The sequence below is a fragment of the Balaenoptera musculus genome, chromosome 2, assembly GCF_009873245.2.
Source record: "Balaenoptera musculus isolate JJ_BM4_2016_0621 chromosome 2, mBalMus1.pri.v3, whole genome shotgun sequence".
Taxonomy (NCBI): Eukaryota; Metazoa; Chordata; class Mammalia; order Artiodactyla; family Balaenopteridae; genus Balaenoptera; species Balaenoptera musculus.
The window spans coordinates 25420415-25552513 of NC_045786.1; the positions used below are offsets into that span (position 1 = coordinate 25420415).

The 132099-nt window shown below is 43.8% G+C and overlaps 2 protein-coding genes across 3 annotated transcripts; both read left to right on the forward strand.

Annotated features, from left to right (window-relative positions):
• The first annotated feature begins 6435 nt into the window (after positions 1-6435).
• IL2RA (interleukin 2 receptor subunit alpha) lies at positions 6436-48441 on the forward strand. The gene is made up of 8 exons (XM_036843742.1): positions 6436-6621; positions 35497-35679; positions 37286-37399; positions 39563-39784; positions 40929-41015; positions 41346-41417; positions 42620-42686; positions 48182-48441. Exons 1-8 carry the CDS (start codon positions 6558-6560, stop codon positions 48204-48206), a joined length of 834 nt encoding a protein of 277 aa, XP_036699637.1. The 5' UTR covers positions 6436-6557; the 3' UTR covers positions 48207-48441.
• A 24632-nt stretch (positions 48442-73073) lies between these two features.
• Positions 73074-118046, forward strand: IL15RA (interleukin 15 receptor subunit alpha). 2 transcript variants are annotated; one of them, XM_036842539.1, is made up of 7 exons: positions 73074-73199; positions 105555-105749; positions 107526-107618; positions 109707-109901; positions 110474-110506; positions 114430-114514; positions 117274-118046. In XM_036842539.1, the coding sequence occupies exons 1-7, from the start codon at positions 73112-73114 to the stop codon at positions 117368-117370; spliced, it is 786 nt and encodes a 261-aa protein (XP_036698434.1). In that variant the 5' UTR covers positions 73074-73111; the 3' UTR covers positions 117371-118046. The 2 variants fall into 2 exon arrangements, with proteins under 2 accessions (XP_036698434.1, XP_036698435.1); XM_036842540.1 differs by lacking the exons at positions 114430-114514; positions 117274-118046 and adding an exon at positions 113365-114404.
• Positions 118047-132099: the final 14053 nt, after the last annotated feature.

A 132099-nucleotide genomic window follows, 5' to 3' on the forward strand; every position in this document is an offset into this window, starting at 1 on the left:
CCAAAGATTAACCACCAGACTAGAGGAAAAAAAGGCGTATGAATAGTGGATGATAGAGTCAGTCTGTTATGGAACCAGGTTCATCTTACCCAACACAGCAAGACAAAAACGCTGGGACGCTGAGGTTTGAAGCAGAGAGGGATTATTCACAAGGCAGCCAGGCAAGGAGACGGAAAAACAAGTCTCAAATCCAGCTTCCCTAAGGCAAGGGGCGGGGGCATTTATGGGATGGAGACTAAAGAAGCAGGGTGGTCTGAGGCATAGGGAGCGTGGGGAAAGCTGATTGGGAAAAGGTGTGATGATGGTCGTTCTGCGCAGGCGTAACTAAGCTACAGGCCTCTGCACGTTCAAAAGGTCACCACGTGGACACGTGCACCTGCCCAGTTGAAGGGTCAGTGGTCCTGTTTAGTCATAACCAGCTCAGCTTGAAATAGACACAGCCAACTCCAAACTCCTCAAAGACAATTTGGGCAAATATCTTATTGTTTAGGCTACATGCCACTTCAAGGACATGCAAGTCTTAAAATGACCTTGATGAGTGAAGATGGGTGAAATGGATTTAACCCAGGGTTTCGAGGATAAAGGATTAGAAAGTGACAGTCAAGTGTCTTTCCTTCTTAATCGTAAATCCACTAAGGGCAGCAGCTTTTCTCCATGGAGCCTCAGTACGAGATTATACACAATTCACGACAAAACGGATCTGCTTTCTCCTCCTCTCCTCCCATCTCTGCCTCGACACTGTGCTGTCAAGGTCAGGAGACAAGACTGAAAGTTCAGCTCAGTGCAAACTGTAAAAGATAACCAAGTTATCTGTCTTACATGAGTCCATCTTAGTGCTGAGAGAGAGCTGGTCTTCTTATTTTGTTAGAAAAATTCAGGGGACTTTGTAATATATTTTTAAAGCTTTTCATTAATATGAATGTAAATATTTCATCATTGCAATCCATTAAATACTTAAAGATATTTTTTCTGCTGCTGTACTAGTGGACTAGGTGTTGCTTAGCTACTTGAACTTCAGCAACGTCTTGGTTCAGAGGTCAAGACGTTTCTGTGAAACTTTAAAATAATATTAAGAAGAAACCTGGATTGAATAACATGTCAAACAATTGAATCATTTAGCTAGATTTTGTGTTTAGAGCCCTACATTTTGAAAAGGTAAGGTAAAAGATTTTTGGTTAGAAGCTCACAAAATGCTGGGGTTTTTTTCCATTTATGATGAGTCAGACTGAGGCTATTATGATGGTTGTTCTTACGGGATTTGAGAATGCCTGAGTCCTTCCTAAGCAAGCCTGCTGCCCCAAGGAAATCACCGATACAGGAGCACGTGATGTTTGATCGGTCTGTTGGGACCAATAATATTAGTCAGGGTAAGCTAAGCTGCTGTAACAAAAGACCCAACAAGAATGTGACTTGATGTACAAAAAAATCTACCACTTTCCTATATAGCAATTTGAGGTACATGTTCCGGGTCATAGGTAGCTGTGCTCCAGGCATTCAGCAACCCAGGTGGAGCACCCAACTTCCACGATTACTCTGGTCACAGCATTCCAGCCAGCTGGAAAGAAGGGAAGCCAGGCAGAGGTGCTAAACATCACTTCTGCTAACGTCTCCTGGCAAGAACATCACCACAGAACCACACTTAGCTCCAGGAGGCCAGGGAATGTGTTCTAATCATTCGCCCAAGAAGAAGGGAAGGATGATTTGGGGGACCTGCTGGCCGTCTCCATCCCACCAACTGTCATGGTGTGGTTGTCAATTTATTGGTCTCTAGTTTCTGTTCTGTAACTGGGGTTTTAATTTCATCATGTGTTTATGATATTATTCAGTTTAACGAATCCCCACATTTATATCATGTTGACTTGGCTCTGTGACTAAAAGAGTTTTAACATGGTTCTCCTAATGGGACTGACTTAAACAACACATCCTAACATTTCAAAGTGAAAATGAAAAATTCCAACCTGAAATTTCTTAAAAATGGAGAAGTGAGCTTCCCAAGATAAAACAACTGATCATTTTTTTGAGCAGTGTGCAATTTCTACATTCCTCCTTTTTCCTCAGCATTCCAGTGCAGGATAAGATGTCAAATGCAAGCCTCTGATACGAGGCTTTAATTCAGCAACACCACTCATAAAAATTATAGTTATTTGACTAAAAAGACCTCCCAGACAACTATAGGAAGAAAACCTCCAGTTGAACTAATATGAAATCCATCTGCTAATTGGCGGTGAGGGGTGGGAATAAAGCTTCTAAATTATTAAAAAGACCCCCCAAATCACTATTTTTGTTTTCATAGTTTGTATATTATTTTTAATAATAAAAATGTAAAATAAAAGATGTTTAATCTATTTTGCTATTATTTTGTTACTAATAAAATAAAATGGATTTAACTCTTCTAATTATTGTAAGGAGGGGTTGAGGGAGGTTCTGTTGTAAAGCAAAAAAAATTACAATTCAAGTTTTGATTATTTTACATAGCAGTGAATTAATCTGTGAGATTAATGTTTGCTACTTACTTCAGTCCAAATGTACCTTATAAGTCCTGGTTAATATTTCTTTGATCCTCAAAAATTTGTAAATATATATTGTTAAATTTAATTTTACTTTAACTTCATAGAAGAAAAAGAAACTGATATAAAACTGAAGGTTTTGAGGACTTTCCTTGTGGCACAGTGGTTAAGAATCCACCTGCCAATGCAGGGGACACGGGTTTGAGCCCTGGTCCAGGAAGATCCCACATGCTGCGGAGCAACTAAGCCCGTGCACCACAACTACCGAGCCTGCACTCTAGAGCCCGTGAGCCACAACTACTGAAGCCCACGCACCACAACTACTGAAGCCTGTGCGCCTAGAGCCCGTGCTCCGCAACAAGAAAAGCCACCGCAATGAGAAGCCCGCGCACCGCAACAAAGAGTAGCCCCCGCTCACCACAACTAGAGAAAGCCGGCACGCAGCAATAAAGACCCAACACAGCCAAAAATAAATAAATTTTTAAAAAATAATAAAAAAATAAAAATAAAACTGAAGGTTTTAGTAAACTTTAGGTAACTGTTACTTTCCAAGAAGAAATATTAATTCCTAAGACTCTCTAGAGTTTAAAAACATATGAATCACCTTAAAAGCTTGGAGGTCATTATGGTTGGTTTGCTTCTTCATTCCATGTGTGCTCATTCTCTGAGCTTGGCTGGATTGCACATTTGGCCTCCTTTTCCTTTTACTGCTTTACTCTTGAAGGGTGGGCACTAACCGTCCTCTTCTCCTTCCCTTTCTGAATAATTCAGCTAAAGCTTTCTGGTGGAGCAAAGGAGGGGAGACAACTGTGTGTCAGGTGGGAGGTGACAGAGTAGCCCAGAGTTGGGGGGCAGTCACAGCCCAAAGGGGGTGAGGAAGGTGTCTTTATGGGGAGACCATCCAAGATGAGGAGTCAGGGTCCAAGCAGAGTGGAGCAGGGGTCCCCACAGGGTGCAGCCCAGCAGGGGGAGTCAGAACCTGATCAGGGTGAGGGGGGTTCACAAAGACAAGCAGATACACTAGTGTTATCGGAGCCCCCCACGTGGGGGGAGGGGGCTGACACCTAGTGCTGGTGGCAAGGGTGTCAGACCTCACACAAGGGGAGGAAGTCATCCCCAAGGGGAATGACTTGGGATGGGGGTGCAGCACCCAAGCAGGGTCAGAAGGACGTCCATGGGGGCAGGGAGGGGGTGACCTGGTAAGAGCTGTCAGAGCCTGATCAGGGCGAGGGGGCCATTCCCTCAGAGTCTGGGGGTGGGCTCAGAACAGGGATTCAGAGCCTGAGTAGGGAGAATAGGGTACCTGTGTGGGGAAGGGGATGGCGGCAGAGATGAGAGACTGGTAACATACAGGGGGACTGATCAAATGTAAACAGACAAGGGCTAACGAAGCCGATTTCCCACCATCAGGCAAGAGAGTTACCAACACATACAGAAAAGGAAAAAAACTAGAATTCAGTCCTGTGGTGCTCAGTTGGAATTGGGATGTTGGGATGTACCAGTGTGAACTCATGGTTTCCAATATGTGTAGATGGATACAGAAATAAATATAGATGTAAAGGGTGTGTGTGTGTGTGTGTGTGTACATGCATGTATTCCTTAGCTCTGTCCCTAGCTCTGTTCATTGGGAGAGCCTAGGAGTAGTGCCACCCCAATAGCAATGAGCATATCTTGGCATCAAAACACTATTTCCCTCTGAAGGAACCCGGACTCTTTGGATTAACGGCTGATACCAGGGCTGGGACAGAGAAAGTACAAGATGAGCCTGGAAAAATCTCCTTATGCTCCCAAAGCAAAGAAGTACAGAAAGAATGATGGAGATGTGTCAAAAGGACACAGAAGCCACCTTGAATGGACTCGCAGTGGACAAACAGGAGACAGTTTGAGCACTGAAATAAATGACAGCGATAGATTATAACCCAGTGAATAAAATAGAAAATCCTGAGCCTGTACACGTAAATAAATGAATAAATTGAAAGTTTGATGTGTAACACGATATTTACATCTTATCACCAAGTCCTTATTTATCACAAAGAGGGTTAGGGTCAGGGTTATAGTGACTGTAAAGTGGGGGCCCCTGGGAGACACCGCTTGCATCAAGGGATCAAAGTGAACATCGTCAATTCTGTATTTGGAACATCACAATGGCAGCTACTCTTCCATGGTTTTGGGGGAGTAGTTATTTATATTATACTTCCAATTTTTCTGTAAGTTTATTTCAAAACTATATGATGATAACCGTAGCCAGGCAAAATCTCCAGCTTAATAACAGGGACAGCCCGGCAGGTAACAGGAACTGCTGCACTCATCCACACGGTTGAAATGTTGCCAGCAATGAGGGTAAGCCTGCTCTGGAATCGTAGAAGATGATCCTGTCACATTTCGATAAAGTATTTCACTCCCGGAAAGAGATCAGTTCATGCTTTTCTCTGCAAACTCTGGTACTTACCCTGGAAACCACTCTTAGTTCATGTGCAGCCTTTCAAGGCCCTTTTCAGAGATCGTAATTTCCTTTCTTAGAGAATATCAGAATGTTCTTAGAGAATTATCAACAACACATATTGGAACCATGAACTGCTTTGGCTTGCCTGGATGGTTCTTCCTTTTGTCAATATTTTCACTTGCTTTCTAATATTTTTTAAATTGTATTTTACTATAACTACGTGATTACATGAATTTCCACTTAGCAAAACACAGTCAACCATTTCGTGAAAATCAGAAGATAGCTCTGATCTCTAACAGGGAAGGGATTTCCCCGGCGGTCCAGTGGCTAAGACTCTCTGCTCCCAATGCAGGGGGCCCAGGTTCGATCCCTGGTCGGGGAACTACATCCCACATGCCACAACTAAGAGTTTGAATGCTACAACTAAAGATCCCACACACGGCAGCAAAAATCCTGAGTATCCCAACATCGAAAACCAAAGTCCACATTTTAGTAATGATCCTTGTTTTTTGGGTTTTTTTTACAAATTTATTTATTTATTTTTGGCTGCATTGGGTCTTCATTGCTGCGTGCAGGCTTTCTCTAGTTGTGGCGAGCAGGGGCTATTCTTCATTGTGGTGCGCGGGCTTCTCACTGTGGTGGCTTCTCTTGTTGCGGAGCACGGACTCTAGGCACACGGGCTTCAGTAGTTGTGGTGCACGGGCTTAGCTGCTCTGTGGCATGTGGGATCTTCCCGGACCAGGGCTCGAACCCGTGTCCCCTGCATTGGCAGGCGGATTCTTAACCACTGCACCACCAGGGAAGTTCCCAGTAATGATCTTTTAAGAGAAAGACACATCTGGTGGCAAAACATCTTATAAAATGACAACTCACATGCAGGAACCCAGAGCATCGTGGTGAAATAATTATGGCTAGTACTGATTATAAATCTTGGGAGAGTATTCCTGAGTTCTGAGTATGGAGACCCCACCTGGATGCCCACTAGACTTTTTAAAGGGATCCGTGGTCAGACAGCTTTAGGAAACTCCCGTCCAGGACCAAGACTGCTCTCCCACACTCCTGGCATGACCTTGCCCCCCATCTTGTGTGGCACCTGCCCACTCCTCGGGGAGCTGCAAGTCTGGGGAAGGACCTCAGTTTCACAGTGACATCAGTTTATGAAACTCTAGCTGAGACCACTGCCAAGAAGTGCTTGCTCACCCTCCATCAACGGCAGGGGGAATCTCCCTCTCCTTTTCAGGGGGAAGCTGAAGAAAGGATTCATACATGAACCCCAATCCTTCTCACCAACCCCGGCCCACACCTCCCAGCAACTGAACTTGAAAAAAAAAAAGCTGGTTAAAACCACTTCCTATATTTGAGACTAGAGAAGAGAGTGGTAGGCACGATTTCCTGACTGAACAAACCAGGCTAATACTTATATAGAGCAAGTGCTGACTGTCCTAGAGACGGATGGACCAGCGAGGATGACAACCTGGGCGGACTGATCCTTCCCCAGCCTCCCAGCGCGATGCCAGCAAGAGGCTGAAAGGAAACCCAGCATTCTGCAGAGAAGTACCTTTTCTTCCTGGCCCCCACATAGGCAGCTGATCCCAGGGACCCGGAGGATGGAGCCAGGTTTGCTGATGTGGGGATTCTTCGTATTCATTGTTGTACCCGGCTGCGTGACAGGTAAGGGGTCACTGGTGCCCTCGGAGTCCTGGGAAGGCTAAGGATGTCGACTCTCCACAGCCACAGGATCCGAGAGGCACCTAAGTAGAAAGTACGGGGAAGGGGGTTGAATCCTGGGTTCTACCCCTATGTTCACAGCCCACCGGGGGGCCCTTTTTATGCCTCAATTATCGCCGACCTATAAAGAGAACTTGGAACGGTGGGCTCTTCTGTCGCTCAAAGTCTTTGACGGCTGATTCTGGGAAGACGAGGGTGATGTGATATTTGAATGTTAGCAGATACTAATGAGCAGAGTCCTCAAGAAATTGGATTTTCCACTGAATTCAGTTTTCCACTGCACCCACCAAGTTGTAAGACAATACTAAAAATCTACTAGGAGTCTCTCTAAGACCAGGTGAATGTGCGGCAGATATCACTAACTCATATATGAAACATTGGGATCATTTAAGAGCTCAGAAAAGTTAAGCCTCAAGGATGTATACTTTGTTTTTTACTGCCTCGGGAAATAATACCTAGGAAGTTTCTTATATGTGTAACTTTATAGAAGTTTAAAAAAAATAAGCATATGACTTTCAGAACATCAATTCTTCTTATGTTCTTATGTGTATATATGCATGTATGTATGTACGTGGGTATATATATATATATATATGAAAGTTTTGAATTCCTTTCATCCTTTCAAAAGGGTTTGTCAGGTTTTTTTTTTAAGCAATAAGAAACCACCAACTTCTACCTCAAACCTCCTTCCTAATTGAGTGTGAACTTTCTAATAACGTCTTCCCTTGCTTATGCAGGAAAACGGGTAAGATATCAGAGTCTATGATTTTATATCCTTCGTTTCTAGATATATAATGACGCTAAGTGGCCACAGAAAGATATGTTAAGAAGTGAAACAGGATGATGCATAAGGAGTCTTTTTTGCTTGCTTAGGGGAAATGACCAAGTCACTGGGCTGTGAACTGACCCAGGTGTAGGATCTTCTTTACTTTGAAGTGAAAAGTGGGCGTGATTTTAGGAAGGCTTATAATGAGATTTCTACCTCCACAAGGTCTTTGCAAAGTGGGAGGTCAAGCCAAGCCAGAACAGAAAAGTCTTTACAGTTAATCATGCCCCATCTGTGGGAAACACATTTCAAGTAAACGCGTGTTATTGCCGGCCGATGATGACTTATCTGAAGATGTGAATGGTCTTGTAGCAGTGAGGACTGCTTCATACACTCACATCTTCAAAAATCTATCTAATACGTCTTGTTCCCTTTTTCAACACTGTAGGAAATACTAAAATGAACAAGACATAACCTCACTCCTTAAGAGAGATATAACCTAGTAAGGGGAAGAAAGGCATAGATATAATAACAGCAGTATGGGTGGAATGGGATAAGATCTAGGGGAGCGGGGGTGTATCAGGGAAAGCTTCGTGAAAGCAGCAGCAAAAAGTGCCCTGAGGGGGCACTCCCTGAGTGGAGATTACAGATAGAGAGGCCCACAGGAGCAAAGACACAGCAGAGCATCAGGGAACAGCCCCCAGCCTTGGACGGGGATGTGGGGTTGCTGGGGATTAAGACTGAAAAGGTAGGATGGCGTCAAATGAATGACCCAAGGCCTTCGTAGCAAGTTTAAAAATTTAAACTTCATTTGGGAGTCAATAAAAGACTACTAGAAAGTAAAAATGACCATTTATAGAGTACCTTCTATGTGCCAGACGTATAAGTCTTCTTTTACTCTTCATAGCCCCTTTGCAAGGTGGACGTCACCAACCCATGAGATGAAGAAGACCTCAAAACTCAGAGGTCACACAGGCAGTGACAGAGCCAGGACTCAAACCCAGTTTTCTCAGCCATGTGCTCCTTCTGTTCCCTGCAGACAGGGTCCGAGCTCTACAGAGATGATTCCGTAGAGAGAGTAGGTGCACAGACAGGGCGTGAAATTGTCCCATCCAGAGGCAAGTGAGGACTTGGTAGCTAAAGAGAATGACACGGGCTGAGTTTCTGGGATCCACATATGGCTTAGGAACCACTCCAGGGTAAGAAATAATCTCATCTCAGACTTTTTCCTCCCAGGGGAACCCAGTCTTCAAATAAACAAATCTTTTTATTCCTCAGAAGGGAGAGGTTGCTAACGAAATCAATCAGACTGTCAACAGATGCAATTTCTAGCTGATTCATAAGGCAGATTTTCAGTCTGAAAATTTCCAAAGCCACCATTTAAAATTGTGATGGGTGACAGGGGATGTATTAGTCAACGTGAGTGTTTTGAGTCTCTGTATTACTGGGTCCTGGGATGTGGTTGAAAAGAGAATTCTCCTGATGTTGCCAACAGGCACGTTATTGAAGGTGCCTTTCTCAGCACTGTGGAAATTCTGAGAGTTTATCTATGCCTTGATCATCTTTCTTTCATTCTAGGAATTCTGTGATCAAATCTTCATGCCCTAGACTCAAAAAAAAAAAAAAAAACACAATGCGGAAACCCATTAAGATGATATTTTTGTCTAATTATCCCTTCTTGTAAAGATGACTGCCCACACTGGAATTTCCATCTTCACGTTTGTCATTAAAACACAAAATGTTTAACTCTTCATATTTAATCATTCAATTTCTCTAGATCCCAAGGTGTTATTACCACTGTTTCCTTGCTCACCTTTAAGATGTACTTTGGAGAAGATGTATATATATATATATATATATATATGGCTTTGGTAGACTTAGGAAGTACCTCATGAAACAGTTGCTACTTTCTTTAAAAACAGCATGTCTTAAATAGGCAGTGCTGTTTATCACCCGTACATCTGCTCCTTTTGAGATCTGAGAGAATTAAGGCACCAAAAAGAGTTGACTTCACTGATGGACGGTCAGCTAGAGATGCTATAGAGGACAGCTGATAAGCTCTACAGCTCCTGCACTCAACTCCACTCATCCGAAGAGAAGACTTCTTGGCTTCTTTGGCTAAAGCCCTGAGTAGTCTGGAGGCTTCTGTGTTGTTTCTTGTTAAAGTCATTCCTATCATAGCGACAGTCACCCTTAAGTCAGGCTAGCCCTCAACATGGTCATTCAAGTTCACTTCCCGCTCCCTTCATTTCCAATGATCAGTAGAAACGATAAAAATAAACAGAGTTCCTTTGGGAAGGGGGGCCATGTCACCTGAGGTCAGTGGAGAGAAGAGTCAGGGATACTGAACTTTGCAGGGAACAGAAAGTGGTCCAAGGCACCTCCGAACGACCATCGTCAGAGGAGGTGAAGGGCATGATTTTTGGCAAATTGCTATACCTCCCTGGGCCTCAGTTTCTCTGCAAAATGAAAAGGTTGATGGAGCTGATCCTAAGACTGACTTCTAGCTCTATCGCTCTTTGTCAAGAATTCTGAACAGGAAATAAAATAAGCTCTGTGGAAAGGCCTTTTCAAGCCGGCGTACTTTTGGATGAAAAAGTTTCCAAACCGAAGACATACACAGCAGGGTCTGGGTTAAGAGACCTTTGCAGGCCCAAGTGCCGAGGCTGACGTAACATTGTAGGTTATTTCCAACTCCTGGAAGGTACCGCGCAGCACTCAGGCGAGGTTGTAAACGTCAAGGCAAAAACACTTCTCACTGCTGGGTGAGGCTTCTGCTATTTGCTTTTTGGGCATTTTTGCCCTCAAATGATTTCCTTGCTTCTCACAGGGGAGGTCTTACATGAGTGGGAACCTCCTTCTCTTCTCTTTATCTGAGGCCATTCCCTATGAGAAAAGAAAAGAGGACCTTAATTCAATCGATTGTTTCAAAAAGCTATAAGCTCTGCATCCCTGAAAGTGGTCAAGGCTTTCCAGCCACGTCGGGGGAGCCACAGAGGGGCGCGTATGCTGGCTGGGAAGATGGACGGGGCGGAATTCCAGTTCTTCTCTGCTGCCCTCCAATCTCTATGTTTTAACTTCCCCTCCTAGAAAGTGAAATTAGGGATATGTGCCTTTCATACTTTTCAAATGTAAGAGCACCCAGATGGCAAACCAGTAGATTCTTGGCTTTAGGAGAGGCTCTTGGCTTTTGTTCATCATCTGCTCCCCTGCCCCAGACTTTAGGCGGCAGTGAGAATCAGAAAAGGAAGGAGACTTGGGTGGAAAGGTGACAGAGGCTGGGTGGGGGATGCCGCTGAAAAGGTAAAACTTTGGGAACTTCCCTGGAGGTCCAGTGGTTAAGACTCTGCACTTCCAATGCAGGGGTCGCAGGTTCAATCCCTGGTCAGGGAACTAAGATCCCACATGCTGCGTGGCAAAGCCAAAAAAATGGTAAAACTTTGAACTGTGGGTTTATTCGTGTCTGGTGAGCGTCCAACAGCCAAACAGCGTAAAGAGTTCCTCTATCCTTTTCCTCTCCATTAACTCCTGGGCTCCCTTTCTCTGCAAGTGTTTAAGCAGAGCCTAAATGAAAATTTGTCAAAAGTGGTGTAGAGATTTCCCAAGCCAGGCAGGAGGCTGAAGGAATGGCCTCTGATCCTTTTGGACTTAGAATCTAGGATTCCTTCTCTCCAGGCTAACAATGTGTGTCACCTTGGTAGCAGTCATAGCCCACCCAGGTGCCCTCTGAAGCCACTGGGGGTCCCTGTTCTTCATCCAGGCAGGTATCAGGGGAAGAGAGATTGGAGACCCTTAACGAGCTCCCTTATTCCCTCTTTGGCCACCCTTTCTAGTAATTTCTTCAGGAAGTTCTGCTTAGGTGGAGTCAGCCGCTGCCCCAAGTATTATCAAGGGGGCAAAAAAATGGTCCATAGAACCTCACCACATAAAGACAGACCTCATTTATCACTCCTATACATACATCCTGAATCTCCCAACAGGAAGAACAAAGTGATAGCAAGACTCCATCTGGCTTAACCTTTCTTGAGTGGTGAGTCCTTGAGCAAATTTGATGAGTGCTGTTAACTGTCTCCTTAGAAAACTGTACATATGCACAAAAGTTTGTGGATAATATTTGGGGTTGTAGCCTCCCTATCAACCAGGGTCTCCAGGAAGGACCTGCAATGAGGTTCTTTAATATCTGAACAGCTATTGTTGTGAGCACAGAGGATGAGACACAGGAAGATATGCTCCCTGGTAAGGGAGCTATAGTTGGCTTGGCAAAAGCAACCTAAAAGGCCTGAGTGCCTAGATAGTAAGAAAAAGGTACCAAGGACACCAGGCAAGCAAGAAAAGTGGAGAGCCAGGACTAGAATCCAGGCTTCCCAAATTCCAGTCCAATATTCCCCTTAGGTCTTCACGTCGACTCTCAGTGACATCCATCCATCCATCTTTCCATCCATTGATCCATCCATCTTTCCATCCATCCATCCATCCATCCATCCATCCATCCATCCATCCATATGTTAGGATTACCAAGATGGAAAAGGTCTTTGCTCTCAAACTGCTTCTGGCCTAAGACTGGAGATAAAACATCTGCTGAGCAACTCCCACCTTGAAGACTTGCCAAGGAAGGCAGCAGTGATTGCCAATGAGTCAACAGCCATCACTGAATCCCTCCCCCTCTCAGGCTTTCAAATAAGTCACCCATTTAGGGGAAAACAATAATAGAATCATCTCTAGGTATTTTAGGTATTTTCCACTCTAAGATTACTCAGGAAGTTTTTGGCTGTTTGACTTGTTTGGAGGTTACTCTGGGATTCGCCTCCATCAGGGAGAAAACACAAGTCCAACTGGGAAATGTATTTAGAGCAGTGGTTTCTAGCACGAACTGCACATTAAGTGTGTGTCTGGGAAACTTTAACAAATGATGCCCGAGCCTCACCCAAGACCAATTAAGACCAATTAGGTCAGACTCTCTGGGGATGAGAATTGGACATAAGGATAACATTATTTTTAAGCTCCTCAAATGATTCAAGATGTGGTTAGGATTGAAATCCACAGAATAATGATTCCATGGTTGGTCCAATTCCATTGTTTTATTTCTATTCACTAGGAATAGGTGCCCTAGCACAGTATTTCCCAAAGTTTAATCTATTACAGGTCACCTAGGGGCTTGTTGTGAGGCAGGTTCTGACTCAGGATGTCAGGGATGGGGGCTGAGATTCTGGTTCAGGCTCCCTGTGAGGCCCATGTTGTTAATGCCCAAAACCCATTTTGAGTAGCAAGGCTGTCACAGGAGAGAAGAAATATGTGGTGTGTCCACCCCACACAGAACTTGCAAGTAAAATGGGAAAACCAGTCTGGGAAAGACACAAGATCAAATATTACAAAGTGGTATGTAGCAAAGTTGATGCATGCCACAGCGACCAAAGCGGGGTAAGGTGCTTCGCGGAGCGTTCAGAAAGGCTTCTTGGAGAAGGTGGCTCTAAGCTTGTGCTTCTGAATCTCAGAAGATGGCTGGAGGGTGGCGTTTCCTGATGATGTTGCTACAGTTGTATACGTGGGTCATGCTCCTTGAGTAACAACTGAAAATTGAGGTGTTAATGAGAGCAACGAAACAAATGACCCATATTTCAAATATTGGGTTGACCAAAAAGTTTGTTTGGGGTTTTCCGTAAGACAGTACGGAAAAACCCGAACGAACTTTTTCATATTTCGTGTTGGCTGCGTGCTGAGCAAGATGAGGCTCAAATGGCTAGCAATGATCTGATAAAAACTAGCACTTTTGCTCCGACAAGAAGCACCTGTGTTCACCTCCTCTCATTTTGATCCTCTAGTGTCTACACACCTCGTTGGGGTCTGGTAGACTTCATTCCCACAACGGGTCACTGAATCAGCATCACCAGGGCCACATGACACCTCTGGGTAACAGTCAAGAAGTCCAGGGTCTTATTTCCCTACATCCAAATTATGTCCCGACCTAGCCCTGGCCAACGGCACACCACAAGGCCAGAGCTCTGGGACCTCCATCCTGACCACCCACGTGACACTTTGCCCCCACCCACCCTGGCCATGTGGCTTTCCATCAGCCACGGTGCCTGCACTCTGAACCCAGGGTCAGGTACCCAGGAGGATTTCAGGCAGCAGAAACACTAAGGCACCAAAGTGTGGATGCCATGGTTGGGGTTGACCCGAAGCTCACAAGGGACCAAGTAAGGTGGATAGCCTGGGTCACACTAGTGAGACCTGCTTCCTGGGCTGCTTTCCCCCCTTTTCCAATCATTCTGGATGCAGTGAAAGGGCAGGCTGGCATCAGGAGACTAGGAACAGTTAAATACTTTTTTCCCAAGAGAAGAAGAAAGAGAAGCAGGTTTCTAAAGAATATAAAGTAAGTGCTAAGGAGGTGATTGGTTCCTTTAAAAGAAAGAGCGTGGAAAGCCCGCTGGTCTTCAGGAGGCCCTCCTGAGAGAGAAAGCTGAGTGGTGGGCGAAGCTGTGAACTGGAGAACAGACGGCTGGCTGGGGCAGCCCTGGCACAAACCCTGATCCCAGTACCCACTTTTTCCTTTGAGGCTTATTTGCCTTCAGCCTTGTTGCAGGAAACTTTTTTTTTTGGCTACGCCGCGTGGCTTGTGGAATCTTCGTTCCCTGACCAAGGACTGAACCCAGGGCCACGGCAGTGAAAGCACCAAGTCCTAACCACTGGACCACCAGGGAACTCCCCAAGAAACATTTTAAACATGAATGATAATAACAAGAGCTAATATTCACAGCCTACATGCTCTCTTACAGGCATTATGTGAAAACGTAGTATTCCTTCGGATAATCCTCAAAATCAGGTCGGCCTTGTTCTCACCCCCATTTTGCACCTGGTAAACTGAGGCTCACAGAAGTGAGTAAGTGAGCCCATGGAACACAACCGGGGTGGGGAGCGAGGATGCGAACCAGGCTGGAGTGATGCAGAGCCAGTGTTCTTGACGATTCTCCTGAACCACGTTAGTAAACAAGTTTATTTTCACTTTTTTAAAGTGGAAGAGAGTCTGCTCTGAGGAGGTCCTGCTGCTGCTGTGGTTGTGCGTAAATGAACGAGCCTGTTCCTACAGACTCCGACCCCAGATGCCCAGCAGTGATCCCTCCATCTCCTCTAGGAGCTGACCTCTTCAGGCGCACAGAGCCCCTGCAGACTTAAATTCTCTGAATCCCGCTCTCCCCCTCCTTCTACGCCCCAAACAGCAGCTCGGGGTGTCTTTCCTGCATTTGACTGTGCTTGAAAGAAAGCACTCAAGTCGAGCCACGTCTGCCCCAGACGCCCACGAAACAGAGGAAATTCTGAGCACCTCCGGGCATGAGTCAACCCCACCACGTTCAGGAATCTCTGCCCACAGAATCACCCACTCTTTTCTGTTTGGGCCCAAAATAGATACCTCCTTCAGAAGTCTTGCTGCTTTTTGTATCCTCAGCAATAAGAAAACAAAGGCAAGGATAGGTGTGTCTCTGAGGCATGGTGGTGGGAGTCTTCTCTGCTGTGAAGTTTTTCAGAGTGAAAACACTGCTGCCAAGGTAGACAGACAGGATGGGTGTGACAGGTAGAGGAGGGACGCAGGAGGGTGGATGGGGACAGTCTTGCCTGTGGCATCACCTTCAGGCAATGCTTCATTCCTTTGTTGAGTCATTCATTCATTCAGGAAATATTTATTGAGCAACTACTATGTGTCAGATACAGGGTTAGGAGATGAATGTAACCCAGTCCTTGGCCTCCAGGAACACACCATCCAGCAGGAGAGAAATATATCGCACAGATAATGCCAACACAAGCTGAGATCTAAAATGCAAATACAAAGAAAGAGTGGATGGAACACACAGACAAATGTTTGTTCTTATACGAGTCCCCGTACCTCTTGAATCAAGAACTGCCTCACATTTACGCTAACATTTGGGACAGAAAGGAGGGCTGAGAGCATTACTTGGTCATTATCAACTACTGAAGTTATTAAAATCAAACACCGCAGATTTTGAATTTATAACAACATAGTCAGAGGATGTGCAGAAGCTTTCTTTTGCTCGAGAAAGTCCCTGACCGAGAAAGTGGGAACATTTCAGGTGGGAGTAGTTACATTCCTTGAAGAAGAAACTGATGGCTCCCACAGGCCCCAGGTATTGCAGAAGTACCATTTATACACAGTGCTGACCGATGGCACGTCCTCAGTGGAGTGTGAACCACTCCCCCATTCTAAACGCCCAGGAAGGACCTTCCTCTCCAAGGAAGGGATGAAGGGAACCTAGTCAGTCCGGTTACCTTATATACTTAAAAGCAAAGCAACAGTGTTTCTTTAAAACATATATATATATAGAGAGAGAGAGAGAGAGAGTATGTGTTTATATGTATACATGTTTGTGTATGTATACACATACATATATACTAGGTATATATACATATATGTGTATATATGTACATATATGTGTGTTTATATATATACACACGTGTATGTAATATATGTGTATATATATATGTGTGTGTGTGTGTGCGTGTGTGTATAACTACATATACATAGTTTCATGAAATGAGGTCCTTGGAGCAAATTGGCCCATCTCCTCAGAGAAAGATCATGATACCAAATAAAGGGCAGAGGAATCATTTCTAAGAGTTTTGCTTGAAATCCCCGAAGGCTAAGTTGACGTCAGCTTCTTCCTGCCTCGGGGCTCTGTGAGTTTCCCGGGAGTTTCGGGGGAGGCTGCGCATCTGGCATCTTTCCTGGTTGCGGCCGGGGCTGTCACGGCGTCCCCGGCTGATGAAACCCGCCAGAGCCTGCACACCCAGCTGAGTGTGGTATCCGTTTCCGGTCCCTGTGGTAGTGACACCTCTGTTCAGAGCCTGATTTAGAATAAAAGGATCTTTGTGAAGAGAAAACTCCTTATTTTAAGTGGAAAGCAAAACAAACAACTACAAAAAAAATTACAAACCCCAAAACCTTTTAAAAATAAAAGGGCAGTTTCCGCTGACATCCTGCTGACACCCAGGAGAGCACGGGGACCGCAAAGGGTGAGCATTTCAGCTCTGATGTGCAAACGGGTCGTTGTTTATCTCACTTTTGACTTTCAACGCCTTTCACTGGCCAGGCCATCAAGTTTCACTTTCCCTCTTCCCAGGGCTTCGTTAATCTCACTCCCCTAGCCTGAGTTTGCAGTGGGCTTGTGCAGAGGGTCTGCGAGCAGAGCTGTCAGGACACCTCAGCCTCCCGCCCTCCTCCTCCTCCTCCTGGGAGGGTAACTGTGTGCGCTGCACCTGTTACCTCACAGAAGCCTCACAACGACCCTGTGAGTCAGGTACCACCATGATCATTCCCATTTTACAGATGAGGAAACTGAAGTCGTGAAGCAGTCATTCCCGCGCACAAGAAAGTGATGGAGGCGGGCTACCGGCTCCATCCCTGTACAAAGGAAGCACACAGTCGACAGGTCTCATTAACTCCCCTGGGCTTCTTAGGTAAGCCTTCCAGGTCTCATTTTAAGTCACTCTTTGATCCATCCCCAAATTAATTCTCCTGAAAACAACTTTCGTGATGCCTTTCCCCTGATCAAAGCGCTCAAATCCTTCCCCGCTGCCTGTGGGGCACACTTCCTCTGCCTGGCATCCCATATTCTTTCTGACCTGGACCATCTGCATGTCTTCTGCACATCAGGCCCCCCAGCCCGCAGGTCTCCTATTCTGCAAACGTAGCTTCCTCACCTATGATTTCAAAGCCTAGGGGCATCCTCCCCTCTTATAATCTTCCGCATCTCATCAGCCTATTTGGGATTCTTTCCAACTGGAAAGCATCTTGGGAGAGCAGAAAGGGCTCATGAACTTGGGATTCTGCAGGCTTGGATTCAGATCCTGGTTTGAACTTGTGTGACTCTACTTTCCTTTAAAACAATCGCTGGGTACCATTCTCTGCAGGCTCCAGCAGGGTGGGGGCATCTGAGGGACACAGTGTGGCAAGCACTGTGTAAAGAAATGGCGGGTGGTTCGGGAGTGCAGCGGAATGCCCGAAACCAAAGAGACGGGTCCAGGAGGCTTCCCAGAGAAAAGTGACAACGAGGGAGGCCTGCAGGACAAGCAGAAGTCGAGAAGGTGGAAGCTAAGTCGTGAGCAAGGTTAACGACAAAAGACAGGGCATGGTCCACCAGGCCGGAGAGCTCAGGCGGGGGACAGAGGTGGAGGTGGTTGAGGCTGGGCTGTGAGCTATGTCATGGAGCCTTGCCAAGTACAGGGGCTTCGACTGTATCCTGGGAGGAATGGGTACCACAGAGCGGCGTGGGCAAGGGAAGGATGTGGTCTGGGCTTTAGAGCGTTGGCTCTGGCGTCCGTGCGTATGACGGCAGGCGGGACAGGGGGAGGGGGTGCAGCCCCGGAGGGCGCTGAGTGACCTAGTGGGGAGCTGGTGGTGGGCAGGTTCTTCTAACCTCCATGGGTTTCAGTTGCTGTGGGTATAAAGTGGGACGTGGCAGCCTGCCTACAGTAACCAGGATATAGTAGGCGCTCAGTAAACATGGCTTGCTGGGCTTCCAATCTGCACAGCCAAGGCCCAGAGCACCTCTCCACAGGGCTGTCTCACAGACTTCTCAAACTCAGTACAGCCAGAGCTGTGGCCCCAGGCCTACTCTTCCTCCTCTATTTCCCATTTTAGTGAAAGACACTACTATCCACCCAGCTGCCCAGGAACCCTGGGCAAAATCCTTGTTCCTTTCCCTTGGCTGGCCCCGCACTCCCTACGAATCCCCAGTCCCTACAGAGTCCAGCCTGAATGATCTCTGTACGTTAGCACCCAGCATCTGCTCTCCAAGCTCCAGCACCCACCCCACCCAAAGATGCCCGCAATGGCCTTCCCACCATGTGGGACACATGTGGGACGGGGTGGGCGGTCAGAGGCTACAGTGGCCACAGGAACAGGATGCAGCCGAGACACAGGGAGGAAACTGTGGGTGAACAGGGTCACAAGCACCTCCACCTGTGAGGCTGCGGGTCCAAACGCTGGCCTCACACCGACTGGCTGTGTGACTCCGCAAAGGTCACTGACCCTGTCGGGGCCTCACCGCCATCGTGTATGACACAGAGCCAGTAAGAACGACTATCTAATAATTAATCATATTTAAATGTTTCTTATTTATAACTATACTAATCATACTGTAGTACTTTGTATATCTTAATTTATTATACATTTAATATTTTAATTATAATAATGTACTATATAATAATCATTGTATTAATTGTCATGAATATTCCTAACAGCCTACTTCATAGGGGGCTGTGAGGACCAGAGAGGTCCATATATGTACCCCGATCAGTGCCCGGTGTGCAGTGTCTCACACACCTTGGACAGAGCGGGCACTGTCTAAGCATGCGAGGAGATGGATAGAGAGGGTCTCTAAGCCCCTTTCGGTCCCGACATTGTATGGCTTAATAAACACCCTATAGCGGAGTGAAAAGTCATCCCTTCAGCCCTGTGCTGACCGAGCCATTCAGCCCCCCAGCGGCCGGCAAGCTCCTCTACCTGCATCCGGTCCGTTTGTAAGCAGGACTGAAGGTATCAGTTCACACTATGGAAGGAAGTCTATCTGGTTCACGCTACAATTACCACATCCTTGGCGAGCCCCATCTGTCCTTTTCAGCGCAAAGCAATTCCCAGTGAATCATGGTAACAGGTCTTAAGTTCCCATGTCCTTGGAAAGTGCTGCCACCTTGGGTTTAAATTCTATAAGAAGCCCGACACAAACGCCCCTTGCAGGACCATCACCTGTGGTCGTAAAACCTGAGGTGTCTGTTGAAAGGGACAGCACCCACCTACGGCACTGAGCAGAGGGCAGGACTTCGGTGCTACCTAAGAATTTAGGGAAGACAGGAATGGTGTAGAGCTGGCACTATAAAGGGCGCTCTGGGGAACACGGAGCCTGTTTCCTTCAGTGCTGGCTGAGGGAGGAGAGCCCAGGCTGAGTCCACAGACTGAATTCATCAAAAGCCTTTCAGCTGAGGCTGCTTTTCTGAGGCCAGTCCCTGGAGTACCGGGGAGGGCTTTGGGTCTCATTTAATCGACGATCTTAACATAACCTCCTCCCGACCCTGTGTCACCCACCCCATCATCCGCCCACTCTGACACATCCTCGTCCTTCTTCTATTTATGGGGCAGCGCCTGCCGACATGCAGATTTGGGGAATACGTTCAGGCTGCTGTTTGTCTACACTGAACCCGACTTAAGCGAGTCACAGTGGACAAGCAGATCAGGGCTGCCCCCAAAGCACCAAGAACCCCAGAACCTAAATCAGCACCTTCCCCTCCGGGCAGTCTGTGGCCTCCATTTCCATGTCTAGATTGACATTCTCCATGCAAGGGTCTCATCCCCATCCAAAACGCATGGTGATATCTTAGTCCGTGCAGGCTGCTCTAACAGAATACCAAAGCCTGGGGGGCTCAGAACAACAGAACTTCATTCCTCACTTTATTCCTGGAGGCTGGGATCTGAGATCAGGGGGGCCGGCGTGGTGGGGTTTGGGGGAGGGCCGTTGTGTCCCCACATGGCTGGGAGCAGAGAGGATGCCGGCTCTCTCGTGACTCCTACAGGGGCACAAACCCATCCCTGAGGCTCCACCCTCATGGCCTCATCTCACCCCAAGGCCCCACCTCCTAACACCATCACGTTGGGCAGTAAGGATTCGGCATACGAATTTGGGGGGCGGGGGCCTCAAACATTGAATCCAAACAGCACACACGTGTGTCTTGTTTAAAACTGAGTGTGATTCTTGAGAGCAGGCGCGAAGCAGAGTGTCCCAGAGTTAGGGGGATGGCGGGCATCCCCGGGAGGTGGAGTGGGGCGGCAGGTGCGGGTTCCTGCTGGCAACACCTGACCTGGGTCCTCCCAGGCTCTGTACACGTGGATTTGGGGTGCCTGCCACACTTAGGGTCCGTGTCAGCGTGGCCAGCTGCTGTTTGACACCCGAATGGGGCAACGGCTCTGACGAGTAACTCTTAGTCTGGATGCCTCCATCGTGTCACACGACCTTTTCCTTTTTCCTTCTTTCCCATGTTTCCCTTCGGGTCTTGAGTTTCTACCCGGCATCACACTTACCCATCTGGCATTCTTTAGAATTCCAGTGGAAATTCCATGGTTATCCAGTTGAAAAATCTCCTCGACTCCATGGTCTAATTTCTCAGAAGACTCCCCTTGGGGAAGACAGTGAGTGGGATTCACCAACGTAGCACATTTCTACTAAAAACATTATTTCGTCCCAAGAAATGGGTTTCAAAGATTTGAAGGAAAACTGCTTTTCGATTTCAGAGAAAAAACACGGGTCTATTTCTATCCCCCTTGTTTTTCTCATCTGACAACCCTTTAATTTTCATCAGGTTGACATTCTGCGGTAAACTTGCGGTTAACCCTTTCACGTACAGAAGTTTGTTATCAGCTAAGACTCCCAGGCGCAAAACACAACCACCCCAAAAGTTTCATTCACAGAAGCATTTGAGACCCCGAAACATGAGAGCTTTGATTCAGGGACAGCTTCTGGGAGGAATATTGTTGGTTCTCAGTCTCCTTTTTTCCCTTCCAAGGGAAAGAGAAAATAACTGGATTCCCACCTATCTCCCCCACCTTCTTTTTTCTTGGTAATAAGTGTTGATTAAGGAAGAAGATGTTCTCCAGAAGGATCTTACCCTGTGAGTCACTCATTCTTGGGTCGTGGAAATTCTGACTCTTTGGCCTGGGAGGCCCAGCCGGGTCTCAGAAACTGTGGGTCAGACACACACAGAACTCACAGATGAAAGATGCTAATTACTGCAGAATGAGCCCAGTTGCACTGAGATCTTCCCCTTCAGAGTACACAGCCCCCCCTCTTATTCCCACCCAGGGAATCAGGCACCTTTTCTTTGATGATATTAAGTTGCCTTAACCCGTCCCCCCAGCCCTGAGCACAAACAAACTTGGCTCTGCCACATTCCCCTCAGCCTTTATGCTGAACGAAGATGGATATGTGTCTGAATTAATTGATTAATAGACCATAATATCGACGCAATTGCCAATACACTCAAGCATTCATTCAGTGCCTACGGCTGCCCACGTTGAAGAAACAGTTTAAATAAATAGTAGGTGACATGGACAGCCAACAACAACCAGAAATGACCAGAAGTTTTCAAACTAAACCATGGTGAGCTAGTTGGCAGTGATCAGGAAGTTGACCCTGTTTTATTAGATGTGAAGGCCATTGTGAATATAGGTGAGAGGAAGGAAACGAATGCAGAATTCTCATAAATAGTCCTTAGAAGATGAAGTCAAAAGAAACTCCATTTCCTTGTTCTGACACAATCAAGCTTTAAGTAATTAACATTTTAGATAATTTTTTTCCAGCTCACAAAGGAACTTACATATTTTATCACTTGGTCTTAAAAACAACACTGCTTGAGAGATAATAATAGCAACAATCAAGACTTGTGGGACATTTTACAGATATCAAGGTCCTTTCACTTACATTATTTCCCAGATACATTTCTGTCATTCACACCCTTGCCATTCACACTCCAGCAAACATTCCATTTATAGTCCCCTGAACCCGGCATTCCCCCTGTCAGGGTGACCTATTCTGCTGAACCTGCCAGGTGAACCCCGTTCACCCTTCCAACGAGGTACAGTCAGGAGCAGCCTTCCTCCTTACCTGGCTCACAGGCCAGGAAGGATTCCACCCCCCCATCAGGGGCACCACACCAGGAGGCCCAGAAAACCAATCAGCATGGCAAAGGCAGTGACCTGTAGTATCTAAGAAGCTCCTATGGTCACAAGCTCCTTAATGGCTCTGAGGAATCTGCCATCTGCTATTTGATTGGCAGACTCAGTCCCCAAAGCAAAGCAAAGAAATGCTGTCAATCCCTCCCGACAGGAGGGAGTCCAGTGTTTGACAAACCCACTTCCCAGGTTAAAGGAAAAAGAGGGAGGGGCGGTTGTGGTACCCCGAAGTGAATCATGGAGGCAGAGAACACCTCACCTGCAGGCATTTACTGCGGCACTAGCGCATCAGCTCTGTGCTCTGGGACCCTAGGATGCTTGGCTAGACGATATTTTTAAAGACATATTGGAGGCTGGGAGACACGGGAGGTGCAGGGAAATGATAAGACGCTACTGCTCTGGCGGGTCTGCAGTTGGGACGGCTGCAGGAGAGTGGTGAACGTTACAGAAGAGAGGGGGCGTGCGTGAGGCTCCCGCAGAGGTCCAAGCAAGGACTTTTGAGAAGGGTTTGGACCTGACGGCAAAGGAAAGTGAAATTTAAGGGAGATGCTGAAGTGTCACATCACAGGAATGCCAGGGTCACCAAGAGAAACAAGGACAAGAAGAGGAACAGAGGATTGTTTGTGTGTGTGCTTGTTTTTAACTTTTTTTATGTATAAAGTTTTTATTTTGTGATTTTCTCAGGATACATTTCCAGATATAGGATGCATGGGTAAAAAAAAGATTATGAAGATTTTGATAACTATGTATTGAAGCTCTGTATTGTAATGGTTAAGATGTTGGGCTTTGGAGTTTAGAATGAGCTGGGTTCAAATTCTAGTTCTGCTTGATCTTGGACCAGCTACTGTAAATCTATGTTTTTAACATTTTATTTTGAGATAATTATAGATTCACATGCAGTTGTAAATAATAATATCGAGGGATCCAATATAGCCTTCATTCAATTTCCCCCCAAATTATAGCATGATATCACAACCAGAAAATTGACCTTGCTACAATCCATCAGTCTTACTCAGATCTCACCAATTTTATATGCTGTCATCCGTGCATGTGTCTTTGGTTCTACACAACTGTCCCACATGTGAAGATTCATGTGACCATCACCAGAGCCAAGATACACAGCAGTTCTCATCACAGGGATCCCTCCCGCTGCCCTAACCTGGCCACAGCCACAGGCCTCCTTCTTCTCTAATCCCTGGCAGACACTAAGCTGCTCTCCATCTCTATAATTTTGTCATTTTTAAGACTGCAAAATAAATGGAATCACACAATATGTAACCTTTGAAACTGGCCTTTTTCACTCAACCTATTTCCCTTTCTGCACACAATTCTCTTACGATCCATCTTTCTGCACATAATTCCCTTGTGATCCACCTTTCTGCACACAATTCCCTTGTGATCCATCTTTCTGCATTCCTTAGCTGGCATTATCCTGTAAAAAAAGTGTTTCTTCCCTACCTACCCCATGCCACACTTCTTTAGTATCACTCTTGATTGCTATCTTTTAAAATTATTTCATTATTTTATTACTTCCACCATTGATTCTCTTGGGTTTACTAGACACACTACCGTATAATCTGCAAGCAGAGATAGCTTTATTTCTTTTCTTTCCAGTTTTTATGCCCCTACATTCTTTCATCTGATTGAATTGACTAAAACCCCAATGGCAATGTTAAGTAGAAGAAGAAATAGTATCTTTACCTAGAAGTTTTGAACAGAGTTGAAGTACCAGAGGATGGCCAGATGGAAAGGCGGAAGGCATTCCGTCTAGACTAGAGCTCAGGGCTAGAGGTAGGAATTTAGAAGAGGCAGCACAGCATCCTGTCAAGACCACGGCTCGGAAGCCTAGATGAGCCTCCAGCTCCATCACTGTGGGTCCTCTAGCTGGGTGACCTCGCTGGGGGACCTCAGGCAATTCTTCAAATCTCGTTGTGCCTTGATGTCTCATTTGTGAAATGGCAGTAATCATGATAATGTCTACTTCATAGTACAGTTGTCAGGATCAGATTAGTTCATATGTGTGAGGGCTTGTTATTGTTACTTAAAAATGAATTAATAAACATGTACTCACACTTTCTCAGTTTTAATTTCTAATATGGCAAAAACAACGATGGATATAACCCACAGAAACAAATGCTTTGGCGGGGGGGATGCTCCTCAGTAATTTTTGAGAGTGTGAAGGGGTCCTGATACCAAAAGGCTTGGGAATCACTGCCTTCGTCATACTGGTTGTTAAAAATTGAAATACTTCCAAGCTTGTTGGTAAACATCTGCTGCTTTGAACCTGTCAAATGACCCTCCCTACTCATTCCCCTGGCTCCTCCCACATATCAGCACTGAAGGGTTACTGTGTGGCAGACGGGGCTCCAGGACCCTCAGCTTCAACCTCGTTGGCATCCTTGGTTCCTGACCCTGCTACCCTGCTTGTTCAACATTTTGAATCTCACTCCTACAGAGAAAGCAACTGCATCGCCCTCTGAGCTTTTATGGTGACCTGAGGTCCATGCAAACCTTTTCTCCACACTCTGTCCTCTTCTTCCTTGCTTCTTCCTGAGACATTTATGTTCGCTATTTGAAAGAATTTCCTGAAAGAAAAAGTGAGATTTTTTTTTAAAAGGTAGACATGAGGGCAGCAATAGTGGGCTTTCTTGTGATTCTGATCCCATCACCTTGAGCTGTGTGACTTGGGCGATTGACTGAATCTCTCTGAACTTCAATCTCCTGCTGTACAAAGTGGGGTGACAATATATGTCCCTCTGAGGGTTGTAGTGAGCATGGAAGGTGATCTCTACAAGTGAGCAGCACACAAGCAGGGCTCAGATGTCAGTTACTATTCTATAAATAGCCCCAAATGGAGGACCTGAGCTCCCTGACTTCAAAGATAATGATCTGAATTAAACCACAACATCTCACAAACACTTCCCAGTAACCCAGATACTTTAGACATAGCTCTAACTCCTAGCTAGAGAGAACCTTCCATAGCAGGGTGAGAAGCACACTCATTCCTGAAGATAATGATGGGAAAGCACTGAACTGGGAGTCAGGGCTCCGTTCTACTCCCAGGTTTGCCACAATTGGAGGAATGGCACTCAGCCTCAGTTTCCTTATCAACAAAAGGGGAGATTAATCTAAATCATCTTTGGGGTTTCTCCCAGCTCTCAGATCCTGGGATCCTATTGAGAGGAATAGTCAACATGTCCTATAATATTTTATTTTGAACCCAAAACACCTGCTTTCTATAAGGCTCAGACTGCTGGGTGGATTTCCCAAGGAATTTGGAGACTGTCTTTGACATTAGGTATATCTTGGGGTTCTTCTCAGATCTGACACAGAAGATGAATGTCTTTAGGTCAAGAACTACACAATTTCTTTATCCAATGCCCCAAACTCTTGATGGACACCTATGTCCCTTGCATAAAGCTTAGTAAATCATCATCTAGAAGTTTCTGTGCTTAGTGAGTTATTCTAATGTTCATCCCCGATCCCCACTGTATAGACGGCCAAGCAGAAGGACACAAAGATGAAGCCATGCACTCAGTGCTGGCTGGGCTGTACGGGTAAACATAACTTGATCTTGATTCATCCACAGAGCAAAGAATCTTATCTCAGACCCTGTCCACATCCTTTTGAAGCCCCTTCCTTTTCCTTATCTTTCACGTTACACAGGCCACAAGGGCCAGATGAGTGCTCTCTCATTTTGAACAAAAACAGAAAAGAACTTTTTTAAAAAAATCACCTTGCCCACAGCCATTTTCACCCACCCACCTTTCCTCCAGCCAGGGGAGTTCTCTCTCACAGCACCCTCTTAGATGCTTTGCCTGGGAATGACGTGTTCTGTAAGCAGATTCAGCCCCGCCTGAGGGCGCCGCTCTCGGTCCCCTGGGGGAGGCGGGCCCTCCGGAGGGGGTAGAAGAGGGGGGAAGATGGGGCAGCCACTGCTGGGTGCGGCTATAGCCCCGGCAGCATCGGGGCGCTCGAGAGAAATAGTTTCAGCCTCCACACTCACCCCACTGTGCCCAAATATGCATTTAACAAGCCCCCCAAGCCACGTGTACACACATTAAAGTTTGAGAAGCTCTGCTGTGAACAAGTGAAGCAGAGTCCTACCAGCTGTAGGAAACCGACTTCCCGGCTCAAAGGACCGACTGCCTTCCAGGTGTTGCTATTTCTGGTTAACTCGAGGAACACAAAAATATATCAGCACAAAATTTACCTTAGTTCTATTCCCTTCTAAAAACAAAACAGCAAGACACCAAGGGGTAGCTTTGTTTAGGGAGTGGAGTTGAGGTCATATGCGAAATGAGAGAAGGGGTGTCAGGAATCCAGATCCAATCAGGAAGCCCTGGTCTGCATCTCTTGTCTCTCTTAGTGAGGGACAGGCCACTCAGAGGAAGAGAAGGGAGTGCCTCGTTTCACCAAGTTTCTCATCTTTTATTGGAAACCCAAGCAGTAGAAGCTGCACGACTGTCCTTCTGGGAACAGTGGCGGAAAGGAGAGAGCAGACGCCTGGGAGACAGAAAAGCTGGTCTGAATCCCTCAATCTGTTGCTGTGTAACCTACGAATGCCTAATCTTTCCCTTCCTAGCATGGGTGTGGTGAGATGGAGGAGATGAGCCTCCAGCAATCCAGTGGAGGGAAAACAAAAGGCAAAACAACACAGAAAAAAAGGCGAAGTATGTCCCAGGGTCCCTCACCCTCAGCCACCTTCCTCCCGGACCTGTGCGGTGACACAGCCCAGAGCAACGTGGCTCTCAATTACTGTCGCTAATGTCAGCTGAAGAAGCCAAAAGCAGCCATGAATTCCTGCATTTCAGTTGAGCAGGGAATTCCTGGAGGCAACAAGCCTACAAATATCCCAAGGGAAGATGCACCTGGGACAGTGTTTCAGGGACAGGGATGGAGGCTGGGTGGGGACAGGGGGTGGGACATATGGGGTCCTGCCTGTGTCTTTCCAGTTACCATTCTTAGCAAAAATTTGAAATAAGAAGTGAAACACCTTCAACATTGGAAGAGCTCAGTTTAACTCTCAATGCAAGTCCCTTGGGAAAATTCCTTGGGATTTTTCAGGATGAATAATAATTACTGGCTCTCTTTCCCCTCTGCCTACATAAAAGGTAGGAGGCAAGACCACATCAATGTTCCTCCGAGCCCATGGTAGGACCCCTCCAGGGGCCCCAGTGTCCCAGCTCTGAGCATTCGCCCCAAGTCCCAACACGAGGTTAGTAGTCTAAACTTTCTCCTCCAATCTGCAGGCAGCACACACTTTCAAAACTCTCAGAAGAGAAAATGACATCCAATCCGGAAATGCACCAATACTTAAAAATGACAGAGAGAAAAACATTTCCCTTCCCACCTTCCAAAAAAAATTCTGCATTTGCCTCCTGAGCTGGGAGAATGGGTCAGAGCTGAGAGCAGAGAATAATTTCTGTTAGAAAGTCAGAGCCTCTGGTGGAAGCAAGAAATAGATCTGGAAAGGTGGGTGCAAAAGTAAAGGCGGAAAGGTGGGTGCAAGAGTAACGGCGGAAAAAACCCGTTTGCTGAATTTCGAGAAATTTTAGAGCTTTTGGAGTAAAACTAGAGAATGAGGGCAGCTGCCATGCTGTGTGAAAATTTGTAAGTGATAATATGGGGAAGGAGGCTGTAAAGACATTTTGCTGAGTCACATAAACAGAACTGTCTTTCAATGTTCCTCTGCAAGATTTCAGGAAAGACAAAGTGTTTTCATCCTTTTTTTTAAGATGTTGTACTGCTGTTTCTTTTACGACACCGCCCTGAGAAGGGCTTTTAAAAATCCCAGATTTATTCCTGTTAAAAGAAACACCACCCGCACCCCGGGTCTACCTTTCCTGCACACTCCCCTGCCCCCCAACACACACACTTTCTTCAGGTGATACTTGGAACACTCTTCACATGGTTCCAGGGAAAAGGGTTATAGTCAAGTTCTTTACTAGTTCTTAGCTATAGACCAGGGAAGTTTCAGTGCTTCTAGATTCCAGGAAAGATGCTTTTATAAAAGGAAAGTCTGTGGGAGTAAGAAGTTCTGGAAATTTCTCTTGTCCCCGCATGACCTCCTCAGATGCTTGGGCTAATTTATGATGATCCTGGAAATTTCCATGGCCTAATTTAGAAAAGCATATCATCATGTAAATAGTTTTTAAGGACACAAAGTTGCCCCGAAGGCAATCTGTCTGCCTTCTTTTCAAATTTCTGTGTTTAGAAACTCTCTTGGTTTGTGGTTGAGTCGTCAGATTCCAAATGCGTCTGAGGTCAATCCTTGATTATTTGTGCTAGTGGATAATCACGAGAATTGCTCAGTATACTTCTTAATGATTTTTTTGAAGTAAAATTACATGTAGTGAAATGCACAGATCTGAAGTGTACAATTTGATGAGTCTGGGCTGTTAACCAACATTTCAGAAATGGAGACCTGACTGAAATAAAAAAGTGTTAATTGGGGTTTGTTAGGAATGCCCCAGTGACACAGATTCAAGAAGACCTTGAATTGTTTCTCCACCCCCTCCCTCCAACTACAAAATAGGGGACACTTATAAAGGCAAAACCCCACAAGGTTACAGTTAGTGACATGAGTTGTTTATCAAGAATTATAATTGGAGCTGGCAAGCAGTAAGGGTGCTTATTGAGTAAGAATTGCTTGGGGTCTGAAATGGTTGCATAATTTCAAGGGGAGACCTTGAGACCATAAGGTTGCAGCTGCTGGCAGATATTGTTTTGAAAATGGCTGGTGGTGTCCTTAAGTTTGATGCAGTTCAGAGAAAATTCAAGTTCTCAGTGGTGCAGGGACATGTCTGAGACCGGGTCTTCAATGGCCCCCCAACTTGAACTGTGACAAGTCCATTATAATTTCAATTTGTCATCAGGGCAAAGATGTACACTCATGTTTCCATCCCCCTACTGTCTCCTTCCAATCAATCCCCACCCACCACAAGCAACCACTACTTTGACTTCTTTCTGCATACTAGTTTTGTCTTTTCATAAACTTCATATAAATGGAATCAAACAGTGTGTGTATTTTGTGTCTGTCTTCTTTTGTTCAACATAATGTTTTTGAGATTATTCAAAGCTACTATAAATGTTTTGCTTAAGTCTTTTTGTAGGCATGTGCTTTCACTCCTCCTAGATAAATACCAAGGAGTGGAACGGCTGGATCATAGGGCAGGTATATATTTAACTTCATTTTTAAAACTTTGAGTTTTGGCATTATTTTACACTCCCAACAGTAATGGAAGTGAGTTCCAGTAGCTCCTTGCCAACATTTGGTGTTGTCAGTCTTTTATCCATTTTACCCATTCTAATGGACTATTTCATGGTGGTTTCCAATTTGCTTTTTCTTGATATCTAATGATGTCTTCAGCACATTTTCAAGTGCTTATTGATAATCAGATATCTTCTTTGGAGAAGTGACCATTCAAGTCTTTGCCCATTTACTTATTGGGTTGTTTGACTTTTAGTATTGATTTGTATTTCTTTGTATAATGTGGACACAAGTCTTTTTGTCAGATATATGTGCTGCAAAGATTTTTCTCCCAGTCTACCTGTAGCATTCATTTTTTTCATTTTCTTAATGCCTTAGGAAGAGCAGAAGTTTTAAATTTACTATTATTTTATGGTTAGTGCTTTTTGTGTCTTCCCTAGGAAATCTTTGCCTATCCCTAGCTTGCAAAGCTATTTGCCTTTATGTTCTTTTAGAAACTTAATAGTTTTATCTTTTATGTTTACATCTATAATGTATGGATTTGGTGTATGGATGGGTCTTTTATGTTTAAATATATAATAAAATTAATTTTTGTATGTGGAGTGAAGTTCTTTTTTCCCTATACAATTATCATTTGTTCCAGAAGCATTTGTTGAGATTTTCCCTTCCCTCATTGAATTGTCATGGTGTGTTTGTAAAAAATCACCTGAATATACCTATGTCAGTCTATTTCTGGATTTTCTATTCTGTTCCATTAGTCTATTTGTCTATCTTTTATCAATATGTACTGTCTTGGTCATTGAAGCTTTATAGAAAGTCTTGATATCAGATGATGTGAATCCTCCAAATTTGTACATCATTTTAAGATTGTCTTAAAATTCTAGGTCTTTGTGTCTTGCCAAATTTCTACCAAAAAGTGTGTTGGATTTTTTTTATTGTAATTGCATTGAGTTTATTGATCAATTTAAGATAAGTTGACATCTTTAAAAAAAAAATCTCCCAATCCATAAACATTGTGCATTTCTCCATTTATATAATTCTTTATGTTAGCAGTGTTTCAGAACTTTCAGTTTAAAGGCCTTGCGAGTTTTCAGTAAATTTATTCCTGAGTATGTTATGTCTTTTCATACTATTGTAAATGGGATTGTTTTAAAATTTTTAATTTTCTAATTGGTGGCTCACAGTATAACCACAAGTGATTTTTGTATATTGAGATTGCTAAATTTGCTAAGTTCTCATAGTTATTTTGGAGATTTCTCAGTAATTTCATGTAACCAACCAAGTCATCTATGACTAATGTTTCTTACTTTGAAATCTACTCTCTGATGTAAATATAGCCACACCTGGCAACAGATGCCTGTTTTTGTAAATAAAATTTGGTATAACTATTCTTCTCTCAGTCTCCACAGCAGGGAGTTGGTTCTAAGTCACAGGGTCCTGCCCTGTTCATATTCAGCCCAGCTGCTGGATTAAAAACCCAAAGAGTATCCTCACACACACTTCTGCCCCCCTCCTCTCTAGAGCTCCATCCCACAAATTCCACCCATGCCAGCAGCCTAGGGCTCTGATTTTTTTCCCTCTTCAGGTCAGTGAGGCCACCACTCTGCTGGCTCCACTTTGGTGCTACCTGGCAGGAAAGTGCCCCAGGAGGAAAGCCATGGCAATGGTGGGCTCACTTCATGTGCTTCCTTCCTCCCAAATAATGCTGTGCTGCACTGCCCATTGCTAAATGCCTGCAAATGCTTTTTCACATATTTTGTCTGGTTTTAAAGTTGTTTTCAGCAGGAAGATAAATTTTGTCATGGTCGGAAGCAGAAGTCCTCATGGGCTGTTTTTCTTTTTCCCTTCAATTATTTTACCTAGCTCAGAGACTGTCCATTGTGTGCTTGTAAGTTGTTCTTTTTTAACAGTTTTAGGTTCACAGTAAAACTGAGCAGAAGGTACAGAGATTTCCCATATACTCCTGACATCACACATGCACAGCCTCCCCCATTGTCACATTATCAACATCCTCCACCAGATTGCACGTTTGTCACCATTGATAAACCTACACTGATGCATCATCATTGCCCAAAGCCCATAGTTTACATTAGGGTTCACTCTTGGTGTTGTATATTCTATGGGTTCGGACTAATAGGTATCCATTATTATGGTGTCCTACAGAGTAATTTCACTGCCCTAAAAATCCTCTGTGCTCCACATATTCATCCCTTCCTCCTCCCTAACCCCTGGCAACCTACCAATTCTTTTTACGACCTTCATAATTTTTCCTTTTCTAGAGTGTCATATAGTTGGACTCATACAGTGTATAGCCTTTTAAGATTGTCTTCTTTCACTTAGTAATATGCATTAAAGTTTCCTCTATGTCTTTTCATGGCTTGAGAGTTCATTTCTTTTTAGCACTGAGTAACATCCCATTGTCTGAATGTACCACAGTTTATTTATCCACTCATTTACTGAGGGACATCTAAGATTGCTTCCAAATTTTGACAATTATTAATAAAGCTGCTAGAAACATCCGTGTGCAGGTTTTTTTGTGGACTCAGCTTTTCAACTCCTTTGGGTAAATACCAAGAAGCATGATGGCGGGATGGTACATTAAGAGTATGTTTAGTTTTGTAAGAAACTGCCAAAACTGTCTTCCTAAGTGTCTGTACCATTTTGCTTTCCCATCAGCAATGTATGAGGGATTCTGTTGCACCACATCCTCACCAGCATTAGGTGTTCTGAACTTTGGTCATTCTAAAGGTGTGCAGTGGCATCTTATTGTTGTTTTAATTTGCATTTCCCTGATGACATGATGTGGAACATCTTTTCATATACTTATTTGCCATCTGTATATCTTCTTTGGTGAGGTGTCTGTTCAGGACTTTGGCCCATTTTTTTCAATCAGGGTTCTTATTGTTGAGTTTTAAGAGTTCTTTGTATATTTTGGATAACAGCCCTTTATCATATAAATATTTTCTCCCAGTCTGTGGCTTGTCTTTCCATTCTCTTGACAGTGTCTCCTAAGAGCAGGAAATTTTTTTTTTCCGTTAAATCAGGATTTATTTTTTTTAAAGCATATGGTAACAAGAAAATAACACAAAAACAAACACCCTACTCCTCTTTTTTGTTTGTTTTGTTTTACTTGTTTTTACTGAAGTATAGTTTATTTACAATGTTGTGCCAATCTCTGGAAATTTTTTTATTTTAATGAGGTCCAGATTCTCAATTCTTTTTTTCATGGACTATGCCTTTGGTGTTGCATCTAAGAAGTTGTCACCAAACCCAAGGTCATCTAGACTTCCTCCTATATTATCTTCAAGGAGTTTTATAGTTTTGTGTTTTACTTTTAGGTCTGTGATCCATTTTGAGTTAATTTTTGTGAGGGACATAAGATGTGTGTTTAGTTTTTTGTGTGTGTGTGTGTGTTTAGTTTTTGTTTTTTTTGGTTTTTTTTGCATGTGGATGTCCAGTTGTTCTAGCACCATTTGTTGAAAAGACTGTCTTTGCTCCATTGTATTGCCTTTGCCCCTTTGTCAAAGATCAGTTGTTCTATTTCTGGACTCTCTATTCTGTTCCACTGATCTATCTGTCTATCCTTTCACCAATACCACATTGTCTTGATTAATGTAACTTTATAGTGAGTCTTGAAGTCAGGTAGTATGTCCTCCAACTTTGCTCCTTTCAGTAAATATTGTGTTAGCTATTCTGAGTCTTTCGTCTCTTCATATAAACTTAGATTCAGTTTGTTGACATCCACCAAATAAGTGGCTGGGCGTTTTATTGGGATTGCCTTGAATCTATAGATCAAGTTGGGAAGAACTAACATATTGACAATATTGAATCTTCCTATCCATGAACATGGAATATCTCTCCATTTATTTAGCTGTTCGTTGATTTATTTCATCAGAGTTTTATGGTTTTTCCTCATGTAGATCTTGTACATAATTTTTTTTTTTTTTTTTTACTTATACCCAAGTACTTAATTTTGGGGGTGCTAATGTAAATGGTATTGTGCTTTTAATTTCAATTTCCTCTTGGTCATTGCTGGTATTTAGCAAAGGGGTTGACTTTTGTATATTAGCTTTGTATCTTGTAACCCTGCTGTAATCACTTATTAGTAAGAGGAGGTTTTATTTTTGGTCTATTCTTTCAGATTTTCTACATAGATAACATGTCTTCTGCAAACAAAGACAGTTTTGTTTCTTCCATCCCAATCTGGATACCCTTTATTTCCTTTTCTTTTCTAACTGCATTAGCTAGGACTTCCAATATGATGTTGAAAAGCAGTGGTAAGAGGGAACGTCCTTGTCTTGTTCCTTCATTTGGTTTTTCTGATTATTACACACATCTTGTTCTAGCAACAGATTTACCTTCCGATACTTAAATTGTTGGTTGGTATTGACGTATGATAAGTGCCAGCGAATGGTACTGATGATATGGGCTGTAGGGAGAGATGAACTTTTGCAGGAGTTAAGGGTTAAGGTAAAACTCAGCCCAGTTTCTATCTGGACATTTTCTTTTTCTGGACAGGAAAAAAAGGGAGCGGAACTAGTACCTATTCTTTTTCTTTTTCTTTTTAAATTAATTTTATTGAAGTACACTTGATTTACAGTGTTGTGATCATTTCTACTGTACAGGAAAGTGGTTCAGTTATACATACATATATACATTCTTTTTCATGTTCTTTTCCATTATGGTTTATCACAGGATATTGAATATAGTTCCCTGTGTCATACAGTAGGACCTTGTTGTTTATCCATTCTATATATGATAGTTTGCAACTGACTAGCATCTATTCTATGCCTATTATGCGCCAGGTGCTCTGCAAGTTACCTTAATATGTTATTTCATGTAATATTTAAAAGAAATCAGTAAAATAATTATTATACCCATTTTACAAAAAAGGAAGCCAAGTCTTAGATAAGTAAAAACAATAAAGCTGTATAGCTAGTAAGCTGGTAGAACTACAATTTAGAAACCCATCCTTCTCCCCTTTCCACCATGCTGTGTTTCTTGCCTTATTATGATTATTATAATTCCTGGAATTTACATTATGTTACATGTTCCTCTACAACTGCTGGCCCAGTGAGCCATTCAAACTGCTTTTGTTTAGTCCCTTCTTGGTTAGAGGTGGGACAAGCTGTCCAGGTTCACCTCACCTTCTTAAGGGTGTCAGGAGGGTCCTGCATCTTGGATGGGGGTGGTTTCCAGGATGACAAGATGCTGGGCAGACTGTGAGGGCTCACAGAAGGTCTACTCCACCCCAAGTGATTAATAGACGATCGGCAGATGGTCCTCTGCCAGCAGCGAGTGCAGCAACCTGCCCGGACCCTGTGCCCGTTTGCTGGGTGGCGAGGCCAGCTGTGGGAGCCCTGGCTGCCTCCCTTTTTTCTGTTTCCTGTGGTCCTTCCTGAAAAATCTCATCTCTTGAAGCAGGAGAGTTTGTCGCGAGATATACAATGGAATCATTGCTCTGATGAGACCAGCACCTTTTCCTCCCATAATAGTTGGGTGTTCAGCCACTTTTTCGAGGGTCTTTAGTGGGAAGCCAGAGACCATTTTTGGGGGCAAGGGAGGGTCAGGTCTTCGTGGTGTGAGAAGGAATTTGGTAAACTTAGAGGTGGGTTGGTGGGTGAGAAACACATATTTCCTACTCACCAGACATTGAGTGAAGCACTTTACAAATATTTCTTCAAAAAAAAACCTTACAGAATCATTAATTACAGAAAGTCAGACAATCTTTATTTCCTTCAAAGTATGTCTCACAGACACATTTCATCCCTCGATTAAATCCATGTGGTTCGTCCCTCCCTTTCCTCATATCTCTTGTGCCCCCTCATTCTATACTTGCTCGGCAGGAGGCATATTCAGAATAAAACCTCATTCGTTTCCATTCATTTAGTTTAAAAGACACTGTAGTTTGGAGATGAACTTGGCTGAAGTTAAATTTTGAACCATCTCTGATATGAAGGTTTCTAAAGAAACTTCAACAGCCTTAGTTTCTCTCCAGGAAACAGTGGGGTACATACAAACCCCTTAAATCGAGCGAAGGACCGTGTGATTCGATCATATGCCCACGTTTGGAAGCTCCTGGACTCCTAAGGTGCCTTTTTGTCTTGGCAGATGCTTGTGATGAAGACCCACCGAGTCTCAGAAACGCTACGTTCAAGGTCCTCAGGTACGAGGTGGGCACCATGATAAACTGTGACTGCAAGAAAGGCTTCCGCAGAAGGTCGCCCTTCATGCGCTGCACGGGAAACTCCAGCCACTCTGCCTGGGAAAACAGATGCCACTGCGACAGCACCTGTAAGTGTTTCCATTTGTAACCCCAGAGGGAAGGAGAAAAACTGTAGCAAAGAGGGAGGCAGGGCTTCAACTATTATTTGCACAGCCCTACAGACAAAAACTGGCCGCCCCATCTACGTGAAAACTAATGTTGGTGGTTCCCAGAATAGTCATTCACTGAACAGATATTGAATGAGTGTCTCCTAGTTCCAAGACCTGTTCCAGGTACCTGGGGATATGACAGACCCAGCCCTCAAGGAACCTATACTTCGGGGGAAGGGAGGGAGGACAGACATTACACTAATAATTACTAAACAACTAAAAATAATTCTAGTTCACAATGATGTGAATGTAGCTCATGCCACTGAACTGTACACTTAAAAATGGTTACTATGGTAAATTTTATGTTATGCATATTTTATCACAATTTTTTTATTGAAGTATAGTTGATTTACAATGTTGTGTTAGTTTCAGGTGTACAGCAAAGTGATTCAGTTTTGTGTATACACACACACTTTTTCAGATGCTTTTCCGATATAGGTTATTACAAGATATTGAATATAGTTCCCTGTGCTTTACAGTAAATCCTTGTTACTCATCTATTTTATATATAGTAGTGTGTATCTGTTAATCCCATACTCCTAATATATCCCTCCCCCACTTTTTCCCTTTGGTGACCATAAGTTTGTTTTCTATGTCTGTGAGTCTGTTTCTGTCTTGTAAATAAGTTCATTAGCACTATTGATTAGATTCCACACATAAAAGATATCATATGATATTTGTGCTTCTCTGACTGACTTATTTCACTTAGTATGATAATCTCTAGATCCATCCATGTTGCTGCAAATGGCATTATTTCATTCTTTTTTATGGCTGAGTAGTATTCCACCATATATATACATACACACACACACACACATACACACATATACTACATCTTCTTTATCCATTCATCTGTCGGTGACATGTTGCTTCCATGTCTTGGCTATTGTAAATAGTGCTGCTATGAACATTGGGGTGTATGTATCTTTTTGAATTAGAGTTTTCGTCTTTTCTGGATATATACCCAGGAGTGGGACTGCTGCATCATATGGTAGCTCTATTTTTAGTTTTTTAAGGACATCCATACTGTTCTCCATAGTGGCTGCACCATTATCATTGCTTTAGGAGGGCCTCTCTCTAGCCTTTAAATGAACTGCCTTGGGAAACAGAGGAGTGGGCGGGCTGTTGAATTAATAGCTCCTCTCGCTGCCACACTCACCCCCACGTACAGTGTTGATGGGGTTGATGGCCAGAATGGAGTCCCTTTTGGAGAGACACACAGACACAAACAATTCCACCAGAAAAATCTCAGCTCCTTCAGAAACACGTTGTAGGCCATTGACATCATGTACAGGAAACCTGACTGACAGGCCAGTGCTGCACTGGCCGTGAACAGGCCCCCTGAGAGCCCCCCCAAGGGCAGGGTGTGTGGGGCTCATCTTTATAACCCCAGTATCCCCCAATATTGCCTGGCACATCACAGGCCCTAGAAAGACGCTCTTTTTGAGCAAATGAATACATGAAGAGCGTGTTGTCTTTTAAACTTTTGTGAAGCTCTCTTCTTCATTCCATCCATACTCTCTAGCCTCCCCTAAGACCCCAGGAAAACAAGTTACTCCTGGACTCAAAGAACAGAATGAAGAAAAAACCACAGAAATGCAGAGCCAAATGCAGCCCATAGACCAAGCTAACCTTCCAGGTGAGAGGGGACCCATTCTCTTGCAGGTACAGGATGTGTGCCCCAAAGGAGGAGGATCTGTCCTGCTGTCCTCTTTCCTAAGGATGTCATGTGGACAAGAACTATTGTGTAGTGTCTGCAGGCTGTTTGCTCAGCATTTCAAGCCACCCTTACAGCAGCCAACCTGGGCTCTGGGTTGCCTCCGGGTTTGGGAACTGGCCAAATAGAACTCAATTCAATTCAATTCAACTCACTTCATTTCAATTCAATTCAAAAAGCATGTTCGGGGAAAAACTGTGCCAGGCACTGCGGCCAGACAATACAAACCTGAGTAGAAGGTCATCCCTGCCCTCAAAGAGATGCTGTGTTTTCCCCTTAAGTACAAGGCAGTGAACTCCAAGCCAAGCAATTTACTTCCAGACATTTCTTACAGGACAGGGTTGTGAAGTGGGCGGTGCCACACTGGTGCCTCTGGAAGCTGTGGACAAACACCTCCTAGCTAATGGGCTGTGGCCCAGTGAGTTGCTGCCCCAACTTCCCAAAATTAATAATGTTGAAGTCAAGCCATAACATCAGGAAGAAAGAGAGGGCATTAGGAAAACCTGAGCCTTGTTGGGGACCAGCTGACCTTACAAGACCCCATGGTCCTACGCTAATTTGATAACCTTACGAAGAACTTTACCACCTTGTATATAATCTCATTTGAACCTCAGAAGCCAGTGAGTCAGGGAGCAGGAAATATTACTTCAATTCACTGAATAAACTGAGACACAGAGACATTTAAAGACTTGGCTAAACTCACATAATAGGACTGAAATAAGGCCTCGGGTCTCCTGAATTAGAACAGGGATCTTGCTACTGATTATTTAAACTAGTCTGAGTTTATTTTCATCTTCTATTAATTAAAAAAATAAAAACCCAATGACTAATCCAAGGACTACGCTGCAACATGCTGTTTCCAGCCCTTTTCACTCTGACTTTGTGCTGGAACAAGGTTTCCGAACACATTTAATTATTTGTTTCTCCCTGTTTCTCCCGCATCACCTTCCACAATTACTGAAAGCTTTCTCAAGAGGTCAAAGTTTACTGTCCTTACTCAAGAGATAACCAGCTGGCTCTGGCTAAGGGATACTTCACGGATTGTCTTAATGTGGAGGTTTTCACTTGAAAGAAGCAAACCCAATTCAAATGGGTTCAGACGGTTATGAATTTTACTGACTGTAAAGGCAATTTGATTCTGAGACTGAAACACACGTTCAGTCATGATTTGCAAGGTGCTGCACTGAGCAGACCACCCGGGACGGGACCACTCGGCCTCCTGCTGCAGAGGGTTACAGAGGGTGCTGGGAAAGGTTATATGGGTCCTTGGGGTTGTGGAAGGTCAGAACATATATGCAGTTTCACACTTCTGGGCTTAGAGGGACCTGTGGTCCATATGTCCAGATTTGGCGGGGGCGGGGGTTGGATTCTGGGATTAAATCAAAGCAGGACATGATCTCTGAGGTTAAAGGTCAGCCAGGCTTGGGTTTTAGTTGGGTGAGTGGAAAGTTACTGGGCATGGGAGTTTCCAGAGCTCTTAAAAGGGCCCACCTGGGTCAAGCTTCAGGCATGGCTTGATCAGGGATCAGGCTCCATTTCTCCAAGATCATCTCAGTGCTCCCCTCCTCCTGGCTTTGGGTTTGTCCCCAGTCCTTCCGCCGCGGCCCCAAGATGACCATCAGCTGCAACTCACTTAGCAGTGGGGATCCAGAAGGTCTCCACATTTCATTGGCCCAGATTGGCTTGAGCCTGCCTTTAGCCCTAAACTGAGACCACCATTCGCACGCCTGTCTACTTATCAAATCTCTCACCATCAGCAGAAGTAATTGCTCATTTCTCTGCATTCTGAGAGCAAGCGTCTGTCTCTTGGCTGTCATCCTCACCATGTTCTGCCTGTATGTGCTTCCTTACCAGATCCACTGTCTGCTCCTTGCAGGGGGACTGGGTCTTTATGCCTTTTCACAACGTGTCTAGCAAAGGTCCTAACACATAGATGTTATCAATACTTACTGGAAGGAAGGAAGGAAGGGAGGGAGGAAGGGGACAAAGAAAAGAGTAAGAACCATGGTCCAGTCTCTAGGAAGAGGCAATCTGGACTCACAATGTCTCCCCAACTTGCCTTTGGATTTCCTTTCCCTCTTCCAGGTCACTGCAAGGAGCCTCCATCATGGGAACATGAACGTGAACCTTTGAAGAGAATTTACCATTTCATGGTGGGGCAGACAGTTTACTACCAGTGCACTCAGGGATTCAGGGCCCTACAGGGAGGCCCTACCAAGAGCACCTGCAAGATGATCAATGGGAAGATGAGGTGGACCCAGCCCAAGCTTGAGTGCATAAGTGAAAGGGAGAACAGTCAGTTTCCAGGTATGGAGATGCCCCCCGCCAGGTCCACCACCTTGCTGCTTCCGTTGGGCGGACCAGGCTGGAATCCCTGACCCACCCGCTACATGACCTTGGGCGAGTCTCTTCCTCTCTTGGGGCCTCTGTTTTTTCTCATTCTAGAAAATAGACTAGATAACCTCCAAGGTCTTCATCACCTGAGGTCCCGTGTACCCTGATGGGGATAAATAGCAGGAGATGGAAGAGGAAGGAAGGTCTTCCGAAGCCCCCCTGGGTGCTACCTCACTGGCGATCCTGCTGCCCCCTTTTCTAGCTGATCCTGAAATTTTCCTTCTGCCTCTAAGCTACCAAGACTTCCTCATTCAAAAAGGAAAGTCCACATGCCATGCACACATTTCCAACTTGCTGATACATAATGGAAATCCATTATTTGTGCCATGCCACACCATTAGCATGCCCCCTCCTCTTGTGTGAGTTCCACCTGAGCTTTGCCAAAGTGCACATGTGCAGGGAAGGGACTTTTCAAGCACAAACACACATGCACACGCATGCACGCTCATTCACACACGCAGACAAGCCACCTACGTTGACGTCTTCTGCTATTTTCATTCTGAAATCGTCTTACTATTTCTACAATCAAAAGTCACTTCCATTTGACCCTAAGTGTTAGTGGTTTCTTTGCTCACCCTGGTTTCCCAGACCCCACGTCTCCCTCTTGGATCTTCTAGGGAGGCTGCTGTGTTTCTTTCCCATAGCCTGACCCCCATGAGCCACACTGCACGCCAGGCATGTCCACGAGCAATGGGGAACCTGTCACAGAGAAAAGCTCTCCTTTTGAGCATTTCTACTTCGTTTAATGGTGCGATGGTATTTGTATTATGATGACCCGTTTCCAAGCCACAGAAGGAAACCAGAGCTGAGTAGGCAGCGTGGGGAGAAAGTTGCTCAGAGTTCTGTAGAAAGCCAGGGTCAAGGTCACAAAATTCCCTCCCTCCTGCTCTGCTGCGGCCACTGAGCCACTTCGCTGTGACCCTAATGGGGAACCGAGAACTGAGACTCACACCTCAGCTAGTGCATCTGGGGTCAGCTGAGGGGGCCAGGGAGGGGGTGGACATGAGACCTCCACTTGCACCTTCTGTTCCACAAGCATCCTTACTCTCTCCTCCAGGTGATGAAGAGCCTCAGGAGAGCACAGATGCTCCCCCTGGCAGTGAAACTTCTTTTCCCTTAACAACGAGGATGGCAGGTACCACAGGTACGTCTGGAGTTTCTTGGAAGATAAAAGGTTGGCTATTAAACCATGATGCAGGATAAGGGGAGGAGTTGGCCTGGAGCTGCCCGTAGGTGCTAGAGATGATCACACACCTGCGTGCAACCTCCCAGTCCTCAAACACTGCCAGTGTCGGAGGAGAAACAGGACGAGGGCAGAAGAACGAAATGTTCAAATGTTGGCCCCAGGTTCCCCTGGTCTCTCCTAGCTCTCCAGTAGCCTCCGAGCCCCCAGCCCCGAGAAGCCTGGACTCTCCCAGCCCTGTGCAGCCCCACGACCAGCAGCGACCAGCACACTTCTCTCTCTTTTGCACAGATTTCCAAACACCCACAGAAGTGGCTGCGACCATGGATACGTTCATATTTACAACCGAGTATCAGATCGCAGGTGGGTAGTGACAAAACGTGCGCCAGACAGAGACCAGGGGACGTTTGCTTGGTGGGTTGGTGAGTTGCTTGGTTAGTTACTATAAACTAGCTCTTTACACTGTATAATGTTTATAAACGTCAAAGACGAATCCAGATAGTAACATGACTCGGAATCACAGGCACCGGTTGTAGTGAGTTAGGAGTGAGGTCTCAAACCAGCCTCAGCCAGTGCCTCCCAACCAGATCCTAGAGGACGAAATACCCGGCACCTGCGTGTGAGGGGAGGTCAGGGTGCGGGGATGTGGTAGAACCAGCGGAAGAGAGAAGAAGCATGCCATCAACACTCCAGGTGTTTCCTGGTGGGAGGCAAAAACGGGCTTTGAGAAAAAAACAAAACAAAGACCAAAACCGAGCTCTTAGAAACAGAGCAGAATGCTGGTGACCAGGGGCTGGAGGTGGGGTAAATGGGGAGGCGGGTGTCAGAGGGCACAAACTTCCAGTGAGAAGAGGAGCAAGTCTGGGGATCGAACGTAGAGCGTGGTGATCACAGCTAACAACGCTGTATTGCAGACTTGAAAGTTGCTAAGAGTAAATCTGAAATGTTCTTGGCCCAAAAAAGAAATGGTAATTACAATACATTTTGCAATGTATAAGTGTATCAAAGCAACACATTGCACACCTTAAACTTAGACAATGTTACACGTCAATTATATCTCATAAGGGGCGGGGGGTGAGTGGAGAAAAACAGGCTTTGAGGCACGTCTAAGACACATAGACAGATGGATGTATGGATAACTTGACAGTTTCAGGACCACAGGAAAGCAGCATCTGGGAAATAGAACACTTTCAGGAGATGCTAAGTGTTTATCATGTATCTTTATATTTCAACATTTCTTTTACCCATCGCGGGCCTCACTCACGGCCTCTTTAACTGAGGCCGGGACTCTGAACCTTTCTGAAGAGGGTGCCTGTCAGCTGCTCCCCGCGGAAAGAGTGGAGCCCCCCTGCGGAAAGGCTTGTGCCCTTCCAGTCCACACCCCCGGCCCTGGTCCTGGAGCCTCCAGGGAAACTCTGCCTGGAGGGAGCCGCGTTCTGAAAAGGGGAGGCACAATCCGCAGCGCTCACCTCTCCGCGAGCCCTTTGCTGGGGGCGGGGACGGATACAAGGGGACGGGCTCTCAGCCCCGGGGCCCCCTTCCCTGACCTGCCTGTCCGTCCACAGTGGCCGGCTGCATCCTGCTACTCATCAGCATCCTCCTCCTGAGCGGCCTCACCTGGCAGCAGAGATGGTGAGTCCCGGGTGAGCGAGGAAGCCCCGCCCACGCTGGGGGGAGGGGGAGAGCCGCGCAGGAAAGCACCTGGGCAGGGACCCCCTCCCCCCAGCCCACCCACTTCCTCCCTGACCACCAGGGGTTTGGGGAGCAGCAGAGGGAGAACTGGCCAGTGCATGCCTTCCCAGAGTCGACCCACAGAATTACAGCGGCAGGGAAATGGGAAAGCCAAGGAAGCGAACATCCACTGAGCGCCTACTGTATGCCAGGGTCCATGCTTATCTTGCGAACATTATGGCAACCTGAAACCTTTGCTACAGCAGCTCCGGCAGGTTAAGCAACATGGACAAGGTTGCACAGCAGAGGCCCAAACTGCAACCTCTGTCTAGTGCCCAGGACCTCTTTGCCCCTGTCAGCCGGCAGCAGAGAACCAAGGGCAGCGTCCGCCCTGGTCCTCTCCTGCGCTCCCCACCCCCCAATGCAGATGCTCACACCAGAGCCCCCTAGACCGGGAACCTGACCCACGCGACCCCACGTGTGGACTTATTTGCATTAACTCTCCCCCGCTGCAGAGGAGAACAACCTGGAGAGATTTTAAAAATACCAATGCTTGGGTGGGCCCCAGACATCAGTACTTTTTTTTTTTTAATTGAGATAAAATTCTTCATTTTAACCATTTTAAAGTGTGTAATTCAGTGGTTTTCAGCACTGTTGTGATACACCACCAGTATCTAATTCCAGAACATTCCATCACCCCCAAAAAAACCCCACATTTCCCAATTCCCCATTCCCCCTGCCCCATTCCCTGGCCACCACCGATCTACGTTCCATCTCTATGGATTTGCCCGTTCTGGACATTTCATGTAAATGGGACCATGTACGTACTATATGCCCTGTTGTTACTGGGACGTTAGTACTTTTTAAAAGCTCCTCAGTCGCATCTAATACATACACATCCAGTTTAGATAACCCCGAGCTGGACCTGTGGTTCTGAAACGTGAGTGCCTCAGAATCTCCCAGGGGAGCTTGTTTTTTTTAATTGAAGTACAGTTGATTTACAGTGTTTCAGGTTTACAGCAAAGTGATTCAGATACATATAAATACACGTATATATACTTTTTCAGATTCTTTTCCATTATAGGTTATCACAAGATACTGAATATAATTCTCTGTGCTATACAGTAGGTTTTCATTGTTTATCTATTCTATATATAGTATCTGTTAATCCCAAATTCCTAATTCCCTGTGGGCTTCTTAAAGCAGAGCCTGCCAAGCCTACCCCCAAAGTCCCTGATTCAGCAGGTCTGGGGTGGGGTCTGAAATTGTACATATCTAACAAATGCCCAGGTGATGCCAATGCTGCTGGTCCAGGGACCAAACTTTGAGACCCACTGCACTAACAGTGTTAAGAATCAAGAGAGTGAAATCATTTCACACACACACACACACACACACACACACAGAGTCAGTCTCTTCCTCCCTTTAGACAGAGGACTATGGAGACCTAGCTTGTCACTCTCCCCACCTCCCAGGGCATCCCCTACCCCCTCCGCACCGAGTGCACTCTGCCAACCCTGATATAAACCCCCCAGAAGACCCTGAGAAGACAGTCACCCCCCCCACCCCCGCCAAGAACCAAAGCCCTCCGACCCCACAGCCTGCCTAGCCAGAGAGAAATCATCAGATTCTTCCATTCTTGTCTTGATCGTCAGGCCTATGATAAACTCCTGGTTTTCCTTGTGTCAATTAAAAAGCACAAATGATTGCAACGCAAAGGAGAAACCCTCTAGGGTTGCTGTGTTAGGAATTATTCGCATACCCGGCAACCTACCAATCCCTCTACGTGTTAGCTGATTCCTGAGGCGTTCTTATAGGATTCCGTGAGATGATGCAGGTAAATTGCCCAAGACGTTATCTTTACCCCACACACAGATTCTCTCCTTCCCTCACTGACAGGACCTAATACCTATCAAGGATCTTTGTATTTGGTAGCTTAAAGACCCAAACCTTCGGACACAAAAGGATGAAGCTATTTGGGAGTGGGAAAGGTTTGGACTTGATGTTGTGAAACCAAGAGCTGCCTGAAACTATATGAGTTTCCAAGATCTCCCAGAATTGCAATCTTCCAGGAGACCTAAACAGACACCTCAAACTGACCCAGAGAGCTGGTCCCAAAGCCTTCCTAGAATTGAATTTCATCTGCTCGTGCCCTCTTGTGGCCAAACAGAAATACTACATTTGATTTTTTAAATTTTTTAAAGCAATTACTAGGCGCTGACTTACACCAGCTCCTGAGAGCCAAAAGCTAGATGTTCTGGAATTTTGAGAACTGCTTTTAAGCATAGCCATTATTAAAAATTAAAGTATATAAACTTACAGTTAAATACATTATATTAAAAACAAAATCAGGGACTTCCCTGGTGGCGCAGTGGTTAAGAATCCACCTGCCAATGCAGGGGACAAGGGTTCGATCCCCGGTCCGGGAAAATCCCACATGCCGCGGAGCAACTAAGCCCGTGCGCCACAACTACTGAGCTTGCTCTCTAGAGCCCACGAGCCACAGCTACTGAACCCATGAGCCTAGAGCCTGTGCTCCACAACAAGAGAAACCACCGCAATGAGAAGCCCACGCACAGCAACGAAGACGCAATGCAGCCAAAAATGAATAAATAAATACATTTATTAAAAGAGAAAACAAAGTTAATAAGTACTCAAAATTAATCACTTTCTAATTGTTTTACTGCATTTTACTACTTTATTCTCAGGGTTATTTGCATCTGTGTATCTGTATTGAGGAAATACTATCTATATGATGGTTTTATATTGCACGTCTCTTCCCAACTCTGTATTCAAGGTAGCTTGAAACTGGGAGTGGTGGGAGTTTTTACACCATGGAAACGGGCAGCCTTTTTCAGAGAGCTGGTTGTTAAACATTTGCCAACACACCAGTTCTTGGAGCCTTGCCCCATGGGAGCTCTGAGCAAGTTAGGAAGTAACCAGATGTTCCCATGGGCTGAGGAAGGGCTGGGGAAGCATAGGATTGTACTGTCTGATAGGGTCGCCACTAGCCACGTGTGGATACTTAAGTTTAAACTTAAATAAATTAAATACAATTAAAAATTCGGTCTACGCGTTGCACTAGCCACATTTCAGGTGTTTGATAGTCACACGTGGCCGTGTTATTAGACAACATAGATACAAAACATTCCCATCACCACAGGAAGTTCTTATGGTACAGCGCCAGCTAGAAAACTAGGAGTTTTCAATTCATGAAAACCCCTTAGCACAGCTAGTTGGTTTTATTATTCCTTTTATGTAGCTATTGTCTTCCATATACTTCCAAAAAAATTTGATAGGATATCTCCTACGTAGATGCTGGTCAAAGGGTACAAACTTGCAGTTAGAAGATGAATAAGTTCTGGGGAATCTAATGCACAGCAGAGGTGATCATAATCAACAACATTGTATTATATACTTAAAAGTTGCTAAGAGACTAGATCTTAAATGTTCTCACCACCAAGAAGAAATGACAGTTATGTGATATGATGGAAGTGTTAGCTTTAACACCACGGTGTTCATTACATCTCAATATATAAATGTATCAAATCAACACACGGTACACCTTAAACTTCCACGATGTTCTATGTCAATTATATCTCAATTTTAAAATGACTACGAGAATATCTCCTATGTACCAGGCACTTGCCAGGGGCCTAAGGATGAATACGAATGGCCCCTGCTCTCAGGAGCTTACAGATCAGTGGAGGAGAAGGGGGAAAAAATTGAGACTTTAAATGTAATTTGTTAAAGCCTAAGATTGAGGTGTTACAGAAACGAAGAGAAAGGGCACCTAATCCTATATGGGGACACCCAGAAGGCTTTCAGAGCTGATACCGGCGGCCAGATAAAGAACGGCAGGAGAAGCTGCAAGGCAGAGGGGCAGGAGGAGAAGTAAGGCAGCCTGAAGGGCATGAGGACGTCTGGGAGGATCTAGCAGTTCTGAACACTGGGCTGTAAAGTGCACGGGGCAGTGGTGACAGTGGTGCTGTGGGGATGGCCAGGGACCAAGTCCTGGAAGATCAGGCCAGACTGAGGAGCTTGGGCCCGATCCTGAGGACTACAGCGAGCCACAGAAGCTTGATTATGCGATAAATGGTAGCACTGGCCCTCTGAACAGTCGGCCACAATAGAGGCTGGATTTAAGGTGGGTAATGGTGGTGGCAGTTTGATTATGTTACGATGGAATAAATCCACACAGGGGACGAGGAGAGCATGAACTAGGTCAGTGGACATAAGTTAAAAAGGAGGAAAAGGACTTCCCTGGTGGCGCAGTGGTTAAGAATCCTGCCAATGCAGGGGACATGGGTTCGAGCCCTGGTCTGGGAAGATCCCACATGCCGCGGAGCAACTAAGCCCGTGTGCCACAACTACTGAGCCTGCACTCTAGAGCACGCGAGCCACAACTACTGAAGCCCACGCGCCTAGAGCCCGTGCTCCACAACAAGAGAAGCCACCGCAGTGAGAAGCCCGTGCACCACAATGAAGAGGAGCCCCCGCTCACCGCAACTAGAGAAAGCCCACGTTCGCTGCAACTAGAGAAAGCCCACACACAGCAACGAAGACCCAACACAGCCAAAAATAAATTAAAAAAAAATAAATTAAAAGAAAAAAAAGGGGCTTCCCTGGTGGCGCAGTGGTTGAGAATCTGCCTGCCAATACAGGGGACACGGGTTCGAGCCCTGGTCTGGGAAGATCCCACATGCTGCGGGGCAACTAGGCCCGTGAGCCACAACTACTGAGCCTGCGCGTCTGGAGCCTGTGCTCTGCAACAAGAGAGGCCGCGATAGTGAGAAGCCCGCGCACCGCGATGAAGAGTGGTCCCCGCTCGCCGCAACTAGAGAAAGCCCTCACACAGAAACGAAGACCCAACACAGCCATAAATAAATAAATAAATAAATAAATAAATAAATAAATAAACTCTAATCTCTAAAAAAAAAAAAAGGAGGAAAAATATCGAGAAATACGTGAGTCAAGTTAGCAGGATTTGGTGGCTGATCAGAAGTGAGGGTTAAGGAAGAGGGTTGACTTGGGGATGACACCAGATGTTAGAGTGTTACGGGGGACTGTTGTCACTACACACTAGGATGACATGTAACGTGAGGGTCATGTACCCCGTGGGGAGTAGCCCTGGAGCAGACCCCCTCCTGTAGCCCCTTCCCTAAGACCCACCCAGCCTCCACACCTGTAATGGTCCGGGTCTCGGGCTCTTTCTCAGCCCCACTCACCGCACAGTGATTGGATCATCACACTGTGAGGACCACGGGGCTGCCAGTCTTGACCTCTAGAGGGGTGGTCAGCATGTGGGAAAGTCACAGTATCCTGGGGTGGGATTTAAAGTTAGCAGTCAATGGGGGCCTCTATTGAATGCTCCATCCACATCAGTTTGGGGTGCAGACCACATTCTTCTTGGTGCGGTATTACACCCATGACTATGACTTGTTATATCACTACAGGAAGAAGAATAGAAGGACAATCTAGAAAACCAAGGGCAAGAAGAAGCCAAGAAGAACCCGCAGATGTCATGGACCACAATCAAAATCAAGGCAGCTAAACACTCATCCAAGAGGCATCTCCTGATCCCATGGGTTCTGGAAAGCTCTGAAGTCACATCACAGGACACCAGGCACCTGCAACCCCATCGTGAAGCCAGCTCTGTAGTATCAACGAGTGAGCTTGACCTGCGTGTAGGCAGCAAGTCCAAGGTCACTGGAGGAACGGGGAGGAAAAACCAGAACTCTTGGTCCTATTTTCATGTGTATGTGTTCATTAAAGCATGACCGGCATGGAACTCTCTCCATACCATGTATAATACAAAGAAGAGTAGCTTCATGCTAAGTTCATTCCAACTTCCCAGTTTAGAAATCCCAAGGAAAACCCTAGCACTAATGTAAATAGACACACACGCTCTCTACCCTATGTAACTGGACCTTGTTCCTCGGTCCATGTAGGTCCTTTCCCAGCCTCTGGTTGACTAGCCCATTCTCCTGATCACATCCTTTAATGAATGCCCCCTAAGAACTCTGGACTGGTAACTAGGAATCCTTTTGACCTTAGCTCAGTGCTCTAAACTAGCCCCCCTCCACTGAACCTTCAATTCTGAGTTTCTAAAGAACAGAGTCCATGGGGGAATAGTCTTTGGGTAATACCAAAAGAGGGCAACCAAGCCCTTGGAACTGTAGAGCTTCAATATTTGAAAAGATTTCACTGGAGTTAATGTCGGGAGAAGGGGCATAAGCTAGGTCCTAGGTAATGGATTATCCCGGTCAAAAAGCTTCAGCTGTACATGACTGATGGGCCACTTCAAGAGTTAGTTTCTCTCGGATTGCTATAAATGATACTCTGTGTTTGGCCAGCACGAATTTGATGTTTACAGACAGACACACAATGTGCAAATGTGTACATTTTCAAAGAAGTGTCATAAAAACACTGATAAGAGAGCAATACATTCAATGTTTATGGAAGGAAAGAAAGAAGGAAGTTGGGGGCGGGGGAGGGAGAGCATGTAATTATGCACAAGGTCACACCAGTGATCCTCAAACTGTTAGCACAACGTTGAGCAAACCAAAATCACCTGGAGGCCTTGTTAAAACATAGAAGGAGGGACTTCCCTGTGCGCAGTGGTTAAGAATCCACCTGCCAATGCAGGGGACACGGGTTTGATCCCTGGTCCGGGATGATCCCACATGCCGCAGAGCAACTAAGCCCGTGCACCACAACTACCGAGCCTGCGCTCTAGAGCCCGCAAGTCACAACTACGGAGGCCGCATGCCACAACTACTGAAGCCCGCACACCTAGAGCCCGTGCTCCACAACAAGAGAAGCCACCACAATGAGAAGCTCACGCACCGCAACGAAGAGTAGCCCCACTCTCTGAAACTAGAGAAAGCCCGCGCGCAGCAACGAAGACCCAACGCAGCCAAAAATAAAAAACAAAACAAACAAACAAAAAAAACACAGAAGGCTGGGCCCACCTCCAGAGTTTCTGAGTTACTAGGTCTGGGGTGGGGCCTGAGAATTTACATTTCTAACAGGTTACAGGTGATGCTGATGATGCTGGTCCAGGGCCACACTTTGAGAAGCATGGGGTTTATGCCTGCACCCTCAACTCTCACTGGAAAAATCAGCCTCAGGGGCTGAGATTTCAGTGCAGATTCAGACTCTTGCCAAAAATCTCAATTCTCAAGCATTTGACTTAGATGTCCAGGTTAAACAAAATCACATAATGAAGATTAATGAAAAATTTAAATCAGCAGCCAGTTTTCATTTCTGAAAGGGCAGGAAAATGTTACGAAAAAAATGGGCAGGAGTCAGCAGGTCCATATCTAGATTAAAGAACCATTTTCTGTCCTTTCTGTGACCAACCAAGTACCATCAGGTTCCATCGTCAACATCCCCCAAGTATATGTTTTCTGGGGAAACTAATGTTAAGAGGAATTTAAGACCAGAAAAAAAATTTTTTTAATCTTATTTATCTTACTTGAATCAAATTGGATTATCATTACTCATTTTGGGGGAGGGAGGTCTATGAGATCAAAATTTTTCCATAATACAGTTGACCCTTGAACAACACGGGTTTGAACTGCACGAGTCCACTTACATGTGGATTTTTTTTAAAAGTAAATTCTACAGTGCTACACAATCCATGGTTGGTTGAATCCGCAGATGCAAAATCAGGGATACAGAGGAACCACAGATATATACGGAAGGCCAACTATAACTTACACGTGGATTTTTTACTGCACAGAGGGTCATTGCTCCCAACTCCAGTGTTGTTCAAGGGTCAGCTGTGATTAAGATGTTATTTACCTTTTTCACTCTCATTCTCTTACAAATGTATGGTGGAGTTTTCCAGAAGCTACATGATATGTGATGATGTCATCGCTCTGGTGTTAACATATAATGAGTTTATTACTGCTGTTTATAGAAGAATTAATAAATAACATTTTTAAAATTTCTTGGTTTTAGTGTCTAAGTATCACTAGATGTAACTACATAACAAAAAGTTTTGAGGAGCATCAATACTTTATAATAATATGAAGAGGTCCTGACAGATGGCTAAAAAGCACATCATCATTGGTCATTTCAGAAATGCAAATCAGATATATATATATATATATATATATATATATATAATGGAATATTACTCAGCCATAAAAAAGAATAAAATAATGCCCTTTGCAGCAACATGGATGAACCTAGAGATTATAATACTGAGTGAAGTAAGCCAGACAGAGAAAGACAAATATCATATGATATCACTTATATGTGGAATCTAAAAAAAATATATGATACAAATGAATTTATTTACAAAACAGAAAAAGACTCACAGACATAGAAAACAAACTGATGGTTACCAAAACGGGGGGGGGGGAGGAATAAATTAGGAGCTTGGGATTAAAATATACACACTACCATATATAAAATAGATAACCAACAAGGACCTACTGTATAGAACAGGAAACTATCGTCAATATCTTGTAATAACCTATAATGGAAGAGAATGTAAAAAAAGAATATATATATATAACTGAATCACTTTGCTGTACACCTGAAACTCACACAACACTGTAAATCAACTATATTTCAATAAAAATTTTTTTTAAAAGAAATGCAAATCAAAACCATGGTGAGATACCACTTCATAACCGTTAAGACAACTTTAAGGGAAAAAAAAAAAGAGGAGATAACAAATGTTGACAAGGATGTGGAGAAATAGGAACCCTCATACATTGCTGGAGGGAATGTAAAATGGTGCAGCCATTGTGGTGGTTGTTCCTCAAAAAGTTAAAGAATTACCGGATGGCCCTGCACTTCCACTCCTGGGCATGTTCCGCAGGAAGGAAGAAAACCCGTGTCTGCACAGAAGCTTGTATACGACTGCTCATAACAGCATCACAGCCAAACAGTCAAGAGATGGAAACAACCCAAAGGGCCTACCAATGGAGGAATGGATAAGCAAACCATGGTCTCTCCACACACTGCAATATGACTCTGCCATAGAAAGGAATCAAGTCCTGATAAAGGCTACAGCATAGATGAGCCTAAAGAACATTATACCAAGTGAAAGAAGCCAGACACAGAAGGTCACATGCTGTATGATTCCTTTATGTGAAATGTCCAGAATAGGCAGCTCCAAAGAGACAGAAAGCAAATTAGCAGTTTCCAGGGGCTGGGGTAAGAAGAAAACCCTGAACAAACTGAACACCAGTGACTCTTCTCAGATCCGTCAGTCACAGGGCAAAGCTCTGCCCCCAAAGTGAAGTGACAGACAGGTGGATGCAAAGAATCAACGGCCTCCTGGAGCAGAAGGCCAGGAGCAGTCTCTGGGGCAGGGAAACCTAAACCCATGACTGCTGGAGGCTCGGTGTGGACACGTCTGGGAGGTATAAACTCCAGGGGTCCAGTCATAGGAGGCCCGGCGTCTCCATGAGTTTTACCTCCCAGGGGTGAACCAGGTTCTCATGGTGACGGTCAGAGAAAACCCCCTCATGCTTGCAGCAGGGGGAGGGGGCAAAGGAACCAATTTTGAAATATACCAGACACTCTGCTCTCCTTAAGGAGGCCTGTCCCTGGGAGAAACTGCTTCCCTAACTATCTTGGGTTTTATCTAAGCCTAACGCACCAGAGGGAAGGGAAATGCCCAACTCTGACCTGCTCTACCTTCCACATGGGGGAAGGGAAATATCAACTCCAGGCTCCTGGATTCCTATCCAGGCTTTCTATCCCACCTGAGGGGTTGGGGGAGAAGCACAGCCCCAGGCTCACTAAGGAGATGTAACCCCTAATTGTAAGACAATTGTAAGATAATGGTAAGACAATCCCTCCCCCACACCTCACCATCACATCAGTATGGCTCCTGTATGATAACAGGGAAACACAGCCCAAAGACCCGCACATCTTAGACATTATTTAAGAAAAAGTCTCTAGGGAAACCCAGAGAAAACCCAGGGAAAGCCAGGGAGATAAAAACAATGACACCATAGGCAATTTCAGCCTCCACAGGTATAGTAAACGCTAAACACAGCCTAATTCCTAGGCAGACAAACACAAAGCCTCACACCATAAGGCCTACCTACCTCAGTTCCTTTTACCTAGTACATCACATCCAGCTTTCAACAAAAAATTACAAGGCATGCTAGGGAGTTCCCTGGTGGTCCAGTGGTTAGGACTTGGCGATTTCATTGCCAAGGGCCTGGGCTCAATCCCTGGTCAGGGAACTAAGATACCTCAAGCCTCGCAGCCCAGCCAAAAAAAAAAAAAAGAAAGAAATTACAAGGCATGCTAAAAGGCATAAAATGCAGTCTGAAGAGACAGAGCCAGCATCAGAACCAAATTCAGATATGGCAGAGATGTCAGACTGGGAATTTAAAACAACTATGGAAAATAAATTATTCTGACAGAGATTGCTATGACCCCTAAATCCAGTCTTCCCTTGGTAATGAAAGCCCGGGTTTTAGTGGCACACAGCCCTCCCCCAGCTGAGGATTACGTTTGCCAGCCTCCCCGGCAGCTAAATGGGCCACGTGACTAAGTTCTGACTCGTGAGACATGAGTGCAGTAAAGTGAGCAGTTTCTAAGGTGCGCTTGAAGAGAACAGGTGTGCCTTGCCCTTCCTACCCTCTTCTACTGGCTGGCAGGTAGTCTTGGTGGTGGGAGCTAGAACAAGCAGTGGAATTAAAAACTACACATTAAGTTTAACAGGGAAATAAAACCAAAGGAGCCTGGATGTCTGACATGGAGGGGCCACGCCAGAGCTGTTTACTCTTGCACTGGACATGAGACAGAAATACCCTCCCCTAGGGATAGATTGGGAGTTTGGGATTGACATGTACACACACTACTATATTAAAATAGATAACCAACAAGGACCTGCTGTACAGCACGGGGAACTCTGCTCAATATTCTGTAACAACCCAAATGGGAAAAGAATTTGAAAAAGAATAGATATATGTGTATGTATAACTGAATCACTTTGCTGTACACCTGAAACTAACACAACACTGTTAATCAACTATACTCCAATATAAAATAAAAAGTTTTTTAAAAAAATAAAATGCAGATGTGATATTTATAACAGTTATAACTACCAAAAAAAAAAAAAAGAAATACCCTCCCCTTTAGGCCACTGTGACCTTTGCCCTCATTAGAGCAGCTGTATCAACATCCCATAACAATCATCCACCCTACATGCACCTCCCCCAAATTTGGCTTATACAGTTATATCGGTATCAAAATATTTTCAGTGGAAAATGGGACAAGAATTAGCATAGGACATTTTTTTTTAATATTCTCCTTTTATTTTTTATTTTTTTAACATCTTTATTGGAGTATAATTGCTTTACAATGGTGTGTTGGTTTCTGCTGCTATCACAAAGTGAATCAGCTATACGTATACATAAGCATATGACATTTAAGCAGACTTTCAAGTAAGTACATGTTTTCTGTTCCACAAATGTTATCTAAAAAAATTCTCCCCTCCAGGAGGTGAACAAGTATATCAGAGAAAATGGCATCAATTCTCTGCACTAATTTGACTACTCCCTTACTCATCTTCAGAGAATGACTGTAGTTAATTTAAGGTGTCCCTGAAGGCTTTCCAAAAATATGGGCTCACATGGGGATGTTCCTAGCAGACAGTACTTTCCAGCTAGTCAGGAATCAGAAACAGAGAGCTGCTGAGATTTTCAAAGCCAATCCCTTTGTTATTCCATTCCTCCTCTGAAGGAGTGCCATGCAAAACCCATGACCTCTTCTTCTACAATGTTATCCTAGTTATATGATGTTATCCTACTGATATGAGGGTAGGTTAAGAGAATATTCCATCTGGAAAAAAAAAAAAAGGCTAATAACTACCTTCAAGCAGTCAGGCAAGGTGGGTGGCTAGGTGTTTTCCATTAGCAGACTCGGAACAGAAAATCTGGCTTAAGCTCTTCAGATTACCTTGACAGAATAGACCCTAATAAGAGAAGGTATAAAGGGTTTGAAATCTTCAGTGGAGTAAATGCTTTAGAGCAAAGTGATTAATTGTGCAGGTAAATACCATTAATCAGCAAAGAAGTAAAAGATGCTGCAGCAGATATGTGATGACTTCCTGTCCTTCCATGCCCTGTTCCCAGCTGTCAGGGTCTGAGTCTTTGCAAATTACACTTCCCAGATGCTCTTGCCCCAGCCATGGGCTAGGTGGCCAGTGGGAAGTCCTAAGAAGAGTCTGGAAGGCAGATGAAAAAAAGAGAAGCCATAAACGTTCCTTTCTGCTTTTAGCAGCATCTCCATCAGCGAGAGATGGCTGCAGGCTCCAGCAGCCTTTGGCAGCCTTGGTAAAGAGAACAGTGGTTGACTGCCACTACAGGCTCCAAAATTTTTTGCAGTTACAACAGCATTGATTTCTATAGCAGCAATAGTTTCCTCCAGAATCAGCCATGAGTATATTCCCGGATACTCAACATCCCTTATCTTAGGGAAATGCAAATTAACACTACAATGGGATGCCACCTCATACCCATCAGGATGGCTGTTACCAAAAAAACAGAAAAATGGGACTTCCCTGGTGGTGCAGTGGTTAAGAATCCACCTGCCACTGCAAGGGACATGGGTTCAATCCCTGGTCTGGGAAGATCCCACATGCCGCGGAGCAACGAAGCCCGTGCGCCACAACTATGGGGCCTGTGCTCTACAGCCTGTGAGCCACAACTACTGAGCATGCACGCCACAACTACTGAAGCCCGTGTGCGCCCTAGAGCCCGTGCTCCACAACAAGAGAAGCCATGGCAATGAGAGGCCCACGCACTGCAATGAAGAGTAGTCCCAGCTCGCCGCAACTAGAGAAAGCCCGCGTGCAGCGACAAAGAACCAATGCAGGCAAAAAAATTTTTTAATTTAAAAAAAAAAAAAAAGAACAAGTGGTGGCAAAAATGCGGAGAAATTGTGCACTGTTGGTGGCAATGTGAAATGGTGCAGCCACTACAGAAAACAGTATGGAGTTTCAAAAAACTAAAAAATAGAACTACATATGATCCAGTAATCCCACTTCTGGGTGTATACCCCAAAGAACTGAAAGCAGGGTCTCAAGAAGATATTTGTACCCCCGCGTTCATGGCAGCGTTATTCATAATAGCTAAAACATGGAAGCAACCTAAGTGTCCATCAACAGATGAATGGATAAATAAGGTGTGGTCTATCTACACGATGGAATATTATGCAGCCTTAAAAAAACGAAGAAAATTTTGCAATATGCAACAACATGGATGAATCTTGAGGGCATTGTGCTAATGAAATAAGCCAATCACAAAACACAAATACTGTCTGATTCCACTAATATGAGGTACTTAGTCAGAATCAGAGACATGAAGTAGAATGGGGGTTGTCAGGGCTGCAGGGAGTAGGGAACGGTGAGTTACTGTTCAACGGGTACAAAATTTCAATTTTGCAAGATGAAAAGAGTTCTGAAGATGGATGGTGGTGATGGTCGCAGAACATTCTGAATGTACTTAATGCTACGAACTGTACACTTAAAAATGGGTAAAACGGTGCATTTTGTGTTATATGTTTTTAACCACAATTTTTAAAGAGTATTTACTGCTTGATTCCATTTATTTTATATAAATTTCTGTAAAATGCAAACTAATATACAGTGACAGAAAGCAGATTGTCAGGGGAGGGGCAGGGAAGGGCACAGTGAGGATTACAAAGGGGCATTTGTGTGATTGTGGTTTTACAGGTGCAGACATGTCAAAACATATCAAATTGTACACTTCAAATATGTGCAGTTTCAATTAACCCCCCCCCAATAAAACGCTTTCTAAAGAATTCACCTCTGTCTGAAATTCCTGGCAGGGTTCAGGGTTTTTGGGGGGTTGGGGTGGGGGACTGGTCTCTGACTGAAATGTCTTCTGGCCTCACGAGCCAGTAGGTTCAGACCAAGCCAGGCTGTTGGTGATAACCCATAATTCCTTGCTCTTGCTCCACCTGCTAGTGTAGGACTTTAGCCCTGCACACACTCAAGGGCACACGCACAACACTCACAGTCTCATACACACACACACACACACACACACACCCCGTCTCACTCAGACACCTTTGGGATCTGCTTGTCAGGACTGTATTTGCTCTAAAACAAGTTCCATGTGCCCTGGAGTCTCACCAAGTCCTCCGTGAGTCCTGTACCCTCAGCTCATGCCTATAGCTTTTCCTGCCATCAGGTTCTCACTCACGGCCAAGGGGCCAGACCAACGGGACAGTCTCAGACAGACACAAGGATGTCCTCCCTTCCTCCCTATGCTTGTCCCCTGGGCTCACTTCTCCAAAACCGCAAATAGATTCCTGCATCCTGTCCCTATAGGTTCACCAGACACACCCAGAGATGTGTGAATTTCAGTGAGCGGGACATCCAGCCCACGTAGATCAAGACGACAGTGTTGAAACCTCTGTTAGGGCCCCTGGATTTTGAGTTTCCCATATATTCGTTTTACAAATACGTAGCACCACTCTCTAGGGAAAACCTGCAGACAGACGGCTCCATAGACGGTGTGAGAGGGTGATGCGTAAAGTATGATGTTTTGGCAGAGCTAGAAATTAAGGCACCAAACTCTGCTCTGTGTCCCTGCAACCACCTACACTCGGACTCATGAAAACAAAGCCACCAGATGTTAATCTGCTGTTCAAAGAACACTCCACCAGGTGTGGGACAAAACAGGTGGGGGATTGCGGGACAACCGGGAGAACTGGTTTCCTTTCCTACACCCACTCTCCCCGGCCCTCCTCGAGGTTAAGGAAGAGAAGGGGTGAGGTCTAGCTCAGCACCTCCACCTTCCCTTGCTCCGCGCTCTGCGGAGGTGGGTAGGTTCTGATACAGGCACCCCATTAAATTGGGACACCCACGAACCTAGGGGCAACCGTAGAGTGACAGAGACGTTTGTTAGTGTGATCCTGGTAATATTTTCATAATGTATACATGGATCAAACATCAAGTTGTCCATCCTAAGTGTATATAATTTTTATATGTCAAAGATATCTCAATAAAGCTGTTTAAAAAAAAAAAAAAAGAGCCTAGGGAAGTCTGGCTGTTTTGAGAGTAGCCAGGAACACAAATCCTGCACCCCTAGAAGTGGGAAAAGCCAGAGAGAGCTTCCAGAGGTGGTCTAAGCTCTGAGCTCCCCTCGGGGCGAACGTGGCTTGAACAGAATCCAAATGTCTCCAGGTGCCCATGTGGGGACCAGAGGGGACTGCGGGCCAGGACCTCACACTCTCCAGGCCTCAGCGAGGAAGGAGCCTGGGTGCAGGGAGGGAGTTGAGGCCAAGAATGTCAGCGGATCTCCTGCCAGGACTTGATGGCACCCAAGGACCTGCAGGATGTCACCCTCAGGGCCTGGAACAGGACACCCTCACTTACCACCTGGAGACATCGGGGCAGAAACGGAAGAGAGAAGTCCCCCCTCCACAGAAGCAGGTAATGGAATCCTGGGATAGAATTTTAAACAAAACTCTGAGTTAATAATTGACCTGAGAGCTTACGGAAGTGGACAGAGGGAAAGCATGGAGTGGGCGAGACAGGATGGAATGCACCTGGCAGGTCAGAGGTTTAGAATCAGAAATTATTGTCTCTACTCTAAAATGCTTCTGCCACCCGGGTCCTGTGAGGGCAGCTGTCTGCTCACTCTACCTGGAGGAATCAGATGGCATCTTTGCTCCCCAAAAGTACATCTGTAGGGTTTGTGGGCTTTTCCTTTCCTCTTCTCCCGTAGTTCCCTCCCTAGAGATGTCTCAGTCATTTTAAATGGACAAACCTTGTGCTGGGACCCTTAGAGACAAAAATATTAGAAAATAAATAAACTGCAAGTACAGTGGGTCACACTGTGCCTCTAATGGGTACAAGTGCTCACAAATATTCAGCGCTCCACCATGCAGAAGGTTCCCTCGACCACCCTCTTAAACTCAGGCACGGCTCTGTGACTTGCTTTGGCCAATAAATAAGAGAGGAGTTGTGGACTGAAGTTTTAAGAGACAGCTGTGTTATCTGAAGACTATTCAAAAGTATGTAATTTGTTGTGTTTTATTTTCTCGTTATTTCATTTTTATACCTGAAAAAAGAGATAAAGGCTAAGGCCCAATCTGCTCTCAATGACCCTTAAAACCAAATCTCCCCATGAAGTCATGTAGGATCTGATGCAAGTACAAACCCAAGCATGCTTTCCTTCATAAACTCAGGAGTCCCATAATAACTAGCATGAAATTACCTTAAAATATGGCTCTGACCTTCCAGATTAGGTCCAGGCTCAAGAAATCAGAGGTTAACAGCATGTTGCTGTGGATTAAAATGAAGGAAATAGGCATGAACCCTAACTGGGCACAGAAAATGTCCTATTTATAAGCTTTGCCCATGAAAACCCAAGTCAGCTAGACATCATTAAAATGCCAAATAATAATTACTACTATTATTACTAAGAGTAATAATGATGACTAATAGTAATAATAATGAGCTGCTGAAAGATGTCAGGCCCTAGGCTAGGACCCTACCTGGAATCTCACTGTATCCCAAACAACTCCACTTCTGTTCCCACCTTGCAGATGAGAAAAGGGAGGCAGAGGGAGGCTCGTGTGCAGGAAAACTCAAACTCCAGCAGCCTGACTTCAAGCCCTATAGGCTCCGCAGAGCACCATAGCACTAGGGCATCTCAATACGACACCCAGCACTTCCCCTGGAGCAGATCCCTAGCAGAACCATCATGGAGTCCACTTCAATAATAGGAGTGTTTCCTCAGGGCCCTAATGATTATTTCAATTCCTATTCTTGCAATTTGGATTAAGTTTTCTACAATTAATCTGGATCCTAAGTGAATGAAAAGAGAAATATATTCTTGTTAGTTCTTCCAGGTGGTCTTGGAAACAATCTTTCTGATTTCACAGACTGATTTGAGGAATTGCAACCGAACATTCATCAGGAAAGAACACGCCTGGTTGAGAGTATATTTCTTTACCCACAGCCAGAATCTGAGCCTTGTTCCCTCTACTTTCTCAGGTGGAAAGGAAGGTTAAATCTTGTTCTCCGTGGCTCATAAGGAAGCCAAGATTGCTCTTGTTTGCATGGATCCCTGGACCTCTCATCAAAGATGATGGTGCAGTTTTTCAAAACTGCAAGAAAGTTCTATATTTCATGGACACCTATCAGTCATCACATTTTCTTTATCATTTCACCCCCAGTATAAATGCGTGTATATATTTATTGACAAATACATACACTTTGGCTTTTTCTTGTTTGGGATGACTTGAAATAAAGTCGGTGTTCATCTGAGTCACCCAGCATATTTCACCAGAGATGTTGCCCTTCTTGATCCCGTGGAGACACACCTTTCCTGGAAGAGTTTATTTATGGAGAGTTAAACTTGGGAATGATGAAGGAGGTAGCATGGCAGAGGGACTATTCAATAAACAGCTAGAAAAAGTGGTTTTTCCATATAAAAAAAAAATGAAATTCGATCTCTATTTCATAGCATGCAAATAAGTTAACTCCAGATGGATTAAGTAAGGACTTCGTGGTCAAAAGCTGAACTTTAGGGCTTCCCTGGTGGCGCAGTGGTTGAGAATCTGCCTGCCAATGCAGGGGACACGGGTTCGAGCCCTGGTCTGGGAAGATCCCACATGCCGCGGAGCAACTGGGCCCGTGGGCCATAATTACTGAGCCTGCGCGTCTGGAGCCTGTGCTCTGCAACAAGAGAGGCCGCTATGGTGAGAGGCCCGCGCACCGCGATTAAGAGTGGCCCCCACTTGCCACAACTGGAGAAAGCCCTCGCACAGAAAACGAAGACCCAACACAGCCATAAGTAAATAAATAAATTAATTTTAAAAAATTAAAAAAAAAAAAAAAGCTGAACTTTAAACTTTTTATAAGAAAATAAAGATGAATATCTTTCTGACTTTGAGGAAGGAATTTCTTATTTTTTTTATTTTTATTTTTTGGCCACACTGCAAAGCATGCGGGATCTTAGTTCCCTGACCAGGGATTGAACCCACGCCCACTGCATTGGAAGCATGGAGTCTTAACCATTGGACCGCCAGGGAAGTCCCTGAAGAAAGAATTTCTTTAAAAGACAAAAAAAAAAAAACAAATCCTCGTAACCATAAAGAAAACAAATTTTTAATTGATAAATTTTATCATATTAAAATTCAAATCTTCATCTTTTCATCTCTTGTTCATCTGTTTTGATCTTCTGCAAACAGTGACAGTTTTACTTCTTCCTTTCCAATTTGGATTTCTTTTCTATCTTTATTTTGTCTGATTGCTGTGGCTAGGGCTTCCAATAGTATGTTTAATAAAAGTGGCGAGAGTGGGCATCCTTGTCGTGTTCCTGATCTTAGAGGAATGCTTTCAGCTTTTCACAGTTGAGTATGATGTTAGCTGTGTGTTTGTCATATATGGCCTTTATTGTGTTGAGGTATGTTCCCTCTATACTCACTTTGTTGAAAGTTTTTTGCAATGTCTTCTTTTTTTTATATAAATTTATTTATTTTTGGCTGCGTTGGGTCTTTGTTGCTGGGCGTGGGCTTTTCTCTAGTTGCGGTGAGCGAGGGCTACTCTTCGTTGCGGTGCACGGGCTTCTCATTGCGGTGGCTTCTCTTGTTGTGGAGCACGGGCTTTAGGCGCGCGGGCTTCAGTAGTTGTGGCTCGCGGGCTCTAGAGTGCAGGCTCAGTTGTTGTGGCGCACGGGCTTAGTTGCTCCACGGCATGTGGGATCTTCCCGGACCAGGACTCGAACCCGTGTTCCCTGCATTGGCAGGTGGATTCTTAACCACTGTGCCACCAGGGAAACCCTGCAATGTCTTCTTGATTAATTTATCCTGTTAGTATATGATGTCCCTCTTTATCCTAGGATTATTCTTTATTTAATATTCTTTATCCCTGGTAATATTCTTTGTTCTTTATTCAAAGTGTACTTTGAATTAATACAGCCCCAGTTTTCTTTTGATTACTATTAACATAGCATATCTTTTTCCATTGTTTTACCCTATTTCTCTTTATATTTAAACTGGGTTTCTTATGGTATATAGTTGGTTTTGCTTTTTAAATCCAATCTGACAATCTCTCTAATTTATTGGGTTGCTTAAACCATTTATATTTAACTTAATTGTTGATATGGTTGAGTTTAAATCTATCATCTTGCTATGTGTTTTCTATTTGTCCCATTTATTCCTTGTTACTTTTTTTTTCTCATTTCCTGGGTTTTTTTGATTATTTTTTTATGATTCCAGTTTTTTAAATTCCATTCCATTCCACTATTGTTTATTATCTATACCTTTTTTGTGTGTGTGGTTGCTCTAAAGAATATACATTTTCTACTTGTCATAGTCTATCTTTAAATAATAATTTAGCACTTCACTTTAAGTGTAATAATCTTTCAGCAGTACATTCCCAGTTCCTCTCTCCCATCCTTTGTGCTATTGTTGAAATGCATTTTACTTCTACATATGTTATAATCCCCATAATACATTGTTACTGTTTTTGCTTTAGAGAGTCAATTATCCATTTAAGAGATTAAAAATAAGAAAAAACTTTTTAATATTTGCCCACATTTTTACCATTTCCAGTACTCTTCATTCCTTTGTGTAGATACAGACTTCTTTCTAGTCTCACATTCTTTCTGCCTGAATAATTTACTTTAACATTTCCTGTAGTGAAGGTCTATGGGTGATACATTCTCTTGGCATCTATTTGCCGAAAAAAAAAAAAAAAAACCACTATTTTTCTTTCATTTGTGTGAGATATTTTCACTGAGTCTAGAGTTCTAGGTTGACTTTTTCTTCTTTCAGTTTTTTTTTTTTTTTTTTTTGGCCATGACACGTGTCTTGCGGGATCTTAGTTCCCCGACCAGGGACTGAACCCATGCCCCCTGCAGTGGAAGCACGGTGTCCTAACAACTGGACTGCCAGGGAATTCCCTTCTTTCACTTTTTAATGATGTCACTCTATCATCTTCTGGTTTGCACAGTGCCTGATGTGAAGTCTTCAGAATGTAATATCTTCCTTATGGATTATTTCATTATTTCATTCTGGCTGTCTTTAAGATTTTCCACCTTATCACTGATTTTCAGCAGTCTGATAATGATGTGCTAATTGTGTTTTTATTTGTATTTATCTTGACCAGGGTGCTTTGAGATTCCTGAGTCTGGAATTTGTTGTTTTTCATGCACTTTGGGAAAATCTCAGCTTTTATCTCTTCTATCTTCCTGTCTCTCATCCTTCTAGGACTCAGTAACACATATGTTAGACAATTTCATATCATCCCAAAGTTCTTGGATGCTGGTATTTTTTTGTCCTCCCTTTTCACTCCTCATGTTTCAGTGTGGATAATTTCTATTGTCCTTTCCTCAAGTTAACTGATTCTTCCCTCTGCTAATAAGCCTGTTGAAGGAATTCTTCATGTCTGATATCATGGTCTTATTAGTCTGCTAGGGCAGGCCTTATCTCCAAATGCAGCCACATTGGGGGTTAGGGCTACAACACATGAATTTGGGGGGAAGGAGGGAAGGTCACAATTTAGTCCATAAAGAAATGGTGTTCATTTCCAGCAATTTTATTTAACTCTTTTTTAGAGTTTTCATCTATCTGGTCAAATTCCCCATCATGCATGTTGTCCACTTTTTCCACTATACACTCTTAATATATTAATTATAGTTATTTTAAAGTTTCTGATCGTTTCAACATCTGCACCATCTCTGTATCTGGCTCTGTTGACTATTTTATCTCATTTCATTTTGTTTTGGGGGGATTTCTTGTCATTTGGATTAAATGTTAAATTTTGTGTGAACAAGAATAGTAGAGACTGAGGTAAACAATATTTATACCCAGAAATGAGCATGCATGTTCTTCTATCAGCTCTACAGGCAGACCTCAATTGATTGCACTTCATTTTATTGCATTTTGCAGATATTGTGTTTTTTACAAATTGAAGGTTTGTGGCAACCCTGCATCGAGCAAGTCTATTGGTGCCATTTTCCAACAATTTGCTCACTTCACGTCTCTGTGTCACATTTTGGTAATCCTCACAATATTTCAATCCTTTCCTTATTATTATATTTGTTACGGTGATCTGTGATCAGTGATCTTTGATGTTACTACTACAACTTGTTGAAGGCTCAGATGATAATAGAATAATTAGAATAATCTTACACATCTTATAACCTTATCAATGTTCTTTTAGTTATATTATAAATGTGATTATTAAGTTAATGTATAATAACAGACTCTTTTTTCTTTAAAAATACAACATAATTTTATGTTTTTTATAAATGAAATTAAATAAAATTTATTTTAAATCACAAAAGGGTAATGAAGATGTCAAAATAGGCTTAATAGTATCTCAAAATTGATGAAAATAAAGAATATACTAAATGTTTTACTTGCATCAGGGAAATGAAAATACCAGGGCTAATAAAAAGAAAATCTATAAGGGAAAAAACCCAAGCCTATCTGGAACATAGTTTCTCTTTTTAGATGTATTGTTAGGATAAGTTTAGTTATAAGAAAAAAACCAAAAGTAGCAATGACAAACAAGGTAGATGTCTATTTCTCTTTCAGGTTCAACAAATTCAACGGGAGACAGTCCAAGCTGCTTTGGTCCTCCTGGTGTCAGGGACCCAGGTTCTTTCCATCTTAGCTCTACTCTATGGGTGGCTTGTGGCTCCTATTTTTGAGAGTCCTCATGGCTCAATATGACTGCTGGAGCTCCAGTCATTATGTCTGCATTTCAGCCAGCAAGAAAGAGGAAGGGTGAAGAATGACACATCCCTTCCTTTTAAGGCCATTTAAATCAAGTGACAAGATATAAAGCACATCTCTGTTTTCAGTTTTTTGTTGGTTTTTTTTTTTTTTTTGCAACTACATCAGCAAACAAAAAAAAAATGTCTATTGGTTTTGGAATAGTGTGTAAAGAGATGGTCTGGAAGAGATGACCTATCTTTTAGGGATGAATAATCTTGCCTAATTGAAGCCTCTCTGGTCTACCAGAATGCCAGATTTTAAATCTCTTATTGGTTAGTTATTTTGGAAACATTCTCATTGTAGAAGCCTGTTTACTTCAGGATTCTTATTTAAAATGGCTACTTTATACTAGAAGTATACAAAACTTTACACTAGAAGTATCCCTAATAAAATGGCCAAAGTAAACTTTCACTTGAAAGTATACCTGCAAAACCATATCAAAGCTGTTGGCTTGCCTTGTTTCAATTTCTTAAAATTACCCATGAGCTAAAAATTCCTGTTTGAAAACAAGGTGTTTAAGGTTGTCATGAGACTTTTTAAATTTAATTTTTAGAATAAATAATATGGGTCCTCCCTGGTGGTCCAGTGGTCAAGAATCCGCCTTCCAATGCAGGGGACGCGGGTTCCACCCCTGGTCGGGGAACTAAGATCCCACATGTCGCGGGGCAACTAAGCGCGTGCGCCACAACTACCGAGCTCGCGCACCTCAACAAGAGAGCCCGCGTGCCACAAAATACAGAGCCCACGCGCTCTGCAGCCTGCGCACCACAACTAGAGAGGAGCCCGTGCGCCACAATGACAGATTCCACATGCCCCAAAGAAGATCCCGTGTGCTGCAACTAAGACCCGACGCAGCCAATAAATAAATTAATAAATTAATTAATAATACATATTTTAAAAAGAATAAATGTTTCAAAAATATGGAAAAAAGGGTAAAACTAAATGTATACATTGAAGCATCCCCCCTTAATCCCCATGTCCCATTTATTCAGTTACCACCTCCATAGGAATGCACATTTATTGCTTTCTTTGTGCTTTTCCAGGGTGTTATCAAATATGTGTGCTAATACAAGCAAATATAAATATATTCTTATTTTTCTCCCTTCTGACATAAAAGGCAGCATATTATACATTGCTTTGCATATTGTTTGGTTATTTGTCTTCTAAACAATGTATCTTGGAGATCTTTCTACATTCGTAGAAAGAGAACTAACTTTTTTACAACTGCATTATATTCTCTTGTATGCGTGTTACATATTTTATCCAATCACTTTCCTGTTGATGGACATTTGGGTTATTTCTAATCTTCGCAACTATTAAGATGTTTCTTAACACATTTTTTTATAACATATCTGGAGAAATCATTTTGCAAAAAAAAAAGAAAGAGAGAAAGAAATGACACTAACAATAACTCTAACCCCAAAGAAATCAGTAAGAGTTTTAGGTTCATAAATACCTTATCTTTCAACTCAGAAGCTATAAGTTCTTACATTAAAAAAATTACAGGGGCTTCCCTGGTGGCGCAGTGGTTGAGAATCTGCCTGCCAATGCAGGGGACACGGGTTCGAGCCCTGGTCTGGGAAGATCCCACATGCCGCGGAGCAACTAGGCCCGTGAGCCTCAACTACTGAGCCTGCACGTCTGGAGCCTGTGCTCCGCAACAAGAGAGGCCGCGATAGTGAGAGCCCCGCGCACCGCGATGAAGAGTGGCCCCCGCTTGTCGCAACTGGAGAAAGCCCTCGCACAGAAACGAAGACCCAACACAGCCAAAAATAAATAAATAAAATAAAGAATTATAAAAAAAAAATTACAATGTCTATAAAATATTATAACTTGTAGATATTTTATTCTTAATATTTTAGGTCAAGGACCCTTTTGAAACAAACACTGATGAAAGTTATGGGTCTTTTCTGCAGAAAAGAGCATGCTCAAAAAAACTTTTGCAAAATGTTCCAAGAGGTCATGAGTCACCTACTGTGATTGGTCATAGATCTAAGATTTTAAAATTCGTGAACCAAACTCATTCCAATAAATTAATATTTCTGATTTCTAGCATAGTGGAGGAATCGAAACACTTTGAGTAGTTGTCAGCCTAAAAAGATTACTACACATTAGATGGTGCAAAGCCTACGAACGGGCTTTCTTGGGCTTGCATGGTTTTTTTTTCTAAAGCACTAGTCACTATTTGCAAACCAGGAGATATCACACAAGGACCTATATTTTCAACGTTTCTTCAAAAATTAAAACTCTAGTGGCCCTGGACACACACTACTCCCGTAGTCTGCAAGAGCTTTCAGCTCACTTCCTCTCACGCCCACCAACCCAATTCCAGGATAAATCATGGGTTTGCATTTTTAAAACCCTAAGGTTCTGTCACTTTCTTCCTTGGATTTATCCTGAGTTATTTATGGATGAACTAAAGAACAAAGGAGAAAGCAGGAGGCTCATGAAAGCTGTTCCTCTTCTTCAAGCCCTCCTCACCGGAGATGAGATAAGGGAGGAAGAAGAGGCCGGGCTGGGGGCAGGAGAGGAGGGGCAGATTTAAGGAAGAGCCCCCAGGGTGACAGGCCAAATTGGGCTCTTGGGTGAACAGGGGTCAGTAGGGGATTCTCATGGTGTAATTGAAAGTGGAACACAAAGCTGATTCAGCTCGGGGAGGTTTGCTTTACAAGTTTATCATCTTAGTTGGCTGTTGTCTTGCTGTAGGAAGTGACAGCACAAGTGGGAATATTGGTCGCAGCTGTTGGAACTTCCACCCAGGGTGGAGTTTCTATCCTCACCATCTGTTCATGGGGCCTCCCTGTCTATCTTCTTGGTGCTTTGGTGTGATGAGAAAAAAAAAAAAAAAACTATTGAGAAAAACAACTTTGCCTTCTGAGTTGCTGCTGAGGTATTTTACACTATGATAACCTTACTCACACCCAGAGTCTGGACATTTAGATAAAGACTTGAATTGAGGATGCCGCCGTAAGTTCCCACTTTGCTTTTCCTAGGGCACCCTTTAAAATAACGCTTTACAGTGAAGCCTGTGAAAAGTTAGTGACCTCCGCCCAAGCACCTTGAAAGTTAACAGGTGCTCTCTACCCTGCTCTCCATCTCCTGCTTGCCGCCACCTGGGACGGAGGACTGATTTTTCCCCAGGGTCACTGTGCCCCCTCGCTTCTGGGATCTGTAAGTAATAATCAGTCGATGACTCTACTTCCTTTGTGCGGGTGTATTGAAACTTCACCTTCAATCAAAACGACCCCCGTGGGTTTCGCTTCCCCAAAGCGGGAGCTGGGATGCTGAGAAAGCTGCCTGCCGACCCCCTGTGGGTGACTGGTGCCGCCTCGTTCAGCAGGTCATAACCTGCATATTCTTTTTTTTTTTTAATGTTTATTTCTTTTTTTTTTTTAAACATCTTTATTGAAGTATAATTGCCTTACAATGGTGTGTTAGCTTCTGCTTTATAACAAAGTGAATCAGTTATACACATACAATATGTTCCCATATCTCTTCCCTCTTGCATCTCCCTCCCTCCCACCCTCCCCATCCCACCCCTCTAGGTGGTCACAAAGCACCGAGCTGATCTCCCTGTGCTATGTGGCTGCTTCCCTCTAGCTATCTATTTTACATTTGGTAGTGTATATATGTCCATGACACTCTCTTACCCTGTCACATCTCACCCCACCCCCTCCCCATATCCTCAAGTCTGCATATTCTTAATCCATTACACCAGCTCGGCTTCTCCACACGTCTGGTCCCCGCCTTGGCAGCTGGCTTGGCTTAGCATCAGAAATAATATTTCTCCCAACCCTTTCTCCACCCCTAGCTTGTACTTAACATTTTTAGCTGATAACTTTCTCTACAATCATCTGAAGTAATTTACAAAGGACAATATATTATATATTACACATTGCGTATCATATATGTAACACTTATTGAGCGTTTGTTATATGTGGGGCACTGTTCAAAATGCTTTTATTAACTCGTCTGATTTTCACAACCACCCTGTGGTGTGGGTCCTGTTATTCCCATATATGCAGAACTGGAGAGAATGTGGTTTCAAAGTCAATTAAAAAGTAAAAGTTCCAAGCCAAATCAAACAAAAACAAACACATAGATACAGAGAACAGAATAGTGGCTACCACAGGGGAAGGGATGGGGGGAGGGTAAAATGGGTAAAGGGGATCAGCTATATGGTGACAGAGGGAAACTAAATGTTTGGTGGTGAGCACGCTGTAGGGTAGACAGAAGTAGAAATATAATGTTTTACAAATGAAACTTATGTTATAAATCATGTTACCTCAATTTTAAAAAGTTCCAAAATTTAAAAAAAAAAAAAGTTCCAAAACAACTTCGAGTTAAAAAATAAACTTTAAATAGTTGTTAAACACACTCTACTCTGACATGTTTAAATCTTTAAGATTCAAAATCCATTTCATCGCTTAACTTTTCAACTACAAAAGTGATTAAATTATGGCTATGAGGCTGCAAATGAATATAACTGAGTGATCAAGAAATGGATTGGTCTCTTGGAGATTCTACTTATCACAGGGAAGAAAGTAAGGGGTGATTTTCCCCAAGAGCAGACAAGATTTTGTGTTCTACAGTGCGGGGCTCTCCCATCCCAGGGATGCAGTTTACAGATTATGTATTTGTTTGGTGTTTGTTTAGTTGATTGCAGAGTAACAGGGAGGTGGACCCAAATAGGGCTTTTCTGGACAAAGACCTTGGCTAATTGAAAGAATCTGCCTAGATTGTCTGTGAGGCTGTACAAAAAAGGGGGTCAGGTAGGTCTGCTGAGACCAGAGGCCGAAGGGTGGGTCTGGACAACGACCATCCAGAAATAACCAAGAAGACAGAGGTGGCAGGCCTCTCCCTATTTTTCCTGGCAAAATCCATGGGAAGGGAAGACAGCCATTTGCCTTTGGAGGATGGGGGGAGAGTGATATCGGATTTGTGTTGATCTTGGCAACTGGAAGCTTGGAGCCAGATAGGAAGATTTACAAAAATAAGAAAACCTGGTATTTTGTATACTTTGAGGATTGAGAAGCAATTCCTCCCTCTTACAGCCAACATCTGTCTTTCTGCTCTTCAGCAAAACTCCTCCTGTGAGTGGACTAGTTTTCTCTGGGTCCCGCTGCCTCATTTTACTGCCTCGGTGCCCCCAGGTTGGCGGCAGCAGCTAGATGCCCACGTGCTGACGCCTACAGACTTATATTGTCTTAGCTCCTAAGTCAGCGTCTCCCAAAGCCAAGGACACTATCCTTTGGTGAGCAGTGGAATGATCACCCCCAGTCTGGGAACCAGCTGTGCCTGGTTCCTAAAAGGCTCCCCGAGTCTTCATGTTGTCCTTCAAGAATCTGAGAAATGGGGCTTCCCTGGTGGCGCAGTGGTTGAGAATCTGCCTGCCAATGCAGGGGACACGGGTTCGAGCCCTGGTCTGGGAAGATCCCACATGCCGCGGAGCAACTAGGCCCGTGAGCCACAATTACTGAGCCTGCGCTTCTGGAGCCTGTGCTCCGCAACAAGAGAGGCTGCGATAGTGAGAGGCCCGCGCACCGCGATGAAGAGTGGCCCCCACTTGCCACAACTAGAGAAAGCCCTCGCACAGAAACGAAGACCCAACACAGCAATAAATAAATAAATAAATTTAAAAAAAAAAAAAAAGAATCTGAGAATTACCATGTGACCCAACAATCCCACTCCTAGGCATACACCTGAGAGAACTGAAAACATATGTTCACACAAAAGCTTGTATTTCAATGTTCATAGCAGTATTATTCCTAACAGCTAAAAGTTGGAAACAGCTCAAATATCCATGAACTGGTGAGTGAATAAACAAAATGTGAAATATCTATTTAATGGAATATTATCCAGTCATAAAAAGGAATAAAGTACTGATACACCCTACAACATGGATGAACCTTGAAAAAATTACAGAGTGAAAGAAACCAGACACAGAAGGACATATTGTATGATTCCATTCATGTGAAATATTGAGAATAGGCAAATCCATGGGGAAAGAAAGTAGATTTGAGGTTACCAGGGACTAAGAAGAGGTGAAATTGGGAGAAACTCCTAACAGGCCCTGGGTTTCTTTTTGGGGTGATGGAATTATTCTGGAATTCGATAGTGGTGATAGTCATACAATGTCATGAATAAAAACCACTGAATTATACTCTATATAAAGTGGTGAATTTACTGTTATAGGAATTATATCTTACTTTAGAAAGTTAAGATTCTAAAGCAAGAAGGAGGAAGAGGAGAAGGGGTTGGGGAATAATCCATTAGCCTAGATCCATAGCCTCCCCTTCTTGGTGGCCCAGTGTGACATGTTACCCTCCTATCCTGAGGGTTCACTGCCTGCCCCCCTCCAGAGGACAGCCGATGGCTGAAGACCCAGCTCCCAGGTATCATCTCTACTGACCCCACAGCCCCGTCCTCAACTCCAGCTCTGCTCTGAGTGGTGGCTGCTGACCAAGCCCCCCAGCCCTGTAAGGGGCCCTCTTATTTGAAGGCCCCAAACAAGCTCCCACCTGAGTCACCCTTGAGGTGTGGACACTGTACCTCAGGGATCCAACTGTTCTGCAGGCAGGTCAGTTCCTTTGGCCTGAGAAAACAGGTCTTGGACTTTGTTCTCAGAATTAAAGATACCATATTGTTATAGGTGGAAGTGTGTCACCCCAAAAAGATATGTTGAAGTCCTAACCCCCACTAACTCAGAATGTCACCTTATTGGAAATAGGGTCTCTAAGAGGTCACCAAGTGAATATGAGGTCATTAGGATTAGGGTGGGTCCTAATCCAATACGACTGGTGTCCGTATAAAAAGGAGAAATTTGGACACAGACACGCACAGAGGGAAGACGAGGTGAAGACACACAGGGAGAAGCCAGCCACGTAACTGCAGTGACGCACTTACACACCCAGGAACACCAAGGATTGCCGGCAAACACCAGAAGCTAGAAGAAGCAAGGAAGGATCTTCCCCTGGTGCCATCCAAGAGAGCATGGCCCTGCAGACACCTGCATCTTGGACTCCTGGCCTCCAGAAGATCAGAGGACCAATTCCTGCTGTCATTAAGCCACCTAGTTCTTGGTACTTTGTTAAGGCAGCCCTAGGAAAATAATACACATACAAAAGCACAGGGCTGTTTAGGTGTGGATGGCAGAGATTCACATGTTTTTAAAAGAAGAAACCATCAGTACTGCTCGTAAAAAGGAACAAACTACTGACACACAGCAACTTGAATGGATCTCGAGGGAATTATACTGAGTGAACAAAGCTGACCTCTACAGGTTACAAACTGTATGATTCCATTTACATAACATTATTCAAATGACAAGATTATAGAGATGGAGAAAAGATCAGTGGTTGCTAGGGCTTAGGGAGAAGGTGAGAGTGGAAGGTGGCTGTGACTAAAAGAGTAGTAGTGGGAGGAATGCTTTTGATAACTGTTCCCCGTCTTGACAGTGGTGGTCACAGACATCTACATATGTGATGTGTAGTGCCCAGAACTGAATACACAAGCTCCATTGAGTGCATGGAAAACGGACTAAATCTGAGTAAGGTCTGGGGGTTGCATCAATGACATTCCCTGCTTGTGCTGTTGTACTGGAGTTATTCAGGATGTTACCACTGGGGGAACAGATGGAGACCCGAGCCCAGAGACGACCCATCCTGCCTAATTTCACTCCCAGAACTGGGGATTTCTGATTGTGCGTCCCGAGCTTTCTCACTGCACACCCGCTTCTCAATAATGCCAGGCTTAACTGGAGATGCAAAGAAAGAAAAAAGCCACCTGCAAAGCAGCAGGATGGTAGGCTAGCCGAATCGTCTAAGGCACAGAGGTGAATAAGTGTCGGTCCTCCCTCCCACGCCCGCTTCAGAGAGTTTAAATGTTCTTGGGGAAGAAAGATGCAGCAGGAGTAAGAAAAGTGGCGGTGCCGGGAGCCAGGCAAGGTTTGGGCAGGCGGCCTGGGCTTCGCTCCCGGTCTGGGCCTGGGCGCACCGGGCAGGTGACCGGGCCAGCCGCGCCGCGGCGATATCCCCGCTGTCACTCAGCGTCACCGGCCCGGACCAGCGGGGCGCGCGGCCACTCGTTCGCCAGCTCCTGCTCCAGGACCTTCTAAGTCGGAGCAACAGGCGGAGACAAGCGAGGCGAGGGACCGAGTGGAGCCGAAACCAGGTGTGACGCCCACCGGCCGTGTTTACGGGAACTAGTCTGCTTCCCGACAGCTTCTCCCACTCGTCGCGAGGACACACGACGGAACGGACCGCTGGGGTCACCAGGGGCGAGGAGGGCAAAGCCGGGGAGGACCCCGGGCCTCCTCAGGGCACAGTCCGGGTCCCCGTCCCGCGCTGCCGGTGGCGCTGCGGGGACCGGGCGGTGGCGCGGGGGTCACAGGGGCTTTTTCCAGGGGAGGGGGTGGGGATGCTGAGTCACGGGTCTGTCACCGCTTCTCACCTCTCCAGCCCTCGGGGGCTAAAGCAAAACCGAAAGCGAATGCGGCTCGCGGGGCGGCCGGTCTCGGAGCTGCGCCCGCCGCCTGCTCCCGGGCAGTGGGCATCTGAGCGCGCGAGCGGCGGGGCGTCGCGGCGGGGGCGAGCCCGGGAGGAGGCCGGCGGGGTCGCGGCCGAGGTCGGGCCATGTCCGGGCGGCTCCGGGGCTGCGGGGTCGGCGCCCTCCCCGCGCTGCTGCTGCTGCTGCTGCTGCTCGGACCGCCGGCGACGCCGGGTAGGGAGCGCGCGGGGAGCGGGAAGCCGGGCTGGGGGCAGCCCCCAGCACAAGGCTGTGCGCCAGCGCGCCGGGGACACGTGGAGGGACGCGGGGGCCGTCGGCTCAGGGCCCCGCGCCCCGGCTTGCCTGGCCTCTCAAGGCAGGGAGCGAGTGGCCGGGCTTTTCATTCTACGTTTTCCCCAATTTCCGAGGCAAAGGGAAGAAGCCGGGGTTTGCAATGCGGGCTCGGAGTTGGGAGTTTTACAGCGATTTCGAGAAACGCATCAGCCCCGCGAGGAAGGCTGTGCGCGCGTTCATCCGCCGGCAGTCCCCCCGGGGGGCGGGGCGGTCCGGGGAAAACGACTGGTCTCTACCCTCCGACCAAAGCAGGTTATATGGGTGGGTGGTGGTAGGACGGGGTACGGACTGCGTGCGTCCCGGAGAAGTAAAAACGTGTCGGGCAGGTTGCACACCTGGGGGACCTGGCAACAGCTACAAATTCTTCAGCATTAGGAAACCGAGAGAGTGCGCGGGGGCGGGGTGGGGGGGCGCCCCGGAGTACGCGCTCCCAGGCAAACGGGGAAGAACGAAGTTGAGGATGGCTGGGTGTGTTCGGGAAGAACTTTAGGTCGCACAGATGTCATTTCCCGGTTAGACTCGAACGCGTGTCCCATAGGTTGTAGATTTTCGTCCCGAGAGCTAGACAAGAGGGAGGAGAAAGGAGAGATGGGTCTGGCTTTATCCACGTTGGCGCGCCTTTATCTTGTTACAGTCACGGAGCTCTTTGAAGGTCTGATGAAAGCTACGAACCCTCTCCTCTGAAAAATACATGAATGCACATACTTCCAAAACTTGCATATAATTTGGGGGTTTGGGACCCCAAAGACCAACCATGGACTCTCCAGGAGATAGTAATCCCATGATCTGTGTGTGTGTGTGTTTATGTGTGTGTGTTTAAGGCAACACTCCTAATAACTTACCTCCAGTCGGGCCAGTCTACCCATTACTCCATCAGAGGCGTCCATCCACAGTTGTGGCTGGCTGGCCTGCTGTGAACCCATAGCTCTGAAGGCTTTCCTAAAGTTTAATTTTCCTGAGACTATGTTCGCATTTCCCCCAACTTCTGAGAATCTGAGTTATGTTGGTGACGGAGTCAGTTGGCTAGCCAGTGTCCCACATGACCCTTGGGGAGATGTGGGGCACAGCCAGAGCACTGGGGCAACTCTCCTGGACAATGTGAAAGTGAAATTCAGCTTTAGTCAGAACCCAGCAAAGATGAGCCATCTGCTTACAAATGCAGAGGACACTGCAGGCAAGCTCTCTAAAGCTCATCAACCGGCATAGCTCTTTGACCCCACAAAGGCATTGCTGCCATCTTTTAGCTCCTGGTGTTTCTTAGTTTTTCTTAAACAGTTCTCTTGGGGGTACAACTGACAGATAATAAACAGTATACATTTAAAGGCGCAATTTGACAAGTTTAGAGGTAAATGTATAGTCACGAAACCATCACCACGGTCAAGAGAGTAAACATGACCATCACTATCAAAAGCTTCCTTACATCCTACATTTATCCTGACCTCCCAGCCCTGTCCCCCAGGCAACAAAGATCTGCTTTCTGTCACTATCGATTTGTTGCATTTTCTAGAATTTTATATAAATGGAATTATGCAGTTTGTACTCTTTCTTGTTTGGCTCCTTTCACTCATAGTAATTATTCTGAGAATTCTCCAGCCTCGTAACTTGTATCAACAGCCCATTCTTCTTTATTACTAGCACTGTTCTACTGCATGGATATTGCAGTTTTTTTTAATCCATTCACTTGTTAGTGGACATTTTTGGGGTTGTCTCCGGTTTTTGGCTATTACATACCAAGCTGTTATGAACATTCACATATAGGTTTTTATGTGGACAGAGGTTTTTGTTTCTCTTGGGTAGAGAAAACGGCTAGGGATGGAATGGCTGGATCACGTGACGTGTGTATGCTTAATTTTTAAAGAAACGGCCAAATTATTTTCCAAAGTAATTGTACTCATTTACACTCCCACCAGCGGTGGGTGAGAGTTCCACTTCCTCCACATCCTTGTCAGCACTTGGTATGGCCAGTCTTTTTTTGTTGTTTAACTTTTTAATTTTTTTACAGCTTTATTGAGATATATGTAATTGGTATATAATATTGTGTAAGTTTAAGGTGTACGACATGATGATTTGATATATGTGAATATTGTGAAATGATTACTACAATAAGATTAGTTAACACATTCATCATCATCTCACAGTTACCAAAAAAAACCTCTGTGTGTGTGTGTGTGTGGCCAGTCTGTCTTTTTAATCGTTCCATTCTAATAGATGTGTAGTGGTCTCTCATATTTTTAATTTGCATTTTCCAAATAATGAATGATGTTGAGCGTCTCTTCTTGTGCTTATTTTCCATCAATATATCTTCTTTTGGTAAAGTGTCTAGTTAAATATTCTGCCCTTTAAAAAAAAATGAGTTATTGAATTGAGTTTTGAGAGTTCTTTCTATATTCTGGATACAAGTCCTTTATCAGATATTTGATTTGCAAATATTTTTTCAGAGTCTGTGGCTTGTCTTTTCATTCTCATAAGCGTCTAACGAAGAGCAGAAACTTTTTTTATATAAATTTATTTATTTTTGGCTGTGTTGGGTCTTCATTGCTGTGCATGGGTTTTCTCTAGTTGTGGCTCACGGGCTCTACCCTTCCTTGCAGTGCTCGGGCTTCTCACTGCGGTGGCTTCTCGTTGCAGAGCACGGGCTCTAGGCACGTCGGCTTCAGTAGTTGTGGCACGTGGGCTCAGTAGCTGTGGCTCGTGGGCTCTAGAGCACAGGCTCAGTAGTTGTGGCGCACGGGCTTCGTTGCTTCGTGGCACGTGGGATCTTCCCGGACCAGGGATTGAACCCATGTCCCCTGCATTGGCCGGCGGATTCTTAACCACTGCACCACCAGGGAAGCCCAGAAATTTTTAATTTGGATGAAGTTCAGCTTATTAATGTTTTTCTTTTACCTACTCTGCTTTTAGTGTCATATCTAAGAAATCTTTGCTTAAGTCAAGGTTACAAAGGTTTTCTTCTATGTTTACTTCTAGAAGTTTTATAGCTTAGGTTTTACATTGATGTCTGTGATTCACGTTTTTTTTTTTTTAGTTTTTATTTATTTATTTATTTATTTATGGCTGTGTTGGGTTTTCGTTTCTGTGCAAGGGCTTTCTCTAGCTGCGGCAAGTGGGGGCCACTCTTCATCGCGGTGCGCGGGCCTCACTATCGCGGCCTCTCTTGTTGAGGAGCACAGGCTCCAGACACGCAGGCTCAGTAGTTGTGGCTCACGGGCCTAGTTGCTCCGCGGCATGTGGGATCTTCCCAGACCAGGGCTCGAACCTGTGTCCTGTGCAGTGGCAGGCAGACTCTCAACCACTGCGCCACCAGGGAAGCCCTGTGATTCATTTTGAATTAATTTTTCATATAATGTGAAGTATGGCTTGAAGGTTTTCTATTGGCTTGGTTTTGGGTTTTATTGTATGTGGATATGCAATCATTCTGGCACCATTTGTTGGAAAGATATCTCTCCTGAATTGCTCTTACACCTATTTTGAGCATCAGCTGTTTATATATGTGTTGGCTGCTGTAGACAAAACATCAGTACATGAAAATCATTTATATTGCTATACATTAGCACTGACCAATTGGAAACTGAAATTTTTTTAAAAAGCAATATCACTGGCAATAGCATCAAAAAGTATGAAATACTTAGAGATAAATCTGACAAAAATGAGAAAGACCTGTACACTGAAAACCACAAACCACTGCTGAGAGAAATTAAAGAAGATCTAAATAAACAGAGGTATATCATGTTCATGGATCAGACAGATGAATATTGTTAAGCTGTCAATTCTCCCCAAATCAAAATTCCAGCAGGCTTTCTTATAGAAATTGACAAACTGGTTCCAAAATCCACATGGAGATGCAAAAGACCTAGTATAGCCAAAACAACTTTGAAACACAACTGAGTTGGAGGATCAGCACTTCTGATATTTAGAGTTAGAAGGTTACAGTAATCAGGAGAGTGTGGTATTGGTGTAAATATGGACAAAAAGCTAACAGAACAGAGGGTGCCTGATGTTTTTAAGTGAGCTTAGAAGGGAAGTGGATACAGATGGTTAGATTTACTACTTGGCAGTATGATCCTGGTCAGGAATTATACAGGGCAGCTCATTCCTTACAACTAGCTGGGTAAATAATAGTCTTAGATCTGTTCCTGCTAGTTTTCAGCGCTAACAGACACAGCAAGTTGTTGTCATCTGTTCTTATTCAAAAGGCCTGATTTGGAGGGGAAACCCATCATCTCGGCTAGGAGGTCATTTGCTTCTTAAAGATCCTCGTAACCTGAAAGGCTGCAGATGATTTGCCCAAAGCAGCTGGAAACGACAATGATTTGTTTGAAGATGAATATCCCTGCTCATCAGTTTGGATTTTGTTGTGCAGGGTGCTAGTGTATTTGGGGGTGGTTGTAAAACTTATGTCTTTAAACATTTTTTAAACCATTTTTCAGAATCTGGGAAGTTTTGCTAAAACCTTTTTTTTTCCAAATCATTTTTATCTCATTATTGCTTTGTGCTGCTACTGATAGCAAAAAAAGTGATAAAAACTCAAATGTACAAAATATGGGATTTGTTGAAATCAACCTAAATGTCCAACAGTGGAGGATTGCATAAATAAAATAGGGTTGCTTTCAAATAGTATGCATCATATGATTCAGTTTTTACTAGAAGATCTAGAAGTAGTTGTCATTCAGTAGAAAAATTATAGGTTATGTCTGTGTGTCTGTGTCTGTGTAGTTGTCCGCCTTTTCTTATTTTTCTGTCACAATTTGAATTGCTTTTGTAATGAAAGGAAATAAATAAAACTACAAAAGAAATAATGCAAAAAAGATCTAGAATTTTGGAATTTTTTTCTAATTCATCTTTAATTAATTATAGCCGATCTTGTTTGGCAATGTTTTTGTGGCTTTATAAATTTTTCAAATTGCTCAAAATCAGGTTCTATAAAGTCACTGCATATAACATTTGTGCATTATATACATACATTTATAATCCTTTACAACTTGTTTAAACAATTCCTTATTGTTAGAGCTATTTGTAGGCTTCTGCTACCTCCCAATGGTTGAATATTTAGGTTGTTTCAAAATGTCTGATATTTTAAAAAGCACAGAGTAGGAATAATTGGATGAAAATTAGCTATCAAGAACAAAAAAGGCAAGGGGAAAGCCCTCAAAGTCTTTTTTAAATGGCAGAAATGTTTGAGGATATCCTTTTTCAATTAAATCATCACTTCAACTAACTTGTATTGGGCTAAATCACTTCTGCCAAATTGATTTCACCGAATAGTATGTAACTAAGTAAATTCATGTATAAAATCCCCTAGTATATACTCTTGGAGTCATATCCATGTTACTCATTATACATGATTGATGTTGTTTGAATGTTTCCACTTGGAAAGACTTACTTTTCTTCTGTGCAGAAGGGACCTAATTAAGGGCTCTGGTGGGGGGATATTATTGGAGCTGCATGGTGGAAGGGGTTACTCTTATCAAGAGTGTGAATAACAAACTGTAGTCAAGAGGGTCTGGAGGCAGGAAGCTAAGTTGGAGGCTTTTGCAATAGTTCCAGTAAGTGGTGATGAAACCCTGAAGCAAGGCAGTGTCAGTAAGGGAGAGGGGAGGGGGCAGATTTCCTTTTGAGTTCTACAAGTATAGAATGTATTTCATTCTTTCCCTTTTTTGTTTGCCCTTCAACCTATAGCCACTCAAGTCTTCCAAGCCTTCAAAAGTCATAATTTAAGAACTTGAACTGTGATGAATCCACCTACTACACAAAAGGTAGATTAAGAAGCTCAGTGAATGAGCCTGAGAGAGAGAAGAGAATTGATGAGTTAAGGGCAAGACCTGGCTGTGCTTGGTACTTACACTGAGTGCCAATAGGAAAAAAATGTGTTGGCTTGGCTGGCGTTTCAGCCAGAAAAATAATGAGGGAAAATGGATTACTGCGAACACAGAGGCTTTTACGCTTTTGAGACATTAGCGTCACAAAGAGCTTGAGGGCAGAAACCATATCCTATATGTCTTTGTATCCTACCGCAGTCAGTATGCTATAGGCATTTAAATGGTAGAATAAGAGAAAGAAAATACTGGAATGGATTCTGACTTTCCTTTAAGAATGGGAGGGGCCTGCTACCCTTGAACTCTGGATGCAAGACTAGGCCAGGGCTACTTACTCATACTAGACTGTGTAAACTGACTTGATAAAAAAGTCTGATTCACAGGTTCTGAGAAGTGAAAGAGGTGTGGCCCTACACAACTATTTTGGTGACTTCATTTAAATGATCGTTAGGACTTGTTATGTATATTTTTTGCTACTTAAGAGCTTTGAAAATGCCAGAATCTTACATTTTTTCCCATTTCCATTACTTCATCCATTCCACTCTACAGATTCATAAGCTAGTAACTAACTTGAGAAAACACCCATTACATACGGGGTTTAGATCTGTAAGAGTACCAGAGAAATATATTCCCCACCTTCAGGAGCTTACAATATTGTAAACAAGGTGAGAATTGCTTACACTGAATATCTAGGGAACAATGTCATGAGAGAATATATAGAGAAATTATAATTGAAGTATCAAAAGATGTGATTAAGGCCTCTGAAATGAAAGGTTATTGATGCAATCAAATGTGTTATCTCCAATGCACATGTGAGAGAGTCTAGCTTTGTAAAGTTAGTTACTGGCTAGTATGTGGCTGATTGGGTTGGCTGCAGTATACTAATACCCTTGTGGATTCATGTATCAATTATTCATGGATTTATCTATCTTTGAGGACTGTTCACAATGGAAAGTAGACTCCCTTTCTTAGCAAAATGACAGAGTAGGTATTCTGAAAAACTCTCCTGCTGAAAAAAACACCCAGAAATGATAAATAATACAGAGCAAATATCTATTAAAATCCAGAGCCAATAAAATAGGTAATCAACTGTTTAAGGCAAAAATAATAATAATGTGTTGTGGTGCTTATAAAATATGTAGAAGCAAAATGTATGACAAAATAGCACAAAGGCTGGGCAGAGAGAAATGAAAGTATATTGTTTAAGGTTCTTATACTATATATGTGAAGTAGTATAATTTCACCTGAGGGTAAGCTGTGATGAGGTGAAGACACATACTATAAACCCGAAAGCAACCACTAAAATAATACAACCAAGAATCATGAAATTTCTATGGGACCATCTCCATAGAAAATCCTATGGAATCTACAAAAATGCTACTAGAATGTGTTTAGCAAAGCTGCAGAGTACACAATTAATTTACAAATATCAGTATACAAAATGCTAGCAACAAACAATTAGAAATTGAAATAAAAATAATGCCATTTGTGTTGGAATAAAAATATGAAATACTTAGGAATACATCTGACAGAAAATGTACAAGATTAGTACACTGAAAACTATAAAACATTTCTGATAAACTACTGAAGAAGTAAATAAATCAAGAAAGATACTGTGTTTATGGATATTGAGAAGACTCAACATTATTAAGATGTCAGTTCTTCACCAACTTGATCTATAAATTTAATGCAATTGCAATCAAACTTTCAGCAGGCTTTTTTTTCCAGTTAGAAATTGATATACTGACTCTATAACCCAGTAAAGAACCAAACTCACCTTTGAAAGTAATTAACAAAGTTACAGGATTTACAGTACCTGACTTTAAGACTTATTATAAAGCTATAGTAATCACGACAGCATGGTATTGGTGTCAAGATTAACAAATAGACAAATATATCAATGGAACAGAATATCAAGTCCATAAATAACCCCACATATACTTGGTCCTGTTTCAAGATCCTACACTAAATACCACTGGAGGTCCACTACTGCTGCTGCTGGATGAGAGGAAGGAAGTTTTTTAATGCACAAAACCTGTCAAAGATACAAGGGAGAGGTTGGCTGCCATGAAAGGAAAAAGCAATATAACTGAAAACTCCAACCCTGAGAGCCAAGCACACAGGGCCAGCCTAAGAGTAAGGCTGGACTAAGACCACAGAGAACTTCCCCTGATGCCACCACATCCAGGCAAGCAAGCACCAAGTAAAAAACACAGCAGTCAACTGCTCAAGGTGGGGTGGGCAAGAGTGTAGAGAGATAACCCCTGTGGTTTAGATAAATAGAAAAGGACAAAAGATGAGGGTGGAGCAGGAGCACTGAGAAAAATCTTCTGCCACTCTAGCCCCCACCCTAAGCACAAGATAAGACTAGAGGAATTTGAAGCCAATGGTGTTCTGAAGGTAACCATAGCAACAACAAAATCCAAATCCAATTCAACAGCTGACTAGATTGACTCAATCCTCCCTACATCATCAGTTTAGCAGAAGTGTTCACATTTTCAGGCATAAATACTATTTATCTCAGTTCTACACACATAGTTCAGCATTCAATCAAAAATTATGAGACATACAAAAAAGTGACAATAGCACAGTCCCACTATGAAGAGACAGAGCAATAAACAAGACTCAAGAGATGACCCAGAAATTGGAACTATCAGACTGGAAGTTAAAGTAACTATCATTAATATGTTAAAGGCTCAAGTGAAAAAGATGGACAGGATTCACGAGTAAATGGGGAATTTCAGCCGAGAGATGGAAATCATAAGAAAGTATCAAATGGAAATGTTAGAAAATTTTTTAAAAACAAAATGAAGCAAGCCTTTGACAGGCTTATCAGAACACTTCACACAGCCAAGAAAAGAATCAGTAAACTTGCAGATAGGTCAGTACAAATTACTCTAATAGAAACATAAAGAGAAAAAATGAAAAGAAAAAACAAAAAAAACCCAAAGAAGAGTATCCAAGAGCTGTGGTACAATAGAAAGTAGTCTAATATATGTGTAATCAGAATTCCAGAAACAGAAGAGAATGGAGCAGAAGAAATATTTGAAGAGATAATAGTTGAGAATTTCCCCAAATTTATAAAAGATATTCAGTCACATATCCAGGAAACTCAGAGAACAAGAAGGATAAATGGCCCCCCGCCAAAAAAAACCAAAAACCTCATGCTAGACACATCATATTCAAACTGCTGAAAAGTAAAGAGAAAATCATGATAAAAAGAATAAAAATACATTATACACAAGAAACAAAGATAAGAATTACAGTAGACCTCATCAGAAACTATGCAAGCCATAAGAAAATGGAGTGGCATCTTTACAGTGCCAAAACAAAACAAAACTGTCAAGCCAGAATTCTAATAATCAGGAAAAATATCCTTCAAAAATGAAACCAAAATAAAGACTTTCTCTGACAAACAAAAGGTGAAAGGATTCATGACCAGCAGACTTGCGCTACAAGAAACATTAAAGGAAGTTCTTCAGGCAAAAGGAATATAATCCTAAATAGAAACTTGTATCTACAAGAGAAAAGCTCTAGAAATGGTTAAAATGGAGGTAAATAAAATATATTTTTCCTTTTCATCACTCTAAAAGATACTTACTGTCAAAAGCAAAAATAGTAGCAAAGTATTGTGGGTTTATAGAATATATAAAAGTAAAGTGTATGACAGCAAAAAGTTAGCAGACAGAAACTGTAAATATGCATTGGTAAGATTCTTAACTATTTGTGAGGTGCTATAATATTATCTGAAGGTAGCCCATGATAAAATAAAGATGTATATTGTAAACTTTAAGGAAACCACTAAAAATAAGTTAAAGTGGTACATATGATAAGCCAATAGTCAAGATAAAATTGAATAATAATAATCAATCCAAAAGCAGGCAGAAAAAAAGGAAAATGAACAATGATCAAATAGAAAACTAGCAAAATGGTAGGTTTAAATCCAGCCACATAGGGCTTCCCTCATGGCGCAGTGGTTAAGAATCCGTCTGCCAGTGCAGGGGACACGGGTTCGAGCCCTGGTCCGGGAAGATCCCGCATGCCGCGGAGGAACTAAGCCTGTGCACCACAACTACCGAAGCCGGCATACCACAACTACTGAAGGCTGTGCACATAGAGCCTGTGCTCTGCAACAAGAGAAGCCACTGCAATGAGAAGCCCATGCAACACAACAAACAGTAGACCCCACTTGCCACAACTAGAGAAAGCCCCCACACAGCAACAAAGACCCAACACAGCCAAAAATAAATAAATAAATACATTTATATATAAAAAAAAATCCAGCCACATAAATAATTACATTAAATATAAGTGATCTAAACACACCAATTAAAAAAAACAGAGATTGTAAGATTGAATTAAAAAAACAAGACTCAACCATATGCTCACTATAAAATACTTTGAATATAAGGGCAAAGATAGGTTAAAAATAAAAGGATGAAAAAAGATATACCATGCAAACAATCCCTATTAAGAAACAATTTACTGACCAGAGGGCAGACAGCAGAAGCAAGAAGAACGACAATCCTGCAGCCTGTGCAATCCTGTTCCTGTGGTGGAACAAAAACCACATTCACAAAAAGATAGACAAGATGAAAAGGCAGAGGGCTATGTACCAGATGAAGGAACAAGATAAAACCCCAGAAAAACAACTAAATGAAGTGGAGATAGGCGACCCTGCAGAAAAAGAATTCAGAATAATGATAATGAAGATGATCCAGGACCTCGGAAAAAGAATGGAGGCAAAGATCGAGAAGATGCAAGAAATGTTTAACAAAGACCTAGAAGAATTAAAGAACAAACAAACAGAGATGAACAATACAATAACTGAAATGAAAACTACACTAGAAGGAATCAATAGCAGAATAACTGAAGCAGAAGAACGGATAAGTGACCTGGAAGACAGAATGGTGGAATTCACTGCTGTGGAACAGACAAAAGAAAAAAGAATGAAAAGAAATGAAGACAGCCTAAGAGACCTCTGGGACAACATTAAACACAACAACATTCGCATTATAGGGGTCCCAGAAGGAGAAGAGAGAGAGAAAGGACCAGAGAAAATATTTGCAGAGATTATAGTTGAAAACTTCCCTAACATGGGAAAGGAAATAGCCACCCAAGTCCAGGAAGTGCAGAGAGTCTCATACAGGATAAACCCAAGGAGAAACATGCTGAGACACATAGTAATCAAATTGGCAAAAATTAAAGACAAAGAAAAATTATTGAAAGCAGCAAGGTAAAAACGACAAATAACATACAAGGGAACTCCCATAAGGTTAACAGCTGATTCCTCAGCAGAAACTCTACAAGCCAGAAGGGAGTGGCATGACATATTTAAAGTGATAAGAGGGAAGAACCTACAATCAAGATTACTCTACCTGGCAAGGATCTCATTCATATTCGATGGAGAAATCAAAAGCCTTACAGACAAGCAAAAGCTAACAGAATTCAGCACCACCAAACCAGCTCTACAACAAATGCTAAAGGAACTTCTCTAAGTGGGAAACACAAGAGAAGAAAGGGCCTACAAAAACAAACCCAAAACAATTACAAAAATGGTCATAGGAACATACATATCGATAATTACCTTAAACATGAATGGATTAAATGCTCCAACCAAAAGACACAGGCGTGCTGAATGGATACAAAAACAAGACCCATATATATGCTGTCTCCAAGAGACCACTTCAGACCTAGGGACACAAAGAGACTGAAAGTGAGGGGATGGAAAAAGATATTCCATGCAAATGGAGATCAAAAGAAAGCTGGAGTAGCAATACTCATGTCAGATAAAATAGACTTTAAAATAAAGAATGTTACAAGAGACAAGGAAGGACACTACATAATGATCAAGGGATCAATCCAAGAAGAAGATATAACAATTATGAATATATATGCACCCAACATAGGAACACCTCAATACATAAGGCAACTGCTAATAGCTCTAAAAGAGGAAATTGACAGTAACACAATAATAGTGGGGGACTTTAACACCTCACTTACACCAATGGACAGATCATCCAAAATGAAAATAAATAAGGAAACAGAGGCTTTAAATGACACAATAGACCAGATAGATTTAATTGATATTTATAGGACATTCCATCCAAAAACAGCAGATTACACTTTCTTCTCAAGTGCGCACAGAACATTCTCCAGGATAGACCACATCTTGGGTCACAAATCAAGCCTCAGTAAATTTAAGAAAACTGAAATCATATCAAGCATCTTTTCTGACCACAACGCTATGGGATTAGAAATCAATTACAGGGAAAAAAACCTAAAAAACACAAGCACATGGAGGCTAAACAATATGTTACTAAATAACCAAGAGATCACTGAAGAAATCAAAGAGAAAATCAAAAAATACCTAGAGACAAATGACAATGAAAACATGATGATCCAAAACCTATGGGATGCAGCAAAAGCAGTTCTAAGAGGGAAGTTTATAGCTATACAAGCCTACCTCAAGAAACAAGAAAAATCTCAGATAAACAATCTAATGTTACACCTAAAGGAACTAGAGAAAGAAGAAGAAACAAAACCCAAAGTTAGCAGAAGGAAAGAAATCATAAAGATCAGAGCAGAAATAAATGAAATAGAAACAAAGAAAACAATAGCAAAGATCAATAAAACTAAAAGCTGGTTCTTTGAGAAGATAAACAAACTTGATAAACCATTAGCCAGACTCATCAAGAAAAAGAGGGAGAGGACTCAAATCAATAAAATTAGAAATGAAAAAGGAGAAGTTAAAACAGACACTGCAGAAATACAAAGCATCCTAAGAGACTACTACAAGCAACTCTATGCCAGTAAAATGGACAACCTGGAAGAAATGGACAAATTCTTAGAAAGGTATAACCTTCCAAGACTGAACCAGGAAGAAATAGAAAATATGAACAGACCAATCACAAGTAATGAAATTGAAACTGTGATTAAAAATCTTCCAACAAACAGAAGTCCAGGACCAGATGGCTTCACAAGTGAATTCCATCAAACACTTAGAGAAGAGCTAACACCCATCCTTCTCAAGCTCTTCCAAAAAACTGTGGAGGAAGGAACACTCCCAAACTCATTCTCTGAGGCCACCATCACCTTGATACCAAAATCAGACAAAGATACTACAAAAAAAGAAAATTACAGACCAATATCACTGATGAATATAGATGCAAAAATCCTCAACAAAATACTAGCAAACAGAATCCAACAACACATTAAAAGAATCATACACCATGATCAAGTGGGATTTATCCCAGGGATGCGAGGATTCTTCAATATACGCAAATCAATCAGTGTGATACACCACATTAACAAATTGAAGAAGAAAAACCATATGATCATCTCAATAGATGCAGAAAAAGCTTTTGACAAAATTCAACACCCATTTATGATAAAAACTCTCCAGAAAGTGGGCACAGAGAGAACCTACCATAAAGGCCATATATGACAAACCCACAGCAAACATCATTCTCAATGGGGAAAAGCTGAAAGCATTTCCTCTAAGATCAGGAACAAGACAAGGATGTCCACTCTCACCACTATTATTCAACATAGTTTTGGAAGTCCTAGCCACAGCAATCAGAGAAGAAAAAGAAATAAAAGGAATACAAATTGGAAAAGAAGAAGTAAAACTGTCACTGTTTGCAGATGACATGAAATTATACATAGAGAATCCTAAAGATGCCACCAGAAAACTACTAGAGCTAATCAGTGAATTTGGTAAAGTTGCAGGATACAAAATTAATGCACAGAAATCTCTTGCATTCCTATACACTAATGATGAAAAATCTGAAAGAGAAATTAAGGAAACACTCCCATTTACCATTGTAACAAAAAGAATAAAATACCTAGGAATAAACCTACCTAGGGAGACAAAAGACCTGTATGCAGAAAACTATAAGACACTGATGAAAGAAATTAAAGATGATACCAACAGATGGAGAGATATACCATGTTCTTGGATTGGAAGAATCAATATTGTGAAAATGACTATATTACCCAAAGCAATCTACAGATTCAATGAAATCCCTATCAAATTACCAATGGCATTTTTTACAGAACTAGAACAAAAAAATCTTAAAATTTGTATGGACACACAAAAGACCCCGAAGAGCCAAAGCAGTCTTGAGGGAAAAAAATGGAGCTGGAGGAATCAGACCTCCTGACTTCAGACTATACAACAAAGCTACAGTAATCAAGACAATATGGTACTGGCACAAAAACAGAAACATAGATCAATGGAACAAGACAGAAAGCCCAGAGATAAACCCACGCACCTATGGACAGCTAATCTACGACAAAGGAGGCAAGGATATACAATGGAGAAAGGACAGTCTCTTCCATAAGTGGTGCTGGGAAAACTGGACAGCTACATGTAAAAGAATGAAATTAGAACACTCCCTAACACCATACACAAAAATAAACTCAAAATGGATTAGAGACCTAAATTTAAGACCAGACACTATAAAACTCTTAGAGGAAAACATAGGAAGAACACTCTTTGACATCAATCACAGCAAGATATTTTTTGATCCACCTCCTAGAGTAATGGAAATAAAAACAAAAATAAACAAATAGGACCTAATGAAACTTCATAGCTTTTGCACAGCAAAGGAAACCATAAACAAGATGAAAAGACAACCCTCAGAATGGGAGAAGATATTTGCAAACGAATCAACAGACAAAGGGTTAATTTCCAAAATATATAAGCAGCTCATGCAGCTCAATATTTAAAAAACAAACAACCCAATCCAAAATGGGCAGAAGACCTAAATAGACATTTCTCCAAAGAAGACATACATATGGCCAAGAAGCACATGAAAAGCTGCTCAACATCACTAATTATTAGAGAAATGCAAATCAAAACTACAATGAGGTATCACCTCACACCAGTTAGAATGAGCATCATCAGAAAATCTACAAGCAACAAATGCTGGAGAGGGTGTGGAGAAAAGGGAACCCTCTTGCACTGTTGGTGGGAATGTAAATTGATACAGCCACTATGGAGAACAGTATGGAGGTTCCTTAAAAAACTAAAAATAGAATTACGATATGATCCAGCAATCCCACTACTGGGCATATACCCAGAGAAAACCATAATTCAAAAAGACACATGCACCCCAATGTTCATTGCAGCACTCTTTACAATAGCCAGGTCATGGAAGCAACCTAAATGCCCATCAACAGACGAATGGATAAAGAAGATGTGGTACATATATACAATGGAATATTACTCAGCCATAAAAAGAACGAAATTGGGTCATTTGTTGAGACGTGGATGGATCTAGAGACTGTCATACAGAGTGAAGTAAGTCAGAAAGAGAAAAACAAATATCGTATATTAATGCATATATGTGGAACCTAGAAAAATGGTACAGATGAACCGGTTTGCAGGGCAGATATTGACACACAGATGTAGAGAACAAACGTATGGACACCAAGGGGGGAAAGCGGCAGGGGGGTGGGGGTGGGGGTGTGCTGAATTGGGCGATTGGGATTGACATGTATACACTGATGTGTATAAAATTGATGACTAATAAGAACCTGCTGTATAAAAAAAGAATTAAGAGAGATATAAAAAAAAGAAAGAAACAATTTACCATAACTAACTCAAGAATAGATTAACCTGAATATATCCTTTCAAAACAAGAACAAGACAAAGCTTCACACTATAACCATTCCTCTTCAACTTTAAACAAGAGGTCCTAGCAAAACAGTAAAACAAGAAAAACAAATAAAAGCTATGCAGATAGGAAAAATTTTTTTAAAGATCTCATTATTCTCAGATATATGACTGTTATTACATCATAATAATTTACAGAAACATTATTGTAAAAGACTGAGCAAAACTGTGCTGAATTAAAAGTCGATAATTGGGAATCAATATTTTCTCTATGTATCTGCAAAAAACACATTTTGATAATACGTATTTTTAAAAGATAACATTTAGAAAAGCACACCAAAAAAATTACGTAGCTAGGAATAAAGCAACAAAAGACATGTCAGTCCCTTATATAGAAAATTAAAACTTTTGCAAGAAACCTTAACTAAGTAGAGAGCTATACAATGTTTTCTGGTAAAAAGACTCAATATCTTACAGATGTCAAATCTCCCCAAATCTATCTTTTGATTCAATTTAATTCCAAGAAAAATACTAACAGGATTCTTTGTGATCACTGATAAGCTGATTCTAATTCATATAAAATTCATATAAAAAAAGTCAAGAATAGCCAAGAAAATATATTAGAATAACATGAGGGGAGAGGTTCTTGCTCTATTAAACATCAGGATTTGCTACCTAACTCCATGGTGTAGAGATAGAAAAATAAATCAATGAAATAAAATGGCCTGAAAAGAGACAAAATACAGAAACTTAATTTATTATGGAGCTGAAAAAGATAGCCTATAATAAATCTTAATGAGATAATTGACTATTTTTGTTTTTAAAAATGAAATTGAATTCTTACCTCACATCATACACAAAAATCAATTGCATAATGACAGAAGACTTCAATTAGAATGGCAAAAATACAATACTCTTAGAGAAAAATGTAGGAGAATCTCTTTATAACCCTGAGTTAGGAAAGATCTCTTATTAAGACACAAAAACTCTAATCCTAAGTGGAAAACAGTGATAAATTTGACTACATTAATATTTTAAAACTTCTGTTTATCCAAATGCACCAAAAAGAAAATAAAGCCATAACCTGGGAAAAAAGTAGTTGTACTTATCTAAATAACAAAGAATTATATCAAGAATACATAAAAAGCATGTAACAATCAAAAAGCAAAAGACAACCTAATTTAAAAACTGGCAAAAAACACAGAAATTTTATTAAGAAACATAAATATTTCATAAACACCTCATTAAGAACAGGGAAATGCAAGTTAAGTCCAATGAGATACCATGTCGTATCCACCAGCTGGACAAAAATTAAGACAGACAAGTGTAGTGGGTTTGTATAACAAGAAATGAACTACTGCTGGTGGAAGTATAATCTGATACAGTCACTTTGGAAAACAATTTGATATTATCTAGTAAAAATGATAATGTGCTATGTCCCAGCAATGCCATTGTTAAGAAAATACCCTAAAGAAACTTTCCCATGTGCATCCCTTGTACATATACAAGAATATTCATAGCATTATTATTTGTAATAGCAAAAAGACTAGAAACAATCCAAATGTCTAACAACAGTAAACTGGATAAATTGTGGCATAGCCATAAAATAGAATAATTTAATACCAGAAGTGGATAAACTACAGCTACATGCATCAACATAAATAAAAAACATAACATTGTGTGATGGAAGCATATGTAGAAGAATATATGTAGTATGATTCAACTTATAAAAAATTCAAAAATATAATAACTATATATTATATGGAAATATTTATATGGTATAAAACCATAAATAAGAACAAGGGAATAATTATTACAAACATCAGTACTGTATGGTGTTCATCTCTTGGAGAGATAAAGGGGGCTACAGCTAGGGAGGGTACTCAGTGGCCCCTAAGTTACTGGGAATATTCTACTTCTTAAGCTGATTGATATGTACATGAATCTTTCTTTTTTTTTTATTAGAGTAAAATTGCTTTACAATGTTGTGTTAGTTTCTGCTGTACAATGAAGTGAATCAGCTATATGTATACTTATATCCCCTCCCTCTTGGACCTCCCTCCCATCCCCCCCCCCATCCCACCCATCTAGGTCATCACAGAGCACCAAACTAAGCTCCCTGTGCTATACAGCAGGTTCCCACTAGCTATCTATTTTACACATGATAGTGTATTTATGTCAAACCCAATCTCCCAATTCGTCCCACCCTCCGCTTCCCCCACTGTGTCCACATGTCTGTTCTCTACATCTATGTCTCTATTCCTGCCCTACAAATAGGTTCATCTGTACCATTTTTCTAGATTCCATATATATGTTTTAATATATGATATTTGTTTTTCTCTTTCTGGCTTACTTCACTCTGTATGACAGAGTCTAGGTCCATCCACATCTCTGCAAATGACCCAATTTCGTTCCTTTTATGGCTGAGTAATATTCCATTGTATATATGTACCACATCTTCTTAATCCATTCATCTCCTGTTGGACATTTAGGTTGTTTCCATGTCTTGGCTATTGTAAATAGTGCTGCAGGGAACATTGGTGTACATGTGTCCTTTTGAATGATGGTTTTCTCAGGGTATATGCCCAGTAGTGGGATTGCTGGGTCATATGGTAATTCTATTTTTAGTTTTTTAAGGAACCTCCATACTGTTCTCCATGAGTCTTCTTTTCATGGTTATTCCTTAAATTGCACATAAACATTTTATATACTTTTGTATATAAACCACAGTAAAAAGTGTTTTAGGAATGTACAGAAGAGGAAGAGGGTGCTGAGGAGGAGAGTACTATCCTGCCTCAAATATGACTTCTGGGACTAAATGATTACTGATCTACTCTAATCAATACTTGTCAACAATAAACTGATATAATCAACTGCAAAAAATCAACATTAAAATCCTTACTCAAAAAAAAATCAATAGAGAAATTAAACATCAAATTACAGCCAGCTAAAGAGAAATCAGTGAACTAGAAGATGGCTCTGAAGAAATTACTCAGACGGTGAATAGGAGAATTTAAAAGATATGAAGCCTAGAGCTAAGGACTGAGTGTTTGTGTCCCCCCAGATTCATGTGCTGAAAGTCTAATCCCAGACGTGATGATATTTGGAGGTGGGGCCTTTGGGAGGTAATTTGGTTTAGATGAGGTCGTGAGGGTGGAGCCCTGAAGGAATTAGTGCCCTGATAATAGGAAGAGACCAGAACATGCTCTCTCTCTCTCTCTCTCCCCACCATGTGAGGACACAGCAAGAAGACAGCAGTCTGTAAACCAGGAAGAGGGCTCTCACCAGAACCCGACCATGCTGGCACCCCATTCTTGGACTTCCAGTTTACAGAACTGTGAGAAATAAACATTTGTTATCTCCCAGTCTATGGTACTCTGTTATAGCAGCCTGAACTAAGACAGAATAAGAATCACATGATCAGAGTTCCAGAAGAAGGAAATATGAACAAAGTAGAAGAAATGACATTCAAGAAGATAATGGCTGAGTATTTTCCAGAACTGATCAAAGCCACCAAAGACATGAAAGATCAAATTTGGGAAACACAACCAAACAAGATAAACAAAAAAGAAACCCATACCAAGAACCATTGCAATGAATCTGTAGCACACCAAAGACAAAGAGAAGATCTTAAGTATCCAGAAAGAAAGGACAATTACTGTTAAAGAAACAATAAGTAGGCACACAAGTGGGCTTTTCAGTAGCAACAGCAACAATAAAAGCCAGAAAGCTTCAAGTGCTGGGAAGAAAAGCCATCTGCCTAGAATTGTATATCCAGGGTAACATTCAAAACAATAGGGTAAAATGGAGAGGATTCTGGGAAGATGGCAGAGTAGGGAGCATCTGGAATCTATTTCCCCACTTAGACAATAATTGCACTGGCAGAATTTGTCTGATGTAACTATTTGGAACTCTGGAGTCTATTGAAGGCTTGCAAGGTTCAGAGGAAGAACTGGATGGTAAATTGCAGTCACCTGTGGTCAACTTCAGCTCTTAGCACAGTAGCAGCTACCCATCCCCCACCCCCAACCATGTGGCAGGAAGCTGTGCAGGTGTTCCCGGAGCAGATTGCATACAGCTTGCCGGAGCCAGGATGGGCAACAAGGACCCTGTCCTACAAATATCAGGGATCTGTGCTGTGATGGATGATTGCTGCTTCTGATCACAGAGGTGCCACCAAAGGGCTGGGCAACCATTGCTATAGCACCTCCCCCCCGTTGTTGCAGCCCCTCCCAGACCAGCTGAAGTGACTCCCAGGGGTTTTTTAAAGGGGTAGCACTCTTCTATATCCACCCCCCTTCATTTTTCTTTGTTTTCCCTTTTGGGGCCCAGACATTAAAGACTAGGACATTCAAAAACAACTGTATATACAGGGAAAATTAGAAAGTGACTGTGTAAGCCAGGGAGAAGTTCAGAAAACACCCAAAAAGACCTTAGGTTTACACCTCAGGCTGACCCTTGGCACAAAGACAGCCCACAATTTTTTTTTTAATTACAAAAAAAGTAAACCCTGGAGTAGGAGTGACCACATTATTAGATTCAAATGTCCAGTTTCAACCAAATGTCACAAGTCATAGAAAGAAACAGGAAAGTAAAACCCATTCAAAAGAAAAAATAAATAACAGAAATTGTCCCTGAAAAAGACCTGATGGCAGATATACTAGACAAACACCTTAAAACAACTGTCTTAAAGATGCTCAAAGAACTAAAGGAAAGGGGCTTCCCTGGTGGCGCAGTGGTTGAGAATCTGCCTGCCAATGACACGGGTTCAATCCTGTGCCTAGAGCCCATGCTCTGCAACGAGAAGCCACCGCAATGAGAAGCCCACGCACTGCAACAAAGAGTAGCTCCTGTTCACCGCAACTAGAGAAAGTGATCAGCAACGAAGACCCAATGCAGCCAAAAATAAATAAATTTATATAAATAAATAAATAATTTTAAAAACTTTTAAAAAAACTAAAGGAAGAAGTGGAGAAAGTCAAAGAAAATGATGTATGAACAAAATGGAAATATCAATATATAGAAAATCTGAAAAAGAACCAAAAAGAAATTCTGAAGCTGAAAAATACAATAACTCAAATGAAAAATTCATTAGATTCAAAGGCAGAATTGAACAGGCAGGAGAAAGAATTAGCAAACTTGAATACAGGACCACAGAAATTATCAAGTCTGAGAAACATAAAGAAGAAAGATTGAAGAAAAGTGATCAGAGCCTAAGGGACCTGTGGAAACCATCAACATATGCATTGTGGGAGTCTCAGAAGAAGAAGTAAGAAAGAAGCAGAGAGAAACACACCAGAACTTATGGGACACAGTGAAAGTGGTGCTATGGGGGAAATTTATAGCTATAAACACTTACATTAAAAAATAAGAAAAAAATAAGAATGATTTCAACTCAACAACCTAACTTTATACCTCAAGGAACTAGAAAAGAACAAAGTTATCCTAAAGCTGGCAGAAAGAAATAGTAAAGATCAGAGCAGAGATAAACAAAATAGAGAATAGAAAAATACAGAAAATCAATGAAATCAAAAGTTGGTTCTTTGAAAAGATCAACAAAATTGACTAACCTTTAGCTAGATGGGCTAAGAAAAAAAGAGCAAAGACTCAAATTCTAAAATCAGAAATGAAAGTGGGGACATTACTACCAATTTTACAGAAATACAAAGGATTATGAGTATAATGAACAATTATACACCAACAAATTAGATAACCTATATGAAACTGACAAATTCCTAGAAACACAAAACCTACCAAGACTAAATCATAAAGAAATAGAACATCTGAATAAATCTATAACTAGTAAGGATCAGTAATCAAAAATCTCCTGATAAAGAAAAACCCTGGACCCAATAGCTTCAATAGTGAATTCTATTAAACATTTTAAAAAGACCTAATATTAATCCTTCTCAAACTTTTCCAAAAAGTGAAAAAGGAAGGAACACTTCCTAACTCATTCTGTGAGTCCAGCATTTCCCTGATACCAAAGCCAGACAAAGACAGAATAAGAAAAGAAAACTACAGGGAATTCCCTGGCAGTCCAGTGGTTAGGACTCTGCACTTCCACTGCAGGGGGCCCCGGTTCAATCTCTGGTCGGGAAACTAGGATCCCACAAGTCATGTAGTGCAGCCAAAAAAAAGAAAACTACATACCAATATCCCTTATGAACACTGATGTGAAATCCTTAACAAAATACTAGCAAACTGAATTCAGCAGCGTGTTAAAAGGATTATAAACCATGACCAAGTGGGATTTATTCGTGGAATGCAAGGATGATTCAACACATGAAACTTGATAAATATAATATACCACACTAACAGAATGAAAGGAAAACACCACATAATCATCTCAATTGATGCAGCAAAAACATTTGACAAAATTCAATACACTTTCATAATAAAAACACTCAAAATACTAGGAATAGAAGAAAACTACTTCAATATAATAAAAGCCATATATGAAAACCCACAGTGAACATCATACTCAATGGTGAAAGACTGAAAGCTTTTCCTCTAAGATCAGGAAAAAGGAAAGGATGCCTACTTTCACCATATCTATTCAACATAGTACTGGAAGTTCTAGCCAGAGCAGTTAGGCGAGGAAAAGAAATAAAAGGCATCTACACTGTAAAGGAAGAAGTAAAATTATCTCAGTTTGCAAATGGTATGATCTTATATGTAGAAAACTCTAAAGATTACACACACACACACACACACACACATACACACACACACACACACAAATGTTTGAATAGATCAATTCAGCAAAGGAGTAGAATACAAAGTAAACACACAAAAATCAGTTGCATTTCTATATACTAACAATAACAATTTGAAAAGGAAATTACAAAAACAATTCCATTTTCAATAGCATCAAAAAGAATAAAAATACTTAGGAATAAGCTTAATCAGGGAAATGAGAGAATTACACAATGAAAACTACAAAATATGCTGAAAGAAATTAAAGAAGACATAAATAGATGTATGGAAGACTCATACGTCCTGATTTCAAAACTTACTACAAAGCTACAGTAATCAAAACAGTGTGGTATTGGCATAAAGACATACGGGCCAATGGAATAGAACAGACAGCCCAGAAATAAACCATTGCATTTATGGCCAAGTGATTTTTGACAAGGGTGCCAAGACCATTCAACTGGAAAAGGACAGTCTTTTCACCAAATAGTGCTGGGAAAACTGGATATCTATATGCGAAAGAATGAAAGTAGGATCTTACCTAATATAACATACAAAAATTAACTCAAAATGGATCAGTAAGACCTAAAACAATTAAACTCTTAGAAGAAAACATAAGACAAAAGCTTCATGATATTAGATTTGGCAATGATTTCTTGGATGCGATACCAAAGGCAAAGGTAACCAAAGAAAAAATAGACAAATTGGACTTTATGAAAATATCAAAATTTTTTGCATTAAAGACCCTATCAAGAAAGTAAAAATCAACCCACAGAATGGGAGAAAATATTTGCAATTCATATATATGATAAGGGATTAATATCCAGAATATGTAGATTCCTAAAACTCAACAACAACGAAAGAATAACCTGATTCAAAAATGGGTAAAGGACTTGAATATACATTTCTCCAAAGAAGATATAAAAATGGCCAATGGGCACATGAAAAGATTCTCAACATCACTAATCTTTAGGGAAATGCAAACCAAAACTTCAGTGAGATATACATCATACCCATTAGGATGACTGTTATTTAAAAAAAAAAAATGTGTTGACAAGGATTTAGAAAATTGGAACCCTTGTGCACTGTTGGTGGGAATGTAAATTAGTACAGTCACTGTTGGAAAATGGTATGGCAGTTCCTAAAAATATTAAAAAATAGACTTACCGTATGATCTAGCAATTCCACTTCTGGTGTATACCCAAATTAATTGAAAGTAGGGTCTTAAAGAGATATTTGTACACCCATGTTCATAGCAGCATTATTCACAATAACTAAATCGTGGAAGCAATCCAAGTGTCCATCAACAGATAAAAGGATAATCAAAATGTGGTATACACATACAGAGCAATATTACTTAGCCTTAAAAAGGAAGGAGATTTTGCAATATGGTACAATATGGTTTATGCTAAGAACATTATGCTAAGTGAAATAAGCCAATCACAAAAAGACAAACACAGCTTTGAGCAAGTTGTCTTTGCAATCCCAAGGAAATGGCCTGGTCTTGTGAATCACCATGTGTATGGTGTTTGGGGTGAGGTAGGGGTTCTCAGGCTCTCTCTCCCTTCCGAGGCTTCAGAATAACCCATGGCAGCAGTCATCAGTCCCCCAGAGACTCGGCACTTGACTCTGTGATACCATAGGCTCTTCCAGGCCCAGGACAACAATGCTGTCAGCTCCAAAGAGCAGAAATGGCATAAGGAAGGAAAGGGGCAGGTGAGGAAAAACCAGTTAAATACACTCCTGCCAACCAAATTCAGTCTTTGCCTAGCCTTCTCCCCTGGGGACCTCACATCTCTTGTATTCTCTAGTTACTGGTCTGTGGCTGGATGGAGACCATCCAGTCACCAGTGATACAACCTGAGGCGTCCAAAGATCCAAGGTCGATTCGGGCTCCCTCAGAAGGAAGGAACATTTTATCATAGAGCAAAGTCTAGTATTTTTATGACACTATCCATTCTGGTCCATCATCAAATGTTTTCAGAGTTGAGTTTTATGGTCATTCCTCTCCACTCACCCCACCCCTCCACCTCTAAGTATTTCCCCAGCTCTGTTAACATACAGCAAAGCCCCCCAGATGCAGATTTAAGATTTTGGTAGCAAAAATTTGAGATTTAATTTAAGATTTTATAGTGTGGTACTGCCAAGGTAAACACACACACACACACGCACACACACAATATTTTTGAGATGGAGGTGGGGGAATTAGATCCAATTAAAAAGTATTAGAACACGGTCCAGAGGTTAAGACTCTGTGCTTCCAATGCAGGGGGTGCAGGTTCAATCCCTGCTTGGGGAACTAAGATCCCACGTGCCGTGTGGCGCGGCCAAAATATTAAAATAAAATTTTTTTAATTAAAAGAATGTATTAGAACAGAAATTCAGAAAATCACATCAGGAAGAACCTGTAAAAGAAATCCTCATTGACAGAATCAATACCATGACCTGGAAAAGTATGAACAAAAAGTGTTAATGTGTGCTGAAAAGTATTGTAACTTGCTGTGATGCCAAGAGACTCATGCACCTGTAAATACCAGAGAGCATGGTCCCTGGACCAGCAGCATCACCATCACCTGGAGCTTGTTAGAAAGTCAGACGCTCAGGGCTTCCCTGGTGGCGCAGTGGTTGAGAATCCACCTGCCAATGCAGGGGACATGGGTTCGAGCCCTGGCCCAGGAAGATCCTACATGCCGCGGAGCAACTAAGCCCCTGCGCCACGACTACTGAGGCTGCGCTCTAGAGCCTGCGAGCCACAACTGCTGAGCCCACGTGCCACAACTACTGAAGCCCGCACGCCTAGAGCCCATGCTCTGCAACAAGAGAAGCCACTGCAATGAGAAGCCTGTGCACCTCAACGAGGAGTAGACCCCGCTCGCGGCAACTAGAGAAAGCCCACGCATAGCCATGAAGACTCAATGCAGCCAAAAATAAATAAAATAAATTTAAAAACATACAAAAAAAAAAAAAAAAGGAAAGAAAGTCAGATGCTCGGCCCCTGCCCTGGACCTACTGACTCAGGAGCTCCGGGAAGAGGGCCCAGCACCCTATGTTTTAACAGGCCCTCCAGGGGGTTCTGGTGATGAAGGCAGTAAGGAAGATGAAGGCAGTAAGGAGCAGAGCTGATGTGGCAGAGCAAGGCCTCCAATGTGGCCGTGATGGAGACTAACGCTACAATCATGACCAAACGTAGGAAGAGCGGAAGCACCACTACTGGCCCCGGGAAATGAGGAAGAAACTATAAAAGGTGTGGAGAGAGGACAGGAAAAGAGGGGAGGTTGGCACCATGAAAACCACAATTAGGGAAATAATTAAAATTTTCCTGACCAAAAGGTAATCTTGGTCTGAGCTGTCAAGGGCTCATAGAGTTTCCTTCAAGACGAAATCTCAAAGAAAGGGCCCCAAGTGGCACTCATCAGGTGGTTTTTCTTTGGATACTTATTTTTTAACTTATTTATTCTGATACAACCTCAAACTTACCATGAAGTTGAAAAGATAGTACAAAGACCTTTGGAATATCCTTTACCCAGATTCGCCAACTGTTTACATTTTTCCCCATTTGCTTTACCATTCCCCCTCTCTCTAAATAAATCTACATTTATTATACACGTGCACGTTCTTCTGAAGCATTTAAAACTAGGTTGGCGACACTATGCTTCTTTATGCTTATAAATTTCAGTATATGTTTCCTAAGAACACATTCTCTTACATACCTTCCTAAAAAACAGCACTCTCACATAATCATAGTACAACTATCAAAATTAGGAAATTTAATCTTGACATAATATTATTATCTAATACTCAGTCCATATTCAAATTTTGTCAATTGTCCCATTAATGTCCTTTTTAGCTGTTTTCTTCCTAATTCTGGATCTAATCCAGGACCATGTATCACATTTAGTTGTCACATTTCTTTAGCCTCTTTCAGTCTGGAACATTCCCAATGCCTTTCCTTTTTTTTTTGGCTGCGTTGGGTCTTTGTTTCTGCGTGCGGGCTTTCTCTAGTTCCCGCGAGCGGGGGCTACTCTTCATTGCGGTGCACAGGCTTCTCACTGCAGTGGCTTCTCTTGTTGCAGAGTACAGGCTCTAGGCACGAGGGCCTCAGTAGTTGTGGCACTCGAGCTTAGTTGCTCCGCGGCATGTGGGATCTTCCCGTACCAGGGATCGAACCCATGTCCCCTGAACTGGCAGGAGGATTCTTAACCACCGTGCCACCAGGGAAGTCCCTCTTGATCTTTCTTGATCGTGAATACAGGCCAACTACTTTTCAGAATGTCCCTCAGTTTAGGTTCATCTGGTGTTTCCTTGTGGTTAGATTCCGGTTATGGATTTGGGGGAGGGAGACCACAGATGTGATGCTTGTGTCCTTGTCAGTGAATCGGGTCAGGAGGGATATGACAGCTATTTGTCCCAGTGTTGGTGAGGTTACTTCTGATCACTTGGTTCAGGTGGTGTTTGTCAGCTTTCTGCAATATAGTTAACCATTTTCCCCATTGTAACTAGTAACTAATTGTGGGAAGATTCTTCAGGACTCTTATGTACCAGTCGGGATTGTGGTCCTAGGAATCTAAGAAGAGCAGAGCCACCTTGTGCAGCTGCGGGAGCTGGTTACCATCGAGGTGAGCTGTTCCTTCTGTGTCTGGAGCCGGAGCCTCCAGGCCACGGTCTGAGTGGGAAGATGGCCATAAAGTGGGGGAAGCAAGAGCCACCTGGGAGCCGTGAGGCCGAGCTGGATCCCATGTTGGTCTTTCGTCTTCCCTCCGAGACTCCAGCTTCCACGAGGAGCGTGTCCAGCAGGAGAAGCTGGTGCTCCTCATCATGGCGGTAGATACACACCTGGCCCAAAGGTGGGAGAAGCTGCAGCAAAGAGTCACGGGGCTGGAGGAGCCTGCAGATAAGTGACAGTGCGTGAGCGGCAGCGGCCCCCGTCTCCCAAGTGCAAAGGAACGTGGATGCTCCTTCCCTCCTTCCAGATTGAACATAAAATCTTTGTTGTGTCACAGGCTAACTGGACACCGTGCAGGGAGGGGAATTTAGGGCGTGTGTGTCCAGCTCAGCTAAGGCAAATCTGCCACACTATGTAAATACTATGTCCCTCATGTTTGCATCCATTGTCCCTTTTTCTTATTCCATCATCCTGTCTATATTTATTAGTTAGCATTATACTGAAGGCTTTCTCCTCTCCCTTATTTAGTTATTAGTCCTTTATTTATTTATATTAGCACAGACTTGAGTTTTGTTTTATTTTATTCCTTAATCTGTTAGTATATTTGTTTTGACACTCAGATTGTCCCAGATTGGCCAGCAACAGCCAGTTCAACCTGGCCACCAAATCCTTTTGACATGTTGCCATCATTCTCTAAGCCTTTCCCTACTTTCTGGTACCAGATAGTCCACGCTCACCTTGTGCTTTCTCTCTCCCGGCCCCGGGTCAGCCTTTTCTCCAAGGAGCTGAGGTTCCTTTTAGTGGAGTCCAAGATCTTGGTACTAAATATGTTTTCTGCTTATATGTCATTGCTTCCAGGCACTGTCAGAGGACACAGGTAGCGTGTGCGCACACACGTGTACACACAGAACCACGTGTACACAGACGTGTACACACACACTATGATTACATCCTGACACCTCCAACCCCAATTCTATTCCAGCACCACAGGGTCCATTCCAGTCGTCCCTTCCCCATTTCCATAGTTGTAACTTCTTCCTCCAACAGTGAGGACCCTGGGTTGAGTTTGTCTTACTCACTGATGAGTGGTTCCAGTAGAGAATCAAGAAGAAAAGGAGGGATGACAGTGACTTCAGACCTTTGCCCTCAGGTTTAACAGCAGAGATGGGCTTGGGAGGAAAATCTACGGATACTACAAGAAGTCACTACTCATTCACTCAGGATCTGGCCCAGCGTGCTTTGCCTTGTAAAACAGAGGTCCTCAACTGTGTGCACAGCACATTTCCTGATCAGTGTGTAAAATTCACTGTTGCTCAAGTGAATATACCGGCAATGACAACGTTTGGCAGAAGGGGTGTTGAGCTGGGAGGGACACTACCTGCTATGAATCTAAGGTGAAGTCAAACCACCACAAAGAAGACTGCATATTTACTGAAGGCTGTAAGAACTCTGAATTAATATATACACCATAAACTTAGGTACTTTTATACGCAATAAACTATCCCACCCACATAGCAGCCAGCCCTGAAGGATGACCAAGTGAGTTACACATTAGCATGGATACCCTTATGCTGTGGCAGTGGCTCTTTATAACTTGCTGACATGGTCACCATTGCCTCAATGTTTTAAATCCCCTTGAGTGGGAGGGCGCAAATGTTTCATTTCAGAGAGTGCCACAGACACTCAAAGTTGAAAGCCACTGCCCTAAATGGAGGGGAGTATTTTAAGACTTAGAAGATGTAGAAAAATTTGCTGACAAAAATCCCAAACCTGAAAACAACAAAGAAAACAGTGAAGACTGAGAAAAGGTGGCCGAGGAAAGATCAATAGATTCAGAACATCATTTGAGGGACTTCCCTGGTGGCGCAGTGGATAAGACTCTGTGCTCCCAATGCAGGGGGCCTGGGTTCGATCCCTGGTCAGGGAACTAGATCCCACATGTATGTCGCAACTAATAGTTCGCATGCTGCAACTAAGGAGCCCACATGCTGCAACTAAGAAGCTGGCGAGCCACAACTAAAGGAGCCCTGGAGCTGAAACTAAGGAGCCCTCCTGACGCACCTAAGACCTGGTGCAACCAAATAAATAAATAAATATTTTTTTAAAAAGAACATCATTTGATATGAGAATCAGTGGATTAAGCTGAACTTGAGGACTACACAGCGAATAAAAACGTTTGGGAAGGGATTCAGGCGAAAGAGGTACAACCCAAAGACCAGATGGGAGAGAGAGGAAGATGAAGGAAGTAAACCTAAACAGCCAGATTTCTTCTCTCCGCTATGAACTTTGTTCATACAAATTAGTAGGAAAAATGTTTTTTAGAAAACTGGTACATTGAAATAATGATTATCTTATGATCTCACTGAAAAGAAAATGAAAATGTTTGAGTCCACTATAGAAGCCCCATAAGCGAAAAGAGAACGTTGTCACCATCAGGATGGAGTGATAAAGGACGGCAAGCTGTGTGTTATAGTTTTAAAAATCTAATATTATATGTCAATGGGGCTTTAAAAGAAGAGTCAGGGGTTGGATTAAGAACAAAAAGCTAACAATCCATTTTCCCTCTTGAGACTAGGGAGACCAAAGTAAAGCCTGGAGTGACTGACCCACCGAGCTCAGGTGGGCTCCGGTATGAGGATGCTGACACCTCAGTGACAGAGCCTGAAGCAGGAGGGGAGGGTCTGACAGCTGCCCCAGCAGTGGGCTGGCCTGTCTGCAGGCTGCCGGGCACTTGACCATGGATTGTTCCAACCACACTCTGAATCTGGAGATGGCTCCTTCTTTTTTTTTGTTTAAGATTTTTTTTTTTTTTGATGTGGACCATTTTTAAAGTCTTTATTGAATTTGTTACAATATTGCTTCTGTTTTGTTTTGGTTTTTTTGGCTGTGAGGCACGTGGGATCTTAGCTCCCCGACCAGGGATCGAACCTGCACCCCCTGCATTGGAAGGCGAAGTCTTAACCACTGGACCTCCAGGGAAGTCCCTGGAGATGGCTCCTTGTGATTTTGATATCTAAAGAGGCCCACCTGGCCAGCAGGATGTGGCATAAGGGGTCCAGGTGGTGGTGACGCTGAGAGTCAGGTGAGTAAGTGTCCTGGTGATTCTGGCAGTCATTCTCTGACATCCAAACCTAGGCCAGCAGCTGGGGAGTGTGGAAATCCAGGGGATGCCCTCTGGAGGAGAAGATGGACAAGACCTGGGCAGAGGGTCAGTCCCTAGTCCAGAAAGCTAGGGTTCTGGACAGAGGCGGCCCAGTCCACAGGGAGCAGGTGAGAAAGATGGTGAAAGCTGCTATTTGGGGGCCCGTGGCTAGTCAAAGCTGACCCCAGATCCTGCCCGACCAGAGGAAGGTTCGGATTTCTAGGAAGCAGGCACAGGTTCTGTCGGGGTAAATCAAACAAGACTGGCTTATTTGAAGGCTGTAGAAGGAACTCAGCACCACCGGAACACGCGGGTGAAGACAGAGACATTTTCCAAGGCAGATGAAGATTCACGTTCTGGAATCCAGCATCCTCAGCACGTCATGCAAAACTGTGGAAGATGGTCACATTTTCCAGACTCTGTCCCCCCGGGCGTAGCACAGGCTCTAATCTGGATAGGACACAGTCTTATCTGGATAGGTGACTGAGCCCACCTCATCCATTTGGGAGTTGGGCTGTTCCCAGTACTCTCAGGTGGCTAAATCAGCAGACTTTCAGACTAGCACTGTCTGATCCTAGCCTGTTCCCGAACTCAGATATGAGAACAAAGGACTTCACTAGGTGTCATGCTAACAGCACTAGACCAGCTATGGAGCTGACTGCAGATCTACTGAGCATCTGTCTACAGAGAGGTGCCTCGGAAATGAAATGAAGGTCCAGGATGGGGCAAACCCCAGGACACTGGTTTTAGCCATCAAGTTTCATACAAAGAAAATCTTAGGGTCTAAATCTTGCTCAAATCTTTCAACTTCCAACTAATTAGAAGAAGGGGGCAATTTAAGAAAACTTTAATTGTTCTAGTTCTGGCTCTTACCTTCTTTTGGTAACATTCTTCTGATAAAACATATCTTAGGGCTTCCCTGGTGGCACAGTGGTTGGGAGTCTGCCTGCCAATGCAGGGGACGCGGGTTCGAGCCCTGGTCTGGGAGGATCCCACGTGCCGCGGAGCAACTAGGCCCGTGAGCCACAACTACTGAGCCTGTGCGTGTAGAGCCTGTGCTCCACAACAAGAGAAGCCACGACAATGAGAAGCCCACGCACCGCGATGAAGAGTGGCCCCCGCTCGCCGCAACTAGAGAAAGCCCGTGCACAGAAACGAAGACTCAACACAGCCAAAAATAAATAAATAAAACAAAAAAATAAAACGTATCTTATTTTTCACTCCACGTGCACTTTGTCACATCCACAGTCTGCTGGGAGTGACTTGTGTCTTGTCTCCCAAAAGGCTGTCCAGAATCCTCCCAAATGGCCTCACAAGTCTTCTCGGCCTCAATTTTACCCTAAGCTGCCCTAACTTGACCAGAGAAAGGAGAAAATTCCTAATTCTAGGATCTCCTACATTTTTCACATTCATTTAGCAGCACAAGCACTGAATACCCACCCTTGGCATGGTTTAGCCCTCTCTTGCCCTGTGGTCAGCCAAGGTTTCTGACTTCCTGTGGCAGGGTATTTTAAAATCCCCTCCCCCACTTTTTTATTATGAAGTATTTCATATATTTAAAACAGTATATAATATATACACATGACTAATATTCTTCCAGTCCTCATCGGTGTAGCCTTTCATCTATGGCCAGTGGTTACCCCGTGGGGTCCTGGTTAATGCCAACAGCTATTCTGATTGTGGGGCTGAGGGAGGGCTTTCCTGAGGAAGCGATGTTGAACTAAGCTAAGAAGGGTGGCAGGCGATGGCCAGCCAAGATGGGCGGGGGAGGTGCACGGTGAGAGGCACGGGGGGACCAGAGGCCAGTGTGGCCAGAGGGAAGAGTAGCTGGAGAGGCAGACAGGGCCGGGTCCAGCAGAGCCTTGATTTTAGTTTTTATTCTAAGAGCAGTGGGCAACCGAGAAAGAGTGAAGTCATCAAACTTGAAGTCATCTGAAGATGATGCCAGCTGCCTTGTGGAAATGGATTAAAGGCTTGTAGGGATAGCAATCCAGAGGCTAAGAGATACTGAGGCTGGAGACTGATGGGAGTGGAGGGCAAGAGAGAGGGGTCTCTATTGATGACCCCTGGTATCTAGCTATGCTGAATGGCTGGTACTTGAGGCAAGATTCTGGACAGCTTCTAGACGGTGGGGGGCCCTTCCTCAACATCTTCCACATGCTTGGAATCTGGAGTGTATCCCCAGGGGCCCCTACGATAATCCAGACCCCGATTATAAAGTTATTGACTACCACCCAAGTGTTCCCTCGGAGCAAGCTGAAATCTCTTCATCTCTCCCCTCTCATCTGCACTTCTGCAGGCATCACGTGCCCAGCTCCCACATCTGTGAAACATGCAGACATCCAAGTCAAGAGTTACAACCTCAACTCCAGGGAGCGGTATGTTTGTAACTCTGGCTTCAAGCGTAAAGCCGGGACCTCCAGCCTGACCGAGTGCGTGTTTAACAAGACTGTGAACATCGCCCACTGGACCACTCCCAATCTCAAGTGCATCAGTAAGTGCACTGTCCCTCCGCCCCTTTTGCCAAGGCCACGCAGAGAGCAGACTGCAGTGTGGGCAGCAGAATGAGGTGGCCTTGACATCTGGGTTGAGGACTGAGACTAAATAAAGCAATGGGCTTCTAAACACACCTCCGGGAGGTGGAAATACATGGGCTTTGGGGTCACACAGTTCTGGGTTCAAGTCCTGGCTCTGCCACTTAACCATCCGTGAGACCTGGGGTGAGGGCCTTAAGGTTTTGGATCTCTTTGTTCCTCATCTAGAAAATGGACCTTATGTCAACATTGTGGCTTGTAGGAGGATTAAGAGAAATCTGGTAAATATTAACTATTATTACCTCAGTGCTTTAAGATCACAGAAGCAAGAATTTGGCTACAGACAAAGGTGTGTGCTCACAGCATGCTTGTTTCCCAGACAGCATTCCCGATTCCTCCCTAGGAGACAGCCTGCAAGGAAATCACTCCCCGTTCTCCTCCCCTGAGAGCAGCATGGAGAGCCACAGAGCAGAGACCCCCTTAGCCCAGTTATCACGTCTGGGGTCCCGCCAGAGCCCAAGACTGAGTGTGAGGAAAGATCTCCAGAATCCCTTTTTTTTTTTAAACCATCCACAGCTGGATAACCACACCAGAAGTCAAACAATCTTGGAGTGGAAGCCAATAGTGCTATTTTCAGGAATACTAAGCCCCGTACCCTAGAAAAGGAAAGGTTAATCTGTGGTCTTCCAAGAGAATGATGATTCAACAAACATTTATTGCACACGTGGTGCATGTCCAGCCGTGATACTTTCTCACGTAATATTTGTGAAAATCTGCCACTCCTCTCTGGGGAAAGCAGACAAGCGGGGCTGTTCAACAGCAAACTCACGGCTGGGGGACTCCTTGAAAAGCCAGACTCCCTCTGGCTTTTTGAATCTGTATTGAATCTGTAGCGCTGAGATCGCCCTGTACCCCTTCCCCTCCCCCTGCGTGGCCGCCCTGCAGGCATCAGAGGCCGGGCAAGGAGGGAGCCTTTGCTTGTTGCAGAGGAATAGCTGGGCTGGGAACATGGCGCCCACGGCATCCTGGGGCCATTGGAGGGATGAGCTGGGTGAGGACGGGTCTGAGCAGTAACTGCAGGGAGAACACAGATGTCTTCCTCGGTCTAGTCCGGGGGACCCACTGGAACCGTAGTCCAGGGGCAAAAATAAGAGCTTTCCACTGTAGGGAAAGTGACTGTTTCTTCAAAGTTCCAATTCCTCTGGGTGAATGAATCGAGGATGGCGAACTGAACAGGGCGGGTTGCAGGCGGAAGGGGAGAGGAAAGAAGGGGGCGAGGCCTGGAATCGTAGACTTTTAGAACCCAAAGACTGGAGGAACCTTTAGGTCTCATCCCCAAAGCCCCCACCTTTTACCACTAACAACAGCCTCCGTTATTTTCCCCAACCTTTTGTGCCAAAAACAATCCGCTGAGTAATCATTTATTCTCCCACGCAAAAGCCAGCGTTATAAAGCTGAGTTGCTATCGCTGCTATCATCCCAGCCAAAAATAAAACACAAGTGATACTTAACTTGTGCAGTCTTTCCGAAAGGCTAGAAAAAAATAGTGTGCAGTCTGTTTGCAATGGGAACTGCAGACTGATGCTTGTTTATCTCTTGTGCTTCTGGCCTAGCCTAGGGAGCCAGACGTGTCCACTTTAAATTTATATATTTATTTTTGATTTACATCCAGTTCTGAAGCCACACCAGGTTCCGCCCTCAGGATCATAAACGCCATGTGGTTATCCTCTCTCTAGGAGACCCCTCCCTGACTCACCAAACGCCACCCTCCACAGCAGCACCGACAGGGGTGACCCCAGAGCCAGACAGTCCCAACCCTTCTGGAAAAGGTAGGAATGTCACAGACTGTCTCCGGACTCTCATCCCCTGATGCCATCCGGTCCACAGAGAACCCTCAGATTCGTGGACCACTGCCAGGGTTCCACTGCAAACACCTCTTATTCACGTCAAGAATGAGGATTGACATTAGTTTCATTTTCCTTTTTAAACCAAAGTAGCCTGATAGCCAGGCTTCACAGGTGCATAATTAATAATGGTTTAAAATCCACTCTTAATAGGCCAGATCACACTTTGTGGTAGAAACGTAGCCTCAAGAATGGGGGAGGGTCAGAGGTTCTGACTGCCTTGCATGTCAGCCTTCCCAGGTTTCATGGGCGCTGGCAGAAAACCTGACCCTTCTGGGTCAGAGATGGAAGACTTTCCTACCCGGCACCACAGGCAGCAGGACCGTCAGCAGGTTTCATCAAGTCCCTCGTCCCCACATGCCTTAAGCAGCCCTAAACAGATGCCCGTACGGGCAGCCTACGTCACTGGAGGGAAAGCCTGAGCAGGAGCCTGAGTGTTTCACTGCTGGCATGAACATGTCTGCCCTGTGTTCCAGGGGGAGGCGCTGTCTCCACCTTCCAAGTCCATCTAAACATCCTTGAAAAGTCGGTGCCAAGAAAGGGCCGTCAGTGCCCTGCTGGCAAGATGTGCAGAACCGGGAGAGACCCACGCAGAGCCGTCTCCCAATAACCTGTGATTGCTTTAGTACAGACGCTTGCACGAAGCTGCCAGGGTTCTGCATTTCCACCAAGTCTTAGGTAAACTCTACCCCAATTTCCTCAGCACTGTCCTGACGTTAAGAAAATCCGAGCTCTTGGAGGCTGAACATCCTGGGACAACATGCGCTGTATCCTCTAATGCCCTCTCTTGACTCCTGGTTTTCTGTGGCCCATTACCCACTGTGAGGCTTTTCCTGGTCCCCGTCTCCTCCTTTCCCTCCAGGCACAGCCATCCCACTGTGGTTGACGGTGCTGCTCAGGCCGCCTCCCTGGAGAGCCGGTTCTTAACCGTGGATGCTCGTTGAAATCTCCTTGGAACTCTGGGTGGTCTGGGGAGCATCTGGGAATTAGGGTTCTAGAAGCTCTCCTGGGGACCCTTACTTAGGTGCCCAAGGCTGAGAACCACTGCTGAAGGGAGGATGGAGAGGCGGGAGCAAGGTTTCCTCCCAGTTACTTAGCCGATGACAAACGGAAGGAAGGGGCTGGAGTACCCAGAATCCCTTTGGTCCAAGTCACACCTGTTTCAGGTGGCCTCCCCCAGCCTTGCCTTCATGCCCCAAACACCTGGCAGACGCAGCTGCACAGTGAAACCTCAGACATGAGACTGATCTCCCAGGCGGGCGCCATGGCCACGGGTGCCCATGCTCTGCCCACGTGGCTGGGAGAGCGTGGGGAAGCGGCCCGACTGTATGGCCCGACAGCCCAGGATGCGGGGCTCACAGCCACCCTTGCGCACCCTCTGCTCCAGGGCTGGGCTCCTAAGCACCGTATTGTCACAGTGGAAGACCCCTTTTTCACAGAAAGAGAACAGTGGAGTTGTGCCACCACACTTTACACTTTGGGGCAGCCGTTGGCCAGTGAGGGATGGGGAGGTAAAGGACAGGTGGCCCACCCTCCCCAAGATGGGGGCCAAGCCAGGACACGTCCCTCAGGTCCCCTCTCTAAAGGTCAGAGGGGCAAATCTCAGGTTCCCCTGATTTCAAATGTTTTGTGCAAACATGTAAAAAGTAAACTAAAATCAGCATCCCAATGTCTTTTGGCCAGTACAGTTCCACTTGTTTATCTGAGCTGGGTCTCCTGGTAAACACTTCTCTAGTGCCTGGTTCTACTCAGATCTTTGGGATAGTTAGTTTATGCGCCCCATGAAAAATAACCATAAATCCTCTAGCGTCCTCAAAAGCCCCCTGGCCATTCCAGATGGATGAAGATGTTACCCACTCAAGGGGTTTTCCCCCAGAGCCCTGGAGGAGTTTGCTGGGGGCGGGCTGGCCGGGGCGGGCTCACGAGAGCCAGTGTTAGAACACTCTCTTCCAAAGCCGAGAAAAGACACTGTTCTCAATATTTTCGTTGTCCATGTCTTGCACTTCCCTGCAGAGCCAGCTTTTACTTCCAAGTTAGACACCACAGTGGCCACAAGGCTGGCTACCAGACCAGGCTCCAGGCTGATGCCATCCAAAGCTCCTTCTGCGGGGACCACAGGAGTAGTCAATAATGAGCCCTCCCAAGTCCCAGCTCAGACAACAGCCAACGCTCCGGAACACACCCCCTCAGCCTCGCAGGACCCGCCCGGTTAGTGCTGGCTTTGCGTGCTGGAGGAGAGGGCAGCTCCCACAGGCTGCTTCTGAGTCGCAGATCCTGAGTGAGCGGATTGCATCACACCATCCAATCCGAAGTCAGGATGACTGAGCAACCCTCTGCCTCCTGCTCTCTGCCACAGCCTTGGTTCTCTGTGCTCCACCCTGGCTCAGCTCAGCGGGGAGAGAAAGCCTGTCTCCTACATGTGACAAGCCTCCCCGTATTAATCCACATGGCAGAGCCTTTGCCAAGAATCAGAATAAGATCTTCCTCCTCCCGATATGGGAGGGCAGAGGAAGCTTTCCTTGATCTGGAATCATAATGTGTGGGATGGGGGAGCGCTCGGTAATCGGCATCTTCTCTAAGGGTGTATCTGATTCTTAAGCATGGCCCAGCATCGGAATCAATGACCCTGGTTCTGTGCTGAAGTGAGGCTGGTTTTGCTAGCTGTGACTCTCTCAAGGCTTTAAGATGGGAGCCAAATTGTCCAGGATTTCTCTTGCTTAGTGAGAAATTAGTGCCTTTAGGACCATGGCAATAACTGAGCTGCAATCTCTTCTCTGCAGGTGCATATCAGTACAATCCCAGAGCTGTGACTGGTAAGTATTTTCCTTTGTCCTGGTGGTGTTTATGCTCAGGAGATCTCAATGCCAGGGTGCTGGGCGGACCTGGCTTATGCCTGCTGTCCCGGCATGGTCACCAACAGCTGCCTCTTTCACTCTCGAAAGTGTCTCTGTTTAGGTAAGTTACATGATCCCCCTGTTTATGGAATTCTAGCTTGACTATTTATCTTAATGTTGGTAGTTTCTCACTGTCAGGCTACTGGCGTAGAAGCCAGAGTTGGTACATCACATTACACTGCCATATTCATTTAGTGCACCAGGAGTAAAGGGTTTATCTTTCAGACTGTATTATACCTCTCATCTTTCATAGCTGAAATACATTTGCTGCAGTTTATATGCTCAGCCTTTAACAGGAGCTACCCCTATATTATGTCATTCATCTGTTCAAACAATATAAATTGAGTTCCTATCCTGTGCCAGATATGGTCCTAAGCTGCAACGAAATGCAGATTTCTCATTAAAAAGCAAATGGCACTTTACATGTCCTTAGGTTAACGGTTTAATTTGATCAATTAAGTATTTATTGATTACCCACTCTGAACCCAGCAGAGTGCTCAGTACTGGAAGAAACAGAAAAGAAACCACTGCCCAGGAATAAGGAATTGACATTCTCACTTCAAAACTACCTTCAGCAGATGCAGGCACACGGCACATCAAATACACTACCCCGCGACTGAACTAGTTTGCAGGGACCGCCGAGAAATGACGATTCCCTGGATGTTCACAGAGGACACATTTAAAATTGAAGTATAGTTGACTTACAATATTACGTTAGTTTCAGGTGTACAGCATAGTGATTCAGTAATTTTGCAGATTATACTCCATTTATGTTATTATAAGATAATGGTTATAATTCCCTGTGCTGTGCAGTATATCCTTATTGTTTATCTATTTTACGTGTAATGTTTCGTATCTGTTAATCCCTTACCCCTAATTTGCCCCTCCCCCTTCCCTCTCTCCTTTGGTAACCACAAGTTTGTTTTCTGTGAGGCTCTTCCTGTTTTACAAATACTTTCATTTGTATTATTTTTTTAGATTCCACATATGTGATATCATACAGTATTTTCTCTTTGTCTGACTTACTTCACTAAGCATAATATTCTCTAGGCCCATCCACACTGCTGCAAATGGTAGAATTTCATTTTTTTTTTTTTATGGCTGAGCAATATTCCATTGTATATATATATACCACCTCATTATCCATTCATTTGTGGATGGACACTTGGGTTGCTTCCATGTCTTGGCTTGGAAAATAGTGCTGCTATGAACATTGGGCTGCACATATATTTTCAAATTAGTATTTTCATTTTTTCCAGACATATAGGCAGGAGTGGGATTGCTGGATCATATGGTAGTTCTGTTTTTAGTTTTTTGAGGAACCGCCAGAATGTTTTCCATAGTGGCTGCACCAATTTACGTTCCCACCAATAGTGTAGGAGGGGTTCCCTTTTCCCTGCACCCTCTCCAGCACTTGCTATTTGTAGACTTGTTGATGATGGCCATTCTGACTGGTGTGAAGTGATACCTCATTGTGGGTACAGAGGACCCTTTCATCACCCACACTGAACAGTGGCCACTGGCCACCTCGGCCGCCTTCCCCACTGTAGACCCAACATCACTGTAGGTTGAAGTCAAGGCGGGGGCTCCTCGCCCTTCTGGGCTCCTGTGCAATAATCCACCTTTTCTCCCCTCTTTCCTCTGTCTCGCCAAATCTCTTTTCCTTTTTCTCCAATCCACGTGCCCCCTAGGAAACACAAAAGGGTGGAGAACGTGGCAGTTGATATATTAATCCATTGCTTTGGTGATTCTGGTTTCTTTACTAAATTTGCCTGGAAATAACTGAGGAAGAGGCCAAGGGTCTGAGTTCAAGTGGCTGAATTCAAATTGCTGTGTTATATCATTGGCTCAGGGGCGCTCTTCTCACTTGAGTTTGAGTCTGCAGTTTTTATTCTCAATAAGAAGAAACAGGAAGCAGCATTGTGAAAGTGGAACTATAGTTAACATCAGCTTGCCTTTTCCAATAGATCTCTCCATGGACAGTAAATGCATGCCAACCTGATTAGTCAGCATGAAGGAATAGTTAAACGGAGAGAGTCACATCTCTGCTAAAAAAAATTTGTCTTTTAGTCATAATGATGATTAATGTTAAGTCTAAAAACTCAAAACAACTTCCACTAATTTCCCATGTTTTCCATTACTTTTTTTGGAACAACTTTTCTATGCTTATTTTTATTTACTTAGGTGCAACTAGTTATGTTTCTGTAACTTCAGTGTCTCTTCTGATTACAGGATCATTGCAAAAATATCAGGAAAAAAAACTTTTTAAAAAAGAAAATAAGGTCATCTACAATCCTAAAGTATTACCTAATACTTTGGTATATAGTCTTCAAGACTTTCCTGTGCGTATGGATACACATATGGCTTACTGGAAATTTTTTTCTATTTGTTTTTATGTCAACCAGCTTTTTATACTTAAAAGACATTGTAGACATCTTCCCACGTTAACAAATGTAGATTTCATAGTTTTAAAAAGCTGAATAATATTCCATTGTGTGGGTATGCCACATTTTATTTAACTAATTTTCTACTGATAAGAGATTTAGATTAACATTTTAAAAATTATTTTAAACAATACTTTAGTGAATACTGTATATATATTTCTTATTTCCTTAGAATAAATTTCTAGTAGTGGACTTAGACAGTCAAAGGAAACAGTCTTCTCCAAAGCTTCTGTTACATGTTGCTAACTGCCGTTGAGAAAAACTTCACCCATTTCCTCTTCTACCCTGCAGAGAATCTGGGTATTTCCCCTCATCCTTATATTTGTTTTTCAGGAAAGTTCTATTTTTAAGGCCACGTCATGGGTGATTCATCCTTGTACACACGGCTGTGTGCTGTCCGTATAGGTGCAGGTCTGAAAAGCTCAACAGTTCAGGAGATGAATGTGCCTCCTGGTCCACAGTGAGACTCCTGGGTCCCCAGACGTTCGGGGTTGTCATCTTACACACAGGGCACATAGGCGATTTTTTTGCAAGGAGATTTCACAATAGCAAGGCAAACTGGCCAAATCTGCTTGGTGCTTATGACCGATACAAATGTTTTAAAGATAGTTCTGTTCAGCTTGCCCTCAGGCTCAGCCCTCTCGCTTCCATGTGAAGATCCCACCCTCCCTAACAATCTCAAGCCATCGTGCCTGGGGCCCTCCACCCTCAAGTCCCCCTCCCAATGCTGGTCCTTTCAACTCCGAAGAAACATGTGTTCCCCTTTTCCTAAACTGTTAACCTTATTCTCTTCTAATCTGTAACACCTGCCTCATGACACCCTTCTTAACACCACCGTAGACAGCTGCAAATAAAAAAACATAGTAAAGATGAAATTGGAAGAAGAATGGCAATGCCTGCTATTGTTTCTAAATCAGGATTCTGTGAAGGTGGAGAAAAGGGGGACATTGTGGCGGGGACAACCGAGGAGGATCCCTGCCCTACTTCCCCACCTTCGGGTTCAGCAGCAGCTTCCTCTCCTCCTGGGGTGCTGGTGCCCTCGCCCTGATGCTCATGCCCAGCTTCTGATCGCTGAGGCCCTTACTTTCTCCTCTGGCCTCACTCCCGTCCCTGCCCCATCACCCATGCCACGTTGATCGGGAAGGACGAGGATGCGGATAACGCGAATGGGGATGGTTTGAACTGGCAGTGTTGGTGGGAAAGGAGTGTCCTTTCTGCCCAGACGTAGAATAGGCTGAACAGCTGGACCTCAGGGAACTGTTAGTAATGGTGAGCTGGCTAGGAAGGCATCTGGATCTCGCTGCAGGAATGTAAACTGTAAAGAATTTTCAGTCTCAGAAACAAATCTGACGCTGGGCCTTCGAGCTCAATGCCAACTCAGTTCTGCTCTCTTTCCAGCGGCCATTTCCACGTCGGTCGCCATGCTCTGTGGAGTGTGCGTGGTATGTCTTCTGGTACTTTACGTACGTTACATAAGGTCAAGGTGAGTAGACGGAAGACTCGCACCGCACAAGATGCTTCCTGGGCTTCCCTGGTGGCGCAGTGGTTGAGAATCTGCCTGCCAATGCAGGGGACACGGGTTCGAGCCCTGGTCTGGGAAGATCCCACATGCCGCGGAGCAACTGGGCCCGTGAGCCACAACTACTGAGCCTGCACGTCTGGAGCTTGTGCTCCGCAACAAGAGAGGCCGCGACAGTGAGAGGCCCGCGCGCCGCGATGAAGAGTGGCCCCCGCTTGCCGCAACTGGAGAAAGCCCTCGCACAGAAACGAAGACCCAACACAGCCAAAATAAATAAATAAATAAATAGTGTTCCCTTTAAAAAAAAAAAAGATGCTTCCTCCCCCAAGAAAAGGGCTGCATCCGGATGACCCCAGGCCTGCCCTGTCCAAGGAAGACCCCCTTTCCTGGCTGTAGACGCAGGCACTTCCATGCACCCCGTCTGTGTTCGCCAAAAGGAGTGTCAGGGCTGAGTGGTCACTGAGTCGGGCCTGTGCCCTTCACTTTCCAAAGCAGCCCGCAGGCCACTGGTCAGAACCGGGCAGCCAGAAGCCAAGAGATGACACGGGGCCAATTCACCGAAAGCTGATTCAGAAGGAAAGAAGGTTCCAAATAACCAATCTGATGGATCTGCAATTCTGATGATATAGTCACGAATGTATTCTTCTTGAACGTACTCGTTAAATACAGATATGCTTCCCCATAAATAGGCTCATTCATGTTGGCCTTGGAATTTCTAACACTTGAAATTCTGTATTTCAGCAGTAGTGGCAAGATTGTTTCTGCCACTTGCTGAAATTTCAGTTTTTATTATTTTTCTAATCTTTACGCATTTTTACTATTCCTTCGTAAAAGCCTCAAGTGGCATGTTAGCCTTGATTTTGTACTTCCATCAGTTAGTAGCCAGTAGTTTAGAATTCCATAGTGATATGGCTGTTCCAGACATATCAGGTGTGTTGAAACTAAACTTTTAGTCACTAGTTATAAAATATTTTTTTCTAAATATTATATCAAAGATTATATCACACTTCGAGCCTACCTTTGACAAAATGAACATTCCATGAAATGCTACTGTAAAGCCAAAATGAAAAACAGCTATCAAAAAATTCACACAAATCTTCAAAAGCTGTTAATACCATCCCAAGCAAAAGAAATGCCACAAACCTCAAAGTTTAGAAATCAACAAAATAAGGTTGATATTTTACCTAAAAATGCATCAAAAAATCCCCTCAAATGCTAAAATATTAGCAAAATAGAAAATGACTTTTAAAAGGATTTTAAGAATGCCATTACAACTAAATACCACATAAAATGTTGTATTTGGAATTACATTCTTAGGAGATTATAATGAATATATATTTTTTTAAATTTCCTTCCATTACTTTATTTATTTTAGTCTTTGGCCGCGCCCCACGGCATGTGGGATCTTAGCTCCCCGATCAGGGATCAAACCCATGCCTCCTGCATTGGAAGGCAGAGTCTTAACCACTGGACCGCTGGGGAAGTCCCAATAATGAATATATTCATTGATTATATTAGAAAAGAATATATACACAATCTTTTTTAAGAATACATTAAAATATATTTTTAAAAAGGATTTGTAAATTTGATATATATGGCCAATAAATATGCTCATAAAAGGAAAACATCAATATTCACTGACTATATTATGGAAAAGTCATAAATATATCTATAAGAAGAACTGGTAAACCTGATAAGTGTGACTACTTGGGTATTTGGTGAGTCGATTCTTGCCATAAACTGATAATTTGCAAATAGGTTATTAGGTAGATTTGTCATTCAACAAGTTGGCTTTTAGAAAATTGTTTTTGGTAACTTGGCCTAGAGTCCTAATTTACAGTTTAGCCCTCACTCCAAGGAGCTCAAAGTGCTTACTCTAAAACGTCCTAAAAGTTGCTTATCCTCAGGAGGTAGACTGTATAATCCACAGACCCACATACTCAGGGCCTAAAACACATGTCCAATGACAGGGAACTGTGGAATTAAGACGCTCTGCATCCCTAACTCTTGGCTTCTCAAGGACTGATTAATATTTGGTTTTTTGTTTTTTTTTAAATTAACTAATCTATTTCTTTATATTTGGCCGCGTTGGGTCTTTGTTGCGGTGCACGGGCTTCTCATTACGGTGGCTTCTCTTGTTGCGAAGCACGGGCTCTAGGTGTGCGGGTTTCAGTAGTTGCGGCGCATGGGCTTCAGTAGTTGTGACTCATGGGCTCTAGAGCGCAGGCTCAGTATTTGTAGCGCACGGCTTAGTTGCTCCGCGGCATGTGGGAGCTTCCTGGACCAGTGCTCAAACCCGTGTCCCCTGCATTGGCAGGCAGATTCTTAACCACTGCGCCACCAGGGAAGTCCAATATTTGTTTATTTATTTAACACTTACTAAGTAAATGTCAGGAGCGGTTTTAAAAGCTTTGTAACCATTACACCATTTTTATTAAGATTGTCACACCTGGCTTAGCCGGGCTCCTGGTGACTCGCTCTTTCCATGGTGCCTGGCATTTGAACCACCACCTTTAGCAGAGGGAGGATTGGCAAAGTGCGGGAGGCCACTCCAACAGCATTGGTAAACCCTGGTGGACAAAGGGCTTAAAATACCAAAATAAGATTTAAATACCACCTGTGAGTGGAGGCAATCTAGATGTTCTCCATCAGAGTGCCCAAATGAACTATCTTTTGACCTAATCTCTCCCCTTTTCAAAACCTGTGAATTACCTGCTTTACAGGCAAGCTTACCAGATACCCAGTGTTGAAATGGAAAGCATGGAGGTCGTGCCAATGACCGGGGGAACCGACGCCAGAGGGGAGGGCACAGAAAACTAACCACACGACCTAGGAGGCTCCAGGGGACGCCGAGGACAGCAAAGGCCACAGTGAAGGCCCAGCTCTGCTCCAGCCAAAGAGGACCTAGAGAAGCCTCAGGGTGGTGGCCTCGGGGAAAAGCCCGCCAGGGTGAGAAAACATCCTGGTACCATTTTACCGACTGCCCAGCTCAGGCACCGCCCGTATGAGTGGGTTCTCCGGTTTCAGGACGGACACTCGCTCCCTGCCCTGGGGCATAGGGCCCAGTCCCCAAAGTCCCAGTGGTCGACACTTTCCCAGGAGAGAGTGAAGGCCTCAGGTCTTCCTATCAGGGCTTTTATTTCATCATGACATTTATTCAGGACAGCTTATCCGCTCAATTCTCTCTCCCATTCCTCACCTGGACCTGCAGTTTACAAAGAAAAGAAATACGCTCGAGGCTCCAAGTGAATTACAAGGCTCCTCCTGGCTTGGGAGATGTTTACAAGGATGACACCAGCATTTCAGCTCCTAAAACCTCTCTCTCAGCTAGGTGCTCTGCACACACTGAAAGGGAGCAGAGAGATTGTGCCCAATGAATCCTCTTGATTTAAAGGTTCAGAAAGAAAACTGAACTTGGTGACATTTTCTATAGATGTGCACTTATATTTATATCTTTGTCTTTTATAGCTACATATTATAAGATTTGTATTTTGAAATTGTGCCTTGTATAAACAAAATAAAATGTCTATTTTCAATACAAAAAAAAATGCACTGAAAGAATCACGAGAAATGTACCACAAATTAAAAAAGGAGATCAGGAATGCAGAGTCCCAAATGGTTGAGCTCAGCTTTTCTTTCTCAAAGGAGAAAAAAAAGACTTGTCTGAATCCGAGTCAGATCACAGTTTTGGAGAATTTTTAATAGCATTTCCATGTCAGAAGCAACGGGTGGCAGGTTGTGCCCCAGGCATGCCTGGTACACACACTGTCTCTTTCCCTACAGTGTTCTTTTCTTTCGTGCTTTGATGCTTATAACTTCTGTTTATATAATCATGGGCCTGGTCCCACCTCCTCATTTTACAGATGGGAAAACTGAGGCCTAGAGAAGTGACTTGCCCAAGGCCATGTGGCTCAATTAATCCCAGAGTCTGAACAGAGTCGGGATGGGGGCAGGTGCAGGGGTAGGTCTATAAACCACGTGTCAGCTGCCCCATCATACAGCACAAGCATCCGCGAGGTGGGGCATAGGCACAGCAACCAATTCACAAGCTGCCGTGGCTCTCAAAGTACCATTTCTTATAAACTTCTTCATGTTCCCTGGTAGCGCAGTGGTTTAGAATCTGCCTGCCAATGCAGGGGACATGGGTTCGAGCCCTGGTCCGGGAAGATCCCACACGCTGCAGTGCAACTAAGCCTGTATGCCACAACTATTGAGCCTGTGCTCTACAGCCCACGAGCCACAACTACTGAAGCCTGTGCGCCTAGAGCCCGTGCTCCGCAACAAGAGAAGCTACTGCAGTGAGAAGCCTGCGCACCACAACGAAGAGTAGCCCCCGCTCGCCACAACTAGAAAAAGCCCGTGCGCAGCAACGAAGACCCAACGCAGCCAAAAATAAATAAATAAATTTATTTTTTTTAAAAGTGAAGGAAGGAAGGGGAGGAATTTTAAATGGCTGCTTTGGGGATTTCAGAGCCACACCATTTTCACTATCTGCAAGTATCTGTTTCAACAAGTAGGAAAACTCATTGCTAACACATGAGCTGGGCCATTCTATTCACTATTGGCCTTAAGTACTTGATTATCCTGAACCTGCCTGATTACCTGAACTTTTTGCTTCTCTCTTCAGCTGCTTGCCCCTAAGTTTCTAGAGTTTACCATTAACTGGATCCAGTTTGTTCTTACAAGAATCTTTAAGTGTATGACCCTTGTTATTTTTAAAACTAATTTGACAGGAAAAAAAAAAAGGGCAGATGTTCAGTGGAGCCAGGAATCTGAAAGGTTTCTATGGGGTGGAAGAGGGCTGAGTCACAGGGATAGTTCAAGGATTTACGGTTCAAAATCACCATCATCTTTGGAAGAGTGAGTGACATGATGACCTCTGGGGGGCAGCGGGGTGCTGTTTTGAAGATGCAGAATCACCCGGTTCAGGTCCACCACAGAAGTCTGCGATCTACCAGGCACCAACCAAGTTCAAGCTGGGTAAATTATACGACAAAAATTAGATCTAGACATAGAAGCAGGGCTGGGTGGAGTTGAGGTCTAAAAGGACCAAGAGGGGTTGGGTGGGGACAGATCAATCAATCAATCAATCAGGACCTTTTTTTCTTTCGTCCTTTTTTTTAAGTCTAAAGGGGTAAAATGAATTCTCTTACCAGGTGGTGTAGTCCTTCTAGGGAAATGTTTAAGTAACCTCTACGATGCCAGAACATACCATGGCCTCAGAATTTATCCATCAAGCAGTGATGAACATCTTGAAAAGAACTGTGCTTTCATCTTTGAATTCTGAGAGACTGATACAGTGCCCTGAAGGTCATTCACATGCTAGATCAATACATTAAAAGATTCCTAATCACAGTAAGGCCAAATTTTCTGAGACAGGGTAGCAGGTTCTCAAGCAAAGCTACAAAAGAAGTGATCTGGGGGGCACTCAGCCACTTGTCTTTCTGCACCCATCTCCCTAATCTTCTTTGACAGCTCCAAGCACTGCTTCAAGTTCTACATCTGGCCCCCATTTTTACACACAAATAGTGACTGATGCCCAGAGGGCTTGGCCTGGGAGGACACAAGGTGACCTGGAAGTGAGGAATAGACATGGAAACCATAACAACATACGCTGGAAGGGCAGATAAACGGTATGCGGGGGTCTCAGGTGCACCTCTTATGTGGCATCAGGACCCCCTTCCTACTCCCTCCCACCTGCCCCCACCTGTAGGCTGCCTGCGAGAGTTCTCCAAAACTACCACTTCCCCTCTCCTACCCAGAAGCGCCAATCCAGCCAACCTGGGAGGGTCCTGCAGGCAGACCTGGTGTGAGGCTACCTCCTCCAGTTACCTGTCACCGCATCGCAGGCCACCCCAACAGCAGCTCCGCACCACCGTTACTGTCTCTGGGGGCCGACTGGGCTCAGCCAGGCAGTTCTGCTCTGTGTCATCAACTCAGCTGCATTCAGTTAGTGGCTGGGCTGAGCTGGAAGGTCTAAGAAGGCCTCACTCACTGCCTGGGGCCCCAGTGCTCCCCTGCGTAAACTCTCCACGTGGCTAGCCTGGGCTTCCTCACAGCATGGTGGCCTCGGGACAGCCAGACCGCTTACAGGCAGCTGAAAGAAGAAACCACCAGGCCCCTCAAAGGTAGGAGCTGGCACATTTGATGGGCATATCTGTTGCATTTTATTGGTCAAAGCAAGTCGCCAGGCCACCCAGCCCCAAGGGGAGGGGGGATGACAAAAAAGGAGGAAAGGCATCAAGGGAAACCATCTTTGGAGATTATACCAGAATACTTCCCAGGGGCACCAGAGAAGTGGCATTTATCTTTCGATCCTTGGCACTCCATAAATCCAGGAAATGTTGGACCAATGAGTGAAGAGAATGATCGGGGGTCAGTATCTGCCAGGCACTGAGAAGAGTCGATCTTTTTATTTTTACTTTTTAGTGGACACGGTACATAGGACCCAAAGGGATTTGCAAGTTCTGTAGCTGTTAGGTCTTTAGCCCAGATGATGTCGCCAGCTGGCTACAAACCTACATAATTCACATTTTTCCCTCCTCTCTCATTTCCTGTGCTCCACATTTGTCATGAAGAAAACTGATTGCCCATCAACTTTTTTTATCTTAACTTGATTTTCCTTGATCAATAAATTAGACTTCGACTTTCATCTTTTTAAACCCTCCTCTAGACATTATTAGGAAGTAGGAGAACAGGGACCAAAAAGGCACATTTAAGGGTTTCTCGGTGCTTCTAATTGCCCAATCCACTTTCTTCGATTCTGGCCTCAGAATTTTGAGAACGTAGCTGAGAATCTTGAGTTTGCTTGTTTTCCCGTAAGCCTGCGCTGCTTGAAGGCAAGAGCAGCCTGATTCAGATCAGAGCATCCCCAACACCTCACACTGCGGGAATCTATGAGGAATTCAACGTGTGACTATTTTCACACAATTTATAAATACATGGCGCTACATTTATGAGGGAATTGTGGTTCACACTGTTCTCCCCTAAGGGGCTGTCTAAAAATCCACCCATTCTACTTTTGTGGTCTTGAGCTATCTGGGATGTAACACTCCCTCTTCTCCAACTTGGGGACCCGCCATCGTGTGGGGCACCCTCCCTCCCACAACGCAGAAAGGCCAATATCCCCTCCACCGACTCCCACCAGGTGTGGGCCCCAGAGCCACATGAGGCCCATCAGATGCCCTCACCTGGTGAGAAGCGCTGACTATGGGATGAAGGAACACAACAGAACTGATGGAGCAGCGCCCAGCAAGGCTTCAGGGGCATCCAACGTTATCAGGCTGCCTGTGTCCTAGCTCTCCAGACTGCTGTGGTTCCTACCTGTTTCCCAAGCCTAATCCTCCAACCTCCTGTGATTCTACGAGCCCCCAACACTCTTCCAATACATCTTCTCTTTCCTTGTTACAGATTCAGTTTTCATTACTTGTCACTGAGAAGGTCCCACCAGTATGGAATTTGGTACTAGTAACGGGTATTGCAAATTACAGAGAAGTAGGGAAAGAAGGAATAGCTTCGAATGGTTATCTGCCTTAGGGAGGGCAGAACACAGCGTAAGCTCGGCTAGCATGCCTGAGATGGGACTCCAGCAGCCCAGGGCAGGCAGTGAACTAGTTCCCCAGGAGTGGCCTGGAACGGCACGCCCGCTGAAGGCCCAGCTCCGGGAGGCTGCACCACAGCTGGCCTAAAATATTGTGGGTGGAGAAATCCAAGGCCATAGACGGGTGGCTACTATTCATGGCATTGAATAATTTAGATAAGAGAACACAGTTCAAATCCCTAAAATCTCTATTCAAGTTTCAAGCCACAGTCTAAAACCTAGAGATTCTGTAACCACTGAATCGCATGCCTTAGAGATGTAAGGCCAAGAGGAAACCCAACTTAAGAGCTCAAGTCTTCACAGTGTTGAATCATGTTAGCTGAATTTACAGCCACGGCAGGTTTAAGAGACCTGAGGGCTGGAAGGCAGAGCACTGATTGGATGAGGACGAGGCCCCAGGACTGGAATTAAGAAATGGGGTGGGGGGTGGAGGGGAGATAAACTGGGAGATGGGGATTGACGTATACACACTACTATATATAAAATAGATAACTAACAAGGACCTACAGTATAGCACAGGGAACTCTACTCAATACTCTGTAATGACCTATATGGGAAAAGAATCTAAAAATGAGTGGACATATGTATATGTATAAAGATTTACTATGCTGTACACCTGAAACTAACACCACACTGTAATCAACTATACCCCGATAAAAAAAAAAGATATAGTGGAAATGTGGAGGCTCACAAGCCTCCCAACTCCAGCCCCACGGACCCTCCCTCATCCTCAGCAGCAGCCCGTTTTACCCGGTAACGCTGCTCCTCGCTTGCTTCAAGGCAGCATCACTACTTCCTTGGTTGAGCAGTCACCTTGTCAGCGGAAGCCTGTGGCCCTGTTCTACCCCCGGTGGGCACGGGAAGAGAGCTTCACAGATTATGCCAGCTAGACCCTCAGGATCACATAGCAGCCTGTTCGACTAAATCACAGCCCTCACAAGGGCCATCCAGGGCCTTGCTCCAGGCTGCCTCCTCCACCTTTCCGCCCACCGCTTCCCTGTGTCCCCACAGGCCAAGCACGACGTCCACGGTCAACCCATCTGCCAGTCCTTGGCCATTCTCTCTACATCCAATCTACCTTTCAAGAGCCAGCTTGATATTTACCTGCTCCAGGGAGACTTCATTAGCTACTCAAATGTGTGAAATCGTCTGCCTCTGAGCCCCTGTAACCTTTATTACGTGTCCTACAAATGCGGAGTTTGCTTAATAGTGGCAGGAGCACAGGACTCGGACCACCTGAATGCCAAGCTCTCACTCTACCCTTCGCTGGCCCTGTCACCTTGGGAGAGTCACTTAAGCTGTAAGGACCGACATTCCATCTTTAAAGTGGGGATAACAACACCTGCATTGTCCTTTTCACAAAGGTGAGGATCAATGCGGTGTTTGAAAGTGCTTTCTCAACTGCTTGTCTCTCTCTCTCTCTCTCTAGACACTAGAGATGTTAAGTGCAGACCTGGTTCTTACCCTGTAGGTGCTTACAGCCTGATCAAAAAAAGGGGAGACATAGCAAAACAAAGCGAAGCAAAAACTTCATACCACACGTTAGCAGATATAAATGCCACATGGGGCGTGAACACAGTAATATTATAATGTTAAGCTCAGGAGGGGAAGAAATCACTAAAAGGCCTGGACACTTGAGGAATATTTTAGATGTAATGGGACTTGAGTTGAAGTATGGGTGTGATTTAAATAAATAGAAATAGGCAAGGAGGGTTCTAAATAGGGGGAATGATACAGGCAAAGACAGAGGGAAGCAAGTGACAAGTTCAGAAGAGAAGGAGGCAGTTGGAATGACAGACCACTTGTCGGGCTGACATGACAGATGAGGCGGAAGGCAGACTGTGGAGCTCCATGCTTCTCTTACAACCCCCGGGGTGGCCTGTGACAGGAGCTGGCTCTGGGAGGACTGCTTGATGACTATTTTAAACAAACAGAAACAAAAGCAGCCTTAAATAGCGATGGTCTTGCAGGGACTGAGTGCAATCAGCAGAATCTTAGGGTCTTGCAAGTCCCAGGTGCTACCCAAGGGCCCCCTTCTGATGGATGCCATCACCATGAACTTGGATGGTTACCTGTCCAGGGCTGTTTCCTCACTTCTCTGGGCAGAGAGCCAAAAGCACTAATTACAAAACAAGCGTGTAATCTTCAGAACCCCCTTTGAGATGAATGTGATCCAGAGGGCTCCTGAGCTTCTCTAATTCCAAGTTGTCCAGGGCCGCCTGGGCTGCATGTGGCTGCGGTGTCTCTGGTCTGTTCCCAGAAGCCTTAGAGCCTTAGCTTGGGGGCTTCCCAGGGGGAGAGCTTAGAAAGAATTCTAGTTGCCACCCCAAGTCCTAATTACAGCAGCTACACTTTAACTGGCAGTAAAATTTGGTTTGAAGAATGCCGTGGCTGAGAACATCGGAAAGCCTTTGATGCTTTGTTTTTGACAAATGTGGGCTTTTTGAAGAGTTCTAGTTCCAACCGTTGACATGGTGGAGGTGGAAATACCACGGGTTTGGAGATCACACTTGTTTTAACCCGAGCGCTATTCTATGTGCTACTGATCAATCACTCTAGAGGCTGCTTCATCATCCGCTCCTCCAGGTTTGTTGGGAGAACTAAATAAAATAATGTGCAGTCCCAAGTATGTTTACCATGCTAATAAATGCTGAAGTCGTTTCCTGGACGAGATCGATGTGTACACCGGACAACCAGGCCCTGGCACCTGCCTGCCCCTCTCCTTCCTTTTCAAATGAGTTCCCACTTTTGGGGTATTAATTCTCTTCCACACCATCATGTATATCAAAGGAAGCAGACCTCATTCCAGACTCCAGGAAAGCAAATCCTAATTATTTTAAGCTACCCTCCTGCTAGCGGCTGGGTTAGGAATGGGCAAGTGACCCGGTTCTGACCACTGAGATGTGAGGGGAAGCTTCTGGGGAAGGGTTCCTTGCTCCCAAGAGACACAGAGGACAGGCTTTCTTCTCACTGCTGCATCTGGACACACTGCCTGACAAGATACAGGCAGCCTGCCGCGGGGAAGCCAGCCTCGCGGCAAAGCTGACACTAGAGATGGCAGGGAGGCCAGAAACGGCCCGCCCTCCTCTGCGAAACCGTCACATTTCTTGTTCAACGCCCTTTAGAGCTTCTGTCTGGGGGACTCATGGCTCCAAGTGTCCCGATACTGAATTTGGTAACACAAAGTGGGGACGGTGTAAGTTACCCTGAGATGTGAAATAGGCTGAGCAGAGGGGTAGGACAGGACAGTGAGGTCCCTCCACCTCAGGCCAGGAAGCCAGTGGCCCTTCCTCATGCAGCTCTGAACCACTCATTAGAATGTTACCTTTTCTGCCACAGGCTCCAGATCAAGAAAACGTAATACTAGGAAAATGATTACATTAAAAAAATCCAGGACCATTGAATTGGACATTTAAAAAAGGAAAAACACCATCCAGGGTGTTGAGTCCTGTCGGCTACTTCTTGAGGCCCTGGGTAGGTTCTTTAAAGGATGACCTTGGGTGAAGGCAGAGCAGATAATAGGCTTTGCAAAGAGGACCCATCTGTTTGCAGCCCAGGTTAGACTGATGGTCTGATTGCAGCAAGAAACCCCTGCAAGGTTTTAAGCAGGACGGTGACATTAATTTAGTCTTCACTTTAAGACTACGCGTCCTGGGAATTCCCTGGCGGTCCAGTGGTTAGGACTCCACACTCTCACTGCCAAGGGCCCGGGTTCCATCCCTGGTCGGGGAACTAAGATCCCACATGCTAGACAGCACGGCCAACAACACAACGACAAAAACCACAAAAAGACATGTCCTTCCACGTGGAGAAGGGAAAGGAGGGGCCAGAGGAGACGTGCAGAGCAGCTGAGGATGCTGGCATAGGCCAGGTGGGATGAGACAGAGACCTGGTCCAAGGGTCAGAGGATGGAGAGAAACGGGTGGACCTGAGATAGTCCAGAGGAAACATCAGAAGAACTTGCAGTGGTGCCATTTACTGAGGGGGGGAGGGCGACGGGGGGACCCAGTTAGGGTGGGGTCTACACCACATTCCTAAAAGCCCAGAGGCTCAGGGTGACTAGGAAGTACTGATGGAAACGACGAGGCTTGAGGGAAAGCATTAACCACAGCAGTCTGATTGAAGAGGTGCCTGAGTCCTGTGTTAGCCCAGGTGGTCGGCGCAGGGGCAGGGTCAGGCCTGCGACACAGGACCATCTCCCACATGGAACCTTGTACTTCTGTCCACCTTAGTGTTTAGTAAACTGTGTTTTAGTAAATCTAACCCCTTGTCTTCTCCATCAACTGAAAGCTCGGTGCTGATCTCAGTGGGGTGGGTGCTTCCACTTGTCGACACCTGATCCAGACATTCCACACTCCCTCTGCAAGACAGACCTTACCTGTGACTTCACTAAAAATAAAATAACCGGATGGGAGCCACCTGAACTTCCGCCTAATCACTTACCTGTGCACTGACCTGGTTTCTTTTATACTTCAGGTCCCAACCCATCAACCACCTGTGTCTTCCCTAGCTCATCTTTGCTGTTATTTTCCACTCCAGATTTCCTAGTCCCCTCCCTGACACCTCACCTCTTCCAGCCTCGCTTCCTGAGACTCGTCCACGTGGATGGTGTCCGTTTCTCCACTTCCCACTCGTGTTCTCGAAGTTTATCACCCGGCACAGAGATGAGGTCAGGAGTTACATACGGTCTCCTACCAGAAAGCACCTCACCTCCCCTCCCAAAAGGAAAGCATTTCAAGACCTTGTAGCTGATTGTTTGGGTGTGTATCTCTGGATCTGCAAGTAATAAGCTCCCAGTGACTTCTGTTTTTAGGTTTCAGGCATCATAACCGACTTCCTACTGTGCAAGAGGAAGATGGAGCCTCCCCTTCTCACCACCATTACACACCTCCCTGCCGATGGGCCCGTGTGGACACTATTAATACTATGAAGATTATGTGCAGCTGAGCGGTAAACCATGGTCACTTTCTCTCCCCTGTACAACACATCCCTTCAACTATTAAAGACTTAATAATCGCCTTGTTTCCCCATCCCATTTGCTTCGTTTTCTATGTGTTTCTCACTAACTCCAGGGCACACAAGAGCCCTTTACTAAATATCCTGCCCAGGTGTCCCCGCCCTCCTGGGTCGAGCTCCATGTTTCCTGGGGAAGGTCCTCCTCATTCTTGATTGGCCCTTCTCTTTGCTGTAATTCAATCCTCCTGTAGCTTCCTGAGGAAGGCGGAATGGTGAATGACATTTTTACATGTGAATGACATTTTTACGTGCCTTTGTTCTATTCCTCCTTTGGCTGGGTTTGCGATTCTAGGTTGGAAATCACTTCCCCTGGGTTTTGAAGGTGCAGCTCCACAGGGCGGGGATTGCATAATCTGAAGACTTTTTCTTTCCTGGACGTTTGTACGTAGATGAATGACATTCTTCTTTCTGGTAGCCTATAGGATCTTTGTCTCTACTATTCCTGAAACTCCACCACAATGGACTTGCTGGAGGTTCATCTTCATACATTTAACCAGCATTTCAACCTGGAAACTCATATTCAGTTCTGGGTAATTTTTCATGATTAAAAATAAATTTTTCCAGCCTGCTTTCTCTTCCTGAAACTCCTTTGGCATCCTGATGCTCAACCTCTTAAAGTGGTTCTTACTACTGTTCTAATTTTTTTTTTTTTTTTAAAGAAACCAGTCAGTTTAATTATCGTACCTCTGTAGGTAATCTGGCCTCTAACTTTGGTGGCTTTTAAGATTTTCTCTTTATCTGATATTCTAGAATTTCACCACAACCTGTCTAGATGTAGCTTTATCTTTGTTTAACCCACTTGATTCTAGAGTTTACTGTTTTTTAAAATTAATTTATTTATTTATTTATTTATTTTTAAATTTTTTTGGCTGTGTTGGGTCTTTGTTTCTGTGCGAGGGCTTTCTCTAGTTGTGGCAAGTGGGGGCCACTCTCCATCGCGGTGCGCAGGCCTCTCACTATTGCGGCCTCTCTTGTTGAGGAGCACAGGCTCCAGACGCGCAGGCTCAGTAGTTGTGGCTCACGGGCCCAGTTGCTCCGCGGCATGTGGGATCTTCCCAGACCAGGGCTCGAACCCGTGTCCCCTGCATTAGCAGGCAGATTCTCAACCACTGTGCCACCAGGGAAGCCCTAATTTTTTTTTTTTAATTTATTTATTTTTGGCTGCATTGGGTCTTCATTGCTGCACACAGGCATTCTTAGTTGCGGCGAGCAGGGGGTACTCTTCATTACGATGCGCGGGCTTCAACAGTTCTGGCATGTGGGCTCAGTAGATTTGGCTCGTAGGCTCTAGAGCACAGGCTCAGTCATTGTGGTGCACAGGCTTAGCTGCTCTGTGGCATGTGGGATCTTCCCGGACCAGGGCTCAAACCAGTGTCCCCTGCATTGGCAGGTGGATTCTTAACCACTGCGCCACCAGGGAAGTCCCTCCTTTTCTCAGTCTTTGTTTTTGCTCAACTTCCTGGATATTTTTTCAACTTAATTCTTTCAACAACTCTACTGGTTTTTTATTTTATACTTTTAATTTTGTCTCCAAATACACACACACACACACACACTTGGTCCTGATGCTTCATGGATGCACTATCTTCTCTTATTCTCTGAATATATTTAAGAAATTTAGATGTTTTCTTTTCCCTGCACAGACCGTTTCTTTCAAGTTGATTCTTTTCTGTTTGTTTTGATATCCAACCTTCATCTTGGAGGCTCTTTTCAAATAGCTGGCGATCCACATCTGGTTGGTTTGCTGCTCCTGTTTAATAAGAGTTGAGCACTAAAATCCTGTTTGAAACTCTGAGCACTTAGGTGGGGTCTGAAGATGGTGGGTGCTCTGGTTGGCCAGTCACCTAAGGAAACTCTATGTCATTGTTGGTGTTTCTGCTGAAGCTGGTTATACTCCCTAGAGAAGGCGCTGTCAATTTCCCACCTAAATCATGTGCACATGTGTGCATGTGTGCATATGTGTATCAAACTAGAATGTTGACTCTTAACCCCCCAAGGTGATGGTCTTAGGAGGTGGGACCTTTGTGAGGTCATAAGGGTGGAGCCCCCATGATGGGATTAGTGTCCTTATAAAAGAGACCCTAGAGAGCTCCCTCGCCCCTTCCTCCACATGAGGACACAGTGAGAAGACCCCATCTATGAACCAGGAAGCAGGTCCTCAGCAGACAAAACACACACCAGCGCCTTGATCTCACACTCCCGGCCTCCAGACCTGTGAGGAGTCAGTGTCTGTGGTTTACAAGTCTTCCGCTGCAGCAGCACGAGCTCACTAAGGCCGACGGCCTTGCGTTCACTATGGCCCCTGCCTTCAGCTGTGCCTGGTCTCACATGAGATGCTCCTCGATTTCATCCTCCCCAGAGATTAAACCTCTGGATTCTGCCAGGGCTGAGGATGAGACGTTGCCCAGTTATACAGAACAGGAAGAACGTGAGGATTTAACTGGCTTTTAAACAAACTCTCTGCCACTGTTCCCAGCTCCACCTTTACCCCTACTTCCATTGGTTCCCGGTGCCATTGAGTCCCACCTCTTTTCAGAGTTCTTGGGCTCGGGGTTCAGTTTTCTCGGGTGAGCTGTCAGTTATCCTTCACTTATCTGCCTTCCAACCTCCAGAATCTTGTGGCTGTCACCTTCTCCATGTTGTCTCTGTCCTAACAGGTTTATGCCTTAAAAAAAGAATCCTATTTATCATCACTGGAGTATGGTTTCAGGAAGCAACCGAAGTACATACGTATGTTTGGTCCATCCAGTTATCCGAAGCACCCCACCCACATTTTAGCCCCCACGGTCTGGCTCGTGGCCTCACTGAAACTGACCACACTAACATCGTCACCTCTGGCTCTGTACCTTCATTGCCCTCGGTCTGGACAGTGCTGGATGCTGAAGCCCTCTCCTGCTTAAACCCCTTCCTCTCCTGAATTCAGCAGCAGCTCTATCTTTTGGAACTAGCTTTCACTTCCTTCACAGAATCCTCTTCCTTTTTCCTCCCAAGCCTGGTTGTCCTCTGCTCTTTTCCTTCTGGACCCTATGCTGGGGTGAGCTCAGAGACCCCTACACTGATCTACCTCACCCACCACTTACACATGACAGCTCTAAACCCTCTGCTTCCAGCCCAAACCGGTCTGCTGATGTACACACCTGTTCCCCCAACAGCCTCCAGGACAAATTTACCTGGGTTTCTCATAAGCACCCAAACTCAACATGTCAAAACCAAACCCATCACTGTTTTTATACAAACCTACCACATCCTATGTTTTCTGTCCCAATGATGGGTACCCTCACCCACCCTGAAAACAGGCCAGAAGACCGGGGGTCCCATCGGGATTCCTATCACCGACTCGCCACTTCCACTGAAGCACTAAGTCCTACTGATTCTACCTTTTAATCCTGAGAGCAGAAGTTCTCAGAATTCAGTGTGTATCAGAATCACTGTAGGGCTGGTTAAGTGCCAGCTGCTGGGCCTGTCTCATGGGTTCTGATCCAGTAGATGTGGATGAAGAACAGAATGTGCACTTCTATCAAGTTCCCAAGGGATGCTGACGCTGCTCACCTGGGGCCACACTCTGAGGACCACTCACCTAGGTCCATCCCTTCCTCACCAGACCCATTTTGCCTGTCTTGGTCCAGCCCAGCAGTTGTCATTTCTTACAGAGATCACAACTGTGAGCCTCTTAATTGATCTGACCTTCTTAAAACATCCTCCAATCTACAACTGGAATGTTCTTCCTGAAAACAAAATCTGATGTCTTAAAATCTCTCATTGACTCATAGTCTTTGAGGATACCACCCAAACTCCTTCGTGTCCAGGGCCCTTTGTTACCTGGCCCTCACTAGCCAGCTCCTACTATATACATTCTCCAGCCACACACATCTCATTTCCCCAAGCCTTTCCTACAGTGGCGTACCTCTAGTGAATGCAATTTCAGGTGCTGATGTTCTGTGACATTTAAAAATTTCTCTTTGCCAATATTTCAGGTTGGTCAAATACTATCACCTAGTTTTTAAAAAATCTGAAGTCTGAAATACATTTTGAGAATAATTATGTGAAAGGAAAAACTAATGCATAGTCTACAATGCACTATGATATTTTAACACTTCTATTCCAAGAATAATTTTTATTTTATTTCAAATACCTTCTAAACAAATGGATTATGACATAACAGAATTTGTTTCTATATGAGTAACTCTGCATCAGAACCTCTATATACATGATAAAGTCAAAGATAGAGACAAATCAGAAATCCTAACTTTGAAACAAAAAAACTAGAACTTGCTATCAGTAGACTGCACATTCTTATACAACTGAAAAAAGAACTCCTCTAAGTTATCAAATAAGAGGGATTATTTAAAAATTAATGAACCAAAGAAAAATATTTGCAACTAGTTTATAATTATTTTTTCTCCCAATTTACGTGGTGTAAAAACAAAAACAAAACAAACTTCTACAGAAAATTGTGCACAAAAATACATTAACAACTAAATGAAATCATGGAAGCCCCATATTTTAAAGACTATACCTTATAAAAGATCTAAAAGATTTTCATTTTCATGTAGTGTTTAGTTTACATTTTTGAATAATGCTTTTACTCTTTCCATCTAATCACTTATATTAAAGTGATAATGGATATTTAACACTTATAGATAAGGGTTTGGGATTAAGAGATGCAAACTACTATGTATAAAATAGATAAGCAACAGATATATTGTACAGCCCAGGGAAATATAACCATTTTTAAAAACTTTAAATGGAGTGTATCTATAAAAATATTAAATCACTATGTTGTACACCTGAAACTAATATAATACTGTAAATCAACTACACTTCAATAAAAAATTTTTAATAAAAATAAATAGAATATAATTAACTTTATAAGTATATTTAACAAAATCCTAAGTTTATATAGGAATTTCTATCTTAAACTGATTACTGATAA

What these genes read in the sequence shown, in the direction of transcription:
- IL15RA (XM_036842539.1), top strand. Translation starts at nt 73,112, where the DNA reads ATGTCCGGGCGGCTCCGGGGCTGCGGGGTCGGCGCCCTCCCCGCGCTG. An exon ending in CGGACCGCCGGCGACGCCGG is followed by an intron (nt 73,200 to 105,554) that starts GTAGGGAGCGCG and finishes GCACTTCTGCAG; the next exon opens with GCATCACGTGCCCAGCTCCC. An exon ending in GTACGTTACATAAGGTCAAG is followed by an intron (nt 114,515 to 117,273) that starts GTGAGTAGACGG and finishes CCTGCTTTACAG; the next exon opens with GCAAGCTTACCAGATACCCA.
- IL2RA (XM_036843742.1), top strand. Translation starts at nt 6,558, where the DNA reads ATGGAGCCAGGTTTGCTGATGTGGGGATTCTTCGTATTCATTGTTGTA. An exon ending in AACCGAGTATCAGATCGCAG is followed by an intron (nt 41,418 to 42,619) that starts GTGGGTAGTGAC and finishes GTCCGTCCACAG; the next exon opens with TGGCCGGCTGCATCCTGCTA. An exon ending in CTCACCTGGCAGCAGAGATG is followed by an intron (nt 42,687 to 48,181) that starts GTGAGTCCCGGG and finishes ATATCACTACAG; the next exon opens with GAAGAAGAATAGAAGGACAA.